This window comes from Crinia signifera, chromosome 6, assembly GCF_055691185.1.
Source record: "Crinia signifera chromosome 6, ASM5569118v1, whole genome shotgun sequence".
Lineage (NCBI taxonomy): Eukaryota > Metazoa > Chordata > Amphibia > Anura > Myobatrachidae > Crinia > Crinia signifera.
Window position 1 is genome coordinate 287,073,403 of NC_139222.1, and position 144,179 is coordinate 287,217,581.

The window sequence follows — 144,179 nt, forward strand, 5'->3', positions numbered from 1 at the left end:
TGTTACTGGGAGTTATCTTACTGGGAGCTGTGTTACTGGGAGCTGTGTTACTGGGAGTTATCTTACTGGGAGCTATGTTACTGGAAGCTGTGTTACTGGGAGTTATCTTACTGGGAGTTATCTTACTGGGAGCTGTGTTACTGGAAGTTATCTTACTGGGAGCTATGTTACTGGGAGCTGTGTTACTGGGAGTTATCTTACTGGGAGCTGTGTTACTGGGAACTGTGTAACTGGGAGTTATCTTACTGGGAGCTGTGTTACTGGGAGTTATCTTACTGGGAGCTGTGTTACTGGGAGTTGTCTTACTGGGAGCTGTGTTACTGGGAGCTGTCTTACTGGGAGCTGTGTTACTGGGAACTGTGTAACTGGGAGTTATCTTACTGGGAGATGTGTTACTGGGAGTTATCTTACTGGGAGCTGTGTTACTGGGAGTTGTCTTACTGGGAGCTGTGTTACTGGGAGCTGTGTTACTGGGAGTTATCTTGCTGGGAGCTGTGTTACTGGGAGCTGTGTTACTGGGAGTTATCTTACTGGGAGCTGTGTTACTGGGAACTGTCTTACTGGGAGCTGTGTTACTGGGAGCTGTGTTACTGGGAGTTATCTTACTGGGAGCTGTGTTACTGGGAACTGTCTTACTGGGAGCTGTGTTACTGGGAGCTGTGTTACTGGGAGTTATCTTACTGGGAGCTGTGTTACTGGGAGTTATCTTACTGGGAGCTGTGTTACTGGGAACTGTCTTACTGGGAGCTGTGTTACTGGGAGCTGTGTTACTGGGAGTTATCTTACTGGGAGCTGTGTTACTGGGAGTTATCTTACTGGGAGCTGTGTTACTGGGAGTTATCTTACTGGGAGTTGTCTTACTGGGAGCTGTGTTACTGGGAGTTATCTTACTGGGAGTTATCTTACTGGGAGCTGTGTTACTGGGAGTTATCTTACTGGGAGCTGTGTTACTTGGAGTTATCTTACTGGGAGTTGTCTTACTGGGAGCTGTGTTACTGGGAGCTGTGTTACTGGGAGCTATCTTACTGGGAGCTGTGTTACTGGGAGTTATCTTACTGGGAGCTGTGTTACTGGGAGTTATCTTACTGGGAGCTGTGTTACTGGGAGTTATCCTACTGGGAGCTGTGTTACTGGGAGTTATCTTACTGGGAGCTGTGTTACTGGGAGTTATCTTACTGGGAGCTGTGTTACTGGGAGTTATCTTACTGGGAGCTGTGTTACTGGGAACTGTCTTACTGGGAGCTGTGTTACTGGGAGCTGTGTTACTGGGAGTTATCTTACTGGGAGCTGTGTTACTGGGAGCTGTGTTACTGGGAGCTGTGTTACTGGGAGTTATCTTACTGGGAGCTGTGTTACTGGGAACTGTCTTACTGGGAGCTGTGTTACTGGGAGTTATCTTACTGGGAGCTGTGTTACTGGGAGCTGTGTTACTGGGAGCTGTGTTCTCAGTCTACACAATACATAAAGGGGCAGATGTACTAAGCCTAGGAGAGGCATTAAGTGGACCGAGATAATGGCCCTTATTCTAGTTGAATCGGACGGATGCGTATTTCGGATGGCCACCGAGTGTTCTTAGCCGCGCCTACCGTACGGATCGCTCACACCATCCGAATGCGGTAAGACGCAGAGCGAATGGACCACGAGTGGATGTTTCATGTGCACAACTCCCCCATCTGTGGGAACCTCCCCCATCCTCCGATGGTCACCACCCATCGAAGGATGGACCGAGCGGTCAGACAGCTGCGAGTGCTCCAGACCACTCAGACATTTCTCCGTATGAAAGCAGGTATATGGACGGGCAGCTGGCATCCGGCTATGTCATATGTCCGCCCCCCACACGTGCGTCACGGCCAGATTACCATACATACGCCCAGCGCTTTAATGGGAACACCCATGAAACACGGGGCGTACGCATATGGTAATGAGCCCAAACAGCCCTTCATGCCCCTCTCCACCCCCTGCTCGGATTGTTCCAACCGATCGTTTTCTGTACAGACCTCACGCCATGCTCGTACATGTTAGGCGTTCGCACATGCGCAGATATGCCTCTGCACATGCGCAAACACCAACCATCGGCCGTCCATCCACATTCGGAGCCATCCGACTCAGGGGCAAACGCAGGATTTTCAGAAGGGGTTTCCAGAGGTGCGGAGCAAAGTACGGAGATGGACACTTAGGTGACCCAGTATATGTTTTGATGTCCCGCGGGTGGTAGGGGGTATTATATCAACCGCTCAGCATATAGGGCCTGGATCAGTAATATCCACTAATTACCCCTTTACTGCACAGATGTTGGGAGATGAGGTGGGAGAAGGGGGCATTGGGCTAAATGAAGGGGCCCTGATACATAGCTTCCGGGGTGGTAGAGGATGTTTAATACGCAGAGGAGGGGTGTATAGTGGAGTGGGCTTATTATTCAGAATTTTCTGGTGGGAGGACAACTTGCTTGACTGCAGATATCTCCAGTTCCCGGAAATAGATTTCTTAGATTTTAATGGAATTAAAAACTAGAGAATCCCATCTACCAAATGGTATTGGGGACTAGGGGATCAGAGTTCAGGAGGCAGAGCAATCTGCCAACGAGCATATAAATAACATACCAGGTGTGTGGAGCTAGAGCAGTAACCAGCTGCTTGAAGGCTGATATCTCTGGTTCTGTGAACAGTAGAGACAAGTTTCTAGTGTCATTCAAAGGGGGAGAGTCACAGATTTTGGAATATATCCTCAGAAAAACTCTACGTCAGACAGAACCTGAAATATCTGACTGGGAACAGCAATTAACAGGCTTGGATGGGGACCACTGCTTTGAAGTCAGATATCTCCGGTTCCCAAGGTCCGATTTTAAAAATTCTTGTACTCTTGGAAAGAGGTGACCCTCAGCTTTCAGACAGTGGCCCTTATATTCCTGGGGGGGTTTCTGGGTACTCGGAAACCCCCCCCTGCATGCGCTACTGCGACTCAATCAGAATAAGGGCCAAAGTGCCTGCCAAACAGCTCCTAACTGCCATGTTACAGGCTGGATTTGAATTATCAAAGTTAAGAGCTGATTGGCTGGTACTTTGTCTATGATGACAGTGGCTGGGTTTGAATACAAATGATAGTAAGTAAATGTTTTTGGAACGCTGGTCATCTAGTGTCTTGTGTCCTCATTACAGACCTATGGCCACTACACCGAGGAACTGTCGCATTTTGCCCGCAAAGAAGCTGCCAGATTACTGCAGGAGAAGCAGAGAGTGAATGAGACCAAACCCCCCGACGTCCAGAAACAGTGTTACTCCAAGTGCCACGGTGAGGAACCACTGACCACAGCAATAGTCACAGCTACTGTCCCACTCACAGCTGGATTGCCCATGAGGCAGCCATGGCCGCTGCCTAGAGGGGCTGATTCTGAGGTGGGAACACAAAAAGCAAGTAAATCATGTCCTAATACAATGGTTGCAAATAGATTAATATTTTTGCATGCAGGGTGAATACTGTCTGTGCGTGCATGTGCAATCTCTGAACATGGTTGTACCAGGGCTAAAAGGTGCTTTGTGGGTCATTCTAGTCTGTTCGGTCCCCGGCATGTTCGCACCGGGAACCGATGTTTGCACTGCGCATGTACTGGGCTGCTGTGCGCACGCCCTCGGCGACTTGCATAATAGCCAAGGCGGAGAGCGGGCTGGCGCATGCAGATGCCCAGCATTTCCTGGGCATTCCCACAAAAATGATGGGTGTGCCCAGGAAAATGCTGGGCATCACCAATGCGAACGTGGACTGGACGGCGCATATATAGGTCTGTCAAGACGGGGATGTGCGGACTGCTGTAGGGGGCGGGCATTTGCGCGGGCGGCATCTCTGGTGCTCGGTAAGCTGCCAACAGTATATTGTCTAGGGCCCCGTATTAGGGTTCTGAAACAGTCCTGTCATTTTGTGGGTAAAATATAATAATAACAATAATAATATTTTTTTAAAATCCTTTTGAAAAATGTGCCTACCTGCTGACAGATTGTGAGTGGGGATGGGGGCGTGGCAGGGCAGGGTGGGGGGAATGGCAGTGGCAGGCTGGGGGCTTGACAGTGGCAGGGTTGGGTGTGACAGTGGCAGGGTTGGGGGCGTGAGCGGCAGGCTAAGGGTGTGACAGTGGCAGGCTGGGGGGCGTGGCAGGGCAGGGTGGGGGTCTTGGCAGTGGCAGGCTGGGGGGGCGTGACAGTGGCAGGCTGGGGGGCGTGACAGTGGCAGGCTGGGAGGCGTGGCAGTGGCAGGCAGGGGGTGTGGCCACATGCTTAGCATAAAACACCATTTTATTGGCACACACAGGGTTGGGAAACTGGTCTGAGACAATGGGCCAGATGCACTATGCTTCAAAAGTGATAAAAAGGAGAGTGATAAACAATCAGCCAATCAGCTCCCAGCTGTCATTTTTCAAACCCAGCCTGCAACACGGCAGGTAGGAGCTGATTGGCTGGCTGCTTATCACTCTCCATTTTATCACTTTTGAATCTTAGTGCATCTGGCCCAATGTCACATATGCATTTATTTGAAGGGAAAATGTCACGAACAAGTTATAGAAATACGTTTATGTTTGTGAAACACAGAACTTCCCTGAATATCTCCAGTTATCCATGACAAATTACTGAGAGTTATAGTAACTTTTGTCCAATAACCAGAACTTATTATTTTTAGTATTCCCGACCCACGAACCGCGCCACAGAATGTAAACACTGGAACGTTCTGGGTGCGATCTAGCGGGACCCCTGTACTTCATCATGATAGGCCCAAGCACTGACACTCTCCCGTCGCCTGATAGGGATCGCAATGTTTTGATGTCTCGCTGGGCTTTTGGGCCTCATCCCTGTGTGTTGTCTTGCAGCCTGTGTACAGCGAGTGAAGAAATATTTCATCAAAAAGTTGGGAGAAGACTGGATCTTCCTTGTCCTGCTCGGTCTGGTCATGGCGCTGGTCAGCTGGAGCATGGATTACGCCAGCGCCAAGAGTTTACAGGGTAACTCCTCTTACTGCTTACTGTGCCTAGTCCGTGTGCCAGGGAGGGACAATCTGCATGCAGAGAGGAACACTGGTAACCGTGGGGCGAATTGCCTCCGAGCAGGAGCAGGGGGTGGTCACACAATCATAGTGCCGCGTTCCCTCCCTCTCAGCCTGCAGCCAATAGACAGCCAGTGGCTGTCAGCATGCTGAATGGGGGATGGCAGGAGCTATACACCAATCAGAGTGCAGCATTCTCTACTTCCCTCCAAGCCTGCAGCCAGACAGTGTATGGCTGGCTCTATGCTGATTGATGGATGGATGAAGCTATCAACCAATCAGAGTGCAGCATTCTCTAACCCCCCCCCCCCCCCCCCCTCCCAGCCTGCAGCCAGTCAGTGGATGGCTGGCACTATGCCGATTGGTTGATGGCCTGGAGCTATCCACCAATCAGAGTTCTGACAGCCATGCACTGCAGGAAAGCATGCAGAGAGACAGTGATGCATTGTGATTGGCTGGCAGAAGTTTTGCAACAAATCTCAACACCAATATAATGCTGCACATCTGCGGACCAAGAGCTTACATTTGGTCAGGTGCTCAGACAAAGGGCAGTATTCAATGTAAAATATCGCCGTGTGCAGCGAATCCTGTTTAGGATTCGCTGCACACTAGCTGTGTTCCAGAGGGCTGGCTGCCACTCGCTCTCCCAGTATTCAATGTCGGAGGGGCTCGTTGACGAGCGTCCGCTGCAGGGAGCCTGAGGACAGCAGCAGGCAGGGAGATGGAAGTCTCCCTGCCTGCCCCAGAACGTATGTGGGGGGGAGGTGGTCTCCCCGGGAGCCAGGCAGCACAGGCTGCCCCCCGGGAGAGCCAAGAGGGGACCGGGTATTCACTACACCCGATCGTGCATATGTAATGATCGGATGCAGTGAATAAATGAATATCTAATGAGCGGCTCGGCTCCTGGCCCCCTGCTGGCAGCTCTGTGTAAAAAAAAAAAGAAAAAAATTTAAATTAAATATATATTCATGTGCTATAAGCACATGAATAAAAATAGCATGCCCCTTCACAGAATAAAATTCCTGATTTTTTTACACCAAAATTAAAACAAAAAAACTTTTATTTTAAAAGTTCACATTCCACTTCTCCATGAAAAGTTGGAGAATTGCTACACGGAGAGACACGGCGAAAATCACTCAGAAAGACGGCTAGAAGTACACGTTGAATAGGGTTGTTCGCTTTTTGAGACCAAAATTCTCCGTCCAACGCGAGAACAGCACAAACTCGCCATAAAACACGGTGAATTTTTCTCATTGAATACTGCCCAAAGGCATCATATAAATATGTCACCTTTACACTATTAACACATAGATAATAATAATAATGATGATGTAGTATGTAATGGTGAGCCCTGGCTCCTACTGTAGGTGTCCCTTTCTCTCTCCCAGCTTACAAGTGGATGTACCAGGGCGTGTCCCCCAATGTCTGGTTCCAGTATCTGGCCTGGGTGACGTATCCCCTCGTCCTCATACTGTTTGCTGCCGTCTTCTGCCACTTAGTGTCCCCTCAGGCCATTGGTAAGTAGCCATCACCACTGCCTTCCTGTCTGCTGGTATCTGCCCTGTCTCCTTATATTATATGTGCCTGTCCGTCACAGCGGGCCTCATTCAGGTGCGTTCCAAGCAGCTATAGGGTCTAATTCAGTAACATACCCACATTACCAATCGCTAATTGCTAATTTATGCGCAATCTGCGCATGATCCAGCGCACCTGCGCATCCCCTTAAACTGTGATCGCATTGTAAATAATGGTGAGGGCAGCTATGAGGCGTTTTTGGGGCAGCGAAATGGCTTTGAGGGGGGCGTGGTCTGGATAATGGAGAAGTGTCCATCATGTTTAAGGGCGCAGCGGCAGCATGAAATCATACGCAGCAGCTGCAACCCAAAACATGGCCACCCTGAGTATGGTTTTGCAGTTTGGCTGTGCAGCCAGGGGGGCTAAATGCAATCGCTACATTTTTAAATTGCATCACATTTGGTTGCCTATAGCAACATACCATCTTCAACAGAATTCTCATCTTGCACATATTAGCACATAAGTGCAACAGCATATGGCAATGGCTGGAACAACTGCGCCTGAATCAGGCCCAGTATCATGAGGTAAATCTCTCATCGAGCTGTTCCTGAGCGCAGGCGGCTTCTGTCTTTGGGCATCTCCTGATGCCAGAGACTTATAACGACATAGCAGCTGAGGGGTCTCAGCGATGGGTGTACTTCGTGGAACTGCGTGTGGGCAGCCAGGGTAACTGGAGCCAGCTCCTGGATGCTACATTTACAGCTGACACAACCGCAGAGTGAGTCACCTACCCAGCTAAGTGTGGGCTCATCCGTCTTACTCCACCAGTGCCCTTGTGTGACCTAGGGCATGCTACAACTGTGGCAGGGCATGCTGGGATGTGTAGTTTCACAGCAGCTGGAGGGTCACAGGTTCCCTACTCCAAGTCCTCACCCACTTTTTACTTCACTACCAAATCTAAGATAATCATTTAATATATCCATTTATTATTTGTCACATCCGGGTGCATCAGTGAGGAAACGGGATAATGCCACTAATTACATCACCTGACGCGGCTATTGGAATACGCCCCGAACCATTACGCATTTTTGCTATAGATGGTTTTCGTGAGACCATTTTAGACTTTTTGCCTGTTGTTGAAGATCCATTTTTTGCATTTGAATTCACCTTGATACATTGGGGGGACTCATCCTTTGTTATTGCCCACAATAAAAAGTGATAAATTAATTGTCTGGGAAAATCAAAATTGCATCTTAGGAGAGGGATCAAAAAGTCATAAACTGGACGCAGTAATAACAGGATTTCTGTTCCACCCAGAGAGCACCCCGATTTCTCAGATGAAGCGGCGAGAGGCGTAAGTCAGGTGACCCATACCCCTTTCATGTTATTGGTGATCCATGACCAGGCCAAGTCCCAGCTGTCAGAATGAAATATTGCTATTTATTCTTAATGTATGTATATATATATTTAGCTAACCCGATTGGTCCCTGCCGTGCTCGCAGATGGTGACCCCGTCTCCAGAGGTTTTAATATCGTCATGTTTGTTTTCCGAGGTTCTGGCATTCCGGAGCTGAAAGTCATTCTCCGAGGGGTGGTGCTGAAGGAATATCTGACTCTCAAAGCGTTCATAGCCAAAGTGATCGGACTGACGGCGTCTCTGGGGAGTGGGATGCCGCTGGGGAAAGAGGTGAGAGGCAGCAGCGGAGACCCCGAGAACAAATCCAGCAAGAAGTCAGATAAACATCGGATGTATTGGGAGGAATTCAGTTAGATGCGATGCGGTGATTTCCATCTGGTGATAATGGGGGGGGGGGGGGGGAGCCTCTGGCTTTAATGTCTGGCGCTATTCAATTGAAGACCCTTTTTGCTTGGCCATTAAATAAAGATAGGGCCTGATTCGGCTGCATATATTTGCTGTTTAGCAAGCAGGTAAACGTGCCCCCCAAACACATGCCCCCCCGCCGCCCAAATCCCCCCACTAGCAAGCAAGCGGATGCTTTCACACACACGTGCCCTCGCTTGCGGTCACACGGGAGAGCAATCATTGGATGTTCTAAGTCGCGTATGTGCAATCCCCAAACAAAAGATGGGGGAGCGAATTCCGCTCACAGCGAGCGGATCTGAATCACCCTCAGAGAATCGGGGATAGTTCCCAGACCAGTGGGTTAAGGGGTGCAGTTAGTACTGATGGTCAAGATACTGACATTCGTTATGCTGACATGGTCAAAATGCCGACATTTAAAAAAAATCATAAAACTCATGTTGTCATGTCAAAAAAAAAAGTCAACACGAGTTTTGTGATTTTTTTTCTTTGAAACCGACTTGTTCTTGCATCACAATCCAAATGGCCAAAGAGTTGGTGTCGACACCAAAAACAACAACACATTTCAACTTTTTTGACATGCCAAGTCGGCATTTTGACTGTGTCAGTATTTTGAATGTGGTGAAATCATACGGAAACCTGGGTAAATACCTGGACAAAAACGCACAACTGCTTCAATTATCCCGCGATACATGAATGCGACAAATTGAATCCGCCCCACAATCTACATCAATGCAGAATGCACGGCAGGCTTGTCATTCATAACAGAGAGAATACGTGGAGTCACATACAACAATGCCTGATGTCTAATATTTCCCCCATGCTTTCTATAATGCCAGTGCAGCTGGGTGCCATGCCAAGATGGGCACAGCAGGCACAGAGTACTGGCACTCTGTGTCTCCTATCATGTCCACATCCCAGTTGATCACGTCAACTGCGTTCAAACATCAGCGACGGTCGCAGAACCTCCGATAATTGACCATCTAGGTAGCCCCGCGGTCTGGCGCAGTGTGCGCGGGAGCTAATATAAATGGGCGCATGCGTAGTGCAACCATGATAATTATTCTGGGTCCCAGCCCAGGCCCAGCCATGTACAGGGGCCCCATTCACTGAATCAGAGCTGCTCGCAACACGGCAGAAACATGCGGCCAGGGAATCATAATATATCACATTAATTGGGGGTAATACGATACCAGAGATTATGAGAAGGGATCAGATGAAATCTGCGCAAACACGCGACCCTCGGGCTCCTCATTTCGTTTTCACCATAATTGCGTCTAAAAATAATTTACTGTTCGGAAGATGAGTTACTTGATAAGTCGTGATGGTTATAATAGATCAGCAGATGAGTCTGAGTCAGACGGGATTCCCCAGCAGAGTCCGCGCTCAGTGAAATCCTATTCTGTAAATAACGTAACGAGGTGGCATCATTGCTGCACTGAGAGGGCATTGCTGAGGGGGGAGCGGGTGAGATGGGGCACAACGGGACAGTTTTCATGTAAGTTAGTAAGTTTTATTTATTTATGTTCAGTTTCTTATAATCTTTATTTATATAGGGCCCTTTCGTTCAGAACAATACACATAATACATCGGATGGGGGGGGGGTGCAGCAATAGATAAGTCACACAGACATAAGAGAAAGCCTTGCGAGCACAGCAGCCACAATGTAGCGTTGGTTCCATGGGTTGTGCATTAAACCCTAACAAGGTACCAAGTGAGGCAGCCATCTTGGGCGCACTGCATGGATTACCCTGGGTGGAATAGGTTACCACTAGAGGAAATGACACAAATTGGGGTGATTGCAGTGTAGAGTAGGGTTCCAATAAGACAGTCAGGTCCTTGTACCACAAGTGCACCAGATGTGGCAGCCAGTTGGGCACACTATGAAGGTGACACTGTGGGAGGTGAGCAATACAGGGACACAATTCAGATATGAAAAGGCTTGTGCTTGTGTATACAGTGTGATATACAGTGTATGGACACATCCACATGAAGTATATCCTGCCCGCAGGGGAACCATCTGAGGCAACCAGCTGGGGTGCACTGCGTACATCACTGCTGGCAGGGTGTGCGGTCAGTGGGGTACACATTACAGGAATAATAGGACATGATAAAAACACCTCTGCAAGGGACTGATGAAAGGGTGGAATGTACGCGAGTCCTGGTCTCAGCAGTACAGGTGTGTGTGAGAAATTGGGGAGCACATTAATGTGCTTGGGAAGTGTTGTACTTGTTACGTAGACTGTCCCTGGTGCTTTCCTCCAACACCTCTATGCACACCATGAGGAATAGGTCTGGGGGCAGCGGTAGGGGTAGTGGGCCTGCTCCAGGTGTTCTCAAGGTAAAGAAAAAAGTTACCCCCCTGCCTAATGCCCGGTACACACCAGGACGATGGTGCTCGTGAGCGGGTCGTCACAGGAACATATGACCCGCTCACGAGCTGACGGCAGCGCTGACCCGCCGCAAAAATGCCCCGATCGTGACTCCCACCCACTACAATGGTCATTTCTGAGATCCTAACTGCAGCAGGTAGGATCTCAGAAAAGACCGACCGACCCACGGGGCCGCGCATCGAATCGAGATCGCATCAAAAGGGTAGCGAAATGGCCCAAAACACGGCTTGTATCTAAATTGGCTCGTTTTGGGCCATATCGGCCATATTACCCCCGTTGCCGCTTACCGCTGCTGCCTTTGTAGCAGGGACATGCAGATCTCTGCAGTCCCGGCCCTTCTCCTGGCTCGGCTCCTGTCCTGCTGCTATTAAAATCTCCCTCCCAAAAAGAGGCTCTGCTGTAAGGGAGCGGACATTTTGTGAGGGAGATTTTAGTAGCAGCAGGACAGGAGCCGAGCCAGGAGAAGGGCCGGGACCGCAGACAAATAGATCTGCGTGTCCCGGCTACAGAGGTGGCAACAGCAGCGGCAAGCTGCAACGGGGGTAAGGCAGGCAGCAGTGGAACGAGAGCCCCCGCAGACCCCCGGCACCCACACTTTACTCAGCGCCTCCCTGCCGCCGCGGGGTCTGCGGGGCTATTGTTATGCCACACTGGTCCTGAACGACTGGGGTACAAAACTATATAAAATGTTTTGCGCATGCTCCTGTCAAAAATGGGTGATGTGGGACCCTACAAGAGTCTTGCACGAGGTCAGAATCCCATACCTCCCAACATGACCCTCTCCAGGAGGGACACCATGCTCTGTTCCTGGACTTCCCTCTTAAGTAATGATTACTCTAACCTGTGGTGACACCTTTCTTAGCAATGAACCTGCTCAAAACAGGTGATGGTAATCATACATTAAGAGGGAAGTCCAGGAATAGAGCAATGTGTTCCTCCTGGAGAGGGTCATGTTGGGAGGTATGGGACTATGAGGCCTCCCTAGGAGGACTTGCAGCTGAGGGGGGATTAGAGGTCCTTGGACAATACTTGCCTAACTGACCCTCTCCATGCGGAAGCTAATGCTCTGTTTCTGGACTTCCCTGGTAATGTATGATTGCCAGCACCTGTGGGGAGCTAGGTAATAGATAAGAAAGGTGTCACCACAGGTGATGCCAATCATACATTACCAGGGAAGCCCAGGGACAGAGCATTGTGTCCTCCTGGAGAGGGGCATGCTGGGAGGTATGGATAATGTATGATTGCCAGCACCTGTGGGGTGCTAGGTAATAGATAAGAAAGGTGTCACCACAGGTGCTGGCAATCATACATTATCAGGGAAGCCCAGGAACAGAGCACTGTGTCCTCCTGGAGAGGGACATGCTGGGAGGTATGGATAATGTATGATTGCCAGCACCTGTGGGGAGCTAGGTAACTGATAAGAAAGGTGTCACCACAGGTGCTGGCAATCATACATTACCAGGGAAGCCCAGGAACAGAGCATTGTGTCCTCCTGGAGAGGGGCATGCTGGGAGGTATGGATAATGTATGATTGCCAGCACCTGTGGGGAGCTAGGTAACTGATAAGACAGGTGTCACCACAGGTGCTGGCAATCATACATTACCAGGGAAGCCCAGGAGCAGAGCATTGTGTCCTCCTGGAGAGGGGCATGCTGGGAGGTATGGATAATGTAGGATTGCCAGCACCTGTGGGGAGCTAGGTAACTGATAAGAAAGGTGTCACCACAGGTGCTGGCAATCATACATTACCAGGGAAGCCCAGGAACAGAGCATTGTGTCCTCCTGGAGAGGGGCATGCTGGGAGGTATGGATAATGTATGATTGCCAGCACCTGTGGGGAGCTAGGTAACTGATAAGAAAGGTGTCACCACAGGTGCTGGCAATCATACATTACCAGGGAAGCCCAGGAACAGAGCATTGTGTCCTCCTGGAGAGGGGCATGCTGGGAGGTATGGATAATGTATGATTGCCAGCACCTGTGGGGAGCTAGGTAACTGATAAGAAAGGTGTCACCACAGGTGCTGGCAATCATACATTACCAGGGAAGCCCAGGAACAGAGCATGGAGAGGGTCAGGTAGGCAAGTATGTCCTACCTATAAAGGGAGAGCTTGTGCATGTGATTCCTATGTATATAGGGAGAGCTTGTGCATGTGATTCCTATGTATAAAGGGAGAGCTTGTGCATGTGATTCCTATGTATAAAGGGAGAGCTTGTGCATATGATTCCTGTGTATAAAGTGAGAGCTTGTGCATATGATTCCTACAGATAGGGAGAGCTTGTGCATGTGATTCCTATGTATAGGGAGAGCTTGTGCATATGATTCCTATGTATATAGGGAGAGCTTGTGCATATGATTCCTATGTATAGGGAGAGCTTGTGCATATGATTCCTATGTATATAGGGAGAGCTTGTGCATGTGATTCCTATGTATATAGGGAGAGCTTGTGCATATGATTCCTATGTATATAGGGAGAGCTTGTGCATATGATTCCTGTGTATAAAGGGAGAGCTTGTGCATATGATTCCTGTGTATAAAGGGAGAGCTTGTGCATGTGATTCCTATGTATAGGGAGAGCTTGTGCATATGATTCCTATGTATAGGGAGAGCTTGTGCATATGATTCCTATGTATATAGGGAGAGCTTGTGCATGTGATTCCTTTGTAAATAGGGTGAGCTTGTGCATATGATTCCTATGTATAGGGAGAGCTTGTGCATGTGATTCCTATGTATAAAGGGAGAGCTTGTGCATATGATTCCTGTGTATAGGGAGAGCTTGTGCATATGATTCCTGTGTATAAAGGGAGAGCTTGTACATATGATTCCTACGTATAAAGGGAGAGCTTGTTCATGTGATTGCTATGTATAGGGAGAGCTTGTGCATATGATTCCTGTGTATAAAGGGAGAGCTTGTACATATGATTCCTATGTATAGGGAGAGCTTGTGCATATGATTCCTATGTATAAAGGGAGAGCTTGTGCATATGATTCCTATGTATAGGGAGAGCTTGTGCATATGATTCCTATGTATAAAGGGAGAGCTTGTGCATATGATTCCTGTGTATAAAGGGAGAGCTTGTGCATATGATTCCTATGTATATAGGGAGAGCTTGTGCATATGATTCCTATGTATATAGGGAGAGCTTGTGCTTATGATTCCTATGTATATAGGGAGAGCTTGTGCATATGATTCCTGTGTATAAAGGGAGAGCTTGTGCATATGATTCCTGTGTATAAAGGGAGAGCTTGTGCATATGATTCCTATGTATATAGGGAGAGCTTGTGCATATGATTCCTATGTATATAGGGAGAGCTTGTGCATAGGATTCCTGTGTATAAAGGGAGAGCTTGTGCATGTGATTCCTATGTATAAAGGGAGAGCTTGTGCATATGATTCCTATGTATAAAGGAAGAGCTTGTGCATATGATTCCTATGTATATAGGGAGAGCTTGTGCATATGATTCCTATGTATAGGGAGAGCTTGTGCATATGATTCCTATGTATAAAGGGAGAGCTTGTGCATATGATTCCTACATACTGTATAGGGAGAGCTTGTGCATATGATTCCTACGTATAAAGGGAGAGCTTGTACATATGATTCCTATGTATAGGGAGAGCTTGTGCATATGATTCCTATGTATAGGGAGAGCTTGTGCATATGATTCCTGTGTATAAAGGGAGAGCTTGTGCATATGATTCCTACGTATAAAGGGAGAGCTTGTGCATATGATTCCTATGTATAAAGGGAGAGCTTGTGCATATGATTCCTATGTATAGGGAGAACTTGTGCATATGATTCCTATGTATAGGGAGAGCTTGTGCATATGATTCCTATGTATAAAGGGAGAGCTTGTGCATATGATTCCTACATACTGTATAGGGAGAGCTTGTGCATATGATTCCTACGTATAAAGGGAGAGCTTGTACATATGATTCCTATGTATAGGGAGAGCTTGTGCATATGATTCCTATGTATAGGGAGAGCTTGTGCATATGATTCCTGTGTATAAAGGGAGAGCTTGTGCATATGATTCCTGTGTATAAAGGGAGAGCTTGTGCATGTGATTCCTATGTATAAAGGGAGAGCTTGTGCATATGATCCCTATGTATATAGGGAGAGCATGTGCATGTGATTCCTGTGTATAAAGGGAGAGCTTGTGCATATGATTCCTGTGTATAAAGGGAGAGCTTGTGCATATGATCCCTATGTATATAGGGAGAGCTTGTGCATGTGATTCCTATGTATAAAGGGAGAGCTTGTGCATATGATTCCTATGTATAAAGGGAGAGCTTGTGTATGTGATTCCTATGTATAGGGAGAGCTTGTGCAAATAATTCCTGTGTATAAAGGGAGAGCTTGTGCATATGATTCCTATGTACAGTATATAGGGAGAGCTTGTGCATATGATTCCTATGTATATAGGGAGAGCATGTGCATGTGATTCCTGTGTATAAAGGGAGAGATTTTGTGCATATGATCCCTATGTATATAGGGAGAGCTTGTGCATGTGATTCCTATGTATAAAGGGAGAGCTTGTGCATATGATTCCTATGTATAAAGGGAGAGCTTGTGTATGTGATTCCTATGTATAGGGAGAGCTTGTGCATATAATTCCTGTGTATAAAGGGAGAGCTTGTGCATATGATTCCTATGTATATAGGGAGAGCTTGTGCATATGATTCCTATGTATAAAGGGAGAGCTTTTGCATATGATTCCTATGTATATAGGGAGAGCTTGTGCATATGATTCCTATGTATAAAGGGAGAGCTTGTGCATGTGATTCCTATGTATAGGGAGAGCTTGTGCATATGATTCCTATGTATAAAGGGAGAGCTTGTGCATGTGATTCCTGTGTATAAAGGGAGAGCTTGTGCATATGATTCCTGTGTATAAAGGGAGAGCTTGTGCATATGATCCCTATGTATATAGGGAGAGCTTGTGCATGTGATTCCTATGTATAAAGGGAGAGCTTGTGCATATAAATCCTATGTATAAAGGGAGAGCTTGTGTATGTGATTTCTATGTATAGGGAGAGCTTGTGCATATAATTCCTGTGTATAGGGAGAGCTTGTGCATATGATTCCTATGTATAGGGAGAGCTTGTGCATATGATTCCTATGTATAAAGGGAGAGCTTGTGCATATGATTCCTATGTATAAAGGGAGAGCTTGTGCATATGATTCCTATGTATATAGGGAGAGCTTGTGCATATGATTCCTATGTATATAGGGAGAGCTTGTGCATATGATTCATGTGTATAAAGGGAGAGCTTGTGCATGTGATTCCTATGTATAGGGAGAGCTTGTGCATATGATTCCTATGTATAAAGGGAGAGCTTGTGCATATGATTCCTATGTATAAAGGGAGAGCTTGTGCATATGATTCCTATGTATATAGGGAGAGCTTGTGCATGTGATTCCTATGTATATAGGGAGAGCTTGTGCATGTGATTCCTATGTATAAAGGGAGAGCTTGTGCATATGATTCCTATGTATAAAGGGAGAGCTTGTGCATATGATTCCTATGTATATAGGGAGAGCTTGTGCATATGATTCCTATGTATAAAGGGAGAGCTTGTGCATATGATTCCTATGTATAAAGGGAGAGCTTGTGTATGTGATTCCTATGTATAGGGAGAGCTTGTGCATATGATTCCTATGTATAAAGGGAGAGCTTGTGCATGTGATTCCTATGTATAAAGGGAGAGCTTGTGCATGTGATTCCTATGTATATAGGGAGAGCTTGTGCATATGATTCCTGATTTTCTTCCAGCTGGTTCTGCTCTGTGTTCACACGTCTCTGTCTGTGTCTCTTCCAGGGCCCATTCGTGCATATCGCCAGCATCTGCGCCGTCGTCCTTAGCAACTTCATGTCCGTCTTCTGCGACGTCTATGAGGTAAGGAGCTGAAGCTAACCGAGATGTACAGCCCTTTGCTTGTCTCCCTGTGATTGGCTTCTTGCCCTTTTGGCTGCCAATGACTGAATACCCACAATGCCTTGCATTGGCTTGGGCTGCCTGCGTTGGCGTGTCACTTGGATGGTGGCACCAGTTGGCTGTGACTCCTGTGTGTGCCAGGAGAATAATTAGAATTAATTGAACTGATGACTAACCACATTATAATACAGAGTTCCCTTTTATATCCTTCTTCATTGTAATAAACCCAGTTTGCAAACTTAGATCATATTTATCTTTATTATGTGCAAGTTATCAGTGTAAGCTGAGATGATCCATTGTCTGCAGTTTACATTATGTTTGGAATGTGGCGCCACCTAGTGGTAGATTGGGAATGAGTGAGGAGAACGGGGACAGGTGTCTGAGGAGGCGGTATGCGGTCATTAGGTCGGGATACCTACAGTCATTTAGTTCGACAAGCATTGGGTCGACAGCTCTTAGGTTGACATGGCTACGGTCGACAGGGTTGGAAGGTCGACACAAGCATTATTGTGATAACAATGGAACCGCCCTGGATCTTTTCATATGTTATCATAAATCAGAGTAGAAATCTCTTATATATTTAGCCAGATCTGTCACTCAACCCCTGTGGAGAACGTTCCTGTGTAAAACAGTTTCACTTTCATGTGTCTGACGTTCCACCCCCTTGACATCACCTCCCCCCGCCCAGCCAGGGCTACAGTACACGCCCACCATCCACCATTACTCCACAGCCACCATCCACCATTACTCCTGCACATCCCTACCCTCTGCCAGGACCCCCGCGACCCCCCTCCCGTGATTCGCGGGATCCCCGCGAACCCCCCCTCCCGCGATTCGCGGGACCCCCGCGAACCCCCTCCCGCGATTCGCGGGACCCCCGCGACCACCCCGGTATCTGGACTATTGTTAGACAGCACTTACATCGACAGCCATTACATCGACACCATTAGTTCGACACCTCAATAGGTCGACATGGTTTTAGGTCGACATACCATTATGTCGACATGTCATTATGTCGACAGCTCATTAGGTCGACAGCTCATTAGGTCGACAGCTCATTAGGTCGACATGTTTTTAGGTCAACACTGCCATTAGGTCGACAGTGTCTATGTCGACAGTCAAAAGGTCGACATGGGTTTTTTCACTGTTTATTGAGCCGACATGTGCCGACAGGCGGTATTTCATGCCCTACTATCCACTAGGGCGTGGTGGGAGAATAAAATAGTGTGCCGAGCGCAGCGAGGCACCGTGCCCGAAGCATAGCGAGCGGCTGCGGTACACTTCAAACTGTGTCCATGTCGACTGTGTCGACATTTCGGCCAAAAAACTGTGAAAAAACCCATGTCGACCTTTTGACTGTCGACATAGACTCTGTCGACCTAATGGCAGTGTCGACCTAAAAACATGTCGACCTAATGAGCTGTCGACCTAATGAGCTGTCGACCTAATGAGCTGTCGACATAATGACATGTCGTCCTAATGGTATGTCGACCTAAAACCATGTCGACCTATTGAGCTGTCGAACTAATGGTGTCGATGTAATGGCTGTCGATGTAAGTGCTGTCTAATATCCGTCCCAGACCCGACCACCCCCTCCCGCGATTCGCTGGACCTCCGCGACCACCCCCTCCCGCGAAACGCGGGACCCCCGCGACCCTCCCGCAAATCGCGGGACCCCAGCGACCCCTCCCTCCCGCGAGCCCCCTCCCGCGATTCGCAGGACCCCTGCATCCTCCCCTCCCGCGATTCGCGGGACCCCTGCGACCCCCCCTCCCGGCATTAAAAGGGCCTACCGCGACCCCCCCTCCCGCGATTCACGGCACCACCCTTCCCCCCTACTGTGATTTGCGACCCCCCTCCCGCAATTCGCGCCGCCCCCTCCTGCGATTCACGGAACCCCCCGTAGCGCCCCCCTCCCGCGATTTGCGGGCCCCCTCGGCACTTCTCGCGATTTGCGACCGCCCCCTAATTCACACATTTGGGGACCCCACCTCCCGCGATTCATGCCCCCCTCACGCAATTCACGGCACCCCCCACACCCCCCTTCCTGCGATTCGCAACCCCCCACGACCCCCCCTCCCGCGATTCACGAAACCCCCCGTAGCGCCCCCCTCCCGCGATTTGCGGGCCCCCTCGGCACCTCTCGCGATTTGCGACCGCCCCGTAATTCACACATTCGGGGACCCCCCCCCCCTCCCGCGATTCATGCCCCCCTCACGCAATTCACGGCACCCCCCCATACCCCCCTTCCTGCGATTCGGAACCCCCCACAACCCCCCCTCCCACGATTCATGCCCCCTCCCGCGATTCACAGACCCCCGCACCACCCCCTTGATTCACGCCCCCCTCATGCAATTAACGGCAACCCCCCCTCCTGCGATTCGCAGCCCCCCCACGACCCCCGCCTCCTGCGATTCATGACCCCTCCCGTGATTCACGGACCCCCGCACCACCCCCCCTTGACTCACGGCACCCCACGCGCCCCTCCCGCAATTCACGGACCTCCGCAACCCCCCCTCCCGCAATTCACTAACCCCGACAACCCCCCTCCCGCAATTTGCGGACCCCCCTTCCCACGATTCAAGCCCCCCCGCGCCCCCGCCCACGATTTGCGGACCCCCGCCCCCTCCCGCTAACCGTGGATCCCCACACACCACCCCCCCTCCCGCAATTTGCAGACCCCCTTCCGGCAATTCCACCCCCCAGCGGACCACCGCGGCCCCCGCTCCCGCATTTCACGTACCCCCGTGACAATGGGGGATCCTGTACCACCACAAGCAGGTACCGCCCCTAGGTGGGAAATCCGGCCCTGGCTGCCGCACTGCAGGTTTCCCCACTGCCCTCTGCACCAGCGCCACAACTTTTATCAATGTCTTGCCCACATACCACTATTATACAGCCTCCTGCTCTCATGCACGCTCACTCCCTCCCAGTGGGAGGAGACGCTCACCCACTGCCGGGAGCTGCATACTGTCCCCCACCCTCCTCCAGTTCTAGGGATGCCCATCGACCATCAATGATTTTCAAATAATCGATGGTTTATGGCCGATGTTGAATACTTTTGCCATCAATGTGGGAGGACACTGCCCTGCCTCCTGTTCTCCTGCCCCGTAACTTCCGCCAGTGGAGACCCGCTCACCCTGTGTTGCCCACATTCCCCTATCATGCTTTACCGCCCAGCCTCCTGCTCTCATGCACCCTAACTCCCACCCAGTCGGAGGAGACACTGACTCCTGTATTTCTGTGCTGCCACGCTGGACCCTCACCCACTGGCAGAAGCTGCACAGTGTCCACCACCCTCTTTAGTCCCCCGTATGCCCACACACCCCTATCACTACCCAGCTTCCTGCTCTCCTGAACCGTAACTTCCACCACTGGGTAATCGCTGACGCTGTGTTGCCCACATACCCCTATCATGCCTCATATCCCAGCTTCCTGCTCTCATGCACCCTAACTCCCACCCAGTAGGAGGAGACACTGACTCAGGGCCACCGTCCGGTACTCCTGTGCTGCCACGCTGGACCCTCACCCACTGCCAGAAGCTGCAATACAGGGCATCTTTCATACAATTCTAACCATATTTCTCACAATACAAATGTTCACAAATTAAGGGGCGTAGCCCCTTACGCCGGTGTGAAGAGCGCCCGTAGGGCGCGATGAATCACCTAGTTCTATATAATAAAGGCTAAAGGCCCATACACACTGGGCGACTTTGAGCTGAAAGACGCTCAAAACAGCAGCCCAGTGTGTATGCCCCGGTGATGAGCGGTGAGTGCTGCTGGCCGATCCCGCATCATCGCCGGGAAAGCTGTTCATCTGCTGGTATTACCAGCAGATGAGCGGCTTTGAGGACGGCTGTGCATAGCCGTCCTCTCCCCGCTGACGGCACCGGGCAGGGGGAAAGCTGCTCAGTGTGTATGCCCTGAGTGGCTTTCCCCCAAGCGATGATAGCGATCATCACTGTCCATACACGCTGGGCATAGTCACCCAGTGTGTATGGACCTTAACACTACTCCTTAGCTCTGGGGGGGTCCAAGTGTTGTGCGCAATGTCAGCCTCTTGATGGCGCACTACAGAGAACCTGTTCAGCCAAAAGACAATACTCCAGACTTGGGGCTTATTTATCACCACTTCTTGCAACAACAGAGAATCTATTGAAGCAATGTACTAAGGAGATTTTTCCAGGGCAGCTGAGTAAGAAATCTCCCGTGTTTGTAAAGCACCAATCATTTACACCAACATCAAACTGGTTTTGCAGTGTAATGTAGGATACGCACCAGAACGATTTGGATGCAATCTCGTTGATTGTATGTAAATTGGGCATGTTTTGTTTAATTACTTGTGTATTATCTGGGCGCCCGATTTTTTCATTGGGTCGGAAAAATCGCGTCGATCGCATCGCATGCAACCAAATCGCATGCGATGCGATGGACGTTATTTTTCCATAGGAATCAATGTTAAATGTTCCCAAATGGTCCCTGAGACCCGATTTTCCATTAGGGTCAATGTTAAATGCCCCCCAGGCCCCCCCATTTTGGTGTATGCCCCCTCATTGTTAACGACACCCCACCATCAACGCCAACCCGAAGCGTGGCGAGCGTAGCGAGCCCGCGTGGGGCCGACGAAAACGTACACGTCCTCCGACCTTTTCATACCCCCACTATCCACGTCGGCGTGGAGTTGATTTTATAAAGTGTGGCGAGCGCAGCGAGCCCCGCGAGGGGACTCGGATAACTTTACATGTAGTTCGCGTCCACTTGCGGGGCTCGCTGCGCTTGCCACGCTTCGGGCTCGTTTTCGTCGTCCCCTCGCCACACTTTATAAAATGAACTCCACGGCCGGAGTGTGGGGGTATGAAAAAAGTCGGAGGACGCATAGCGCCGCCCCTCGCGGGCTCGCTGCACTCTCCACGCTTCGGGTTGGCGTTGATGGTGGGGTGGCGTTAACAATGCGGGGGCATTTGGGCTAATACACCTAATGGGGGGGGCCATTAGGGGCATTTAACATTGCCCCTAATGGGAAATCGGGTGTCAGGGACCATTTGGAACCATTTAACATTGATTCCTATGGAAAAATCGCGTTGATCGCGGCGATCGCATCGCATGCGATGCGATTGACACGATTTTACCCACATCGCGGGCAGATAATACACAAGTACCGAAAAAATATTTATTCTAATCATTATTTTAATAATTAAGAGTTTTGATCCCAGTACGGGTCCTCTGCTGTCGCCATTCATGGAGAGGAGAAGTGGCAGTAATTGTACCGCTCCAGTCTCTGCCAAATGGCCAGTGCCCAGTGATAGCTTGTTAAATACGAGCTGATTCAGAGGTCCGAATTTGTCCCCGTCCCCCGATAGTCACTCAGGCGCATTCTCAAACTCCCATAGCGAACACCTCCAGCGAGTTTTACACTGATTCAATACACTGATACAATGATTGGCAGACAGGGGTGGCGGCCGCTGAGGTCTGCCCAGCGTTTCTGGGGCGCGACCACAAAACTGGTGGTCGCGGCCATATCACATGACCACGCCCACCGGCTGCTCAGATTGGGGGGGGGGGGGGGGCTGACGTCACATGACGTCATTGCCCTCCCCCCAATTTGGCCATCACCGAGCAGGATAAAAGGTAGGTCCAGGCTTACGTTTATCTGCGAAGAAAAATCATTCAGTGGTGAGTGACCGTTAAATCATTTTTCCTCTGTGCCCATCCGCTCGCATCGTGACGTGGGAATTCGGTCGGCGGGGTGGGCGTGAGTTCAGCGGGGTGACATTTATCTGAATATACGTAGCTTAGTGAGCCGTTCTGAATTACCCCCCATAAAGAGAAGACCTGTCTCCAGGGAAAACACCATCTTATTCTGCATTTTATGCTTATTTCATGTTACTAAATAAGGGGCCAATGTATCACCGATCGGTCTGGGTGCGATATTAGCATCTGGGGAACCCTGCCGGAACCACATCCCGGATCTGTACCCTAAAGGCTGCAACTGCCAACTGCCTACAATTACCTTACAGACGGCAGATGCATTAATGCTTGTGTCAGTAACTAGACAGTGGCCCACACTATATAATGTACCCATAGCATTTACCCAACAGATTCCACCCCGAAACTTGTGTGACCTCTGACTCTGAGATCGCAGTCCTAAGCTGATCCAGAGACAGGGGCAGATGGGGCGATGCAGTGATAGGGGTCCATGTTTAGGGGTGTGGCCAACAATTCTTGTACTTCTGTGCATGCACAAGCCCAGAGCCGGCCATAGCTAATTTGATGCCCTAGGGAAGATGTTGGTTGTTGCCTCCTAGCACTGTCATAAGTTCCGCCCCTGACTCATTGCTCCTTATTCAAATTACACCATACCGTGTTGCTCCTTATTCACAATGCACCACACAGTAGTGCCATTTATGAATGTTACACCACACAGTAGTACACTTTATACACATAATACCACACAGTAATAGCTTAATAACACACACTAATTGCCCTTACACTTTCTGCCGCAACTTAGTAATATCCTTATACACATAATGCCACACAGTAATGATGTTTACACACAAGCCACCTATTGTTACAACCCAATTGCAAACCCAGTGACTGTATGGTGCTGTGGGGGTGGATGGGGAGTGCGCAGACCCAGTAACTGTGTGATGCTGTGGGGGCAATGGGGAGTGCACAGACCCAGTGGCTGTGTGATGCTGTGGGGTGTGCAGACCCAGTGCCAGCAGCTGTGTGATCCTGTGATGGTGAGTGTGCAGACCCAGTGCCAGTGAATATGTGATGCTGTGGTAAGTGTGCAGATCCAGTGACTGTGTGATGCTGTGGGGGAGGGTGTATGTGCGCAGACTCATAACTGTGTGATGCTGTGGGGGAGGTGATAAGTGTGCAGACTTAGTGACTGTGTGATGCTGTGGGGAGTTGATGAGTGTGCAGATCCAGTTACTGTGTGATCCTGTTGGGTTGGTGGTGGTGCGCAGACCCAATGCCAGTGACTGTGTGATGCTGTATTTGTATGTGTGTGGGTGGTGACTATGTAGACCTAGTAACTGTGATACTGTGTGGGAGATGGGGAGTGTTCAGACCCAGTGACTGTGTGATGCTGTGGCCGGGGAGGTGGTGAGTGTGCAGACCCAGCGCCAGTGACTGTGTGATGCTGTAGGGGAGATGGGGAGTGTTCAGACCCAGTGACTGTGTGATGTTGTGGGGGAGGTGGTGAGTGTGCAGACCCAATGCCAGTGACTGTGTGATGCTGTAGGGGAGATGGGGAGTGTTCAGACCCAGTGACTGTGTGATGTTGTGGGGGAGGTGGTGAGTGTGCAGACCCAGTGCCAGTGACTGTGTGATGCTGTGGGGGAGGTGGTGAGTGTGCAGACCCAGAGTAAGTGACTGTGTGATGCTGTGGGGGAGATGGGGAGTGTTCAGACCCAGTGACTGTGTGATGCTGTGAGGGAGGTGGTGAGTGTGCAGACCCAGTGCCAGTGACTGTCTGATGCTGTGGGGCAGGTGGTGAGTGTGCAGACCCAGGGCCAGTGACTGTCTGATGCTGTGGGGCAGGTGGTTAGTGTGCAGACCCAGTGCCAGTGACTGTGTGATGGTGTGTGGGAGATGGGGAGTGTTCAGACCCAGTGACTGTGTGATGCTGTGGGGGAGGTGGTGAGTGTGTAGATCCAGTGCCAGTGACTGTGTGATGCTGTGGGGGAGGTGGTGAGTGTGCAGACCCAGTGCCAGTGACCAGCGACAGGGGCAGATGGGTGTGTGGGAGATGGGGAGTGTTCAGACCCAGTGATTGTGTGATGCTGTGGGGGAGGTGGTGAGTGTGCAGACCCAGTAACTGTGTGATGCTGTGGGGGAGGTGGTGAGTGTGTAGACCCAGTGCCAGTGACTGTGTGATGCTGTGGGGGAGGTGGTGAGTGTGCAGACCCAGTGCCAGTGACTGTTTGATGCTGGTGACCCCCCCCCCCCACTGCATTTATTTGACAGTTACACTGCAAGAAACAAACTTGTGTCCGCTGACTCACTGTGGGCGTGTGCTTGTTGTAATGTATAAAGGCCCATACACACTGGGCGACTTTGAGCTGAAAGTCGCTCAAAACAGCAAGTTTGAGCGGCTTTCAGCTCAAAGCCGCCCAGTGTGTATGCCCAGGCGATGAGCGGTGAGTGCTGCTGCGCGCTACCAGCAGATGAGCGGCTTTCAGGACGGCTTTGCATAGCGCTGCACTATGCAAAGCAGTCCACCCCCCTCCATCGGCGCCGGGCAGGGGTAAAGCCGTTCAGTGTGTATGGACCTTAATTGTCATTGAGGACAAATTACACCTAGATATGAGATAATGAATATCACCTCATTCAAGCAAGCTGTAGTTTATACTCTGGCCACTGGGGGCAGTGCATCACATGCATGACAATAACTGAAGGAATAAACACTGTTTACATGCAGTTGCTAAGTATTTATATTGATGGCGCATACCAGACATTACCTGGAGATGTCAGCTCTTGTATAAAGACAACATGTAACTACTAGATTCCATCTGTGAAATACTGTGCTGCATCCACTCACATATATATAATACCCTTACTCAGGACCCTTACAGACACCTGGATCTTTTGGCCGCTGCCTGTGCTGTGGGGGTTGGATGCTGCTTTGCTGCACCACTTGGAGGCAAGTGTTGCCTTTGTATATTAACTTCAGTCTACATGCATTTGTGATGGCTTCCTCTGACCTGTCTATTCCTGTCATGCTTTCACTTCCTGTCATCCTATGTCACTTCCTGTCATCCTATGTCACTTCCTGTAGCCCCCTGTCACTTCCTGATGCCCTCTGTTACTTCCTGTTGCCTTCTGTCACATCCCGCCACCCTCTGTCACTTCCTGTTGCCTCCTGTCACTTACTGTCTCCTCTTGTCATGTAGCACAGAGGGTGCTACATGAGCAACACAGGGTTTAGGGTGCAGTGTTTCTGGTACCTGACTGGTATTCATTATACTTGTTTGTTTCTATGTCTATATTAAAATATGTAATGTAATCTACTGACACAAAGCCAATATTTTCTAATACTACTATTATAGTTTATAAAATACAGGGTTAGCGAAAAAAAGTTACCCACTTCAGAGGAGTCTGGAGCACGTTCTATAGCTCCGAATGCAACAATATTGTAACCACAGATTATTCACATTCTTTCAAAAATTTGCTGTAAGATGTTGCGATAGCACAAAAATAAACATTTAATAGTCTAGAGAGCAGCCAAGCATTATACTGTATTACTTATGGAAAGAGAAACATAGGGGCTGGGAGCTGGCACATCAGAGTCCTGGTACCGCTTAATTAGAAAAGGGAGCAGAGGAGGGTATCTCTCCCTGGTACAGTGACGGTAAGCTATGGGAGGAGCTGCCCACACAGGAAGGGGGGCATCTGCACCACTATGCAGGACTCTCTGTGTCTGCTGCTGGCACTGATGCCCTTGGCCATACAAGCGCTGCCCTTTGTCGTGTCCCCGTGGCTCCTGGACCTCCCGGGAGTTACCCAGCAACAACAGAAATGCCAGACTAGCTGCCCGCCTGGAGCTCACCTACGCAACTACTTCTTTGGCTCTTCCCACCAGCTGCTGGAAGTGATCGGATGTTAAGAAAGAAGTTTTGAGGGTAAGTGGCCACTAGATCTATAGGTGGTTGCCAACAGTGTATGCATGGCATCATGATGCTTCCCTGTGGGTCTATTGGGTAATTTTTGGACAAAGAAAATGTATTTAACAAATCACATGGGCATTTATGGTTAAAATTGTATCGTATTCGGAACTATAGAACGCGCTCCAGAGCTCTCTGAAGTGGGTAACTTATTTTTCGATAACCCTGTACATGATTTGGAAAATAGTTGTGGTCTTCCTCTTGGGTAAAATGAAATATCACAGCCAAGCAATGATGTCCCAATAACTTGCCACTAAACTCTGCAGGATGGACTGAAAGCCTCGGGTGGGCTGGTTCTGGACCTTTAGGTCACCAGCTGCTGATTCTGGTTCCATCTCATGTAGCTTCCTTCAGGATGACATCTCCCTGACTCATCCAGTGTCTGTCACTCTTCTGTGTGGTTCTACCTCTCTAACGCCATCTTACATCACTAACTCCACTACAGCTCGATGCACTTTGCCTTTTTGTCAAATCTTAACGTTTCCCTGCTTACTACTAACGGTGTTCATTTGGGTTGACACTACTTTTCTGTGTGGAGGACATCTCAGCCTCATTCATCTGGAGCTGACATTTTCTCCAGCTTGGAGAAGGCATTTAGCAGCATGCATATGGGAATCTGTAATAATCAGGGGGTTGGGTTGATGTATTTCACTCACAGTCTGATTTTTTTCTCCTTGTTCTTTGTTTTTTCCATTTGCGTTGTCCTACCTGTGCCTGTACATACCTCTATGTGTCTCATTCATGCACGTTCACGTTTACCCTCAATTCATATCCATATTTAATCTGAACTGATAATATCATTCATACTGTACTTGTCCATTTCTTACCTTCATCATCTACCTTTGGTTCCACCTTGTCTTCTGCTCTTTCTGATCCCCTCATTTCCCCGATAATGTCTTTATACACATCACCATCATCTTCCTCCCCAACGTTTGGCTCATTGTATTCTTCCTACCTAATCCCTCGGTGGTGGTCCTCCACATCCTGGTGGTCTTGCTTTCTCCTGGCTGTGTCCTGTGGTCGCCCATGGCCTATCAGTAGCAGGCGTATTATTATGCTGATGTTCTCACGGTGGGATGTGCTGTTGGTGTTGGCTGCTGCTTTGGGACCCCGCTAGGAGGCAAGTGTGGTTCTCTTCTGTCTAGAGAAGTACTGGCTTTATCTTCCAATGTTGTTGTTATTCATTTGCTAATCTGTGGGCATAAAGTATGTTCAAAATAAATGTATATCAGAATGGGTCAGATTTCCATGGTATAGCTCAATCTTCATAGTTTCTAATAAGGTCGGCCATAACATTTCTTGAGATTCCTCCTGGAAGCACTTGTAAAGCCACTTATAACCATCGAGTGGGTCAGGTAATGAATGAAGAATAGCTAACCAGCATCACAAGAGAAAGACAGACGTACATTGATGTTCTAGATCACAGGTTCTCAAACTCGGTCCTCATGACCCTAAACAGGTCATGTTTTCCAGGTCACTTGTAGATATTTCAAAGGTGACAGTATACGCAGCGCACCTGTTGGGTGACCTAGAAAACATGACCTGTGGCGAGCCCGAAGCACCGAGTAGGAGAACATCAGTTCTAGATCCATCAGTGGCTTTTCTCCAGCCCATCCTCTCCACTAGGAATGGAGTCCAAAGATGGTTTCTAGGCTTAGCTGCCCACTGATCACCATCAGCGTTCCCGGGCTAAAACACTAACTGAACTGAGGACTATGTTACTGAGATAGGCTGTGAGGCCAGATGGAGAAGACCACTGCAGTGGTCCTCACTGTGCAGCCATCTTCAAATGATCCAGTTTGGCCACTCACTCATGTAGCTTCTAGATATATGTAGCCTATTGCTTTTGACAAAAATATGATGTCCGAGGAATGTGTCCAGATGTCACACCAGACCAAAACAGGGGGCTTAGAAGAGCATATTACTGTACATCATTACCAATGGCAGCGATAGGCATTCTGGTCCCAGAACCATAGCAGGGTGTAAAACCATGATGTCATCCTGATGTCATGCAAAGTGAGGCAGGAGAGCAGTGGCTGGATCTCCATAAGAACACTCAGGGTAGTTCAGTAGACTGTAGCGCACTGTGCAGTGTCTGTCTCATTGTATTATGTCATAGTGTTGTTGATGTACGTTGTCACACAGGCGTCTTGTTCAGCATTGAGGTCACCTCCTCCTACTTTGCGGTGCGGAACTACTGGCGTGGATTCTTTGCTGCTACTTTCAGCGCATTCATCTTCCGTGTCCTCGCTGTGTGGAACAAAGATGCAGGTGGGTTCAGCATTTCACTGCCCCATAAACTGTACAGATCTCACCAGAAGTAACTGTAGAGGGTCTTCTGTCATTTAATATATTTTTCACAAAATATACAAAAAATGGTATATTAAAGCTGTAAGGATGCCAGCGGGATCAGTGGCTGCCTGGTAGAACCTTGTAGAGGCGCACCACTTGTTTGTGCCGTATGTTGTATACAGCCGCTAAATCCGAAAATACACTGGGCCTAATTCAGTCATTCAATTACTCGCAAAACTACAACTCCTGATGACAGCATACAGGGAGGGGGCACCCAACATAGGGTAAGGCCACCCCGCATGCCAGGTCCCGCCCTGCAACGCAGCTGCAAATGTTAGCATTGCTACTATGCGAGCACTTCGCTATACAACAATATATACAATCACAGCTATACCATACCTCCCAACTTTGTGACCGCAGCAGGACCGGTCCGATTTTCTTTGGGGTGTGGCCTAGCGATACGGGGCATGGCCTATTTCCACAAGACAGGGGCAGGGGACATAGTGACAGGAGGGACTCCCAACTGCATTGATTAATCTTCTTCTTAGGGCATAATTCAGCACGGAATGCTAATGAGAGGAATCGCAGTGGACTGTAAGCAGAAAGCCGCCGCGCAGACAGAAAAAAAGACCCAATTGTAAAATGCAGTACAAGACATCACTGGCATCAGCGAGCCACCTGTCTGGGCATGTCTGCGTTTTCCCAAACACACCCAGAAAACGCCATGTTTCTGCCCCTAAACGGCAGCTTCCTGTCATTTATAATGCGCCTGCTCTGCCATATCTGATGCGGACGGATATGTTTTGTGACATGCGCAGTCCTTCGATTTGCGAATTCTCTGATTAGTGATTCCTGCTGAATCAGGCCCTTAGTCTGGATTTTTTCCCTTTACATTTATTGTCTCCTTTTATCTCACCTCCCTGCCTGTTTTCGGGGTTATATAATGTGCGTGGGTCCTGTCGCTGCAGATGAGGGGTTTAGTATTCAGCTCCACACACTTCACAGACAGCAGCGACGCAGCCGGGATCAGAATGATAAACTGACTCACTGACACTGCGGCATATTCCCCAGTTAATTGTATAGAAAACAAAACAATCCTACTCTCTGCATCACACACTGTATATAGATATGAAGATATTCTCTTCCAAATTGATTGTGGAGCTTATTTAACTCCAGCGCAATGGTCCCGATTCTGACTTGCGCACAGGTACAAATACGGCCACCTCCAGCTTGCGTGGCGAGGGGAATTCCCATCTCTGTGATCTCCCAGATGTTTTGTAGCACCAAGCAGCCATTTGTGCTTATTTTCTAGTAAGGAAAAATGCCGGTTTCTAATTGGTCGCTATAAGTATAGGATCAGGTTTTGCAAATCTCCAGGTTATGGGCCTGATTCAGCTTTGCAAAGCAGAAAAGCATACAAACCTTGCTGCGCTGCACATGGGGCAGATGTAACCGGTGCAGAGAATATTAGAATAGGGCGAAATGTGTTCAAAACTGACATCGGAATCTTGTGTTGTCTCTTCCAGTCACTATCACCGCTCTCTTCCGCACAAACTTCAGGATGGAGTTTCCCTTTGACCTCCAGGAGTTGCCAGCGTTCGCCGTTATCGGGTAAGATGTCTGGAGGAAGGAGTCAGCGGCTGCGTTTCAGATCCTGGTGATATAACAAGGTCTCTTCCTCCGCAGAATCTGTTGCGGCTTCCTCGGGGCCTTCTTTGTGTACCTGAACCGACAGGTGGTGCTGGGGATCCGCAGGAACCAGACCCTGAGCAGCTTCCTGAGCCGTTAGTAAGTGCGACGCAGGCAGCAGACATACGTAGGTGAACCAAAATCTGCATTTTGGGAGAACGAATCTGTGTGGAACAAGCATTTGTCCTTCACTAAAACACTTAGGAGCTAATTCAGAGCTGATCGCACAGCTGCGAATTCGCACAGCGGGTGATGATCGATACACGGCGCATGTGTACGGGTCACATTACACGTGCGTGAGGCCATCCTGCAAATAAATCCGGCAACTAGTTTTGGTCGCTGGCTGTTCGCAATGTGATTGACAGGGAGTGGGCATTTGGGGGTGGAATTCGATAATACATGTTGTGTGGTGGGCACAATACTCGGCGAATGGATGCTTATGCAAACATCCATTTGCAATGTGGGGGCGATGTTCGGATGCCGGTGGGGGTGGGAATTCCCTCGCCTGGAGGACGTTAAATGGCTCGTTAATCAGCGATTTTTCACTGCTTAGTGAGTCAACCAGAATCAGGCCCATGGTTTTGCCCAGGTGCAGTTACTGGCTCTTTATTTCCTTTACTCCCAATTCAGAATCCTGGTGTTCACATGTAGCCAAGTATAATGAGGAAGGAACAAGATTCATGTATCCCATCTGAAAGTCTAAATATAAAGTGGACCTGTTTATTTTAGAAGCACAAAACAACATTGTTTGAAATGTGCGCTTTGCGTTATCGCCTTGGTTTGTAGCCCCTTTTTGTGCAGTCAGACGGGTGAAGCTGCGCCCCATAATGGTGAGACCAGGGAATGAGCCCCTTACTCTGGCCTTATCTTAATGAGCCCATTACTATAGGGATGTTTGCAGGAGTCGGAAAATACAGTAAGGGCATTTTATGGCAATTTCTGTCATTTCCTGCCATTCATCTTGTGAAACTGAAATTATTTCCCATCCCGTATCTGTTCTTTTCCCTGCAGTCGCTTCATTTACCCGGCTGTGATCACCTTCTGTATAGCGACCCTCACGTTCCCCCGGGGATTCGGCCAGTTCATGGCAGGAGAGGTGAGAGCTGTGTGTTACGTCTGGGTGCTATAACATAAGTCTGTCATAGGGTCAATGGCAATAACAAAGTTTCCTTGTTGCTTCCTATATAGTGATAATAATACTTGTGCCACAGGATTTTAGAAGCCAGGCCTGCAGCTGCTAGAGGCCCCACAGAGGTGTCGACCATATTCTTTTAAATCTATTTCCATTTTGTACCTATCCATCTAATGGCTGTCGATCTATAATCCGGAACATGGTGGTTGCTGCCTACATCTTGCATAAGCCCGGTACTGCCCAGGCCATACATCCGGGGGTTACACTGTGATGTCTGTGCCGGTAAATTGCTCTGATTATAGGGAGAATAGAGGGAGAGAGTGTAGAGTTCTTGCATCCAGTTGGCACTTTTCTTGTTAGCCTGTTGTCCCCAGAGCTGATTGATGACATGGATGTGGCGTTGACACGGCCCCGGGGAACAGGGAGAGTTTATACTGAGAAATCTGCTTTGTTCCCGCTGTTATCAGGATGTCAGTGAGGTGTGCAGCAGAGGTTACACAAAATACACCCATTAGAGCTCTGTGATATTGGGTCATCATTTCCTACAGTCTGGGGCTGTTCAGCCCCAAATCTGTCCTCACATGGGAAATGTGTATGGGATGTATATTGTCCAATGTAGGCCTAATATTCCTTTCACTATTGTAAAAACGAAGGGCTTAATTCAGGTTGGCTTGGTAAGAAGTGAAATTCGGTGCTTACCAAACCCATTAATGCCGCCCTGCTGAACGTTACCATGCGAATGATTTCTCTCCCTGACTTTTATTTACATCAGATTCTGCCAAAAAGGGGGCAAGCACTGACGCCATGTGATGTCATTCTGCATTCGCATGGCGGTTTCCTGGGCGCACCCACCATTTTTGTAAGCACTCCCAGGAAACATTGGGTGTCCCCATGCACCTGCCCTCATCCACCCCGATGTGTTTGAATGGGGGTGTACATAATCACACTTGCGCATGCACAGTCCCCAAAACATTGAAACGGGGAAGAATTCAGCCCTTTCTGATTCAACCTGAATCGGTACCTAAATCCAATAGGACCGTGAACTCCCCCATCCATTACAGACAGCCCATGTGCTCAGCAAGAACATAACCTTGAAGTTTGATTCCAGGCGGTTAATGTTACATCACAGTTCCTACATCTGTGCAATGCTCCCACAGTGCAGACGTACGTTTCCCCAGAGCAAGATGGCACGCCTGTCACTCACATCTGTGCCACGCCCCCACACTGCTGATGTACGTTTCCCCAGGGCAAGATGGCACGCCTGTAACTCACATTTGTGCAATGACATCACAGTGCAGACGTACGTTTCACCAGAGCAAGGGGGCACGCATGTTACTCACATCTGTGCAATGCTCTCACAGTGCAGACATACGTTTCACCAGAGCAAGGTGGCACCCATGTCACTCACATCTGTGCAATGCTCTCACAGTGCAGACATACGTTTCACCAGAGCAAGATGGCACGCCTGTCACTCACACTCTACTGGCTCTAAATAAACATGTGACTATGCACAAGCAGCAGACCTGCAAGAATAAGATAATTAAGTTGTCTCGTGCACAGAGATGGCCACCGACAGCGCAGTCAGTCATCTCAGCAATCTCATGGTGGCTCGGAAGTATCTTCTGCTGCCAAGAGCTGAGATAGGGGCTGAGCATATATATTATTTGTGGTACTGCGTGCGATCCTGCACAGTCATTCTCAGCCCCCCATACTGTATATAATCATATTCTATCACAGCTATACCCTCTCTATAATTATATAGGGAGAGGTGTACTAAGCCTTAAAAAAAGTGATAAAATGGATAGTGATAAACCACCAACCAAGCAGCTCATAACTGTCATTTTTCAAACAGCCTGTGGTATGACAGTTAGGTGCTAATTGGCAGGTGGTTTCTCATTTTCCATTTATCACTTTTTAAACATAGTACACCTGGGCCATAATGAGCTCTGTAGGGTACTGTTGGATGGAAGAGCCCACCTGTACCTCTGCCATGTGGTCTGCCCTGCTGTCACTGACTCTCTCTCTGCCCTCTCGCAGCTCATGCCCCGGGAAGCCATCAGTGTCCTGTTTGATAATCACACCTGGACAAAGCCTGTGAGTAACATCTCAGTCCTGGGCCGTTCCGCAGCCTTCATCCACCCGACCGTCAGTGTGTTCGTCACTCTTCCCCTCTTCTTCATCATGAAGGTAACGCCCACCAAGTCAGTGAGTGCCACACCTGTATCGGGTCTCTCCTGGGGAGCTGGTGACCAGATCATGGCACAAGGGAATACACCCCCCCCCCCATGTTTTTCCTGTGCCCCTATGCTGGTGGCAGGGGGCAAGGAGGGCAGCGGGAGGAAGAATTGGGGACAGTAATGGGCATGACATGATTGGCAGCAGAAGTGCCCACATGAAGCATTATGATGTCTATCTCTCTCTCTCCTCCAGTTCCTGATGTCTGTGATTGCCACAACAATGCCCATACCCTGCGGAGCTTTTATGCCCGTCTTTGTACTTGGTGAGATGGTAGAAATGATATGTACATACAGTATATGTATAATATAGTCTACATGTATGATGCAGGGACTGATGAAATGTATAAGAGGACCCACCTGTCCCTTGTTGTGGGTTATACGGATATATGGGGCAGTTTCTGAGCTTTCTAGATTTGCAACTCGCTCTGCCTTGTGCCTTAGCAATGCTAATCAGTACTCTACCATGCTGCTATGCCAGCCAGTCAGAATGCATTAACTATTATACAACACATACATTTACATACAGGTAACGGCCTAATAAGAACTTAGAAACAGGGCTCAGGGTTATTATATATTTGGGATAAAATGAAGCATCCTCAAATGTACAATGGAGGGATCACAGCAATTACCATAACTCCAATATCTGTACCCCCCTCATTGTCCACAGATGCTGGTGGGAGATGATGTGCCGGCGGATTTACCAGTGCCACCCTATGGTAGCCTAGTGGCTACTGTTTTGACATTTTTTATGGAGAGGGATCCTCTGGATCCCCCTCTATTGTTACCTGGTGACGCATGTGCCAGCCAATGCATGAGCTGTGTGCGCCAAAGACCCAATCCAAGTCGACGTAGATAAAGTAGCAGCCAGTCGGCTCCTAGCTGCCATGTTACAGGTTGTGTTTGAAAATGACAGTTAGGAGCTTATTGGCTGGTACTTTATCTCTCTCCAAGTATTCCTAACTATTCCTTATAAAACATACTGTATATATGACATGTATGAGTGTTATAGAACCAGCTCAGAGTGAGGTATTCCCTGTACCCTTCAGCATGGTGCATGACCTCCGATCCCCGTGGGCGTGGTCTAGGCAGCGACAGGGGCCAATGAGTGCAGAACACACATAAGTAGCACACATAAGTAGCACACATTCCCCCAATGCTACTGACAATGTAGATACTGTATACAACATAAATGTCCTTGTCACAGCCTGGATTATCCCCGTCATGTAGGTGCCGCCTTTGGAAGGATTGTGGGAGAGCTGATGGCATTTCTGTTCCCAAATGGAATCCTATTCGATGGAATCGTGTACAAGATCTTACCGGGGGGTTACGCTGTGATCGGTAATTGTCTCCTTGTTGTCTGTATGCATCTATCTATCTATCTATCTATCTATCTATCTATCTATCTATCTATCTATCTATCCATCTATCCCTGCATGGTCCTACATAGAAACATAGAATTTGGCGGCAGATAAGAACCACTTGGCCCATCTAGTCTGCCCCTTTTTTAAACATGTTACCTCAAACCATATTTGATCCTTATCCTATATACACACTTATGCTTGTATTTATAAATGTACCTGGCTATATACAGTAAGTTCCTCTTCCAGCAGCAGCAGCAGAGGGGCCCCTGTGGTTCTGTCTGGCTGCGATAAACCGTCCTCTCTCCTACCCTCTCACCTTGGTTTATCCTTGGTTCTAAGTACACCTGGAATACGCTGGTTTCTAAGTACTTCTGCTCTAGATTTTACTGAGACATCAAACCCAAACTCACACCAGTAACATAATGAGACATAGGTAATAATGAGTGTTATTCTTGTTATTGAATCGTTAGCAATCTTAAAAGGAGCTTTAACCAATCAGCTCCTGTGAGGTGTTTGAGAAATGACAGGAGCTGAGTGGTAACTTATACACACACATACAGTATATAGTTACTGTATATATAGATATATCTATGTATTTATAGAGTTGCAATTTACCAAAAATCAACAGTCTAAGGGCCCGGGTGTGACTCTGCATTTGTGGGCCGGCAACGGAGCGTTGCGGGAGGAGTGTCCAGACCATTTGGGGGGAGGGGGAGCGCCTGCCATCTTTTGGGTCACTGTGAAACAGAAGATAGCGGGACTGTGTCTGACATTTACAGCTAGACTACGAAGCCAGGGGGCTATTCATGCTGTGCGAGTGCTCAACAAATTGTGCAAATGCATCGCAGGGAGGGACATGGCCTGCGGACTTCTTCTGCGGGTTGTAGTTTTACTGTTATTCACAAAACTACAACCTGCACTGAATTAGGCCCTTACGTGCAGATCTGTAACCTCAAAGCAGTGACCGTTTTTTGTTGTGGAATAACCCACAGCGTTATCTGATGAAGTTGCATATTCCGCAATGAAACGCGTCATAACTGTTCCAGTCTTTACTAGTTCCTCATCTTAGTAATGAGCAGGTACCAGAGATCCCGAACTACTGATACCTGTCACGGTGTTACTATCGCTCACTCAGCATATTTGCTTAAAAAAACCAATGAGAATAAACACAAGCATCTTTATACAGCCATTCAGGACCCGGTGGGGCGTACATCGGCCCTGCGTGGGGTCCTGTAAAACCCTGAGTCAGACATAAAAGGCTGGATAAAGGCTGTTTTTACATACAGGGAAGAGCCTAGATAACAGAATAATTCCTTGTAATTTCGTTGGAATACCCTCTTCGTATGTACTGAACCCTAAAAACCCCCGAAAACATAATTTTCCATACAGTATGTACCCAGCTCCAGAATACAATGCATTTTTTAGAGCTTTTCCTGGTAGGTAACGCCATCTTTGGATGACATTTCCCAATAGAAGAAACTCCTTCTAGAAGGTATCCAATTGTATCCTGTCCACTGTCCCCCACATGTCATACATATGTGCAAAAAGGCCCAAGGGTCCTGAACCCAGAAGTCCTTCTATTGCAAAGGACAGATCTCTTTGGGGGCGGGATGTTCTTACATCTGCAGCCCAGCTCCGCCGTACATCGCCGCCCTTCGCATACATAATTATCGCATATGCTGTAACATATGCGATAATTATGGCAAAGGACAGCTCTTGCGTTAAGAGCTGTCCTTTGCATTGAGTCAGCAGGTCACATCGGGACCCGGCGGCTCCCCCCTCCCTTACCCGGCACTGTGCTCAGTGTGCTGCTGCTGTGCCGGGCTCTCCTCCTCCCTGCACCCGGAAGAGGATCATAGGGCAGGGAGGAGGAGGTCACAGGTCCGGGCAGCACAGCTCTGTGCTGCCCGGAAACAGGTGAGGGGGGGTCGGTGTGGGGCGGCAGGGGTTCAGTGCGGGGCGGCAGGGGATCATTGGCTTCTATGGGGCATCACCAGATTTTTCTGGTGATGCCCCCCACCGCGGGAACCCGGCGGGGTTCCAAAATGCGGTAAAAACCCGGTAACGGGGTTTTTACCACATTTTTAGTTTAGAGAATCTCCCCCTGGGTCCTTTGTGAATTTCTTAATACATGGCAGAATTATTTACGCCAGTATTTCCCTTATAACCAGTGGGATGTACCCGCTAGTTGTAAAGTTAGAAACCTTGTTTCAGTAGAAGCTACTGTGTTATGTGTTGTGTTATATTACGTAATGCTGTAATACTAAGTTACACCTCTACTGTATGTGTGGTGTCATTGTATCAGCGATATTTCCCTACGCATTTCATCACATTCCTGTGCTGAGCTGTCCACTCTCATCTGTCTTCCAGGCGCGGCTGCACTCACAGGAGCTGTCTCGCACACCGTCTCTACTGCGGTCATCTGCTTCGAGCTGACGGGTCAGATCTCCCACATCCTCCCTATGCTGATCGCCGTCATCATGGCGAACGTGGTGGCTCAGAACCTACAGCCCAGTCTGTACGACTCCATCATCCAGACAAAGAGGTTGCCGTACCTGCCGGACCTGTCCTCGTGCCATGTCAGGTGAGACGCAGCACATTGCTCCGATGTATCAGCACTTGGGCTGTCACTGCTCATTCTCCTCCCCTAAATCATGCACATACTGGGATTTCCATACTGGGACCAATGCTACAAACTCATATTTATGTTCCGCCATTGTAGACGTACGCTTTATGGATAAATGGGCAATAATATACGGTAAAAACACCAAAAGTATTCAATTGGGAAGTAAGACAGTTCTAGATGATTTTTTGGGATTTTTTTTTTAATGTTTTTTGACATGTGCAGAGTGTACATGTGCAGAGAGAGTTAGATTTGGGTGGGGTGTGTTGAAACTGAAATCTAAATTGCAGTGTAAGAATAATGCAGCCAGTATTTAGCCTGCACAGAAACAAAATAACTCACTCAAATCAGTGCAGCACGGTTTTGCCCATTTTGAGAACAAATTTGTACTGCTATCAGATCTGAATAAGGGTCCTATGTGCATTTATCTGAATGTTCCAATTGGCCCAATTTGTGGTCTTGTATAATGTCTCGTTTAGCTGAGCATGTTGCGGCTTCTCCACGCACTCACTGAGACTAACGATATAGCGCGCATATTGTCAAGTGTGTAGGTTAATACTGTTAATGACGAAACGCTGAGCAGTCCCTTGGGTGCGACTATCTGCCGCCGCCCCCTGTCCGCAATGTTGGGTGCATGTTCCCAGTGAACATTTTGTTCACTGTGGCGACACGCACCTGGCATATGCACATGTGCATACGCCAAACATCGGCCCCTGTGCGAACGGACGGTCATTGTGATTGGACCAGAATAACCCCTAGTGTGTATGCCCTATATCTTTCTCCCACAACAACGCAGGAATTGCTCCAGTGTGTACCCAGCATAACCCCAGTCACAGCCAGTGACATTCCTTCTCTTACCCCCTCTAAAATATTAAATGCTCATTTGTTATGGACTGAATGAAGGAATTTCGGTTTTCCCAGCACATGACAGAACGTTGCAGAATATTATTTTTCTCCTCTCATCTTGTTCTGTATTTCTGCTTTTTCCTATGGGGCTTTGTTAGACAAAGCTGATGTTCCCCGGCAGCCTCTGGGGTATAGAGGGGAACGGAAGCTGCAGATTATTGCTGATAAATGTACAGTGTACAGGTTCCCTGGACTGCCCTCTATTCCCCGTGATGTTTCCAGTGTCCCCTATGGACTAGGAAAAAACAATTTAAAGTATTGAAATTCTATTTAGAACATTACAAGTTTCATGTTCCGCAGCTATAAAGTGTAATGGGTAATTACAGCTCAGCAGAAATCATTTATTTTTTCTACAATAGCCAACTATTATATCTCAGTCACCTCATTGTGTGCATGTAGGTCATTGGGAACCCGTGTGTTACAGGAGAGGGACCGCTGCCTATGGTGTGCCACCTGTACCGTGGCTGTGTTAGACTATGGACAGGGGGCATGATGTCCGGAAGACTGACGTACAATGTCTAGGTCAACAGTCAATATGTCAACACCAAACAGTCAACATGCACAATGCCAACGTTGACAACGAAGAGGTTGACATGAATTTTTCAATTTTTTCCATTTTTGTAAACATTTTCGTGCTTTTTTGCATGTTTTGCTCTCCCTCTGTTCTCCTGGGAAGAGCAGCTGCTTCTGTCTGTATGTTCCGCTCTCCCTCTGTTCTCCTGGGAAGAGCAGCTGCTCATGTCTATGTTCCACTCTCCCTCTGTTCTTCTGGGAAGAGCAGCTGCTTCTGTCTGCATGTTCCGCTCTCCCTCTGTTTTCCTGGGAAGAACAGCTGCTTCTGTCTGTATATTCCGTTCTCCCTCTGTTCTCCTGGGAAGAGCAGCTGCTTATGTCTATGTTCTGCTCTCCCTCTGTTCTCCTGGGAAGAGCAGCTGCTTCTGTCTGCATGTTCTGCTCTCCCTCTGTTCTCCTGGGAAGAGCAGCTGCTTCTGTCTGCATGTTCCGCTCTCCCTCTGTTCTCCTGGGAAGAGTAGCTGCTTATGTCCATGTTCCGCTCTCCCTCTGTTCTACTGGGAAGAGCAGCTGCTTCTGTCTGCATGTTCCGCTCTCCCTCTGTTCTCCTGGGAAGAGCAGCTGCTTCTGTCTGCATGTTCCGCTCTCCCTCTGTTCTCCTGGGAAGAGCAGCTTCTTATGTCTATGTTCCGTTCTCCCTCTGTTCTACTGGGAAGAGCAGCTGCTTCTGTCTGCATGTTCCGCTCTCCCTCTGTTCTCCTGGGAAGAACAGCTGCTTCTGTCTGTATGTTCCACTCTCCCTCTGTTCTACTGGGAAGAGCAGCTGCTTATGTCTATGTTCCACTCTCCCTCTGTTCTCCTGGGAAGAGCAGCTGCTTCTGTCTGCATGTTCCGCTCTCCCTCTGTTCTCCTGGGAAGAGCAGCTGCTCATGTCTATGTTCCGCTCTCCCTCTGTTCTCCTGGGAAGAGCAGCTGCTTCTGACTGCATGTTCTGCTCTCCCTCTGTTCTCCTGGGAAGAGCAGCTGCTTCTGTCTGTATGTTCTGATCTTCTCTTCTCCTGGAAACAGGAGCTGCTTATGTCTGCATGTTCCGCTCTCCTTCTTATCTCCTGGGAAGAGCAGCTGCCTCTGTCTGCATGTTCCGCTCTCCCTCTGTTCTCCTGTGAAGAGCAGCTGCTTATGTCTATGTTCTGCTCTCCCTCTGTTCTCCTGGGAAGAGCAGCTGATTCTGTCTGCATGTTCCGCTCTCCCTCTGTTCTCCTGGGAAGAGCAGCTGCTTCTGTCTGTATATTCCGTTCTCCCTCTGTTCTCCTGGGAAGAGCAGCTTCTTATGTCTATGTTCCGTTCTCCCTCTGTTCTACTGGGAAGAGCAGCTGCTTCTGTCTGCATGTTCCGCTCTCCCTCTGTTCTCCTGAGAAGAGCAGCTGCTCATGTCTATGTTCCGCTCTCCCTCTGTTCTCCTGGGAAGAGCAGCTGCTTCTGTCTGTATGTTCCACTCTCCCTCTGTTCTACTGGGAAGAGCAGCTACCTCTGTCTGCATGTTCCTCTCTCCTTCTTATCTCCTGGGAAGAGCAGCTGCTTCTGTCTGCATGTTCCGCTCTCCCTCATATAAAAAAGGTGATTGTGAGTAAAGAACTAACTGATACAATTCTAAGTCATTGTCAGGGGTTTTATGCTTGATATCAGATGTTTCGTACGCATTGCCAGGGGTTTCATGCTCATTGCCAGGGGTTTCATGCTCATTGCCAGGGGTTTTATGCTCGTTGCCAGGGGTTTCCTGCTCATTGCCAGGGGTTTCATGCGCTCCGGCATTCACCATAACTTCACAGTACAAGACCAGGAAATGTGCTGTCTCTTTAAATCTCTACCTAACTACCCGACTAGAGCTGACAAGCTCATACACGCCCCTGGATGTTCCCGCTAATCCTACTTGGGGAATGGAGAGGTTTCAGCTTGTGCACCTCTTACCCTAATTACATGGGAAACTAGACTCTCCTCCACCTGCTGGTATACCTGGAAAAGGTGACAGCCACAAAGCCTGTTCACCTATCAGTACCCAGGGGGGAAACCCCTTCACTGAGCCTAGTGCTCAGGATCACTCTTATTATGGACTCATGCCTGTGGGCCTGACTAATTGGGGCTGGTTGGAGTGACTTGGCCCTAATGCCCAAAGTCACCTGTCTTTATAACCAGGAGCACCACCTCCTAACTGCTCCTATGGCCAGACTATAGGGGCCCACGGGCTTAACGACGCAATACAGGGGCCCTGGAACTATCGCCCTGTTTATGGGGCCTCGGGACTAGCACCTGGCTTATGGGGGCCTCTGGCCTGGAGGGCCTGAATTACAGGGGCCATGGGCCAGGAGGACCCAAATTTAATGCACATGAACCAGGTGGGCTTGGTTATAATACGCATTGGCTGAGGGGGCCTGACGATAGTGCCCCCAGGCCGAGAGGGCTTAACTATGCCCACAGGCCTAATGCCTGTTCACCTAGTGGTCTCCGGAGGGAGGGGTAGGTGGTCTAAGGCCTCCCACTTGCTGATGGAAGAGGCCACGAGGGATCTTTGTCAGCTCCTCTGCTTCCCTCTCCCGCAAGCCTCTCCGGTCCTCAGCTTCCTTTCATCTGCCACTGGCCCATCCTGGCCAGCGGTGGTGCCTCTTCTTCACTTTGTCCTCGTGGCGCCGGGCATCTTCTCGCTTGATCCCAGCATCTTCTGGCCTTCGGAACAGTTCTTGCTGCTTCTGCCCTCTTCTGGAGCCGCTTCTGCCTCTGACTTCATCTTCTTCTGTTCTCTGGAGCAGTTCCGCACTCTGTCTCCACTGATGGACTCTTCTCAACACCTCCCTTGCGGCATCTGATGTGTTGATTGGCTCACGGAGGTCTTTTCTGATTGGCGCCAATTCGCAAGCCATGATTGGCTCATGAATGGTAGCAATATTAAATCACCGCTGGCAGCATTTCTTATTGGCAGCTGGAATGGCACCAAATGCTGCTTTGTCCGCCACAACACATCCCGCCGCATACAGTCGGACACTCGCAGCTGCAGCACCGATGACGCGGGGATCAGACATCTGATCCCTGCACTTGCTGGAGCTGTCTTTCCTTGGGGACACAGCTCCCCCTTCTTCCACCACTGCTCGGAGCAGCAGCAGGCCATCCCAGCACCGGGGCACACCTCCACAGCTACATGACTGGGGAGAAAAGACAAACTCCACACAGTTAGGAAAAAGGTGGGAATGAAACCCATCATGTCTATTTTCATGGACCCAGAAGCTCCCTCCATGTTCCTGTTTTTTCACCAGTAATTTTTGTCTCTTACTAATTTAGTGTGTAGTGGGTAAATCCTGGGAACCGTTTCATTCATATGTATTCGCCCTATCCAATATCAGGAACCAACCAATGTCTGCACTGATCTGGGTGATGACCTGCGTCAGGCAGCGCGGGGCTAGTGATTCTTTGTGCGCTTATTAGTGAGATCCTGTCTGACATTGTGCTGTGAGACGATGCAGCTATCGGCCCAGGACACTTTATAGATGTGCATAATGCTGTCACAGGACCCACTGACGCACAGTGTGTGCTTACATAAAGCAATGTCTTCCCAACGCCCGCCTGTCAATCACACCCTTCTTTCATTCTCTAGAAAGTAGTTATTCTAGAACTGCGCCTCTGAGGGCATGCATCCGTTAATTAGACGGGTCCCAGGCGTTCCGGACGCCAGGAATTATTTAATCTGCATCTATAAATAATCTGTGTTATCTGCTGCGAGATATGGAGATGTGCCATTGCCATGGGAAACGGCTTCACACGGAATCACGGAACGATTTACATAGACACTTTCATAAAGCAAAAAGGGCACTAATGAATATAATGCTGCAAAAATGCGTATCCGTGGTAATAAATTCTGTTTTGTGGCACTGGGGTATGCACTAAGCCTTGGAGAGACACGGGGGAGAGACAGTGGGGTAACTAGAAATTTGTAGGCCCCATAGCAAATGTTTGTAAGGGCCCCTATGTATCATCCAACGATAAAAATGTACATAACACATGTAAGGCGCCTATAGAATTATAATGATTGACATTTACCTTAACTTATCTCTATATTACCCCTAGAAATAAATCACGCAGACACCTTATACTAAAATAAAGACACGGACAATAACTGCATAAGTTAAAGGTCATGGATATTTATTAAATGGTATGACCCTATTGTAAAGGGATGGCCAGGAAAGCGCTTGGAGACCAGCTCAGCTCAAAAAGTGTTAGTAATGGCGACGACTACAATGCCCCAACTTATAACCGGGGCGATGAACCGCCCCCATCCTTTAAGGCCCAGCCCACACTGTGACGGTCTTACCACCCCTTCTATGGCATGGCGAGGATATTTTGAGGAAGCGGCCAATGTCCCCCCGTGGGGGCAGGACTCACCAGCCGTCCTGTCAAAGGGGGGCAATAAGGCACAGCGACCACCTGTACCTCAAAATGACCGCTGGTCAAGAGTGCCTTCCTGCCACGGCTAGGTTCAAAATGACCCTTCCGGGTAACTACTGCAGAACCGCAGCCCACCAAATCTAATATCAAACCTATGCTAAACTAAAAAACCCGTAACCTAAATAAGTGAACAGGTCTTGGAGAAAGGCCGCCATGCCTTCGTCTGACAGATGGACTCCATCTTTCCTATAATAGGAAGGAGACTCACGGACTAAAGACGGGTGCCAAACGGCTATGCCGCCCAAGGATGCAACCGCTTTGGAAATAGCAAAATTAACTTTACGCCTGGCCTTGTCCAAGGCTGCCAGATCATGCCCCTCCAATTAAAGCGAGGTGCAATGTCGGACCCTAGGCCAGCGAAAAAACCAACTTCCTCAAATCAGCTTCCACTTTTAAGATGAGACTAATGCCGGTCACGCGGCCCAAATCCTTCCCCCGAGGTGGATAACTGACACATCAGGGCGGCCTCATCTATGCTCCTTAGCATACAACAAGGCCTACAAACCGTCCCAGCTCCTGACACCAAACCAATGTACCACCCGTGCCCCTAATGCTATAGGTGCCCTGGCGGCTAACGGATGCTTTGATGCCCAGAATATAAAAGAGTGCCCTATGAACCAGACTATGGCATTAGACATTGAGGGAGGGGAAGGGGCTGAAAAAGAAAAAACCTAACCGGTTAGCATCGTAAACTTAAACTGTAAGATGAACACAACTTGAAGTTAGGCATGTACAATGCAGAACTTTAATTAGTACATAAAGGACCTCCGGTGGACTTGAGGGGGAAGTCAATTTTAATCAGCCCACTATCAGAGGAAAAAGTAAAAAAATTCCCTTCACACCCTCGATTCCGGAATGCTGGCCGTTCCAAAACCGAGTGTAAAACAATGTTTTTTTGGGTCCTCGCAACAGGAGTGTGTTAAACCGTATCTAAACGCACATATGTCTTATATGTGGAGGACTTCCATCACCCCAACTCTTGAATGGCAGCCACCGGAAGCCCTGCTGCTGCTGCGCTGGAGGCCGCACCAATATGGAACGAATGCGTAATCAGCGACCCTCATGCCCAACGCGGCCAAACAACACTTAAATATCGCAGTAAACTGGAAGCGCATCAATGGCGGTTCATCAGAATGTGCAAAAAACTGTAAAACCCCCGCTGACCTTTGAGGTGCATACGACCCAGCCAGTCGCACAGGGCATACTTCGCCATCGCGCTGAGCCTTCAAGGACACCCATCAGCCCCTGCCTAGCTGATCTTAAAACGGCGGATCTTACACATCACAAGCCCGTTCTGGAAGACCATGGCTTCGAACTGCAGACCTGAATCCGCGGCATCCGTAAAAAGCTGCAGCCTAGAATTAGGGAATGGCTCTGAGGGCCACAGCAGCTTGAGGTTAAAGTGCACCAGAAAAGTGGACCAGACGACCAGGTTGTCACGGATCTCATGGGACAATCAGTACTTGTGTACTTTCACGGCTCCCATCGCATGCCAAATGTAGTGGCATGCGATTTTTGCAGTTTTTAGCATTTTTGGAAAAATCGCATGCGATCCCATGCGATTTTTAACAGAAATGCTTCCAAATGCATTGAAATTAGTATCAAACATGTTCAATGGCCCCCAAATGTCATTTTTGAGGCTGTACCACCCCCACTATCAATGCGAGCCCAAGCGTGGCGAGCGCAGCGAGGGGCGGCGTTACGCGTCCTACGACCTTTTCATACCCCCACTATCCACGTCGGCATGGAGTTGAGACTAGAAAGTGTGGCGAGCGCAGCGAGTCACAGAGCCCGAAGCGTGGCGAGGGGACGCGGACACCTGTGAAGCCCGCGAGGGGACGCGTATACCTGTGAAGGTATCCGTGTCCGCTCGCCACGCTTCGGGCTCGCCACACTTTCTATTCTCAACTCCACGCCGACGTGGATAGTGGGGGTATGAAAAGGTCGTAGGACGCGTACCGCCGCCGCTCGCCACGCTTCGGGTTCGCGTTGATAGTGGGGGTGGTACAGCCTCAAAAATGACAGTTGGGGGCCATTGAACATGTTTGATACTAATTTCAATGCATTTGGATGCATTTCTGTTAAAAATCGCAAGCGATCGCATGCTATCGAATCGCATGCGATCCCATGCGATGCGATTTTTTCCTATACGATGGACATCGTGGGAGCCGTGATTGTACACAAGTACCGGACAATCTAACAGTGTGATGGGGGGTCCCTGACACCTGCGGTAGCCCGCTACAATTTGCAACCAAAAACCCTCCCCATGCGGATGACTCGGCATGCAAAATTGAGGGAACCTAAGAAGGACTGGACCTGACGTAACCTGGCCCTCTTCCTCTGCAAGCATTCCCTAATGAGGCCCAAAAGCTTATTGATCTTGTCCGCTGGCAGGCGACAGCAACAGGCTGGCAGGCGACTCACCTGTCAGCTGCTGCGCTGCAGGCGTCAGGACGGCAGCCATCTTCTGGCGGGTCTCTGGCCTCTGGAGACGGAAGCATCGGGCCGTTGTCTAGCAACGCCCCGAACTTCCGCCGCTCACACGGCAGCAGGCAGGACGCAGCGTCAGATGTCACTTCCGCCTTAGGAGGCGGCGGTTTTGAATAAAAGTCGGCTCAGGAGGTTATCTGACGCCGGTTATAGCGTCAAGTCCTAGCAAGGAGTTGCTGTGTTCCTGGTCCTGGTGCCTGTCCTGCTGTGTCGGTTCCTGATCCCCGTGGCATCCTCAGCTGCTGGATTTCTGGAGTCCTTGGAGATCTTGGAGGTTCCTGTCTGTGGCAGTCATTCCCCAGATAAGTCAGGGTTTACCCTGCAAATACCTCAGATCTTGTCTTTATATTATACCACCTTCTGTGCATTGTTGCCATTTGTCTTTTTACCACCTTCTGAGCATTGTTGCCATTGGTCTTTATCTTATACCATCTTCAGTGCATTGTTGCCTTAGAGTACTATTTTGTTTGTTTTACATCCTTAGAGCATTGTTGCCTTTATCGCTATTATCAGAGTGTTACACCATCACGCTCGGTCACGCACAGACCATCTAGATACCCTTTGGGGGTCCGGGGCCCCTTGCTGGGTGTGGGCTTTAGGTAGCTGTCCCCTTGCTCTCCTCTGGCCTTTGTGGTCGTGTGGTCTCTCTCCAAGACCAGGTGGCATCGGGGTTGGAGCTGGACTAACCGGCTCCTTCGGACGCGGCTATTATTGGCGAAGCTTAGTTCCGCACACAAACAAAAAATGAAAAATACACCTCAGCGCTATCCAACAATAAGGTGAAATCCTTTTTTTGATATTGATTGTAGTCGCAATGGACCTGATATGTTCACGGTGGAACGTAAGGACTCCTACTGACCTCTATAGGGGTCCCTATGTTCACATAATGGTATCTTTATGTATATCACCCGGGAAAATTCTTCTTCACTACACAAGTTCCTGAGGTATGGAATCACTCCGCTACTGACCTGTATATAAGGCCCTATTTGCACATAAAGGTATCTTTATGGCGGAGTCCCCAACTTCTGTATCACTCGGTAATCAATTTCCACAAACCATATGCACACCAGAAGCCACGTGGATCAACACTCACCCCAATAAGAGGCCCTATTTTCACCAAAAGGTTTCTTTGGTCTTTTTTTCTTTCTCCAGTAATAGAGGATGTCATCAACCAAGATGCTCCGTACAAAAGATATTTTATTCCAGGTACATATTCAGAATAAAAGCAGACAATAAAACTATATTAAAAGTTGCACACTGATGTGTGGGACCAGAAATGTCACACTCCCCTCCTGCATCCGGAACAGGAAAAAGGCGTTTGCTAGATGAAAATAGCAAATGGTCTCACCATCAGATGTGTCCCCTCCTCCTCACCAACGCGTTTCAGGCTCACTGTTCAGACCTTTTTCAAGGTGTTTAGTTCTGCACACGTCCGCCAACCCCAGCTCGAGGCAACGGAGGTAGGGCAGGCAAGGTGGTCTTACAGTGACAATGATGAGTTATTAGCTGGTTAGGCAGTGGCACTTATTTGAATCTCTCTCTTGTTGTGTGTTGTCCCATGGTGCATCTGCCCCTTCTCATTGTGTTCCACTAATCCGCAGCCCTTTAAATGCCTCTTCTATTACAACCACTGACTTCTTTACTTTCAGGTACAGGTCTCTCATGGAAGCTTTATTAGCCAGCAGAGTCCTGTTCTGTTGTGTTCTGTCTGCCGCGACTATGGGCGAGATGTACTGAGCCTTAAAAAGTGAGAAAATGGAGAGCGATTAACTACCAATCAATTGGCTTTCAATTGGCATTTTTGTTACACAGACTGCAACGTGCAGTTAGGGGCTGATTGGCTGGCCCTTTATCACTCTCAATGTTATCACGTTTCAAGCTTAGTACAACTGGCCCTACATCCGCAGAAGATAGCAATTTGCCTCTGTGAATGGGATTGGGCTTTGCTGCAATAAAGAACACCTTTCCTGTATAAACCTGTCATTTTCGCCCACAGCAAGTACAATATCTTTGTGGAGGATATCATGGTGCGGGACATCTGTTATATATCATCCCACTGCACTTACAAAGACCTCCTTGATGTCCTGAGAAGCTGCACACACAAGTGTCTCCCCCTAGTGGAGTCAGCTGGTAAGACGGACAAACAACCATGGCTCAATTTCTTGTCAACCTAATTGTTCAGTTTTATGTCATATTATATAGACATACTGTACTCTGGCCTAATAATCTACACTTGGCTGCCAGTGTAGATTCCCTAAGTAATAATAAAGCATGTGTAGGGAATATGTGGTTCTGCTGGTCCCGGGAAGCTGTGGCCGTCATGTTCAGCAGTTCCCCATAGAAGAATATACCACACACATTGGATGTAATGAAATGTTAATGGGCCTTTGTTGTACAGCTCGTTCTGCCGCCTACGAGATGTTCCTCTCTTGCAGAGTGTATGGTTCTTCTGGGGTCAGTGGAGCGAACAGAAATCATGGCCTTGCTGGACAGAATCCTGAGTAAAGAGAGACGCTTGCGTTTGGCTTCACCCCCGTACAAAGGTCAGAGGTCGGCCGTGTCCGGCGATAAACGAGATTCATTCCGGTATGTCGATGAAGAAGAGACAGGTGGCGAGGAAGAAGAGAAGAAAGAGGTGAGAGGGAAAGATTTCAAACAAACCGAGCACCGAACTTCTTATTTATTCAGCAATCTCAAGAAGACAGTAGACAGGATCTGATTGGTTTCCCATAGCAATATCACATGCGAAGCAGAATACACTCCTATGTATCTGTACTGAGATGACAGCGCTGTGTGCAGCTGTGATGTCAGACGGTTGGCGAGTCGCCCCTACACACAGACAGATACAGGCTGATATATCTGGAAGCTGTAACAGCATTGGGTGCGCTGCAGAGCTGACCAGATATTACTGTGAAGGACGTCGGCTGTCACCCACCAATGCCCTACAGATATAGCACCGATTCAGCGGAACGGGCGATCTGTCAGTTAGTGTGTACCCAGCTGGTAACATTCCAGGACTAGGCCAAACTAGGGCATTAACAGCATCAGAAACAAAATGAAGCCAATCAGAGCATTAGGAGCCCCTTGGGGCCCTCGCCATCATCTCGTCTGTGGGGCCCTATGATCCTTTGTATCCCTTCCCCTTGTAACCAAATACAAAATATGTGATTCATGCTTTCATTGAAAATCCGTACATGGAGCATCTTGTCAGCTGAAGCATGAAGGACAGTCTGCTCCTCCTCAGCTTTCTGAATATCTAACGTGGTCACAGTATTTCTATTAGAAGCAGAAGATTGTGCATATCAGCATTCTGCGTCAACGAGCTCTAATCTCCAAGCACTCACTTGTCTGCAAACTGACAGTGTCATCACTGGTGCATAAATTATGTTTAAATCCCCCATCTGTATACTGCCATTCTGTTACCTAGCGGACTGGCAGCCAGTCACTTATCTCTAGGAAGCTCTGGGGAAGGCTTCGGAGGAGGGGGGGGGGGGCTGCAGCACAGTTCAAAATTTGAATAGGGGAACCACACCCACCAACTTCCATTCCTAACTAGCTCACTGGTATTGTTACTCCCATACTTGAATGTTGAACTATGTTGCAGCCCCCCCCCCCCCCCCCCCCCCTTGGATCCACCATTGATAATAATTTCTCCACTTACTAATCATGAATCTGTCATCCATGGATTCCTGGGGTTGGATACAGTATGTGTATAAGTCTCCCCCTACTCCTCAGTGCATCATTTCACAGGCAATGTCTAGGTTGACATTTACAAAAGGTTGACATGGAAAAGGGCGACACATAAAGAGGTTGACATGAATTCTTCACTATTTTGTGTACGTTTTTTCAGACCAGGCGCCGCGCTCCACTACTGCTGCGCACTAAGACGTTCTCAGTCAGCGTCCACATAGCTGATAAAACATGAAACAGTCCGAACAACTGAAAAAATCTTGAAACAATTTTATGTGTCGACCATTGCATGTCGGCCTGGTAATTGTGGAGACCGTTTGACCATTTGACCTTGTGTGTGTTGACATTTTGGCACAAATGACCTGGTGCTTGTCGACCTTTTGTCGATGTCAACATAATGCACCTATTGATGGTTTTTGCTCCGTGTGGCTGCATGCGAGCAGGGGGAGGGTGGGTGCGCTTGGCAGGGCAGCATTTAATTGCTGCCTAGCGGGCAGGTCTGAATCGGACACAGAGCACTGATATTGGCATCCATATCAGGCAGGGGAGGACCAGGCCCGGCAGAGAGCAATACGACGATAGCTGGGAAAATGCAGCAATAACACTGATTTCTGTCTGTGTCTCGTTACTGCAGGTGGAGGAGTGTAACGGCCCCATCACCCCAAATAACCCAGCGGAGGCACCGGCGGCTGCACCACAGACAGGTAATCATCTGTGCAATAACACTTATACAGCAGCGGTGTTCTCTGCGTAGCGAACATGCTGTATTATAGCGAGCTGCGTCCAACGCTGCAGGACACCCGCTGCTAACGCTAATAATGAGATGTATAAGAGTGTATAGGGAACATGCTGTATTAGCCGAGTCCAACGCTGCAGGACACCCGCGTCTAACGCTAATAATGAGACGTGTAAGAGCGTATAGGGAACACGCTGTATTATAGCGAGCCGCGTCCAACGCTGCAGGACACCCGCCTCTAACGCTAATAATGAGACGCGTAAGAGCGTATAGGGAACATGCTGTATTATAGCGAGCCCCGTCCAACGCTGCAGGACACCCGCATCTAACGCTAATAATGAGATGTGTAAGAGCGTATAGGGAACATGCTGTATTATAGCGAGCCGCGTCCAACGCTGCAGGACACCCGTATCTTACGCTAATAATGAGATGTGTAAGAGCGTATAGGGAACATGCTGTATTATAGCGAGCCGCGTCCAACGCTGCAGGACACCCGCTGCTAACGCTAATAATGAGACGTGTAAGAGCGTATAGGGAACATTCTGTATTATAGCGAGCCGCGTCCAACGCTGCAGGACACCCGCCTCTAACGCTAATAATGAGACGTGTAAGAGCATATAGGGAACATGCTGTATTATAGCGAGCCGTGTCTAACGCTGCAGGACACCCGCTGCTAACGCTAATAATGAGACGTGTAAGAGCGTATAGGGAACATGCTGTATTATAGCGAGCCGCGTCCAACGCTGCAGGACACCCACCTCTAACGCTAATAATGAGACGTGTAAGAGCGTATAGGGAACATGCTGTATTATAGCGAGCCGCGTCCAACGCTGCAGGACACCCGCGTCTAACGCTAATAATGAGACGTGTAAGAGCGTATAGGGAACATGCTGTATTATAGCGAGCCGCGTCCAACGCTGCAGGACACCCGCGTCTAACGCTAATAATGAGACGTGTAAGAGCATATAGGGAACATGCTGTATTATAGCGAGCCGCGTCTAACGCTGCAGGACACCCGCGTCTAACGCTAATAATGAGACGTGTAAGAGCGTATAGGGAACACGCTGTATTATAGCGAGCCGCGTCCAACGCTGCAGGACACCCGCTGCTAACGCTAATAATGAGACGTGTAAGAGCGTATAGGGAACATGCTGTATTACAGCGAGCCGCGTCCAACGCTGCAGGACACCCGCGTCTAACGCTAATAATGAGACGTGTAAGAGCGTATAGGGAACATGCTGTATTATAGCGAGCCGCGTCCAACGCTGCAGGACACCCGCGTCTAACGCTAATAATGAGACGTGTAAGAGCGTATAGGGAACATGCTGTATTATAGCGAGCCGCGTCCAACGCTGCAGGACACCCGCTGCTAACGCTAATAATGAGATGTGTAAGAGCGTATAGGGAACGTGCTGTATTATAGCGAGCCGCGTCCAACGCTGCAGGACACCCGCTGCTAACGCTAATAATGAGATGTGTAAGAGCGTATAGGGAACATGCTGTATTATAGCGAGCCGCGTCCAACGCTGCAGGACACCCGCTGCTAACGCTAATAATGAGACGTGTAAGAGCGTATAGGGAACATGCTGTATTATAGCGAGCCGCGTCCAACGCTGCAGGACACCCGCGTCTAACGCTAATAATGAGACGTGTAAGAGCGTATAGGGAACATGCTGTATTATAGCGAGCCGCGTCCAACGCTGCAGGACACCCGCTGCTAACGCTAATAATGAGATGTGTAAGAGCGTATAGGGAACGTGCTGTATTATAGCGAGCCGCGTCCAACGCTGCAGGACACCCGCTGCTAACGCTAATAATGAGATGTGTAAGAGCGTATAGGGAACATGCTGTATTATAGCGAGCCGCGTCCAACGCTGCAGGACACCCGCTGCTAACGCTAATAATGAGACGTGTAAGAGCGTATAGGGAACATGCTGTATTATAGCGAGCCGCGTCCAACGCTGCAGGACACCCGCCTCTAACGCTAATAATGACACGTGTAAGAGCGTATAGGGAACATGCTGTATTATAGCGAGCCGCGTCCAACGCTGCAGGACACCCGCTGCTAACGCTAATAATGAGACGTGTAAGAGCGTATAGGGAACATGCTGTATTATAGCGAGCCGCGTCCAACGCTGCAGGACACCCGCATCTAACGCTAATAATGAGACGTGTAAGAGCGTATAGGGAACATGCTGTATTACAGCGAGCCGCGTCCAACGCTGCAGGACACCCGCGTCTAACGCTAATAATGAGACGTGTAAGAGTGTATAGGGAACATGCTGTATTATAGCGAGCCGCGTCCAACGCTGCAGGACACCCGCTGCTAACGCTAATAATGAGACGTGTAAGAGCGTATAGGGAACATGCTGTATTATAGCGAGCCGCGTCTAACGCTGCAGGACACCCGCTGCTAACGCTAATAATGAGACGCGTAAGAGCGTATAGGGAACATGCTGTATTATAGCGAGCCACGTCCAACGCTGCAGGACACCCGCGTCTAACGCTAATAATGAGACGTGTAAGAGCGTATAGGGAACATGCTGTATTATAGCGAGCCGCGTCCAACGCTGCAGGACACCCGCCTCTAACGCTAATAATGAGACGTGTAAGAGCGTATAGGGAACATGCTGTATTATAGCGAGCCGCGTCCAACGCTGCAGGACACCCGCTGCTAACGCTAATAATGAGACGTGTAAGAGCGTATAGGGAACATGCTGTATTATAGCGAGCCGCGTCCAACGCTGCCGGACACCCGCGTCTAACGCTAATAATGAGACGTGTAAGAGCGTATAGGGAACATGCTGTATTATAGCGAGCCCCGTCCAACGCTGCAGGACACTCGCGTCTAACGCGAATAATGAGACGTGTAAGAGCGTATAGGGAACATGCTGTATTATAGCGAGCCGCGTCCAACGCTGCAGGACACCCGCGTCTAACGCTAATAATGAGACGTGTAAGAGCGTATAGGGAACATGCTGTATTATAGCGAGCCGCGTCCAACGCTGCAGGACACCTGCTGCTAACGCTAATAATGAGACGTGTAAGAGCGTATAGGGAACATGCTGTATTATAGCGAGCCGCGTCCAACGCTGCAGGACACCCGCGTCTAACGCTAATAATGAGACGTGTAAGAGCATATAGGGAACATGCTGTATTATAGCGAGCCGCGTCCAACGCTGCAGGACACCCGCTGCTAACGCTAATAATGAGACGTGTAAGAGCGTATAGGGAACATGCTGTATTATAGCGAGCCGCGTCCAACGCTGCAGGACACCCGCTGCTATCGCTAATAATGAGACGTGTAAGAGCGTATAGGGAACATGCTGTATTATAGTGAGCCACGTCCAACGCTGCAGGACACCCGCGTCTAACGCTAATAATGAGATGTGTAAGAGCGTATAGGGAACATGCTGTATTATAGCGAGCCGCGTCCAACGCTGCCGGACACCCGCTGCTAACGCTAATAATGAGACGTGTAAGAGCGTATAGGGAACATGCTGTATTATAGCGAGCCGCGTCCAACGCTGCAGGACACCCGCCGCTAACTCTAATAATGAGATGTGTAAGAGCGTATAGGGAACATGCTGTATTATAGCGAGCCGCGTCCAACGCTGCAGGACACCCGCTGCTAACGCTAATAATGAGACGTGTAAGAGCGTATAGGGAACATGCTGTATTATAGCGAGCCGCGTCCAACGCTGCAGGACACCCGCGTCTAACGCTAATAATGAGACGTGTAAGAGCGTATAGGGAACATGCTGTATTATAGCGAGCCGCGTCCAACGCTGCAGGACACCCGCGTCTAACGATAATAATGAGACGTGTAAGAGCGTATAGGGAACATGCTGTATTATAGCGAGCCGCGTCCAACGCTGCAGGACACCCGCGTCTAACGCTAATAATGAGATGTGTAAGAGCGTATAGGGAACATGCTGTATTATAGCGAGCCGCGTCCAACGCTGCAGGACACCCGCTGCTAACGCTAATAATGAGATGTGTAAGAGCGTATAGGGAACATGCTGTATTATAGTGAGCCGCGTCCAACGCTGCAGGACACCCGCTGCTAACGCTAATAATGAGACGTGTAAGAGCGTATAGGGAACACGCTGTATTATAGCGAGCCGCGTCCAACGCTGCAGGACACCCGCTGCTAACGCTAATAATGAGATGTGTAAGAGCGTATAGGGAACATGCTGTATTATAGTGAGCCGCGTCCAACGCTGCAGGACACCCGCGTCTAACGCTAATAATGAGATGTGTAAGAGCGTATAGGGAACATGCTGTATTATAGCGAGCCGCGTCCAACGCTGCAGGACACCCGCTGCTAACGCTAATAATGAGACGTGTAAGAGCGTATAGGGAACATGCTGTATTATAGCGAGCCGCGTCCAACGCTGCAGGACACCCGCTGCTAACGCTAATAATGAGACGTGTAAGAGCGTATAGGGAACATGCTGTATTATAGCGAGCCGCGTCCAACGCTGCAGGACACCCGCCTCTAACGCTAATAATGAGACGCGTAAGAGCGTATAGGGAACATGCTGTATTATAGCGAGCCCCGTCCAACGCTGCAGGACACCCGCTGCTAACGCTAATAATGAGACGCGTAAGAGCGTATAGGGAACATGCTGTATTATAGCGAGCCGCGTCCAACGCTGCAGGACAACCGCTGCTAACGCTAATAATGAGACGTGTAAGAGCGTATAGGGAACATGCTGTATTATAGCGAGCCACGTCCAACGCTGCAGGACACCCGCGTCTAACGCTAATAATGAGACGTGTAAGAGCGTATAGGGAACATGCTGTATTATAGCGAGCCGCGTCCAACGCTGCAGGACACCCGCTGCTAACGCTAATAATGAGACGTGTAAGAGCGTATAGGGAACATGCTGTATTATAGCGAGCCGCGTCCAACGCTGCAGGACACCCGCTGCTAACGCTAATAATGAGACGCGTAAGAGCGTATAGGGAACATGCTGTATTATAGCGAGCCGCGTCCAACGCTGCAGGACACCCGCTGCTAACGCTAATAATGAGACGCGTAAGAGCGTATAGGGAACATGCTGTATTATAGCGAGCCGCGTCCAACGCTGCAGGACACCCGCTGCTAACGCTAATAATGAGACGCGTAAGAGCGTATAGGGAACATGCTGTATTATAGCGAGCCGCGTCCAACGCTGCAGGACAACCGCTGCTAACGCTAATAATGAGATGTGTAAGAGCGTATAGGGAACATGCTGTATTATAGCGAGCTGCGTCCAACGCTGCAGGACACCCGCTGCTAACGCTAATAATGAGATGTGTAAGAGCGTATAGGGAACATGCTGTATTATAGCGAGCCGCGTCCAACGCTGCAGGACACCCGCTGCTAACGCTAATAATGAGACGTGTAAGAGCGTATAGGGAACACGCTGTATTATAGCGAGCCGCGTCCAACGCTGCAGGACACCCGCGTCTAACGCTAATAATGAGATGTGTAAGAGCGTATAGGGAACATGCTGTATTATAGCGAGCCGCGTCCAACGCTGCAGGACACCCGCTGCTAACGCTAATAATGACACGTGTAAGAGCGTATAGGGAACATGCTGTATTATAGCGAGCCGCGTCCAACGCTGCAGGACACCCGCTGCTAACGCTAATAATGAGACGCGTAAGAGCGTATAGGGAACATGCTGTATTATAGCGAGCCGCGTCCAACGCTGCAGGACACCCGCTGCTAACGCTAATAATGAGACGCGTAAGAGCGTATAGGGAACATGCTGTATTATAGCGAGCCGCGTCCAACGCTGCAGGACACCCGCTGCTAACGCTAATAATGAGACGCGTAAGAGCGTATAGGGAACATGCTGTATTATAGCGAGCCGCGTCCAACGCTGCAGGACAACCGCTGCTAACGCTAATAATGAGATGTGTAAGAGCGTATAGGGAACATGCTGTATTATAGCGAGCTGCGTCCAACGCTGCAGGACACCCGCTGCTAACGCTAATAATGAGATGTGTAAGAGCGTATAGGGAACATGCTGTATTATAGCGAGCCGCGTCCAACGCTGCAGGACACCCGCTGCTAACGCTAATAATGAGACGTGTAAGAGCGTATAGGGAACACGCTGTATTATAGCGAGCCGCGTCCAACGCTGCAGGACACCCGCGTCTAACGCTAATAATGAGACGTGTAAGAGCGTATAGGGAACATGCTGTATTATAGCGAGCCGCGTCCAATGCTGCAGGACACCCGCTGCTAATGCTAATAATGAGATGTGTAAGAGCGTATAGGGAACATGCTGTATTATAGCGAGCCGCGTCCAATGCTGCAGGACACCCGCTGCTAATGCTAATAATGAGATGTGTAAGAGCGTATAGGGAACATGCTGTATTATAGCGAGCCGCGTCCAATGCTGCAGGACACCCGCTGCTAACGCTAATAATGAGATGTGTAAGAGCGTATAGGGAACATGCTGTATTATAGCGAGCCGCGTCCAACGCTGCAGGACACCCGCTGCTAACGCTAATAATGAGACGTGTAAGAGCGTATAGGGAACACGCTGTATTATAGCGAGCCGCGTCCAACGCTGCAGGACACCCGCGTCTAACGCTAATAATGAGACGTGGAAGAGCGTATAGGGAACATGCTGTATTATAGCGAGCCGCGTCCAACGCTGCAGGACACCCGCTGCTAACGCTAATAATGAGATGTGTAAGAGCGTATAGGGAACATGCTGTATTATAGTGAGCCACGTCCAACGCTGCAGGACACCCGCGTCTAACGCTAATAATGAGATGTGTAAGAGCGTATAGGGAACATGCTGTATTATAGCGAGCCGCGTCCAACGCTGCAGGACACCCGCTGCTAACGCTAATAATGAGACGTGTAAGAGCGTATAGGGAACATGCTGTATTATAGCGAGCCACGTCCAACGCTGCAGGACACCCGCGTCTAACGCTAATAATGAGACGTGTAAGAGCGTATAGGGAACATGCTGTATTATAGAGAGCCGTGTCCAACGCTGCAGGACACCCGCGTCTAACGCTAATAATGAGACGTGTAAGAGCGTATAGGGAACATGCTGTATTATAGAGAGCCGTGTCCAACGCTGCAGGACACCCGCGTCTAACGCTAATAATGAGACGTGTAAGAGCGTATAGGGAACATGCTGTATTATAGCGAGCCGCGTCCAACGCTGCAGGACACCCGCTGCTAACGCTAATAATGAGACGTGTAAGAGCGTATAGGGAACATGCTGTATTATAGCGAGCCGCGTCCAACGCTGCAGGACACCCGCCTCTAACGCTAATAATGAGACGTGTAAGAGCGTATAGGGAACATGCTGTATTATAGCGAGCCGCGTCCAACGCTGCAGGACACCCGCCTCTAACGCTAATAATGAGACGCGTAAGAGCGTATAGGGAACATGCTGTATTATAGCGAGCCCCGTCCAACGCTGCAGGACACCCGCTGCTAACGCTAATAATGAGACGCGTAAGAGCGTATAGGGAACATGCTGTATTATAGCGAGCCGCGTCCAACGCTGCAGGACAACCGCTGCTAACGCTAATAATGAGACGTGTAAGAGCGTATAGGGAACATGCTGTATTATAGCGAGCCACGTCCAACGCTGCAGGACACCCGCGTCTAACGCTAATAATGAGACGTGTAAGAGCGTATAGGGAACATGCTGTATTATAGCGAGCCGCGTCCAACGCTGCAGGACACCCGCTGCTAACGCTAATAATGAGACGTGTAAGAGCGTATAGGGAACATGCTGTATTATAGCGAGCCGCGTCCAACGCTGCAGGACAACCGCTGCTAACGCTAATAATGAGATGTGTAAGAGCGTATAGGGAACATGCTGTATTATAGCGAGCCACGTCCAATGCTGCAGGACACCCGCTGCTAACGCTAATAATGAGATGTGTAAGAGCGTATAGGGAACATGCTGTATTATAGCGAGCTGCGTCCAACGCTGCAGGACACCCGCTGCTAACGCTAATAATGAGATGTGTAAGAGCGTATAGGGAACATGCTGTATTATAGCGAGCCGCGTCCAACGCTGCAGGACACCCGCTGCTAACGCTAAAAATGAGACGTGTAAGAGCGTATAGGGAACACGCTGTATTATAGCGAGCCGCGTCCAACGCTGCAGGACACCCGCGTCTAACGCTAATAATGAGACGTGTAAGAGCGTATAGGGAACATGCTGTATTATAGCGAGCCGCGTCCAACGCTGCCGGACACCCGCTGCTAACGCTAATAATGAGACGTGTAAGAGCGTATAGGGAACATGCTGTATTATAGCGAGCCGCGTCCAACGCTGCAGGACACCCGCTGCTAACGCTAATAATGACACGTGTAAGAGCGTATAGGGAACATGCTGTATTATAGCGAGCCGCGTCCAACGCTGCAGGACACCCGCTGCTAACGCTAATAATGAGACGCGTAAGAGCGTATAGGGAACATGCTGTATTATAGCGAGCCACGTCCAACGCTGCAGGACACCCGCTGCTAACGCTAATAATGAGATGTGTAAGAGCGTATAGGGAACATGCTGTATTATAGCGAGCCGCGTCCAACGCTGCAGGACACCCGCTGCTAACGCTAATAATGAGACGCGTAAGAGCGTATAGGAAACATGCTGTATTATAGCGAGCCGCGTCCAACGCTGCAGGACACCCGCTGCTAACGCTAATAATGAGACGCGTAAGAGCGTATAGGGAACATGCTGTATTATAGCGAGCCGCGTCCAACGCTGCAGGACAACCGCTGCTAACGCTAATAATGAGATGTGTAAGAGCGTATAGGGAACATGCTGTATTATAGCGAGCTGCGTCCAACGCTGCAGGACACCCGCTGCTAACGCTAATAATGAGATGTGTAAGAGCGTATAGGGAACATGCTGTATTATAGCGAGCCGCGTCCAACGCTGCAGGACACCCGCTGCTAACGCTAATAATGAGATGTGTAAGAGCGTATAGGGAACATGCTGTATTATAGCGAGCCGCATCCAACGCTGCAGGACACCCGCTGCTAACGCTAATAATGAGACGCGTAAGAGCGTATAGGGAACATGCTGTATTATAGCGAGCCGCGTCCAACGCTGCAGGACACCCGCTGCTAACGCTAATAATGAGACGCGTAAGAGCGTATAGGGAACATGCTGTATTATAGCGAGCCGCGTCCAACGCTGCAGGACACCCGCTGCTAACGCTAATAATGAGACGCGTAAGAGCGTATAGGGAACATGCTGTATTATAGCGAGCCGCGTCCAACGCTGCAGGACACCCGCTGCTAACGCTAATAATGAGATGTGTAAGAGCGTATAGGGAACATGCTGTATTATAGTGAGCCGCGTCCAACGCTGCAGGACACCCGCGTCTAACGCTAATAATGAGATGTGTAAGAGCGTATAGGGAACATGCTGTATTATAGCGAGCCGCGTCCAACGCTGCAGGACACCCGCTGCTAACGCTAATAATGAGACGTGTAAGAGCGTATAGGGAACATGCTGTATTATAGCGAGCCGCGTCCAACGCTGCAGGACACCCGCTGCTAACGCTAATAATGAGACGTGTAAGAGCGTATAGGGAACATGCTGTATTATAGCGAGCCGCGTCCAACGCTGCAGGACACCCGCCTCTAACGCTAATAATGAGACGCGTAAGAGCGTATAGGGAACATGCTGTATTATAGCGAGCCCCGTCCAACGCTGCAGGACACCCGCTGCTAACGCTAATAATGAGACGCGTAAGAGCGTATAGGGAACATGCTGTATTATAGCGAGCCGCGTCCAACGCTGCAGGACAACCGCTGCTAACGCTAATAATGAGACGTGTAAGAGCGTATAGGGAACATGCTGTATTATAGCGAGCCACGTCCAACGCTGCAGGACACCCGCGTCTAACGCTAATAATGAGACGTGTAAGAGCGTATAGGGAACATGCTGTATTATAGCGAGCCGCGTCCAACGCTGCAGGACACCCGCTGCTAACGCTAATAATGAGACGTGTAAGAGCGTATAGGGAACATGCTGTATTATAGCGAGCCGCGTCCAACGCTGCAGGACACCCGCTGCTAACGCTAATAATGAGACGCGTAAGAGCGTATAGGGAACATGCTGTATTATAGCGAGCCGCGTCCAACGCTGCAGGACACCCGCTGCTAACGCTAATAATGAGACGCGTAAGAGCGTATAGGGAACATGCTGTATTATAGCGAGCCGCGTCCAACGCTGCAGGACACCCGCTGCTAACGCTAATAATGAGACGCGTAAGAGCGTATAGGGAACATGCTGTATTATAGCGAGCCGCGTCCAACGCTGCAGGACAACCGCTGCTAACGCTAATAATGAGATGTGTAAGAGCGTATAGGGAACATGCTGTATTATAGCGAGCTGCGTCCAACGCTGCAGGACACCCGCTGCTAACGCTAATAATGAGATGTGTAAGAGCGTATAGGGAACATGCTGTATTATAGCGAGCCGCGTCCAACGCTGCAGGACACCCGCTGCTAACGCTAATAATGAGACGTGTAAGAGCGTATAGGGAACACGCTGTATTATAGCGAGCCGCGTCCAACGCTGCAGGACACCCGCGTCTAACGCTAATAATGAGATGTGTAAGAGCGTATAGGGAACATGCTGTATTATAGCGAGCCGCGTCCAACGCTGCAGGACACCCGCTGCTAACGCTAATAATGACACGTGTAAGAGCGTATAGGGAACATGCTGTATTATAGCGAGCCGCGTCCAACGCTGCAGGACACCCGCTGCTAACGCTAATAATGAGACGCGTAAGAGCGTATAGGGAACATGCTGTATTATAGCGAGCCGCGTCCAACGCTGCAGGACACCCGCTGCTAACGCTAATAATGAGACGCGTAAGAGCGTATAGGGAACATGCTGTATTATAGCGAGCCGCGTCCAACGCTGCAGGACACCCGCTGCTAACGCTAATAATGAGACGCGTAAGAGCGTATAGGGAACATGCTGTATTATAGCGAGCCGCGTCCAACGCTGCAGGACAACCGCTGCTAACGCTAATAATGAGATGTGTAAGAGCGTATAGGGAACATGCTGTATTATAGCGAGCTGCGTCCAACGCTGCAGGACACCCGCTGCTAACGCTAATAATGAGATGTGTAAGAGCGTATAGGGAACATGCTGTATTATAGCGAGCCGCGTCCAACGCTGCAGGACACCCGCTGCTAACGCTAATAATGAGACGTGTAAGAGCGTATAGGGAACACGCTGTATTATAGCGAGCCGCGTCCAACGCTGCAGGACACCCGCGTCTAACGCTAATAATGAGACGTGTAAGAGCGTATAGGGAACATGCTGTATTATAGCGAGCCGCGTCCAATGCTGCAGGACACCCGCTGCTAATGCTAATAATGAGATGTGTAAGAGCGTATAGGGAACATGCTGTATTATAGCGAGCCGCGTCCAATGCTGCAGGACACCCGCTGCTAATGCTAATAATGAGATGTGTAAGAGCGTATAGGGAACATGCTGTATTATAGCGAGCCGCGTCCAATGCTGCAGGACACCCGCTGCTAACGCTAATAATGAGATGTGTAAGAGCGTATAGGGAACATGCTGTATTATAGCGAGCCGCGTCCAACGCTGCAGGACACCCGCTGCTAACGCTAATAATGAGACGTGTAAGAGCGTATAGGGAACACGCTGTATTATAGCGAGCCGCGTCCAACGCTGCAGGACACCCGCGTCTAACGCTAATAATGAGACGTGGAAGAGCGTATAGGGAACATGCTGTATTATAGCGAGCCGCGTCCAACGCTGCAGGACACCCGCTGCTAACGCTAATAATGAGATGTGTAAGAGCGTATAGGGAACATGCTGTATTATAGTGAGCCACGTCCAACGCTGCAGGACACCCGCGTCTAACGCTAATAATGAGATGTGTAAGAGCGTATAGGGAACATGCTGTATTATAGCGAGCCGCGTCCAACGCTGCAGGACACCCGCTGCTAACGCTAATAATGAGACGTGTAAGAGCGTATAGGGAACATGCTGTATTATAGCGAGCCACGTCCAACGCTGCAGGACACCCGCGTCTAACGCTAATAATGAGACGTGTAAGAGCGTATAGGGAACATGCTGTATTATAGAGAGCCGTGTCCAACGCTGCAGGACACCCGCGTCTAACGCTAATAATGAGACGTGTAAGAGCGTATAGGGAACATGCTGTATTATAGAGAGCCGTGTCCAACGCTGCAGGACACCCGCGTCTAACGCTAATAATGAGACGTGTAAGAGCGTATAGGGAACATGCTGTATTATAGCGAGCCGCGTCCAACGCTGCAGGACACCCGCTGCTAACGCTAATAATGAGACGTGTAAGAGCGTATAGGGAACATGCTGTATTATAGCGAGCCGCGTCCAACGCTGCAGGACACCCGCCTCTAACGCTAATAATGAGACGTGTAAGAGCGTATAGGGAACATGCTGTATTATAGCGAGCCGCGTCCAACGCTGCAGGACACCCGCCTCTAACGCTAATAATGAGACGCGTAAGAGCGTATAGGGAACATGCTGTATTATAGCGAGCCCCGTCCAACGCTGCAGGACACCCGCTGCTAACGCTAATAATGAGACGCGTAAGAGCGTATAGGGAACATGCTGTATTATAGCGAGCCGCGTCCAACGCTGCAGGACAACCGCTGCTAACGCTAATAATGAGACGTGTAAGAGCGTATAGGGAACATGCTGTATTATAGCGAGCCACGTCCAACGCTGCAGGACACCCGCGTCTAACGCTAATAATGAGACGTGTAAGAGCGTATAGGGAACATGCTGTATTATAGCGAGCCGCGTCCAACGCTGCAGGACACCCGCTGCTAACGCTAATAATGAGACGTGTAAGAGCGTATAGGGAACATGCTGTATTATAGCGAGCCGCGTCCAACGCTGCAGGACAACCGCTGCTAACGCTAATAATGAGATGTGTAAGAGCGTATAGGGAACATGCTGTATTATAGCGAGCCACGTCCAATGCTGCAGGACACCCGCTGCTAACGCTAATAATGAGATGTGTAAGAGCGTATAGGGAACATGCTGTATTATAGCGAGCTGCGTCCAACGCTGCAGGACACCCGCTGCTAACGCTAATAATGAGATGTGTAAGAGCGTATAGGGAACATGCTGTATTATAGCGAGCCGCGTCCAACGCTGCAGGACACCCGCTGCTAACGCTAAAAATGAGACGTGTAAGAGCGTATAGGGAACACGCTGTATTATAGCGAGCCGCGTCCAACGCTGCAGGACACCCGCGTCTAACGCTAATAATGAGACGTGTAAGAGCGTATAGGGAACATGCTGTATTATAGCGAGCCGCGTCCAACGCTGCCGGACACCCGCTGCTAACGCTAATAATGAGACGTGTAAGAGCGTATAGGGAACATGCTGTATTATAGCGAGCCGCGTCCAACGCTGCAGGACACCCGCTGCTAACGCTAATAATGACACGTGTAAGAGCGTATAGGGAACATGCTGTATTATAGCGAGCCGCGTCCAACGCTGCAGGACACCCGCTGCTAACGCTAATAATGAGACGCGTAAGAGCGTATAGGGAACATGCTGTATTATAGCGAGCCACGTCCAACGCTGCAGGACACCCGCTGCTAACGCTAATAATGAGATGTGTAAGAGCGTATAGGGAACATGCTGTATTATAGCGAGCCGCGTCCAACGCTGCAGGACACCCGCTGCTAACGCTAATAATGAGACGCGTAAGAGCGTATAGGGAACATGCTGTATTATAGCGAGCCGCGTCCAACGCTGCAGGACACCCGCTGCTAACGCTAATAATGAGACGCGTAAGAGCGTATAGGGAACATGCTGTATTATAGCGAGCCGCGTCCAACGCTGCAGGACAACCGCTGCTAACGCTAATAATGAGATGTGTAAGAGCGTATAGGGAACATGCTGTATTATAGCGAGCTGCGTCCAACGCTGCAGGACACCCGCTGCTAACGCTAATAATGAGATGTGTAAGAGCGTATAGGGAACATGCTGTATTATAGCGAGCCGCGTCCAACGCTGCAGGACACCCGCTGCTAACGCTAATAATGAGATGTGTAAGAGCGTATAGGGAACATGCTGTATTATAGCGAGCCGCATCCAACGCTGCAGGACACCCGCTGCTAACGCTAATAATGAGACGCGTAAGAGCGTATAGGGAACATGCTGTATTATAGCGAGCCGCGTCCAACGCTGCAGGACACCCGCTGCTAACGCTAATAATGAGACGCGTAAGAGCGTATAGGGAACATGCTGTATTATAGCGAGCCGCGTCCAACGCTGCAGGACACCCGCTGCTAACGCTAATAATGAGACGCGTAAGAGCGTATAGGGAACATGCTGTATTATAGCGAGCCGCGTCCAACGCTGCAGGACAACCGCTGCTAACGCTAATAATGAGATGTGTAAGAGCGTATAGGGAACATGCTGTATTATAGCGAGCTGCGTCCAACGCTGCAGGACACCCGCTGCTAACGCTAATAATGAGATGTGTAAGAGCGTATAGGGAACATGCTGTATTATAGCGAGCCGCGTCCAACGCTGCAGGACACCCGCTGCTAACGCTAATAATGAGATGTGTAAGAGCGTATAGGGAACATGCTGTATTATAGCGAGCCGCGTACAACGCTGCAGGACACCCGCTGCTAACGCTAATAATGAGACGTGTAAGAGCGTATAGGGAACACGCTGTATTATAGCGAGCCGCGTCCAACGCTGCAGGACACCCGCGTCTAACGCTAATAATGAGACGTGTAAGAGCGTATAGGGAACACGCTGTATTATAGCGAGCCGCGTCCAATGCTGCAGGACACCCGCTGCTAATGCTAATAATGAGATGTGTAAGAGCGTATAGGGAACATGCTGTATTATAGCGAGCCGCGTCCAATGCTGCAGGACACCCGCTGCTAACGCTAATAATGAGATGTGTAAGAGCGTATAGGGAACATGCTGTATTATAGCGAGCCGCGTCCAATGCTGCAGGACACCCGCTGCTAACGCTAATAATGAGACGTGTAAGAGCGTATAGGGATAATGCTGTATTATAGCGAGCCGCGTCCAATGCTGCAGGACACCCGCGTCTAACGCTAATAATGAGATGTGTAAGAGCGTATAGGGAACATGCTGTATTATAGCGAGCCGCGTCCAACGCTGCAGGACACCCGCGTCTAACGCTAATAATGAGACGTGTAAGAGCGTATAGGGAACATGCTGTATTATAGCGAGCCGCGTCCAACGCTGCAGGACACCCGCTGCTAACGCTAATAATGAGACGCGTAAGAGCGTATAGGGAACATGCTGTATTATAGCGAGCCGCGTCCAACGCTGCAGGACACCCGCGTCTAACGCTAATAATGAGATGTGTAAGAGCGTATAGGGAACATGCTGTATTATAGCGAGCCGCGTCCAACGCTGCAGGACACCCGCTGCTAACGCTAATAATGAGACGTGTAAGAGCGTATAGGGAACACGCTGTATTATAGCGAGCCGCGTCCAACGCTGCAGGACACCCGCGTCTAACGCTAATAATGAGACGTGTAAGAGCGTATAGGGAACATGCTGTATTATAGCGAGCCGCGTCCAATGCTGCAGGACACCCGCTGCTAATGCTAATAATGAGATGTGTAAGAGCGTATAGGGAACATGCTGTATTATAGCGAGCCGCGTCCAATGCTGCAGGACACCCGCTGCTAATGCTAATAATGAGATGTGTAAGAGCGTATAGGGAACATGCTGTATTATAGCGAGCCGCGTCCAATGCTGCAGGACACCCGCTGCTAACGCTAATAATGAGATGTGTAAGAGCGTATAGGGAACATGCTGTATTATAGCGAGCTGCGTCCAACGCTGCAGGACACCCGCTGCTAACGCTAATAATGAGACGTGTAAGAGCGTATAGGGAACACGCTGTATTATAGCGAGCCGCGTCCAACGCTGCAGGACACCCGCGTCTAACGCTAATAATGAGACGTGGAAGAGCGTATAGGGAACATGCTGTATTATAGCGAGCCGCGTCCAACGCTGCAGGACACCCGCTGCTAACGCTAATAATGAGATGTGTAAGAGCGTATAGGGAACATGCTGTATTATAGTGAGCCACGTCCAACGCTGCAGGACACCCGCGTCTAACGCTAATAATGAGATGTGTAAGAGCGTATAGGGAACATGCTGTATTATAGCGAGCCGCGTCCAACGCTGCAGGACACCCGCTGCTAACGCTAATAATGAGACGTGTAAGAGCGTATAGGGAACATGCTGTATTATAGCGAGCCACGTCCAACGCTGCAGGACACCCGCGTCTAACGCTAATAATGAGACGTGTAAGAGCGTATAGGGAACATGCTGTATTATAGAGAGCCGTGTCCAACGCTGCAGGACACCCGCGTCTAACGCTAATAATGAGACGTGTAAGAGCGTATAGGGAACATGCTGTATTATAGAGAGCCGTGTCCAACGCTGCAGGACACCCGCGTCTAACGCTAATAATGAGACGTGTAAGAGCGTATAGGGAACATGCTGTATTATAGCGAGCCGCGTCCAACGCTGCAGGACACCCGCTGCTAACGCTAATAATGAGACGTGTAAGAGCGTATAGGGAACATGCTGTATTATAGCGAGCCGCGTCCAACGCTGCAGGACACCCGCCTCTAACGCTAATAATGAGACGTGTAAGAGCGTATAGGGAACATGCTGTATTATAGCGAGCCGCGTCCAACGCTGCAGGACACCCGCCTCTAACGCTAATAATGAGACGCGTAAGAGCGTATAGGGAACATGCTGTATTATAGCGAGCCCCGTCCAACGCTGCAGGACACCCGCTGCTAACGCTAATAATGAGACGCGTAAGAGCGTATAGGGAACATGCTGTATTATAGCGAGCCGCGTCCAACGCTGCAGGACAACCGCTGCTAACGCTAATAATGAGACGTGTAAGAGCGTATAGGGAACATGCTGTATTATAGCGAGCCACGTCCAACGCTGCAGGACACCCGCGTCTAACGCTAATAATGAGACGTGTAAGAGCGTATAGGGAACATGCTGTATTATAGCGAGCCGCGTCCAACGCTGCAGGACACCCGCTGCTAACGCTAATAATGAGACGTGTAAGAGCGTATAGGGAACATGCTGTATTATAGCGAGCCGCGTCCAACGCTGCAGGACAACCGCTGCTAACGCTAATAATGAGATGTGTAAGAGCGTATAGGGAACATGCTGTATTATAGCGAGCCACGTCCAATGCTGCAGGACACCCGCTGCTAACGCTAATAATGAGATGTGTAAGAGCGTATAGGGAACATGCTGTATTATAGCGAGCTGCGTCCAACGCTGCAGGACACCCGCTGCTAACGCTAATAATGAGATGTGTAAGAGCGTATAGGGAACATGCTGTATTATAGCGAGCCGCGTCCAACGCTGCAGGACACCCGCTGCTAACGCTAAAAATGAGACGTGTAAGAGCGTATAGGGAACACGCTGTATTATAGCGAGCCGCGTCCAACGCTGCAGGACACCCGCGTCTAACGCTAATAATGAGACGTGTAAGAGCGTATAGGGAACATGCTGTATTATAGCGAGCCGCGTCCAACGCTGCCGGACACCCGCTGCTAACGCTAATAATGAGACGTGTAAGAGCGTATAGGGAACATGCTGTATTATAGCGAGCCGCGTCCAACGCTGCAGGACACCCGCTGCTAACGCTAATAATGACACGTGTAAGAGCGTATAGGGAACATGCTGTATTATAGCGAGCCGCGTCCAACGCTGCAGGACACCCGCTGCTAACGCTAATAATGAGACGCGTAAGAGCGTATAGGGAACATGCTGTATTATAGCGAGCCACGTCCAACGCTGCAGGACACCCGCTGCTAACGCTAATAATGAGATGTGTAAGAGCGTATAGGGAACATGCTGTATTATAGCGAGCCGCGTCCAACGCTGCAGGACACCCGCTGCTAACGCTAATAATGAGACGCGTAAGAGCGTATAGGGAACATGCTGTATTATAGCGAGCCGCGTCCAACGCTGCAGGACACCCGCTGCTAACGCTAATAATGAGACGCGTAAGAGCGTATAGGGAACATGCTGTATTATAGCGAGCCGCGTCCAACGCTGCAGGACAACCGCTGCTAACGCTAATAATGAGATGTGTAAGAGCGTATAGGGAACATGCTGTATTATAGCGAGCTGCGTCCAACGCTGCAGGACACCCGCTGCTAACGCTAATAATGAGATGTGTAAGAGCGTATAGGGAACATGCTGTATTATAGCGAGCCGCGTCCAACGCTGCAGGACACCCGCTGCTAACGCTAATAATGAGATGTATAAGAGCGTATAGGGAACATGCTGTATTATAGCGAGCCGCATCCAACGCTGCAGGACACCCGCTGCTAACGCTAATAATGAGACGCGTAAGAGCGTATAGGGAACATGCTGTATTATAGCGAGCCGCGTCCAACGCTGCAGGACACCCGCTGCTAACGCTAATAATGAGACGCGTAAGAGCGTATAGGGAACATGCTGTATTATAGCGAGCCGCGTCCAACGCTGCAGGACACCCGCTGCTAACGCTAATAATGAGACGCGTAAGAGCGTATAGGGAACATGCTGTATTATAGCGAGCCGCGTCCAACGCTGCAGGACACCCGCTGCTAACGCTAATAATGAGATGTGTAAGAGCGTATAGGGAACATGCTGTATTATAGTGAGCCGCGTCCAACGCTGCAGGACACCCGCGTCTAACGCTAATAATGAGATGTGTAAGAGCGTATAGGGAACATGCTGTATTATAGCGAGCCGCGTCCAACGCTGCAGGACACCCGCTGCTAACGCTAATAATGAGACGTGTAAGAGCGTATAGGGAACATGCTGTATTATAGCGAGCCGCGTCCAACGCTGCAGGACACCCGCTGCTAACGCTAATAATGAGACGTGTAAGAGCGTATAGGGAACATGCTGTATTATAGCGAGCCGCGTCCAACGCTGCAGGACACCCGCCTCTAACGCTAATAATGAGACGCGTAAGAGCGTATAGGGAACATGCTGTATTATAGCGAGCCCCGTCCAACGCTGCAGGACACCCGCTGCTAACGCTAATAATGAGACGCGTAAGAGCGTATAGGGAACATGCTGTATTATAGCGAGCCGCGTCCAACGCTGCAGGACAACCGCTGCTAACGCTAATAATGAGACGTGTAAGAGCGTATAGGGAACATGCTGTATTATAGCGAGCCACGTCCAACGCTGCAGGACACCCGCGTCTAACGCTAATAATGAGACGTGTAAGAGCGTATAGGGAACATGCTGTATTATAGCGAGCCGCGTCCAACGCTGCAGGACACCCGCTGCTAACGCTAATAATGAGACGTGTAAGAGCGTATAGGGAACATGCTGTATTATAGCGAGCCGCGTCCAACGCTGCAGGACACCCGCTGCTAACGCTAATAATGAGACGCGTAAGAGCGTATAGGGAACATGCTGTATTATAGCGAGCCGCGTCCAACGCTGCAGGACACCCGCTGCTAACGCTAATAATGAGACGCGTAAGAGCGTATAGGGAACATGCTGTATTATAGCGAGCCGCGTCCAACGCTGCAGGACACCCGCTGCTAACGCTAATAATGAGACGCGTAAGAGCGTATAGGGAACATGCTGTATTATAGCGAGCCGCGTCCAACGCTGCAGGACAACCGCTGCTAACGCTAATAATGAGATGTGTAAGAGCGTATAGGGAACATGCTGTATTATAGCGAGCTGCGTCCAACGCTGCAGGACACCCGCTGCTAACGCTAATAATGAGATGTGTAAGAGCGTATAGGGAACATGCTGTATTATAGCGAGCCGCGTCCAACGCTGCAGGACACCCGCTGCTAACGCTAATAATGAGACGTGTAAGAGCGTATAGGGAACACGCTGTATTATAGCGAGCCGCGTCCAACGCTGCAGGACACCCGCGTCTAACGCTAATAATGAGATGTGTAAGAGCGTATAGGGAACATGCTGTATTATAGCGAGCCGCGTCCAACGCTGCAGGACACCCGCTGCTAACGCTAATAATGAGACGCGTAAGAGCGTATAGGGAACATGCTGTATTATAGCGAGCCGCGTCCAACGCTGCAGGACAACCGCTGCTAACGCTAATAATGAGATGTGTAAGAGCGTATAGGGAACATGCTGTATTATAGCGAGCTGCGTCCAACGCTGCAGGACACCCGCTGCTAACGCTAATAATGAGATGTGTAAGAGCGTATAGGGAACATGCTGTATTATAGCGAGCCGCGTCCAACGCTGCAGGACACCCGCTGCTAACGCTAATAATGAGACGTGTAAGAGCGTATAGGGAACACGCTGTATTATAGCGAGCCGCGTCCAACGCTGCAGGACACCCGCGTCTAACGCTAATAATGAGATGTGTAAGAGCGTATAGGGAACATGCTGTATTATAGCGAGCCGCGTCCAACGCTGCAGGACACCCGCTGCTAACGCTAATAATGACACGTGTAAGAGCGTATAGGGAACATGCTGTATTATAGCGAGCCGCGTCCAACGCTGCAGGACACCCGCTGCTAACGCTAATAATGAGACGCGTAAGAGCGTATAGGGAACATGCTGTATTATAGCGAGCCGCGTCCAACGCTGCAGGACACCCGCTGCTAACGCTAATAATGAGACGCGTAAGAGCGTATAGGGAACATGCTGTATTATAGCGAGCCGCGTCCAACGCTGCAGGACACCCGCTGCTAACGCTAATAATGAGACGCGTAAGAGCGTATAGGGAACATGCTGTATTATAGCGAGCCGCGTCCAACGCTGCAGGACAACCGCTGCTAACGCTAATAATGAGATGTGTAAGAGCGTATAGGGAACATGCTGTATTATAGCGAGCTGCGTCCAACGCTGCAGGACACCCGCTGCTAACGCTAATAATGAGATGTGTAAGAGCGTATAGGGAACATGCTGTATTATAGCGAGCCGCGTCCAACGCTGCAGGACACCCGCTGCTAACGCTAATAATGAGACGTGTAAGAGCGTATAGGGAACACGCTGTATTATAGCGAGCCGCGTCCAACGCTGCAGGACACCCGCGTCTAACGCTAATAATGAGACGTGTAAGAGCGTATAGGGAACATGCTGTATTATAGCGAGCCGCGTCCAATGCTGCAGGACACCCGCTGCTAATGCTAATAATGAGATGTGTAAGAGCGTATAGGGAACATGCTGTATTATAGCGAGCCGCGTCCAATGCTGCAGGACACCCGCTGCTAATGCTAATAATGAGATGTGTAAGAGCGTATAGGGAACATGCTGTATTATAGCGAGCCGCGTCCAATGCTGCAGGACACCCGCTGCTAACGCTAATAATGAGATGTGTAAGAGCGTATAGGGAACATGCTGTATTATAGCGAGCCGCGTCCAACGCTGCAGGACACCCGCTGCTAACGCTAATAATGAGACGTGTAAGAGCGTATAGGGAACACGCTGTATTATAGCGAGCCGCGTCCAACGCTGCAGGACACCCGCGTCTAACGCTAATAATGAGACGTGGAAGAGCGTATAGGGAACATGCTGTATTATAGCGAGCCGCGTCCAACGCTGCAGGACACCCGCTGCTAACGCTAATAATGAGATGTGTAAGAGCGTATAGGGAACATGCTGTATTATAGTGAGCCACGTCCAACGCTGCAGGACACCCGCGTCTAACGCTAATAATGAGATGTGTAAGAGCGTATAGGGAACATGCTGTATTATAGCGAGCCGCGTCCAACGCTGCAGGACACCCGCTGCTAACGCTAATAATGAGACGTGTAAGAGCGTATAGGGAACATGCTGTATTATAGCGAGCCACGTCCAACGCTGCAGGACACCCGCGTCTAACGCTAATAATGAGACGTGTAAGAGCGTATAGGGAACATGCTGTATTATAGAGAGCCGTGTCCAACGCTGCAGGACACCCGCGTCTAACGCTAATAATGAGACGTGTAAGAGCGTATAGGGAACATGCTGTATTATAGAGAGCCGTGTCCAACGCTGCAGGACACCCGCGTCTAACGCTAATAATGAGACGTGTAAGAGCGTATAGGGAACATGCTGTATTATAGCGAGCCGCGTCCAACGCTGCAGGACACCCGCTGCTAACGCTAATAATGAGACGTGTAAGAGCGTATAGGGAACATGCTGTATTATAGCGAGCCGCGTCCAACGCTGCAGGACACCCGCCTCTAACGCTAATAATGAGACGTGTAAGAGCGTATAGGGAACATGCTGTATTATAGCGAGCCGCGTCCAACGCTGCAGGACACCCGCCTCTAACGCTAATAATGAGACGCGTAAGAGCGTATAGGGAACATGCTGTATTATAGCGAGCCCCGTCCAACGCTGCAGGACACCCGCTGCTAACGCTAATAATGAGACGCGTAAGAGCGTATAGGGAACATGCTGTATTATAGCGAGCCGCGTCCAACGCTGCAGGACAACCGCTGCTAACGCTAATAATGAGACGTGTAAGAGCGTATAGGGAACATGCTGTATTATAGCGAGCCACGTCCAACGCTGCAGGACACCCGCGTCTAACGCTAATAATGAGACGTGTAAGAGCGTATAGGGAACATGCTGTATTATAGCGAGCCGCGTCCAACGCTGCAGGACACCCGCTGCTAACGCTAATAATGAGACGTGTAAGAGCGTATAGGGAACATGCTGTATTATAGCGAGCCGCGTCCAACGCTGCAGGACAACCGCTGCTAACGCTAATAATGAGATGTGTAAGAGCGTATAGGGAACATGCTGTATTATAGCGAGCCACGTCCAATGCTGCAGGACACCCGCTGCTAACGCTAATAATGAGATGTGTAAGAGCGTATAGGGAACATGCTGTATTATAGCGAGCTGCGTCCAACGCTGCAGGACACCCGCTGCTAACGCTAATAATGAGATGTGTAAGAGCGTATAGGGAACATGCTGTATTATAGCGAGCCGCGTCCAACGCTGCAGGACACCCGCTGCTAACGCTAAAAATGAGACGTGTAAGAGCGTATAGGGAACACGCTGTATTATAGCGAGCCGCGTCCAACGCTGCAGGACACCCGCGTCTAACGCTAATAATGAGACGTGTAAGAGCGTATAGGGAACATGCTGTATTATAGCGAGCCGCGTCCAACGCTGCCGGACACCCGCTGCTAACGCTAATAATGAGACGTGTAAGAGCGTATAGGGAACATGCTGTATTATAGCGAGCCGCGTCCAACGCTGCAGGACACCCGCTGCTAACGCTAATAATGACACGTGTAAGAGCGTATAGGGAACATGCTGTATTATAGCGAGCCGCGTCCAACGCTGCAGGACACCCGCTGCTAACGCTAATAATGAGACGCGTAAGAGCGTATAGGGAACATGCTGTATTATAGCGAGCCACGTCCAACGCTGCAGGACACCCGCTGCTAACGCTAATAATGAGATGTGTAAGAGCGTATAGGGAACATGCTGTATTATAGCGAGCCGCGTCCAACGCTGCAGGACACCCGCTGCTAACGCTAATAATGAGACGCGTAAGAGCGTATAGGGAACATGCTGTATTATAGCGAGCCGCGTCCAACGCTGCAGGACACCCGCTGCTAACGCTAATAATGAGACGCGTAAGAGCGTATAGGGAACATGCTGTATTATAGCGAGCCGCGTCCAACGCTGCAGGACAACCGCTGCTAACGCTAATAATGAGATGTGTAAGAGCGTATAGGGAACATGCTGTATTATAGCGAGCTGCGTCCAACGCTGCAGGACACCCGCTGCTAACGCTAATAATGAGATGTGTAAGAGCGTATAGGGAACATGCTGTATTATAGCGAGCCGCGTCCAACGCTGCAGGACACCCGCTGCTAACGCTAATAATGAGATGTGTAAGAGCGTATAGGGAACATGCTGTATTATAGCGAGCCGCATCCAACGCTGCAGGACACCCGCTGCTAACGCTAATAATGAGACGCGTAAGAGCGTATAGGGAACATGCTGTATTATAGCGAGCCGCGTCCAACGCTGCAGGACACCCGCTGCTAATAATGAGACGCGTAAGAGCGTATAGGGAACATGCTGTATTATAGCGAGCCGCGTCCAACGCTGCAGGACACCCGCTGCTAACGCTAATAATGAGACGCGTAAGAGCGTATAGGGAACATGCTGTATTATAGCGAGCCGCGTCCAACGCTGCAGGACAACCGCTGCTAACGCTAATAATGAGATGTGTAAGAGCGTATAGGGAACATGCTGTATTATAGCGAGCTGCGTCCAACGCTGCAGGACACCCGCGTCTAACGCTAATAATGAGATGTGTAAGAGCGTATAGGGAACATGCTGTATTATAGCGAGCCGCGTCCAATGCTGCAGGACACCCGCTGCTAACGCTAATAATGAGATGTGTAAGAGCGTATAGGGAACATGCTGTATTATAGCGAGCCGCGTCCAATGCTGCAGGACACCCGCTGCTAACGCTAATAATGAGACGTGTAAGAGCGTATAGGGATAATGCTGTATTATAGCGAGCCCGCGTCCAATGCTGCAGGACACCCGCGTCTAACGCTAATAATGAGATGTGTAAGAGCGTATAGGGAACATGCTGTATTATAGCGAGCCGCGTCCAACGCTGCAGGACACCCGCGTCTAACGCTAATAATGAGACGTGTAAGAGCGTATAGGGAACATGCTGTATTATAGCGAGCCGCGTCCAACGCTGCAGGACACCCGCTGCTAACGCTAATAATGAGACGCGTAAGAGCGTATAGGGAACATGCTGTATTATAGCGAGCCGCGTCCAACGCTGCAGGACACCCGCGTCTAACGCTAATAATGAGATGTGTAAGAGCGTATAGGGAACATGCTGTATTATAGCGAGCCGCGTCCAACGCTGCAGGACACCCGCTGCTAACGCTAATAATGAGACGTGTAAGAGCGTATAGGGAACACGCTGTATTATAGCGAGCCGCGTCCAACGCTGCAGGACACCCGCGTCTAACGCTAATAATGAGACGTGTAAGAGCGTATAGGGAACATGCTGTATTATAGCGAGCCGCGTCCAATGCTGCAGGACACCCGCTGCTAATGCTAATAATGAGATGTGTAAGAGCGTATAGGGAACATGCTGTATTATAGCGAGCCGCGTCCAATGCTGCAGGACACCCGCTGCTAATGCTAATAATGAGATGTGTAAGAGCGTATAGGGAACATGCTGTATTATAGCGAGCCGCGTCCAATGCTGCAGGACACCCGCTGCTAACGCTAATAATGAGATGTGTAAGAGCGTATAGGGAACATGCTGTATTATAGCGAGCTGCGTCCAACGCTGCAGGACACCCGCTGCTAACGCTAATAATGAGACGTGTAAGAGCGTATAGGGAACACGCTGTATTATAGCGAGCCGCGTCCAACGCTGCAGGACACCCGCGTCTAACGCTAATAATGAGACGTGGAAGAGCGTATAGGGAACATGCTGTATTATAGCGAGCCGCGTCCAACGCTGCAGGACACCCGCTGCTAACGCTAATAATGAGATGTGTAAGAGCGTATAGGGAACATGCTGTATTATAGTGAGCCACGTCCAACGCTGCAGGACACCCGCGTCTAACGCTAATAATGAGATGTGTAAGAGCGTATAGGGAACATGCTGTATTATAGCGAGCCGCGTCCAACGCTGCAGGACACCCGCTGCTAACGCTAATAATGAGACGTGTAAGAGCGTATAGGGAACATGCTGTATTATAGCGAGCCACGTCCAACGCTGCAGGACACCCGCGTCTAACGCTAATAATGAGACGTGTAAGAGCGTATAGGGAACATGCTGTATTATAGAGAGCCGTGTCCAACGCTGCAGGACACCCGCGTCTAACGCTAATAATGAGACGTGTAAGAGCGTATAGGGAACATGCTGTATTATAGAGAGCCGTGTCCAACGCTGCAGGACACCCGCGTCTAACGCTAATAATGAGACGTGTAAGAGCGTATAGGGAACATGCTGTATTATAGCGAGCCGCGTCCAACGCTGCAGGACACCCGCTGCTAACGCTAATAATGAGACGTGTAAGAGCGTATAGGGAACATGCTGTATTATAGCGAGCCGCGTCCAACGCTGCAGGACACCCGCCTCTAACGCTAATAATGAGACGTGTAAGAGCGTATAGGGAACATGCTGTATTATAGCGAGCCGCGTCCAACGCTGCAGGACACCCGCCTCTAACGCTAATAATGAGACGCGTAAGAGCGTATAGGGAACATGCTGTATTATAGCGAGCCCCGTCCAACGCTGCAGGACACCCGCTGCTAACGCTAATAATGAGACGCGTAAGAGCGTATAGGGAACATGCTGTATTATAGCGAGCCGCGTCCAACGCTGCAGGACAACCGCTGCTAACGCTAATAATGAGACGTGTAAGAGCGTATAGGGAACATGCTGTATTATAGCGAGCCACGTCCAACGCTGCAGGACACCCGCGTCTAACGCTAATAATGAGACGTGTAAGAGCGTATAGGGAACATGCTGTATTATAGCGAGCCGCGTCCAACGCTGCAGGACACCCGCTGCTAACGCTAATAATGAGACGTGTAAGAGCGTATAGGGAACATGCTGTATTATAGCGAGCCGCGTCCAACGCTGCAGGACAACCGCTGCTAACGCTAATAATGAGATGTGTAAGAGCGTATAGGGAACATGCTGTATTATAGCGAGCCACGTCCAATGCTGCAGGACACCCGCTGCTAACGCTAATAATGAGATGTGTAAGAGCGTATAGGGAACATGCTGTATTATAGCGAGCTGCGTCCAACGCTGCAGGACACCCGCTGCTAACGCTAATAATGAGATGTGTAAGAGCGTATAGGGAACATGCTGTATTATAGCGAGCCGCGTCCAACGCTGCAGGACACCCGCTGCTAACGCTAAAAATGAGACGTGTAAGAGCGTATAGGGAACACGCTGTATTATAGCGAGCCGCGTCCAACGCTGCAGGACACCCGCGTCTAACGCTAATAATGAGACGTGTAAGAGCGTATAGGGAACATGCTGTATTATAGCGAGCCGCGTCCAACGCTGCCGGACACCCGCTGCTAACGCTAATAATGAGACGTGTAAGAGCGTATAGGGAACATGCTGTATTATAGCGAGCCGCGTCCAACGCTGCAGGACACCCGCTGCTAACGCTAATAATGACACGTGTAAGAGCGTATAGGGAACATGCTGTATTATAGCGAGCCGCGTCCAACGCTGCAGGACACCCGCTGCTAACGCTAATAATGAGACGCGTAAGAGCGTATAGGGAACATGCTGTATTATAGCGAGCCACGTCCAACGCTGCAGGACACCCGCTGCTAACGCTAATAATGAGATGTGTAAGAGCGTATAGGGAACATGCTGTATTATAGCGAGCCGCGTCCAACGCTGCAGGACACCCGCTGCTAACGCTAATAATGAGACGCGTAAGAGCGTATAGGGAACATGCTGTATTATAGCGAGCCGCGTCCAACGCTGCAGGACACCCGCTGCTAACGCTAATAATGAGACGCGTAAGAGCGTATAGGGAACATGCTGTATTATAGCGAGCCGCGTCCAACGCTGCAGGACAACCGCTGCTAACGCTAATAATGAGATGTGTAAGAGCGTATAGGGAACATGCTGTATTATAGCGAGCTGCGTCCAACGCTGCAGGACACCCGCTGCTAACGCTAATAATGAGATGTGTAAGAGCGTATAGGGAACATGCTGTATTATAGCGAGCCGCGTCCAACGCTGCAGGACACCCGCTGCTAACGCTAATAATGAGATGTGTAAGAGCGTATAGGGAACATGCTGTATTATAGCGAGCCGCATCCAACGCTGCAGGACACCCGCTGCTAACGCTAATAATGAGACGCGTAAGAGCGTATAGGGAACATGCTGTATTATAGCGAGCCGCGTCCAACGCTGCAGGACACCCGCTGCTAACGCTAATAATGAGACGCGTAAGAGCGTATAGGGAACATGCTGTATTATAGCGAGCCGCGTCCAACGCTGCAGGACACCCGCTGCTAACGCTAATAATGAGACGCGTAAGAGCGTATAGGGAACATGCTGTATTATAGCGAGCCGCGTCCAACGCTGCAGGACACCCGCTGCTAACGCTAATAATGAGATGTGTAAGAGCGTATAGGGAACATGCTGTATTATAGTGAGCCGCGTCCAACGCTGCAGGACACCCGCGTCTAACGCTAATAATGAGATGTGTAAGAGCGTATAGGGAACATGCTGTATTATAGCGAGCCGCGTCCAACGCTGCAGGACACCCGCTGCTAACGCTAATAATGAGACGTGTAAGAGCGTATAGGGAACATGCTGTATTATAGCGAGCCGCGTCCAACGCTGCAGGACACCCGCTGCTAACGCTAATAATGAGACGTGTAAGAGCGTATAGGGAACATGCTGTATTATAGCGAGCCGCGTCCAACGCTGCAGGACACCCGCCTCTAACGCTAATAATGAGACGCGTAAGAGCGTATAGGGAACATGCTGTATTATAGCGAGCCCCGTCCAACGCTGCAGGACACCCGCTGCTAACGCTAATAATGAGACGCGTAAGAGCGTATAGGGAACATGCTGTATTATAGCGAGCCGCGTCCAACGCTGCAGGACAACCGCTGCTAACGCTAATAATGAGACGTGTAAGAGCGTATAGGGAACATGCTGTATTATAGCGAGCCACGTCCAACGCTGCAGGACACCCGCGTCTAACGCTAATAATGAGACGTGTAAGAGCGTATAGGGAACATGCTGTATTATAGCGAGCCGCGTCCAACGCTGCAGGACACCCGCTGCTAACGCTAATAATGAGACGTGTAAGAGCGTATAGGGAACATGCTGTATTATAGCGAGCCGCGTCCAACGCTGCAGGACACCCGCTGCTAACGCTAATAATGAGACGCGTAAGAGCGTATAGGGAACATGCTGTATTATAGCGAGCCGCGTCCAACGCTGCAGGACACCCGCTGCTAACGCTAATAATGAGACGCGTAAGAGCGTATAGGGAACATGCTGTATTATAGCGAGCCGCGTCCAACGCTGCAGGACACCCGCTGCTAACGCTAATAATGAGACGCGTAAGAGCGTATAGGGAACATGCTGTATTATAGCGAGCCGCGTCCAACGCTGCAGGACAACCGCTGCTAACGCTAATAATGAGATGTGTAAGAGCGTATAGGGAACATGCTGTATTATAGCGAGCTGCGTCCAACGCTGCAGGACACCCGCTGCTAACGCTAATAATGAGATGTGTAAGAGCGTATAGGGAACATGCTGTATTATAGCGAGCCGCGTCCAACGCTGCAGGACACCCGCTGCTAACGCTAATAATGAGACGTGTAAGAGCGTATAGGGAACACGCTGTATTATAGCGAGCCGCGTCCAACGCTGCAGGACACCCGCGTCTAACGCTAATAATGAGATGTGTAAGAGCGTATAGGGAACATGCTGTATTATAGCGAGCCGCGTCCAACGCTGCAGGACACCCGCTGCTAACGCTAATAATGACACGTGTAAGAGCGTATAGGGAACATGCTGTATTATAGCGAGCCGCGTCCAACGCTGCAGGACACCCGCTGCTAACGCTAATAATGAGACGCGTAAGAGCGTATAGGGAACATGCTGTATTATAGCGAGCCGCGTCCAACGCTGCAGGACACCCGCTGCTAACGCTAATAATGAGACGCGTAAGAGCGTATAGGGAACATGCTGTATTATAGCGAGCCGCGTCCAACGCTGCAGGACACCCGCTGCTAACGCTAATAATGAGACGCGTAAGAGCGTATAGGGAACATGCTGTATTATAGCGAGCCGCGTCCAACGCTGCAGGACAACCGCTGCTAACGCTAATAATGAGATGTGTAAGAGCGTATAGGGAACATGCTGTATTATAGCGAGCTGCGTCCAACGCTGCAGGACACCCGCTGCTAACGCTAATAATGAGATGTGTAAGAGCGTATAGGGAACATGCTGTATTATAGCGAGCCGCGTCCAACGCTGCAGGACACCCGCTGCTAACGCTAATAATGAGACGTGTAAGAGCGTATAGGGAACACGCTGTATTATAGCGAGCCGCGTCCAACGCTGCAGGACACCCGCGTCTAACGCTAATAATGAGACGTGTAAGAGCGTATAGGGAACATGCTGTATTATAGCGAGCCGCGTCCAATGCTGCAGGACACCCGCTGCTAATGCTAATAATGAGATGTGTAAGAGCGTATAGGGAACATGCTGTATTATAGCGAGCCGCGTCCAATGCTGCAGGACACCCGCTGCTAATGCTAATAATGAGATGTGTAAGAGCGTATAGGGAACATGCTGTATTATAGCGAGCCGCGTCCAATGCTGCAGGACACCCGCTGCTAACGCTAATAATGAGATGTGTAAGAGCGTATAGGGAACATGCTGTATTATAGCGAGCCGCGTCCAACGCTGCAGGACACCCGCTGCTAACGCTAATAATGAGACGTGTAAGAGCGTATAGGGAACACGCTGTATTATAGCGAGCCGCGTCCAACGCTGCAGGACACCCGCGTCTAACGCTAATAATGAGACGTGGAAGAGCGTATAGGGAACATGCTGTATTATAGCGAGCCGCGTCCAACGCTGCAGGACACCCGCTGCTAACGCTAATAATGAGATGTGTAAGAGCGTATAGGGAACATGCTGTATTATAGTGAGCCACGTCCAACGCTGCAGGACACCCGCGTCTAACGCTAATAATGAGATGTGTAAGAGCGTATAGGGAACATGCTGTATTATAGCGAGCCGCGTCCAACGCTGCAGGACACCCGCTGCTAACGCTAATAATGAGACGTGTAAGAGCGTATAGGGAACATGCTGTATTATAGCGAGCCACGTCCAACGCTGCAGGACACCCGCGTCTAACGCTAATAATGAGACGTGTAAGAGCGTATAGGGAACATGCTGTATTATAGAGAGCCGTGTCCAACGCTGCAGGACACCCGCGTCTAACGCTAATAATGAGACGTGTAAGAGCGTATAGGGAACATGCTGTATTATAGAGAGCCGTGTCCAACGCTGCAGGACACCCGCGTCTAACGCTAATAATGAGACGTGTAAGAGCGTATAGGGAACATGCTGTATTATAGCGAGCCGCGTCCAACGCTGCAGGACACCCGCTGCTAACGCTAATAATGAGACGTGTAAGAGCGTATAGGGAACATGCTGTATTATAGCGAGCCGCGTCCAACGCTGCAGGACACCCGCCTCTAACGCTAATAATGAGACGTGTAAGAGCGTATAGGGAACATGCTGTATTATAGCGAGCCGCGTCCAACGCTGCAGGACACCCGCCTCTAACGCTAATAATGAGACGCGTAAGAGCGTATAGGGAACATGCTGTATTATAGCGAGCCCCGTCCAACGCTGCAGGACACCCGCTGCTAACGCTAATAATGAGACGCGTAAGAGCGTATAGGGAACATGCTGTATTATAGCGAGCCGCGTCCAACGCTGCAGGACAACCGCTGCTAACGCTAATAATGAGACGTGTAAGAGCGTATAGGGAACATGCTGTATTATAGCGAGCCACGTCCAACGCTGCAGGACACCCGCGTCTAACGCTAATAATGAGACGTGTAAGAGCGTATAGGGAACATGCTGTATTATAGCGAGCCGCGTCCAACGCTGCAGGACACCCGCTGCTAACGCTAATAATGAGACGTGTAAGAGCGTATAGGGAACATGCTGTATTATAGCGAGCCGCGTCCAACGCTGCAGGACAACCGCTGCTAACGCTAATAATGAGATGTGTAAGAGCGTATAGGGAACATGCTGTATTATAGCGAGCCACGTCCAATGCTGCAGGACACCCGCTGCTAACGCTAATAATGAGATGTGTAAGAGCGTATAGGGAACATGCTGTATTATAGCGAGCTGCGTCCAACGCTGCAGGACACCCGCTGCTAACGCTAATAATGAGATGTGTAAGAGCGTATAGGGAACATGCTGTATTATAGCGAGCCGCGTCCAACGCTGCAGGACACCCGCTGCTAACGCTAAAAATGAGACGTGTAAGAGCGTATAGGGAACACGCTGTATTATAGCGAGCCGCGTCCAACGCTGCAGGACACCCGCGTCTAACGCTAATAATGAGACGTGTAAGAGCGTATAGGGAACATGCTGTATTATAGCGAGCCGCGTCCAACGCTGCCGGACACCCGCTGCTAACGCTAATAATGAGACGTGTAAGAGCGTATAGGGAACATGCTGTATTATAGCGAGCCGCGTCCAACGCTGCAGGACACCCGCTGCTAACGCTAATAATGACACGTGTAAGAGCGTATAGGGAACATGCTGTATTATAGCGAGCCGCGTCCAACGCTGCAGGACACCCGCTGCTAACGCTAATAATGAGACGCGTAAGAGCGTATAGGGAACATGCTGTATTATAGCGAGCCACGTCCAACGCTGCAGGACACCCGCTGCTAACGCTAATAATGAGATGTGTAAGAGCGTATAGGGAACATGCTGTATTATAGCGAGCCGCGTCCAACGCTGCAGGACACCCGCTGCTAACGCTAATAATGAGACGCGTAAGAGCGTATAGGGAACATGCTGTATTATAGCGAGCCGCGTCCAACGCTGCAGGACACCCGCTGCTAACGCTAATAATGAGACGCGTAAGAGCGTATAGGGAACATGCTGTATTATAGCGAGCCGCGTCCAACGCTGCAGGACAACCGCTGCTAACGCTAATAATGAGATGTGTAAGAGCGTATAGGGAACATGCTGTATTATAGCGAGCCGCGTCCAATGCTGCAGGACACCCGCTGCTAATGCTAATAATGAGATGTGTAAGAGCGTATAGGGAACATGCTGTATTATAGCGAGCCGCGTCCAATGCTGCAGGACACCCGCTGCTAACGCTAATAATGAGATGTGTAAGAGCGTATAGGGAACATGCTGTATTATAGCGAGCTGCGTCCAACGCTGCAGGACACCCGCTGCTAACGCTAATAATGAGACGTGTAAGAGCGTATAGGGAACACGCTGTATTATAGCGAGCCGCGTCCAACGCTGCAGGACAACCGCTGCTAACGCTAATAATGAGACGCGTAAGAGCGTATAGGGAACATGCTGTATTATAGCGAGCCGCGTCCAACGCTGCAGGACACCCGCTGCTAACGCTAATAATGAGACGTGTAAGAGCGTATAGGGAACATGCTGTATTATAGCGAGCCGCGTCCAACGCTGCAGGACACCCGCTGCTAACGCTAATAATGAGACGCGTAAGAGCGTATAGGGAACATGCTGTATTATAGCGAGCCGCGTCCAACGCTGCAGGACACCCGCGTCTAACGCTAATAATGAGACGTGGAAGAGCGTATAGGGAACATGCTGTATTATAGCGAGCCGCGTCCAACGCTGCAGGACACCCGCTGCTAACGCTAATAATGAGATGTGTAAGAGCGTATAGGGAACATGCTGTATTATAGTGAGCCACGTCCAACGCTGCAGGACACCCGCGTCTAACGCTAATAATGAGATGTGTAAGAGCGTATAGGGAACATGCTGTATTATAGCGAGCCGCGTCCAACGCTGCAGGACACCCGCTGCTAACGCTAATAATGAGACGTGTAAGAGCGTATAGGGAACATGCTGTATTATAGCGAGCCACGTCCAACGCTGCAGGACACCCGCGTCTAACGCTAATAATGAGACGTGTAAGAGCGTATAGGGAACATGCTGTATTATAGAGAGCCGTGTCCAACGCTGCAGGACACCCGCGTCTAACGCTAATAATGAGACGTGTAAGAGCGTATAGGGAACATGCTGTATTATAGAGAGCCGTGTCCAACGCTGCAGGACACCCGCGTCTAACGCTAATAATGAGACGTGTAAGAGCGTATAGGGAACATGCTGTATTATAGCGAGCCGCGTCCAACGCTGCAGGACACCCGCTGCTAACGCTAATAATGAGACGTGTAAGAGCGTATAGGGAACATGCTGTATTATAGCGAGCCGCGTCCAACGCTGCAGGACACCCGCCTCTAACGCTAATAATGAGACGTGTAAGAGCGTATAGGGAACATGCTGTATTATAGCGAGCCGCGTCCACTGCTGCAGGACACCCGCCTCTAACGCTAATAATGAGACGCGTAAGAGCGTATAGGGAACATGCTGTATTATAGCGAGCCCCGTCCAACGCTGCAGGACACCCGCTGCTAACGCTAATAATGAGACGCGTAAGAGCGTATAGGGAACATGCTGTATTATAGCGAGCCGCGTCCAACGCTGCAGGACAACCGCTGCTAACGCTAATAATGAGACGTGTAAGAGCGTATAGGGAACATGCTGTATTATAGCGAGCCACGTCCAACGCTGCAGGACACCCGCGTCTAACGCTAATAATGAGACGTGTAAGAGCGTATAGGGAACATGCTGTATTATAGCGAGCCGCGTCCAACGCTGCAGGACACCCGCTGCTAACGCTAATAATGAGACGTGTAAGAGCGTATAGGGAACATGCTGTATTATAGCGAGCCGCGTCCAACGCTGCAGGACAACCGCTGCTAACGCTAATAATGAGATGTGTAAGAGCGTATAGGGAACATGCTGTATTATAGCGAGCCACGTCCAATGCTGCAGGACACCCGCTGCTAACGCTAATAATGAGATGTGTAAGAGCGTATAGGGAACATGCTGTATTATAGCGAGCTGCGTCCAACGCTGCAGGACACCCGCTGCTAACGCTAATAATGAGATGTGTAAGAGCGTATAGGGAACATGCTGTATTATAGCGAGCCGCGTCCAACGCTGCAGGACACCCGCTGCTAACGCTAAAAATGAGACGTGTAAGAGCGTATAGGGAACACGCTGTATTATAGCGAGCCGCGTCCAACGCTGCAGGACACCCGCGTCTAACGCTAATAATGAGACGTGTAAGAGCGTATAGGGAACATGCTGTATTATAGCGAGCCGCGTCCAACGCTGCCGGACACCCGCTGCTAACGCTAATAATGAGACGTGTAAGAGCGTATAGGGAACATGCTGTATTATAGCGAGCCGCGTCCAACGCTGCAGGACACCCGCTGCTAACGCTAATAATGACACGTGTAAGAGCGTATAGGGAACATGCTGTATTATAGCGAGCCGCGTCCAACGCTGCAGGACACCCGCTGCTAACGCTAATAATGAGACGCGTAAGAGCGTATAGGGAACATGCTGTATTATAGCGAGCCACGTCCAACGCTGCAGGACACCCGCTGCTAACGCTAATAATGAGATGTGTAAGAGCGTATAGGGAACATGCTGTATTATAGCGAGCCGCGTCCAACGCTGCAGGACACCCGCTGCTAACGCTAATAATGAGACGCGTAAGAGCGTATAGGGAACATGCTGTATTATAGCGAGCCGCGTCCAACGCTGCAGGACACCCGCTGCTAACGCTAATAATGAGACGCGTAAGAGCGTATAGGGAACATGCTGTATTATAGCGAGCCGCGTCCAACGCTGCAGGACAACCGCTGCTAACGCTAATAATGAGATGTGTAAGAGCGTATAGGGAACATGCTGTATTATAGCGAGCTGCGTCCAACGCTGCAGGACACCCGCTGCTAACGCTAATAATGAGATGTGTAAGAGCGTATAGGGAACATGCTGTATTATAGCGAGCCGCGTCCAACGCTGCAGGACACCCGCTGCTAACGCTAATAATGAGATGTGTAAGAGCGTATAGGGAACATGCTGTATTATAGCGAGCCGCATCCAACGCTGCAGGACACCCGCTGCTAACGCTAATAATGAGACGCGTAAGAGCGTATAGGGAACATGCTGTATTATAGCGAGCCGCGTCCAACGCTGCAGGACACCCGCTGCTAACGCTAATAATGAGACGCGTAAGAGCGTATAGGGAACATGCTGTATTATAGCGAGCCGCGTCCAACGCTGCAGGACACCCGCTGCTAACGCTAATAATGAGACGCGTAAGAGCGTATAGGGAACATGCTGTATTATAGCGAGCCGCGTCCAACGCTGCAGGACACCCGCTGCTAACGCTAATAATGAGATGTGTAAGAGCGTATAGGGAACATGCTGTATTATAGTGAGCCGCGTCCAACGCTGCAGGACACCCGCGTCTAACGCTAATAATGAGATGTGTAAGAGCGTATAGGGAACATGCTGTATTATAGCGAGCCGCGTCCAACGCTGCAGGACACCCGCTGCTAACGCTAATAATGAGACGTGTAAGAGCGTATAGGGAACATGCTGTATTATAGCGAGCCGCGTCCAACGCTGCAGGACACCCGCTGCTAACGCTAATAATGAGACGTGTAAGAGCGTATAGGGAACATGCTGTATTATAGCGAGCCGCGTCCAACGCTGCAGGACACCCGCCTCTAACGCTAATAATGAGACGCGTAAGAGCGTATAGGGAACATGCTGTATTATAGCGAGCCCCGTCCAACGCTGCAGGACACCCGCTGCTAACGCTAATAATGAGACGCGTAAGAGCGTATAGGGAACATGCTGTATTATAGCGAGCCGCGTCCAACGCTGCAGGACAACCGCTGCTAACGCTAATAATGAGACGTGTAAGAGCGTATAGGGAACATGCTGTATTATAGCGAGCCACGTCCAACGCTGCAGGACACCCGCGTCTAACGCTAATAATGAGACGTGTAAGAGCGTATAGGGAACATGCTGTATTATAGCGAGCCGCGTCCAACGCTGCAGGACACCCGCTGCTAACGCTAATAATGAGACGTGTAAGAGCGTATAGGGAACATGCTGTATTATAGCGAGCCGCGTCCAACGCTGCAGGACACCCGCTGCTAACGCTAATAATGAGACGCGTAAGAGCGTATAGGGAACATGCTGTATTATAGCGAGCCGCGTCCAACGCTGCAGGACACCCGCTGCTAACGCTAATAATGAGACGCGTAAGAGCGTATAGGGAACATGCTGTATTATAGCGAGCCGCGTCCAACGCTGCAGGACACCCGCTGCTAACGCTAATAATGAGACGCGTAAGAGCGTATAGGGAACATGCTGTATTATAGCGAGCCGCGTCCAACGCTGCAGGACAACCGCTGCTAACGCTAATAATGAGATGTGTAAGAGCGTATAGGGAACATGCTGTATTATAGCGAGCTGCGTCCAACGCTGCAGGACACCCGCTGCTAACGCTAATAATGAGATGTGTAAGAGCGTATAGGGAACATGCTGTATTATAGCGAGCCGCGTCCAACGCTGCAGGACACCCGCTGCTAACGCTAATAATGAGACGTGTAAGAGCGTATAGGGAACACGCTGTATTATAGCGAGCCGCGTCCAACGCTGCAGGACACCCGCGTCTAACGCTAATAATGAGATGTGTAAGAGCGTATAGGGAACATGCTGTATTATAGCGAGCCGCGTCCAACGCTGCAGGACACCCGCTGCTAACGCTAATAATGACACGTGTAAGAGCGTATAGGGAACATGCTGTATTATAGCGAGCCGCGTCCAACGCTGCAGGACACCCGCTGCTAACGCTAATAATGAGACGCGTAAGAGCGTATAGGGAACATGCTGTATTATAGCGAGCCGCGTCCAACGCTGCAGGACACCCGCTGCTAACGCTAATAATGAGACGCGTAAGAGCGTATAGGGAACATGCTGTATTATAGCGAGCCGCGTCCAACGCTGCAGGACACCCGCTGCTAACGCTAATAATGAGACGCGTAAGAGCGTATAGGGAACATGCTGTATTATAGCGAGCCGCGTCCAACGCTGCAGGACAACCGCTGCTAACGCTAATAATGAGATGTGTAAGAGCGTATAGGGAACATGCTGTATTATAGCGAGCTGCGTCCAACGCTGCAGGACACCCGCTGCTAACGCTAATAATGAGATGTGTAAGAGCGTATAGGGAACATGCTGTATTATAGCGAGCCGCGTCCAACGCTGCAGGACACCCGCTGCTAACGCTAATAATGAGACGTGTAAGAGCGTATAGGGAACACGCTGTATTATAGCGAGCCGCGTCCAACGCTGCAGGACACCCGCGTCTAACGCTAATAATGAGACGTGTAAGAGCGTATAGGGAACATGCTGTATTATAGCGAGCCGCGTCCAATGCTGCAGGACACCCGCTGCTAATGCTAATAATGAGATGTGTAAGAGCGTATAGGGAACATGCTGTATTATAGCGAGCCGCGTCCAATGCTGCAGGACACCCGCTGCTAATGCTAATAATGAGATGTGTAAGAGCGTATAGGGAACATGCTGTATTATAGCGAGCCGCGTCCAATGCTGCAGGACACCCGCTGCTAACGCTAATAATGAGATGTGTAAGAGCGTATAGGGAACATGCTGTATTATAGCGAGCCGCGTCCAACGCTGCAGGACACCCGCTGCTAACGCTAATAATGAGACGTGTAAGAGCGTATAGGGAACACGCTGTATTATAGCGAGCCGCGTCCAACGCTGCAGGACACCCGCGTCTAACGCTAATAATGAGACGTGGAAGAGCGTATAGGGAACATGCTGTATTATAGCGAGCCGCGTCCAACGCTGCAGGACACCCGCTGCTAACGCTAATAATGAGATGTGTAAGAGCGTATAGGGAACATGCTGTATTATAGTGAGCCACGTCCAACGCTGCAGGACACCCGCGTCTAACGCTAATAATGAGATGTGTAAGAGCGTATAGGGAACATGCTGTATTATAGCGAGCCGCGTCCAACGCTGCAGGACACCCGCTGCTAACGCTAATAATGAGACGTGTAAGAGCGTATAGGGAACATGCTGTATTATAGCGAGCCACGTCCAACGCTGCAGGACACCCGCGTCTAACGCTAATAATGAGACGTGTAAGAGCGTATAGGGAACATGCTGTATTATAGAGAGCCGTGTCCAACGCTGCAGGACACCCGCGTCTAACGCTAATAATGAGACGTGTAAGAGCGTATAGGGAACATGCTGTATTATAGAGAGCCGTGTCCAACGCTGCAGGACACCCGCGTCTAACGCTAATAATGAGACGTGTAAGAGCGTATAGGGAACATGCTGTATTATAGCGAGCCGCGTCCAACGCTGCAGGACACCCGCTGCTAACGCTAATAATGAGACGTGTAAGAGCGTATAGGGAACATGCTGTATTATAGCGAGCCGCGTCCAACGCTGCAGGACACCCGCCTCTAACGCTAATAATGAGACGTGTAAGAGCGTATAGGGAACATGCTGTATTATAGCGAGCCGCGTCCAACGCTGCAGGACACCCGCCTCTAACGCTAATAATGAGACGCGTAAGAGCGTATAGGGAACATGCTGTATTATAGCGAGCCCCGTCCAACGCTGCAGGACACCCGCTGCTAACGCTAATAATGAGACGCGTAAGAGCGTATAGGGAACATGCTGTATTATAGCGAGCCGCGTCCAACGCTGCAGGACAACCGCTGCTAACGCTAATAATGAGACGTGTAAGAGCGTATAGGGAACATGCTGTATTATAGCGAGCCACGTCCAACGCTGCAGGACACCCGCGTCTAACGCTAATAATGAGACGTGTAAGAGCGTATAGGGAACATGCTGTATTATAGCGAGCCGCGTCCAACGCTGCAGGACACCCGCTGCTAACGCTAATAATGAGACGTGTAAGAGCGTATAGGGAACATGCTGTATTATAGCGAGCCGCGTCCAACGCTGCAGGACAACCGCTGCTAACGCTAATAATGAGATGTGTAAGAGCGTATAGGGAACATGCTGTATTATAGCGAGCCACGTCCAATGCTGCAGGACACCCGCTGCTAACGCTAATAATGAGATGTGTAAGAGCGTATAGGGAACATGCTGTATTATAGCGAGCTGCGTCCAACGCTGCAGGACACCCGCTGCTAACGCTAATAATGAGATGTGTAAGAGCGTATAGGGAACATGCTGTATTATAGCGAGCCGCGTCCAACGCTGCAGGACACCCGCTGCTAACGCTAAAAATGAGACGTGTAAGAGCGTATAGGGAACACGCTGTATTATAGCGAGCCGCGTCCAACGCTGCAGGACACCCGCGTCTAACGCTAATAATGAGACGTGTAAGAGCGTATAGGGAACATGCTGTATTATAGCGAGCCGCGTCCAACGCTGCCGGACACCCGCTGCTAACGCTAATAATGAGACGTGTAAGAGCGTATAGGGAACATGCTGTATTATAGCGAGCCGCGTCCAACGCTGCAGGACACCCGCTGCTAACGCTAATAATGACACGTGTAAGAGCGTATAGGGAACATGCTGTATTATAGCGAGCCGCGTCCAACGCTGCAGGACACCCGCTGCTAACGCTAATAATGAGACGCGTAAGAGCGTATAGGGAACATGCTGTATTATAGCGAGCCACGTCCAACGCTGCAGGACACCCGCTGCTAACGCTAATAATGAGATGTGTAAGAGCGTATAGGGAACATGCTGTATTATAGCGAGCCGCGTCCAACGCTGCAGGACACCCGCTGCTAACGCTAATAATGAGACGCGTAAGAGCGTATAGGGAACATGCTGTATTATAGCGAGCCGCGTCCAACGCTGCAGGACACCCGCTGCTAACGCTAATAATGAGACGCGTAAGAGCGTATAGGGAACATGCTGTATTATAGCGAGCCGCGTCCAACGCTGCAGGACAACCGCTGCTAACGCTAATAATGAGATGTGTAAGAGCGTATAGGGAACATGCTGTATTATAGCGAGCTGCGTCCAACGCTGCAGGACACCCGCTGCTAACGCTAATAATGAGATGTGTAAGAGCGTATAGGGAACATGCTGTATTATAGCGAGCCGCGTCCAACGCTGCAGGACACCCGCTGCTAACGCTAATAATGAGATGTGTAAGAGCGTATAGGGAACATGCTGTATTATAGCGAGCCGCATCCAACGCTGCAGGACACCCGCTGCTAACGCTAATAATGAGACGCGTAAGAGCGTATAGGGAACATGCTGTATTATAGCGAGCCGCGTCCAACGCTGCAGGACACCCGCTGCTAACGCTAATAATGAGACGCGTAAGAGCGTATAGGGAACATGCTGTATTATAGCGAGCCGCGTCCAACGCTGCAGGACACCCGCTGCTAACGCTAATAATGAGACGCGTAAGAGCGTATAGGGAACATGCTGTATTATAGCGAGCCGCGTCCAACGCTGCAGGACAACCGCTGCTAACGCTAATAATGAGATGTGTAAGAGCGTATAGGGAACATGCTGTATTATAGCGAGCTGCGTCCAACGCTGCAGGACACCCGCTGCTAACGCTAATAATGAGATGTGTAAGAGCGTATAGGGAACATGCTGTATTATAGCGAGCCGCGTCCAACGCTGCAGGACACCCGCTGCTAACGCTAATAATGAGATGTGTAAGAGCGTATAGGGAACATGCTGTATTATAGCGAGCCGCGTACAACGCTGCAGGACACCCGCTGCTAACGCTAATAATGAGACGTGTAAGAGCGTATAGGGAACACGCTGTATTATAGCGAGCCGCGTCCAACGCTGCAGGACACCCGCGTCTAACGCTAATAATGAGACGTGTAAGAGCGTATAGGGAACACGCTGTATTATAGCGAGCCGCGTCCAATGCTGCAGGACACCCGCTGCTAATGCTAATAATGAGATGTGTAAGAGCGTATAGGGAACATGCTGTATTATAGCGAGCCGCGTCCAATGCTGCAGGACACCCGCTGCTAACGCTAATAATGAGATGTGTAAGAGCGTATAGGGAACATGCTGTATTATAGCGAGCCGCGTCCAATGCTGCAGGACACCCGCTGCTAACGCTAATAATGAGACGTGTAAGAGCGTATAGGGATAATGCTGTATTATAGCGAGCCGCGTCCAATGCTGCAGGACACCCGCGTCTAACGCTAATAATGAGATGTGTAAGAGCGTATAGGGAACATGCTGTATTATAGCGAGCCGCGTCCAACGCTGCAGGACACCCGCGTCTAACGCTAATAATGAGACGTGTAAGAGCGTATAGGGAACATGCTGTATTATAGCGAGCCGCGTCCAACGCTGCAGGACACCCGCTGCTAACGCTAATAATGAGACGCGTAAGAGCGTATAGGGAACATGCTGTATTATAGCGAGCCGCGTCCAACGCTGCAGGACACCCGCGTCTAACGCTAATAATGAGATGTGTAAGAGCGTATAGGGAACATGCTGTATTATAGCGAGCCGCGTCCAACGCTGCAGGACACCCGCTGCTAACGCTAATAATGAGATGTGTAAGAGCGTATAGGGAACATGCTGTATTATAGCGAGCCGCGTCCAACGCTGCAGGACATCCGCTGCTAACGCTAATAATGAGACGCGTAAGAGCGTATAGGGAACATGCTGTATTATAGCGAGCCGCGTCCAACGCTGCAGGACACCCGCTGCTAACGCTAATAATGAGATGTGTAAGAGCGTATAGGGAACATGCTGTATTATAGCGAGCCGCGTCCAACGCTGCAGGACACCCGCTGCTAACGCTAATAATGAGACGCGTAAGAGCGTATAGGGAACATGCTGTATTATAGCGAGCCGCGTCCAACGCTGCAGGACACCCGCTGCTAACGCTAATAATGAGATGTGTAAGAGCGTATAGGGAACATGCTGTATTATAGCGAGCCGCGTCCAACGCTGCAGGACACCCGCGTCTAACGCTAATAATGAGACGTGTAAGAGCGTATAGGGAACATGCTGTATTATAGCGAGCCGCGTCCAACACTGCAGGACACCCACCTCTAACGCTAATAATGAGACGTGTAAGAACGTATAGGGAACATGCTGTATTATAGCGAGCCGCGTCCAATGCTGCAGGACACCCGCTGCTAACGCTAATAATGAGACGTGTAAGAGCGTATAGGAAACATGCTGTATTATAGCGAGCAGCGTCCAACGCTGCAGGACACCCGCTGCTAACGCTAATAATGAGATGTATAAGAGTGTATAGGGAACATGCTGTATTATAGCGAGCCGCGTCCAACGCTGCAGGACACCCGCGTCTAACGCTAATAATGAGACGTGTAAGAGCGTATAGGGAACATGCTGTATTATAGCGAGCCGCGTCCAACGCTGCAGGACACCCACCTCTAACGCTAATAATGAGACGTGTAAGAGCGTATTGGGAACATGCTGTATTATAGCGAGCCGCGTCCAACGCTGCAGGACACCCGCTGCTAACGCTAATAATGAGACGTGTAAGAGCGTATTGGGAACATGCTGTATTATAGCGAGCCGCGTCCAACGCTGCAGGACACTCGCTGCTAACGCTAATAATGAGACGTGTAAGAGCGTATAGGGAACATGCTGTATTATAGCGAGCCGCGTCCAACGCTGCAGGACACCCGCTGCTAACGCTAATAATGAGATGCGTAAGAGCGTATAGGGAACATGCTGTATTATAGCGAGCCGCGTCCAACGCTGCAGGACAACCGCTGCTAACGCTAATAATGAGATGTGTAAGAGCGTATAGGGAACATGCTGTATTATAGCGAGCCGCGTCCAACGCTGCAGGACACCCGCTGCTAACGCTAATAATGAGACGCGTAAGAGCGTATAGGGAACATGCTGTATTATAGCGAGCCGCGTCCAACGCTGCAGGACACCCGCTGCTAACGCTAATAATGAGACGCGTAAGAGCGTATAGGGAACATGCTGTATTATAGCGAGCCGCGTCCAACGCTGCAGGACAACCGCTGCTAACGCTAATAATGAGATGTGTAAGAGCGTATAGGGAACATGCTGTATTATAGCGAGCTGCGTCCAACGCTGCAGGACACCCGCTGCTAACGCTAATAATGAGATGTGTAAGAGCGTATAGGGAACATGCTGTATTATAGCGAGCCGCGTCCAACGCTGCAGGACACCCGCTGCTAACGCTAATAATGAGATGTGTAAGAGCGTATAGGGAACATGCTGTATTATAGCGAGCCACGTCCAACGCTGCAGGACACCCGCGTCTAACGCTAATAATGAGACGTGTAAGAGCGTATAGGGAACATGCTGTATTATAGCGAGCCGCGTCCAACGCTGCAGGACACCCGCTGCTAACGCTAATAATGAGACGTGTAAGAGCGTATAGGGAACACGCTGTATTATAGCGAGCCGCGGCCAACGCTGCAGGACACCCGCTGCTAACGCTAATAATGAGACGTGTAAGAGCGTATAGGGAACATGCTGTATTATAGCGAGCCACGTCCAACGCTGCAGGACACCCGCGTCTAACGCTAATAATGAGACGTGTAAGAGCGTATAGGGAACATGCTGTATTATAGCGAGCCGCGTCCAACGCTGCAGGACAACCGCTGCTAACGCTAATAATGAGACGTGTAAGAGCGTATAGGGAACATGCTGTATTATAGCGAGCAGCGTCCAACGCTGCAGGACACCCGCCTCTAACGCTAATAATGAGACGTGTAAGAGCGTATAGGGAACACGCTGTATTATAGCGAGCCACGTCCAACGCTGCAGGACACCCGCTGCTAACGCTAATAATGAGATGTGTAAGAGCGTATAGGGAACATGCTGTATTATAGCGAGCCGCGTCCAACGCTGCAGGACACCCACCTCTAACGCTAATAATGAGACGTGTAAGAGCGTATAGGGAACACGCTGTATTATAGCGAGCCGCGTCCAACGCTGCAGGACACCCGCTGCTAACGCTAATAATGAGACGTGTAAGAGCGTATTGGGAACATGCTGTATTATAGCGAGCCGCGTCCAACGCTGCAGGACACCCGCTGCTAACGCTAATAATGAGACGCGTAAGAGCGTATAGGGAACATGCTGTATTATAGCGAGCCGCGTCCAACGCTGCAGGACACCCGCTGCTAACGCTAATAATGAGACGTGTAAGAGCGTATAGGGAACATGCTGTATTATAGCGAGCCGCGTCCAACGCTGCAGGACACCCGTTGCTAACGCTAATAATGAGATGTGTAAGAGCGTATAGGGAACATGCTGTATTATAGCGAGCCGCGTCCAACGCTGCAGGACACCCGCGTCTAACGCTAATAATGAGACGTGTAAGAGCGTATAGGGAACATGCTGTATTATAGCGAGCCGCGTCCAACGCTGCAGGACACCCGTTGCTAACGCTAATAATGAGATGTGTAAGAGCGTATAGGGAACATGCTGTATTATAGCGAGCCGCGTCCAACGCTGCAGGACACCCGCGTCTAACGCTAATAATGAGATGTGTAAGAGTGTATAGGGAACACGCTGTATTATAGCGAGCCACGTCCAACGCTGCAGGACACCCGCGTCTAACGCTAATAATGAGATGTGTAAGAGCGTATAGGGAACATGCTGTATTATAGCGAGCCGCGTCCAACGCTGCCGGACACCCGCGTCTAACGCTAATAATGAGACGTGTAAGAGCGTATAGGGAACATGCTGTATTATAGCGAGCCCCGTCCAACGCTGCAGGACACTCGCGTCTAACGCGAATAATGAGACGTGTAAGAGCGTATAGGGAACATGCTGTATTATAGCGAGCCGCGTCCAACGCTGCAGGACACCCGCGTCTAACGCTAATAATGAGACGTGTAAGAGCGTATAGGGAACATGCTGTATTATAGCGAGCCGCGTCCAACGCTGCAGGACACCCGCTGCTAACGCTAATAATGAGACGTGTAAGAGCGTATAGGGAACATGCTGTATTATAGCGAGCCGCGTCCAACGCTGCAGGACACCCGCGTCTAACGCTAATAATGAGACGTGTAAGAGCATATAGGGAACATGCTGTATTATAGCGAGCCGCGTCCAACGCTGCAGGACACCCGCTGCTAACGCTAATAATGAGACGTGTAAGAGCGTATAGGGAACATGCTGTATTATAGCGAGCCGCGTCCAACGCTGCAGGACACCCGCTGCTATCGCTAATAATGAGACGTGTAAGAGCGTATAGGGAACATGCTGTATTATAGTGAGCCACGTCCAACGCTGCAGGACACCCGCGTCTAACGCTAATAATGAGATGTGTAAGAGCGTATAGGGAACATGCTGTATTATAGCGAGCCGCGTCCAACGCTGCCGGACACCCGCTGCTAACGCTAATAATGAGACGTGTAAGAGCGTATAGGGAACATGCTGTATTATAGCGAGCCGCGTCCAACGCTGCAGGACACCCGCCGCTAACTCTAATAATGAGATGTGTAAGAGCGTATAGGGAACATGCTGTATTATAGCGAGCCGCGTCCAACGCTGCAGGACACCCGCTGCTAACGCTAATAATGAGACGTGTAAGAGCGTATAGGGAACATGCTGTATTATAGCGAGCCGCGTCCAACGCTGCAGGACACCCGCGTCTAACGCTAATAATGAGACGTGTAAGAGCGTATAGGGAACATGCTGTATTATAGCGAGCCGCGTCCAATGCTGCAGGACACCCGCTGCTAACGCTAATAATGAGACGTGTAAGAGCGTATAGGGAACATGCTGTATTATAGCGAGCCGCGTCCAACGCTGCAGGACACCCGCTGCTAACGCTAATAATGAGACGTGTAAGAGCGTATAGGGAACATGGTGTATTATAGCGAGCCGCGTCCAACGCTGCAGGACACCCGCGTCTAACGCTAATAATGAGACGTGTAAGAGCGTATAGGGAACATGCTGTATTATAGCGAGCCGCGTCCAACGCTGCAGGACACCCGCTGCTAACGCTAATAATGAGACGTGTAAGAGCGTATAGGGAACATGCTGTATTATAGCGAGCCGCGTCCAACGCTGCAGGACACCCGCTGCTAACGCTAATAATGAGATGTGTAAGAGCGTATAGGGAACATGCTGTATTATAGCGAGCCGCGTCCAACGCTGCAGGACACCCGCTGCTAACGCTAATAATGAGACGTGTAAGAGCGTATAGGGAACATGCTGTATTATAGCGAGCCGCGTCCAACGCTGCAGGACACCCGCTGCTAACGCTAATAATGAGACGTGTAAGAGCGTATAGGGAACATGCTGTATTATAGCGAGCCGCGTCCAACGCTGCAGGACACCCGCTGCTAATGCTAATAATGAGATGTGTAAGAGCGTATAGGGAACATGCTGTATTATAGCGAGCCGCGTCCAACGCTGCAGGACACCCGCCTCTAACGCTAATAATGAGACGTGTAAGAGCGTATAGGGAACATGCTGTATTATAGCGAGCCGCGTCCAACGCTGCAGGACACCCGCCTCTAACGCTAATAATGAGACGCGTAAGAGCGTATAGGGAACATGCTGTATTATAGCGAGCCCCATCCAACGCTGCAGGACACCCGCTGCTAACGCTAATAATGAGACGCGTAAGAGCGTATAGGGAACATGCTGTATTATAGCGAGCCGCGTCCAACGCTGCAGGACAACCGCTGCTAACGCTAATAATGAGACGTGTAAGAGCGTATAGGGAACATGCTGTATTATAGCGAGCCACGTCCAACGCTGCATGACACCCGCGTCTAACGCTAATAATGAGACGTGTAAGAGCGTATAGGGAACATGCTGTATTATAGCGAACCGCGTCCAACGCTGCAGGACACCCGCTGCTAACGCTAATAATGAGACGTGTAAGAGCGTATAGGGAACATGCTGTACTATAGCGAGCTGCGTCCAACGCTGCAGGACACCCGCTGCTAACGCTAATAATGAGACGTGTAAGAGCGTATAGGGAACACGCTGTATTATAGCGAGCCGCGTCCAACGCTGCAGGACACCCGCTGCTAACGCTAATAATGAGACGTGTAAGAGCGTATAGGGAACATGCTGTATTATAGCGAGCCGCGTCCAACGCTGCAGGACACCCGCTGCTAACGCTAATAATGAGATGTGTAAGAGCGTATAGGGAACATGCTGTATTATAGCGAGCCGCGTCCAACGCTGCAGGACACCCGCTGCTAACGCTAATAATGAGATGTGTAAGAGCGTATAGGGAACATGCTGTATTATAGCGAGCCGCGTCCAACGCTGCAGGACATCCGCTGCTAACGCTAATAATGAGACGCGTAAGAGCGTATAGGGAACATGCTGTATTATAGCGAGCCGCGTCCAACGCTGCAGGACACCCGCTGCTAACGCTAATAATGAGATGTGTAAGAGCGTATAGGGAACATGCTGTATTATAGCGAGCCGCGTCCAACGCTGCAGGACACCCGCTGCTAACGCTAATAATGAGACGCGTAAGAGCGTATAGGGAACATGCTGTATTATAGCGAGCCGCGTCCAACGCTGCAGGACACCCGCTGCTAACGCTAATAATGAGATGTGTAAGAGCGTATAGTGAACATGCTGTATTATAGCGAGCCGCGTCCAACGCTGCAGGACACCCGCGTCTAACGCTAATAATGAGACGTGTAAGAGCGTATAGGGAACATGCTGTATTATAGCGAGCCGCGTCCAACACTGCAGGACACCCACCTCTAACGCTAATAATGAGACGTGTAAGAACGTATAGGGAACATGCTGTATTATAGCGAGCCGCGTCCAATGCTGCAGGACACCCGCTGCTAACGCTAATAATGAGACGTGTAAGAGCGTATAGGAAACATGCTGTATTATAGCGAGCAGCGTCCAACGCTGCAGGACACCCGCTGCTAACGCTAATAATGAGATGTATAAGAGTGTATAGGGAACATGCTGTATTATAGCGAGCCGCGTCCAACGCTGCAGGACACCCGCGTCTAACGCTAATAATGAGACGTGTAAGAGCGTATAGGGAACATGCTGTATTATAGCGAGCCGCGTCCAACGCTGCAGGACACCCACCTCTAACGCTAATAATGAGACGTGTAAGAGCGTATTGGGAACATGCTGTATTATAGCGAGCCGCGTCCAACGCTGCAGGACACCCGCTGCTAACGCTAATAATGAGACGTGTAAGAGCGTATTGGGAACATGCTGTATTATAGCGAGCCGCGTCCAACGCTGCAGGACACTCGCTGCTAACGCTAATAATGAGACGTGTAAGAGCGTATAGGGAACATGCTGTATTATAGCGAGCCGCGTCCAACGCTGCAGGACACCCGCTGCTAACGCTAATAATGAGATGCGTAAGAGCGTATAGGGAACATGCTGTATTATAGCGAGCCGCGTCCAACGCTGCAGGACAACCGCTGCTAACGCTAATAATGAGATGTGTAAGAGCGTATAGGGAACATGCTGTATTATAGCGAGCCGCGTCCAACGCTGCAGGACACCCGCTGCTAACGCTAATAATGAGACGCGTAAGAGCGTATAGGGAACATGCTGTATTATAGCGAGCCGCGTCCAACGCTGCAGGACACCCGCTGCTAACGCTAATAATGAGACGCGTAAGAGCGTATAGGGAACATGCTGTATTATAGCGAGCCGCGTCCAACGCTGCAGGACAACCGCTGCTAACGCTAATAATGAGATGTGTAAGAGCGTATAGGGAACATGCTGTATTATAGCGAGCTGCGTCCAACGCTGCAGGACACCCGCTGCTAACGCTAATAATGAGATGTGTAAGAGCGTATAGGGAACATGCTGTATTATAGCGAGCCGCGTCCAACGCTGCAGGACACCCGCTGCTAACGCTAATAATGAGATGTGTAAGAGCGTATAGGGAACATGCTGTATTATAGCGAGCCACGTCCAACGCTGCAGGACACCCGCGTCTAACGCTAATAATGAGACGTGTAAGAGCGTATAGGGAACATGCTGTATTATAGCGAGCCGCGTCCAACGCTGCAGGACACCCGCTGCTAACGCTAATAATGAGACGTGTAAGAGCGTATAGGGAACACGCTGTATTATAGCGAGCCGCGGCCAACGCTGCAGGACACCCGCTGCTAACGCTAATAATGAGACGTGTAAGAGCGTATAGGGAACATGCTGTATTATAGCGAGCCACGTCCAACGCTGCAGGACACCCGCGTCTAACGCTAATAATGAGACGTGTAAGAGCGTATAGGGAACATGCTGTATTATAGCGAGCCGCGTCCAACGCTGCAGGACAACCGCTGCTAACGCTAATAATGAGACGTGTAAGAGCGTATAGGGAACATGCTGTATTATAGCGAGCAGCGTCCAACGCTGCAGGACACCCGCCTCTAACGCTAATAATGAGACGTGTAAGAGCGTATAGGGAACACGCTGTATTATAGCGAGCCACGTCCAACGCTGCAGGACACCCGCTGCTAACGCTAATAATGAGATGTGTAAGAGCGTATAGGGAACATGCTGTATTATAGCGAGCCGCGTCCAACGCTGCAGGACACCCACCTCTAACGCTAATAATGAGACGTGTAAGAGCGTATAGGGAACACGCTGTATTATAGCGAGCCGCGTCCAACGCTGCAGGACACCCGCTGCTAACGCTAATAATGAGACGTGTAAGAGCGTATTGGGAACATGCTGTATTATAGCGAGCCGCGTCCAACGCTGCAGGACACCCGCTGCTAACGCTAATAATGAGACGCGTAAGAGCGTATAGGGAACATGCTGTATTATAGCGAGCCGCGTCCAACGCTGCAGGACACCCGCTGCTAACGCTAATAATGAGACGTGTAAGAGCGTATAGGGAACATGCTGTATTATAGCGAGCCGCGTCCAACGCTGCAGGACACCCGTTGCTAACGCTAATAATGAGATGTGTAAGAGCGTATAGGGAACATGCTGTATTATAGCGAGCCGCGTCCAACGCTGCAGGACACCCGCGTCTAACGCTAATAATGAGACGTGTAAGAGCGTATAGGGAACATGCTGTATTATAGCGAGCCGCGTCCAACGCTGCAGGACACCCGTTGCTAACGCTAATAATGAGATGTGTAAGAGCGTATAGGGAACATGCTGTATTATAGCGAGCCGCGTCCAACGCTGCAGGACACCCGCGTCTAACGCTAATAATGAGATGTGTAAGAGTGTATAGGGAACACGCTGTATTATAGCGAGCCACGTCCAACGCTGCAGGACACCCGCGTCTAACGCTAATAATGAGATGTGTAAGAGCGTATAGGGAACATGCTGTATTATAGCGAGCCGCGTCCAACGCTGCCGGACACCCGCGTCTAACGCTAATAATGAGACGTGTAAGAGCGTATAGGGAACATGCTGTATTATAGCGAGCCCCGTCCAACGCTGCAGGACACTCGCGTCTAACGCGAATAATGAGACGTGTAAGAGCGTATAGGGAACATGCTGTATTATAGCGAGCCGCGTCCAACGCTGCAGGACACCCGCGTCTAACGCTAATAATGAGACGTGTAAGAGCGTATAGGGAACATGCTGTATTATAGCGAGCCGCGTCCAACGCTGCAGGACACCCGCTGCTAACGCTAATAATGAGACGTGTAAGAGCGTATAGGGAACATGCTGTATTATAGCGAGCCGCGTCCAACGCTGCAGGACACCCGCGTCTAACGCTAATAATGAGACGTGTAAGAGCATATAGGGAACATGCTGTATTATAGCGAGCCGCGTCCAACGCTGCAGGACACCCGCTGCTAACGCTAATAATGAGACGTGTAAGAGCGTATAGGGAACATGCTGTATTATAGCGAGCCGCGTCCAACGCTGCAGGACACCCGCTGCTATCGCTAATAATGAGACGTGTAAGAGCGTATAGGGAACATGCTGTATTATAGTGAGCCACGTCCAACGCTGCAGGACACCCGCGTCTAACGCTAATAATGAGATGTGTAAGAGCGTATAGGGAACATGCTGTATTATAGCGAGCCGCGTCCAACGCTGCCGGACACCCGCTGCTAACGCTAATAATGAGACGTGTAAGAGCGTATAGGGAACATGCTGTATTATAGCGAGCCGCGTCCAACGCTGCAGGACACCCGCCGCTAACTCTAATAATGAGATGTGTAAGAGCGTATAGGGAACATGCTGTATTATAGCGAGCCGCGTCCAACGCTGCAGGACACCCGCTGCTAACGCTAATAATGAGACGTGTAAGAGCGTATAGGGAACATGCTGTATTATAGCGAGCCGCGTCCAACGCTGCAGGACACCCGCGTCTAACGCTAATAATGAGACGTGTAAGAGCGTATAGGGAACATGCTGTATTATAGCGAGCCGCGTCCAATGCTGCAGGACACCCGCTGCTAACGCTAATAATGAGACGTGTAAGAGCGTATAGGGAACATGCTGTATTATAGCGAGCCGCGTCCAACGCTGCAGGACACCCGCTGCTAACGCTAATAATGAGACGTGTAAGAGCGTATAGGGAACATGGTGTATTATAGCGAGCCGCGTCCAACGCTGCAGGACACCCGCGTCTAACGCTAATAATGAGACGTGTAAGAGCGTATAGGGAACATGCTGTATTATAGCGAGCCGCGTCCAACGCTGCAGGACACCCGCTGCTAACGCTAATAATGAGACGTGTAAGAGCGTATAGGGAACATGCTGTATTATAGCGAGCCGCGTCCAACGCTGCAGGACACCCGCTGCTAACGCTAATAATGAGATGTGTAAGAGCGTATAGGGAACATGCTGTATTATAGCGAGCCGCGTCCAACGCTGCAGGACACCCGCTGCTAACGCTAATAATGAGACGTGTAAGAGCGTATAGGGAACATGCTGTATTATAGCGAGCCGCGTCCAACGCTGCAGGACACCCGCTGCTAACGCTAATAATGAGACGTGTAAGAGCGTATAGGGAACATGCTGTATTATAGCGAGCCGCGTCCAACGCTGCAGGACACCCGCTGCTAATGCTAATAATGAGATGTGTAAGAGCGTATAGGGAACATGCTGTATTATAGCGAGCCGCGTCCAACGCTGCAGGACACCCGCCTCTAACGCTAATAATGAGACGTGTAAGAGCGTATAGGGAACATGCTGTATTATAGCGAGCCGCGTCCAACGCTGCAGGACACCCGCCTCTAACGCTAATAATGAGACGCGTAAGAGCGTATAGGGAACATGCTGTATTATAGCGAGCCCCATCCAACGCTGCAGGACACCCGCTGCTAACGCTAATAATGAGACGCGTAAGAGCGTATAGGGAACATGCTGTATTATAGCGAGCCGCGTCCAACGCTGCAGGACAACCGCTGCTAACGCTAATAATGAGACGTGTAAGAGCGTATAGGGAACATGCTGTATTATAGCGAGCCACGTCCAACGCTGCATGACACCCGCGTCTAACGCTAATAATGAGACGTGTAAGAGCGTATAGGGAACATGCTGTATTATAGCGAACCGCGTCCAACGCTGCAGGACACCCGCTGCTAACGCTAATAATGAGACGTGTAAGAGCGTATAGGGAACATGCTGTACTATAGCGAGCTGCGTCCAACGCTGCAGGACACCCGCTGCTAACGCTAATAATGAGACGTGTAAGAGCGTATAGGGAACACGCTGTATTATAGCGAGCCGCGTCCAACGCTGCAGGACACCCGCTGCTAACGCTAATAATGAGACGTGTAAGAGCGTATAGGGAACATGCTGTATTATAGCGAGCCGCGTCCAACGCTGCAGGACACCCGCTGCTAACGCTAATAATGAGACGCGTAAGAGCGTATAGGGAACATGCTGTATTATAGCGAGCCGCGTCCAACGCTGCAGGACACCCGCTGCTAACGCTAATAATGAGACGCGTAAGAGCGTATAGGGAACATGCTGTATTATAGCGAGCCGCGTCCAACGCTGCAGGACACCCGCTGCTAACGCTAATAATGAGACGCGTAAGAGCGTATAGGGAACATGCTGTATTATAGCGAGCCACGTCCAACGCTGCAGGACACCCGCGTCTAACGCTAATAATGAGATGTGTAAGAGCGTATAGGGAACATGCTGTATTACAGCGAGCCGCGTCCAACGCTGCAGGACACCCGCTGCTAACGCTAATAATGAGATGTGTAAGAGCGTATAGGGAACATGCTGTATTATAGTGAGCCACGTCCAACGCTGCAGGACACCCGCGTCTAACGATAATAATGAGACGTGTAAGAGCGTATAGGGAACATGCTGTATTATAGCGAGCCGCGTCCAACGCTGCAGGACACCCGCGTCTAACGCTAATAATGAGATGTGTAAGAGCGTATAGGGAACATGCTGTATTATAGCGAGCCGCGTCCAACGCTGCAGGACACCCGCTGCTAACGCTAATAATGAGATGTGTAAGAGCGTATAGGGAACATGCTGTATTATAGCGAGCCGCGTCCAACGCTGCAGGACACCCGCTGCTAACGCTAATAATGAGACGTGTAAGAGCGTATAGGGAACATGCTGTATTCTAGCGAGCCGCGTCCAACGCTGCAGGACACACGCTGCTAACGCTAATAATGAGACGTGTAAGAGCGTCTAGGGAACATGCTGTATTATAGCGAGCCGTGTCCAACGCTGCAGGACACCCGCGTCTAACGCTAATAATGAGACGTGTAAGAGCGTATAGGGAACATGCTGTATTATAGTGAGCCACGTCCAACGCTGCAGGACACCCGCGTCTAACGCTAATAATGAGATGTGTAAGAGCGTATAGGGAACATGCTGTATTATAGCGAGCCGCGTCCAACGCTGCAGGACACCCGCTGCTAACGCTAATAATGAGACGTGTAAGAGCGTATAGGGAACATGCTGTATTATAGCGAGCCGCGTCCAACGCTGCAGGACACCCGCCTCTAACGCTAATAATGAGACGTGTAAGAGCGTATAGGGAACATGCTGTATTATAGCGAGCCGCGTCCAACGCTGCAGGACACCCGCCTCTAACGCTAATAATGAGACGCGTAAGAGCGTATAGGGAACATGCTGTATTATAGCGAGCCCCGTCCAACGCTGCAGGACACCCGCTGCTAACGCTAATAATGAGACGCGTAAGAGCGTATAGGGAACATGCTGTATTATAGCGAGCCGCGTCCAACGCTGCAGGACAACCGCTGCTAACGCTAATAATGAGACGTGTAAGAGCGTATAGGGAACATGCTGTATTATAGCGAGCCACGTCCAACGCTGCAGGACACCCGCGTCTAACGCTAATAATGAGACGTGTAAGAGCGTATAGGGAACATGCTGTATTATAGCGAGCCGCGTCCAACGCTGCAGGACACCCGCTGCTAACGCTAATAATGAGACGTGTAAGAGCGTATAGGGAACATGCTGTATTATAGCGAGCCGCGTCCAACGCTGCAGGACACCCGCTGCTAACGCTAATAATGAGACGCGTAAGAGCGTATAGGGAACATGCTGTATTATAGCGAGCCGCGTCCAACGCTGCAGGACACCCGCTGCTAACGCTAATAATGAGACGCGTAAGAGCGTATAGGGAACATGCTGTATTATAGCGAGCCGCGTCCAACGCTGCAGGACACCCGCTGCTAACGCTAATAATGAGACGCGTAAGAGCGTATAGGGAACATGCTGTATTATAGCGAGCCGCGTCCAACGCTGCAGGACAACCGCTGCTAACGCTAATAATGAGATGTGTAAGAGCGTATAGGGAACATGCTGTATTATAGCGAGCTGCGTCCAACGCTGCAGGACACCCGCTGCTAACGCTAATAATGAGATGTGTAAGAGCGTATAGGGAACATGCTGTATTATAGCGAGCCGCGTCCAACGCTGCAGGACACCCGCTGCTAACGCTAATAATGAGACGTGGAAGAGCGTATAGGGAACACGCTGTATTATAGCGAGCCGCGTCCAACGCTGCAGGACACCCGCGTCTAACGCTAATAATGAGATGTGTAAGAGCGTATAGGGAACATGCTGTATTATAGCGAGCCGCGTCCAACGCTGCAGGACACCCGCTGCTAACGCTAATAATGACACGTGTAAGAGCGTATAGGGAACATGCTGTATTATAGCGAGCCGCGTCCAACGCTGCAGGACACCCGCTGCTAACGCTAATAATGAGACGCGTAAGAGCGTATAGGGAACATGCTGTATTATAGCGAGCCGCGTCCAACGCTGCAGGACACCCGCTGCTAACGCTAATAATGAGACGCGTAAGAGCGTATAGGGAACATGCTGTATTATAGCGAGCCGCGTCCAACGCTGCAGGACACCCGCTGCTAACGCTAATAATGAGACGCGTAAGAGCGTATAGGGAACATGCTGTATTATAGCGAGCCGCGTCCAACGCTGCAGGACAACCGCTGCTAACGCTAATAATGAGATGTGTAAGAGCGTATAGGGAACATGCTGTATTATAGCGAGCTGCGTCCAACGCTGCAGGACACCCGCTGCTAACGCTAATAATGAGATGTGTAAGAGCGTATAGGGAACATGCTGTATTATAGCGAGCCGCGTCCAACGCTGCAGGACACCCGCTGCTAACGCTAATAATGAGACGTGTAAGAGCGTATAGGGAACACGCTGTATTATAGCGAGCCGCGTCCAACGCTGCAGGACACCCGCGTCTAACGCTAATAATGAGACGTGTAAGAGCGTATAGGGAACATGCTGTATTATAGCGAGCCGCGTCCAATGCTGCAGGACACCCGCTGCTAATGCTAATAATGAGATGTGTAAGAGCGTATAGGGAACATGCTGTATTATAGCGAGCTGCGTCCAATGCTGCAGGACACCCGCTGCTAATGCTAATAATGAGATGTGTAAGAGCGTATAGGGAACATGCTGTATTATAGCGAGCCGCGTCCAATGCTGCAGGACACCCGCTGCTAACGCTAATAATGAGATGTGTAAGAGCGTATAGGGAACATGCTGTATTATAGCGAGCCGCGTCCAACGCTGCAGGACACCCGCTGCTAACGCTAATAATGAGACGTGTAAGAGCGTATAGGGAACACGCTGTATTATAGCGAGCCGCGTCCAACGCTGCAGGACACCCGCGTCTAACGCTAATAATGAGACGTGGAAGAGCGTATAGGGAACATGCTGTATTATAGCGAGCCGCGTCCAACGCTGCAGGACACCCGCTGCTAACGCTAATAATGAGATGTGTAAGAGCGTATAGGGAACATGCTGTATTATAGCGAGCCGCGTCCAACGCTGCAGGACACCCGCTGCTAACGCTAATAATGAGACGTGTAAGAGCGTATAGGGAACATGCTGTATTATAGCGAGCCACGTCCAACGCTGCAGGACACCCGCGTCTAACGCTAATAATGAGACGTGTAAGAGCGTATAGGGAACATGCTGTATTATAGAGAGCCGTGTCCAACGCTGCAGGACACCCGCGTCTAACGCTAATAATGAGACGTGTAAGAGCGTATAGGGAACATGCTGTATTATAGAGAGCCGTGTCCAACGCTGCAGGACACCCGCGTCTAACGCTAATAATGAGACGTGTAAGAGCGTATAGGGAACATGCTGTATTATAGCGAGCCGCGTCCAACGCTGCAGGACACCCGCTGCTAACGCTAATAATGAGACGTGTAAGAGCGTATAGGGAACATGCTGTATTATAGCGAGCCGCGTCCAACGCTGCAGGACACCCGCCTCTAACGCTAATAATGAGACGTGTAAGAGCGTATAGGGAACATGCTGTATTATAGCGAGCCGCGTCCAACGCTGCAGGACACCCGCCTCTAACGCTAATAATGAGACGCGTAAGAGCGTATAGGGAACATGCTGTATTATAGCGAGCCCCGTCCAACGCTGCAGGACACCCGCTGCTAACGCTAATAATGAGACGCGTAAGAGCGTATAGGGAACATGCTGTATTATAGCGAGCCGCGTCCAACGCTGCAGGACAACCGCTGCTAACGCTAATAATGAGACGTGTAAGAGCGTATAGGGAACATGCTGTATTATAGCGAGCCGCGTCCAACGCTGCAGGACACCCGCTGCTAACGCTAATAATGAGACGTGTAAGAGCGTATAGGGAACATGCTGTATTATAGCGAGCCGCGTCCAACGCTGCAGGACAACCGCTGCTAACGCTAATAATGAGATGTGTAAGAGCGTATAGGGAACATGCTGTATTATAGCGAGCCACGTCCAATGCTGCAGGACACCCGCTGCTAACGCTAATAATGAGATGTGTAAGAGCGTATAGGGAACATGCTGTATTATAGCGAGCTGCGTCCAACGCTGCAGGACACCCGCTGCTAACGCTAATAATGAGATGTGTAAGAGCGTATAGGGAACATGCTGTATTATAGCGAGCCGCGTCCAACGCTGCAGGACACCCGCTGCTAACGCTAATAATGAGACGTGTAAGAGCGTATAGGGAACACGCTGTATTATAGCGAGCCGCGTCCAACGCTGCAGGACACCCGCGTCTAACGCTAATAATGAGACGTGTAAGAGCGTATAGGGAACATGCTGTATTATAGCGAGCCGCGTCCAACGCTGCCGGACACCCGCTGCTAACGCTAATAATGAGACGTGTAAGAGCGTATAGGGAACATGCTGTATTATAGCGAGCCGCGTCCAACGCTGCAGGACACCCGCTGCTAACGCTAATAATGACACGTGTAAGAGCGTATAGGGAACATGCTGTATTATAGCGAGCCGCGTCCAACGCTGCAGGACACCCGCTGCTAACGCTAATAATGAGACGCGTAAGAGCGTATAGGGAACATGCTGTATTATAGCGAGCCACGTCCAACGCTGCAGGACACCCGCTGCTAACGCTAATAATGAGATGTGTAAGAGCGTATAGGGAACATGCTGTATTATAGCGAGCCGCGTCCAACGCTGCAGGACACCCGCTGCTAACGCTAATAATGAGACGCGTAAGAGCGTATAGGGAACATGCTGTATTATAGCGAGCCGCGTCCAACGCTGCAGGACACCCGCGTCTAACGCTAATAATGAGACGTGTAAGAGCGTATAGGGAACATGCTGTATTATAGCGAGCCGCGTCCAACGCTGCAGGACACCCGCTGCTAACGCTAATAATGAGACGCGTAAGAGCGTATAGGGAACATGCTGTATTATAGCGAGCCGCGTCCAACGCTGCAGGACACCCGCGTCTAACGCTAATAATGAGATGTGTAAGAGCGTATAGGGAACATGCTGTATTATAGCGAGCCGCGTCCAACGCTGCAGGACACCCGCTGCTAACGCTAATAATGAGATGTGTAAGAGCGTATAGGGAACATGCTGTATTATAGCGAGCCGCGTCCAACGCTGCAGGACACCCGCTGCTAACGCTAATAATGAGACGCGTAAGAGCGTATAGGGAACATGCTGTATTATAGCGAGCCGCGTCCAACGCTGCAGGACACCCGCTGCTAACGCTAATAATGAGATGTGTAAGAGCGTATAGGGAACATGCTGTATTATAGCGAGCCGCGTCCAACGCTGCAGGACACCCGCTGCTAACGCTAATAATGAGACGCGTAAGAGCGTATAGGGAACATGCTGTATTATAGCGAGCCGCGTCCAACGCTGCAGGACAGCCGCTGCTAACGCTAATAATGAGATGTGTAAGAGCGTATAGGGAACATGCTGTATTATAGCGAGCCGCGTCCAACGCTGCAGGACACCCGCGTCTAATGCTAATAATGAGACGTGTAAGAGCGTATAGGGAACATGCTGTATTATAGCGAGCCGCGTCCAACACTGCAGGACACCCACCTCTAACGCTAATAATGAGACGTGTAAGAACGTATAGGGAACATGCTGTATTATAGCGAGCCGCGTCCAATGCTGCAGGACACCCGCTGCTAACGCTAATAATGAGACGTGTAAGAGCGTATAGGAAACATGCTGTATTATAGCGAGCAGCGTCCAACGCTGCAGGACACCCGCTGCTAACGCTAATAATGAGATGTATAAGAGTGTATAGGGAACATGCTGTATTATAGCGAGCCGCGTCCAACGCTGCAGGACACCCGCGTCTAACGCTAAGAATGAGACGTGTAAGAGCGTATAGGGAACATGCTGTATTATAGCGAGCCGCGTCCAACGCTGCAGGACACCCACCTCTAACGCTAATAATGAGACGTGTAAGAGCGTATTGGGAACATGCTGTATTATAGCGAGCCGCGTCCAACGCTGCAGGACACCCGCTGCTAACGCTAATAATGAGACGTGTAAGAGCGTATTGGGAACATGCTGTATTATAGCGAGCCGCGTCCAACGCTGCAGGACACTCGCTGCTAACGCTAATAATGAGACGTGTAAGAGCGTATAGGGAACATGCTGTATTATAGCGAGCCGCGTCCAACGCTGCAGGACACCCGCTGCTAACGCTAATAATGAGATGCGTAAGAGCGTATAGGGAACATGCTGTATTATAGCGAGCCGCGTCCAACACTGCAGGACACCCGCTGCTAACGCTAATAATGAGACGTGTAAGAGCGTATAGGGAACATGCTGTATTATAGCGAGCCGCGTCCAACGCTGCAGGACACCCGCGTCTAACGCTAATAATGAGATGTGTAAGAGCGTTTAGGGAACATGCTGTATTATAGCGAGCCGCGTCCAACGCTGCAGGACACCCGCGTCTAACTCTAATAATGACACGTGTAAGAGCGTATAGGGAACGTGCTGTATTACAGGAGCGTATAGGGAACATGCTGTATTACAGGAGCGTATAGGGAACATGCTGTATTACAGGAGCGTATAGGGAACACGCTGTATTACAGGAGCGTATAGGGAACACGCTGTATTACAGGAGCGTATAGGGAACACGCTGTATTACAGGAGCGTATAGGGAACACGCTGTAATACAGGAGCGTATAGGGAATATGCTGTATTACAGGAGCGTATAGGGAACATGCTGTATTACAGGAGCGTATAGGGAACACGCTGTATTACAGGAGCGTATAGGGAACATGCTGTATTACAGGAGCGTATAGGGAACATGCTGTATTACAGGAGCGTATAGGGAATATGCTGTATTACAGGAGCGTATAGGGAACATGCTGTATTACAGGAGCGTATAGGGAACATGCTGTATTACAGGAGCGTATAGGGAACATGCTGTGTTACAGGAGCGTATAGGGAACATGCTGTATTACAGGAGCGTATAGGGAACATGCTGTATTACAGGAGCGTATAGGGAACATGCTGTATTACAGGAGCGTATAGGGAACATGCTGTATTACAGGAGCGTATAGGGAACATGCTGTATTACAGGAGCGTATAGGGAACATGCTGTATTACAGGAGCGTATAGGGAACATGCTGTATTACAGGAGCGTATAGGGAACGTGCTGTATTACAGGAGCGTATAGGGAACATGCTGTATTACAGGAGCGTATAGGGAACATGCTGTATTACAGGAGCGTATAGGGAACATGCTGTATTACAGGAGCGCATAGGGAACTTGCTGTATTACAGGAGCGTACGCCTTCGGTGAGTTTCACATTCGCTGCACTGCTCGCTCAGTAAGGGGAGGGGGTGGGCAGGGTTGGCAGCAGGGGAACGATGCCTGTTTGGGGTGATGCCTGCTTGAGGCGGGTGGCGTCACATGATGTTGGAGATCAGCGGCCATCTGACAGGAAAGTATAGATTACAATTAGGGAACATAGGGGACATTCTCCTCACCCAATGTATTTATTGTGACTGTCTCATTTCAGACAATTGCTGTCAGAGGTTTCGTTCTTCTCTCTCAAGAATATTCCGTTCTAAGGAAGCCAAACCCGAAGACCCCCCACAGGTGCGCACGCCGCTATTGCCGGTGACAGTAGGTGCTCCTCATAGATAAATGATGTACCTGGGCGCCTCAGGGGAATTCACCTAAAACATGCCAAGGGCCCCACGGTTCTAGGGGCCTTTCAGCAGGGACAGGTGCCACTGGAGACTATTTGGAGGCAGTAAGAGAATTCTGCCCATTGTTTGCCCCCGCCCCCAGGCAGCCAGACAGTGAATAGCTATCAGCATGCTGATTGGTGGATTGCTGAAGCTGTCCACCAGTCAGATTTCTGACCGCCATTGCATGCAATCATGTGGAGAGATGTCACAGCACAGCAGGAGGGAATGGCCTGGTAGCGGCCCCAGTACATGGCATTGCTGGGGCCTACAATGCCCTGAATACAATGTATCATAAAGTTATCAAATAATTAAATAATCCAACCGGCTGAATAGTAAATAGTGTACCTGGCATGGATGGAAATACCAGCCGCCCATGTGATGTCTGAGCCATAACCTCTCCAACATGGGCAACGGTCATCTGTCAGACCAGACTTAGGTCCACAGTCATTAGGTCGACCCCGGAAGGTCGACTGTCCCCAAGGTAGACATGGCTCAAGGTCGACAGTCAAAAGGTCAACATGGGGTTTTCACTGTTTTTTGAGCCGACATGTGTCGACAGGCGGTATTTCATGCCCTACCATCCAGTATGGCGTGGTGGGAGAATAAAATAGTGTGCCGAGCGTAGCGAGCCACCGTGCCCGAAGCATGGCGAGCGAAGCGAGGGGCTGCGGTTCGACTCCAACTGTGTCCATTTCGACTGTGTCGACATTCGGGTAAAAAAACAGTGAAAAACTCATGTCGACCTAATGACTGTCGACCTAAACCATGTCGACCTAAACCATGTCGACCTTAAGTCATGTCGACCTTTAACCCTGTCGACCTTGGGGAGAGTCGATCTTCCGGGGTCGACCTAATTCTGTTCTGACAGATGTACCGCTTCCTCCAACATTGAGGAGGTCTCTAGACTGAAGGTTATTTAAGACCTCTGTAATTTACTAAACCAAAATCCAGCACAGTTTGATTAGATATGAATGAATATCATGTCAGAACACAAATATATGAATCAATACACCATAAGCCAAACTCGGCAGGACTTTCCATAGGCACCGGAACACCCCTGGAATTTACTATCATTCGGATCAGCAAACTCTGCCAATAATTCAGCTCTGAATGTGCTTCTCACATAGAAGTATTTTTGACAACTGGTACGCAGAAACCAATCAGATCCATGAGATGTAAAAATAAAAGAAAGTGTTAAGGTTTAAAAATAAAACTGCATCGTGTCCCCCATCCTAAGCAGAACCAGCCCTGGGCTCTTGGAGCCAGTCCAGGTTCTAAAAATACAAGACAAAAAAGATGTAGGATCCCCCTGTATTTAAAGAACCAGCGTGGGGCTCTTGGTCCAGTCCTGGCTCCAAAAATATGTGGGAATAGGGATGTAGGGAGCGGAGACCCTGTATTTGTAAATCTAGCACCAGTTTACAATTAGGTAATGCCACAGACGGAGACACGTATATCAGGGTTGCCTACTTTTGAAAAATCATTTCAGGGAGAAAAGTAAAAGGTAGGGGGCGGACCATGCGTCGCCAGGGGGCGGGCCTTGCGTCGCCAGGGGCGGGCCTTGCGTCGCCAGGGGGCGGGCCTTGCATCGCCAGGGGGCGGGCCTTGCATCGCCAGGGGGCGGGCCTTGCAATATTTTGTTAAGCATGCAGCCAAATTTTTTTGTAGCACAGTGGATGGGCAGAAGTCTGGCAGATTGAACAGGGCTGGGGCAGCGAGAAGCTGTACAGCACTTGCAGAATATGCCATCAATCTGCATGAATGAAATCAAGTGCTGTACAGCTTCTCGCTGCCCTAGCTCTGTCCAATCTGCCAGGCTTATGCCCATCCACTAAAATGATTTTAGTGGATGGGCAGAAGCCTGGCAGATTGGACAGGGCTGGGGCAGCGTGCTGTACAGCACTTGATTACATTTTTCTGTAGCACAGTATCAGATGGGTGGTAGCCTGGCAGATGGCCGGGGCAGCAAGAGGCTGGACGGGTCATCACATGTTGCACTTGCACTGTGCACTTGGAAGGTGACGACCACTGAGGCACTGAATGAGGTAGGACAGGTGTAGGGGGAGGAGGGGGGCTTTGCAGTAAAATATGGAGAGAGAACAGGTCACAGATCATACTTATCGCTCGGACCAATAACCTGTCTCCCGCAGCGGCAGCAGACGTTTTCTCCTGCAGCCATCGCTCCTCTGCTCTGTCCTCTCTGCGGCTCTGTGTGGCTTAGCCGCGTCTCTTCCTGGATGGCTACTGCGCATGTGGAAGATAACAGCGATGACGCTGCCAACGTGATGATGCTGCATCACGCGTCATTGCGTTGGCGGCGTCATTGTGGTTATCTCGCGCATGCGCAGTAGACATTGTGGCAGGGGGAAGCGATGCTCCGGGAGAAAGGGGGCTCTACCCGGGAGTCCGTGAGATTACCCACAATTCCGGGAGTCTCACGGACATTCCAGGAGAGTCGGCAACACTGACGTATATCTTGGTCCCTGTGGCCGTGGTAGTTCCCCAAGCTATTCAGCCCTGGCCAGTGTCCCTGCAGATGCTGACATCCCCCCAATAAATGGGTCCCCCCCAGGTCACCCAAGGGCCAGGGCTGAAGCTCGGGGCTATCCCAGGCACCCCTGGGTGGTCGGTGCTGAGTTGATAGCAGTCATTGTAAAAGTAACATTTAATATTGTGTTTACAGGTGGAACTGCAGGTCCCAGCAAGCCTCTCCAGCATGCTGGTACTTGGAGAACCATAAGTACCAGGATGTGTGGCATTAAAGACCCCGCTGGTACCTGTAGTTCCACCTGTAAAACGAATATTACATTTTCGTCTCAAATTCACACCATGAAAGTAAAAGTTTAAGTAACACCCATGCACACTCACATACTTACAGACAATGCCCATTTAGCCCTTCGGTCCTCTTGTCCAGTAAAATCCATAGTGTACATGTAAATAAAATGTAATACTCACCTATATCCAGTGTAGATTGGTCCACTTCAGTCCACATACGCATCCTCAGGGTTGAAAAAATAAGCAAGTTAAGTCAATTTATTTGAACTGGACAGAACCCGTCTATACACATATACATATACATGAGTTCTCTTCCCCTGCCAGACTTCTGGATGACTTCTGTCACTTGAAAGACTCAGCAGCCAATCGGAGTGATCTTGTAAAACTACTGGTAAAAGACACCGATAATCGCAACTCTCCATTAGTCAATCTTACCCTCAGTCTGCATGAGAGGAATTCTATGTGAAATCCATAACTTCTTGTCTCTCCGCAGGAATCTGAGCCTGAGGACACGATGACACCGGAGGAGGTGAGAGACAGAAGGGTTGTGAGACAGCAGTAGACACATTAAAGGAATGAGACAGATGGACAGTACAAATATGGCCGGTTCTGATGGACAGAAACATAGTACCGGGTAGAGGAAAGGCCTATCTTTGCTATTGACAGAAATTGGAGTTGGGACAATGCCCCACACCATGCCCTTGTCTACATAATGGTTTATTTGCAGCGCCCCAAACGCTGAAAAACAGACAGCGATCAGTCAGACAAATTGGATAAATCAATCAGATGTAACAAATTTATCCAAGCAACTGTTTTTTTTCTGTTTTTCAGCATTTGAGAGAAAATGTTGATTGTACTTTTCTCATACACATTCCCAGATTTTTGTTCCCAGCAGACCGGTCGGGCATATAGATATTTGTGTGTGTACTCAGCTTTAGACTTCAGTCAGTATTCTGTGATTTCAGTCACCTGTGACCAAGGAAGTAAAAATATAATACAGGACACATTCATTTCAGGAACCTTCAGTGCTATGTGCCCCCATTGCTGCATGCCCATACGGTAGGGTGACCACCTCATCCCTTTAATTCTGGACACATAGTAATTACACAGGTTCGGTGGCTGATTAAAACCAGGTTAAATGAAGTTTTGAAGTCAGCCAGCCACAGAACCTGTGTAATTAATAAGTGTCCAGAATTAAAGGGATGAAGTGGGAAACCTGCCATACGGCTGTGTGTCCCCTCCACTGTGTGCCCCCTCTACTGCATACCCCCTCCACTGTGTGCCCCCTCTGCTGCATACACCCTCTGCTGCATACCCCTCCACTGTGTGCCCTCATTGCTTCATGCCCCCTCTGCTGTGCGCCCCCTCCAGTGTGTGCCTCCTCTGCATGGCAGACAACACCCTATTGTAGCACTATTGTACCGCTATTGTAGCCCCCCCCCCCCCCCCGCAGGGTGCTGGCAGTACAGATAAATACAGCTATAATATTTACAGATCGCCGTCTGGGAGCAGCAGGAGCTGGGGAAGAAAGCTTCATTTGACAGCTGCCTCATAGACCCATCACCATTTCAGCTGGTGGAGAGGACGTCGCTTCACAAGGTGCGTAACACGCTCATAGTCAGCGATATCCAGGCGGAGAGCAGACACGAGAATGTTCCCTGCCGCTGGGCCTATGGCATGAGTGAGAGCCCGGGCAGTGGCATAGACTGTAGAGTAGTAAGCAGTCTGACACAGATGTTTCCAGCCAAGAATCGGGTACAGTATGCCAGGGGAGTTATCTGATTGTCTATTTGGAAATCTTCCTGTCTGTACAGGTGAATGAGGTGACGCAGTAAACTTGCTGACCGCATTCACAGAAATATGGCAGTATGCATTGAACAACATTTTTGTTACTTCTCTGGCTGCACTCTTTTCTGACATGGTGGTGTAACTCCCAGAGACATTGGAAGCAAAGGTTGCCAGGCTCCAGTTGTCAAAGGGACACAAAGAAAGAGGGCTGCTGAAGTACAGTAGGATAGATCTCTCTCTACTCATTTCATAGGGATTTGCTACAGTCACTGCTGACTCAGAAACCCCCTTTGCAGCCCCACTGAAGAGTCTCCGGATGTTAGATAACAGATCGGCATTTATATAGTGATCTCCAGCTCTGCTGCTGATAGAAAGGAGAACGGAGGTTGTCTTCAGGAAATGCACTGATTATTATAATACAACTTTTTGGAGGGTTATCAAAGCTCGGAGAGAGAGAAAATTAGGAGAGCTAATGCCTGGTACACACCAGGACGACTAGGGCCCGATCCCCTCAATCTAGATCCAATTCCGACCAATTGGATGTAGATTGTAGGTAGATTGGGCCCTTTTTTCCCTGTTCTGGTCCGATCCCGATCCGATGCGCGGCCCGCGGGTCGGTCGTTATTGAGATCCTACCTGCTGCAGGTAGGATCTCAATGACGACCATACAGCCGGGTGCGGGTCGCCATCGGATCGGACCCGCTCACGGTGCACATCGTGAGCGGGTCATGCCCCCCCGCGTCACCGTAAGCGGGTCGGACGAGACACTGACGACCCGCTCACGATGTGCATCGTGAGCGGGTCGTCGTGGTGTGTACCCTACATAATGCTACAACCAATCTGCTCCCAACTGTCATCTTTCAAACACAGCTGCTGATTGGCTTGTACTTTATCCCTAACAATGTTATGGTATGCAATTTCTGACATTCAGAAAAAAGTCAGATGATACAGGAGGCCACTATCCTATACATAGTATTAATACAGTTATTAGGGGGGGGGGGTGGCAGTTTCTGACCGGAGTAATCTCACGCCCTCTCTTTCCACCCGATAGACTCACACTCTCTTCTCGCTCCTGGGTCTGAGCCAGGTCTATGTCACCAACGGAGGGAAGCTGAGAGGCGTCATTGCCCTAAAAGAGGTGAGAACGTGAGGAGCAGAAGAACCACCGCCAGGAGTCCTGTGTCTTATGGGGGGGGGGGGGGGGTTTGGAGTGTCTCCCTAATTGCACCAGCTCCCATTTCTCTGCAGTAGGACCCATTTTAAACATCCCCCTGTGCAAGAATATCAGAAGCACTGCCCCTCCCAGGGGCGGATCTAGACTTTTCTTCTAGGGGGTGGTGGTTTACTTTTTAATCTTGAACCTCCCCCCTCCAGTCCTGACCCCTCCCCTTCCTCTGTATATTATATGGTGCAGTGAGTAACCACATTGTGAGACTTGTCACCACCAGACACGCCATGCCAGCGGTGGAGGGGATAAGCCGGAGGGTGCTAGGTCTGGCGGGTTGCAGGGTTGGGAGCAAGCTGTGAGATGTACGGCAGAGAAAGAGGAGAAACTGTGGGATAAAGTTTCCCTTATACCTGCTATGGCTGGAGAGAGAAGAGGCTGCGGCGGCGCTGGAGTCCCCGCAATGCTTCTTCAGCCTCCAGCTCCCGCCAAACATTGCGGTCAGAGCGGTCGCCCACCACAGTGACCACTATGAAGTCAGCACGCAGTCGCCGGTGTGTGCGCTTCTGTGCCACATTTCACCATTGCCACCTCCTGGCCCGGCCCCCGCTACCTCCGCCAACCTTGCACCTGACAGTGGCAGAGGAACTGGAGGCAGTCTAGGGGTGGCGCTCGCTGCTTTGCTTTTTAATGATACTTCTCATTAAACTTTGTTTATTAATTTTTTTTTTTAATTACAAAAATAGAAAATGTACGATCCACAGTATGTCCCATAGTAGTGCCCCAAACCAAAATATGCCCCCACAATAGTGCCCAAAAAATAAGATGCCTCCACAGTAGTGCCTTAACCACATTACGGTCATCTTAATGCCACCCGCTGACCGTCCGCCCCCCCCCCCCCTCACACTATGTTTTCCTCGCACATACAGTATGTGAAATAATTTTTAGCATAAACATCCAATTGCCTCCTTGCGTGCGGGGGTTAAATCATTTGATGGTTGCAGACCATCGAATGATTTCTTCAGAGCTCTCAGATCTGCCGACCCCCCACACCCGCATCAATGGCACATTTCCATGGCCCGCCGCCCCACCCGCACTGCTGTGTGTGAGCAGCCGGCGAACAATCAATTCGCTGTGGCCACTTGCACAATGCTGCTTGGCGTAAATATTTATGCAAATGCGCAGCCGCTAAGCATCGCTCCCCTGTGTGAACGCACAGGGGAACGAGCAACCGAACATGGAAACCTATAAGGTATGACTGAGACACAAGCTGTACAAACACACTAATAATGAGGTTACTGGATATGATTTGTATTTCTTCTCTCCATCAGCTGCAGAAGGCCATAGAGGGCACTGCCCAGTCAGGTGTCCGCCTGCGCCCCCCCTTTGCCAGCTTCCGTGATGCCCAACGCTCCCTGTCTCACAAGAATTCCCAAAGATCGGTTCCCAAGTCTCCACCTTCTCCTGACCCTTCCATGCTGCCTGAGGAGCCCACGATTATCGCTACCCCGGAAGTGACCCCGGACTCCGAGCTGGATGATCTATCTGGTCAGGGATCAGAGAACGTGTCCCAGATCCTGAGGGACTTTCAGGGCTTTCCTGAGCACAGTGAAGACGAGGTGCCACTGTAACGTAACATTGAGGTGCCTTGGGGCATGATATGGCTTCCACTATATTTGGGGCAAGGCTACAGTGTATTTATTGGGGAGCCGGACACAACCAAGACTGTTTTGAAGGCTACGGGCTGCTTGGAGTAGGCATCAGTGATCCCCTGACCCATTTGTATGGTCATCCCTACACCCGCTTTACATACTTACATTAAGTACGTGCCCTTTATACTGCTACTGGAAACGTTCATGTGGACCTAACTGTGACACTAGAATGAGCCTCCGTTTTGTGGATCAATGAGAAGAACTATACACAAAGCTTCTCAGATGTCTTACTGCTCTGCATTCCTGGAGAATACTCTGGTTCACGGCCCTCTGGCGCCAACAAGCTCAGCAATTATGGAACTTGCGTCACTTCTGATGTATCACGGGGCAATTGCAAGACTATATATATATGTGCCGTGACATCAGGAGGTCTAGATGCCTAAGACATGTCCATCAAAGTGGCTTCTTCTGCTTCACAAAAACATATATAGAGATGGTATTTCTCCATCTGGGAGAACTCTAACCCCCATTGTGACTGAGCAGAAGACCTTAACCCCCCAACCAACACCTACTGCAAAGTCCTACATTATGTGATGATAAATACTGACGGCACTGTAGTATGTTGTGCCCGTGTGTTTGTTATTGGTCTGTCTTCATTTCCAAATCACAATCCCGTACTCCCATGTGCCCTGAAGCTTGCTCAGGGCATGGGGACCACCATGTACATATCATTGTAGGCTCCACATACGGTACTACCATAATAAGTGCCTGAACACTAGGGGGCACTAAGAGCCTGAATTCTAGGGAAAGTAAACATTGCAAGGTATAGAATTTGGTTGTACAAGAACGGGGTTGTGCTGATGAAACCACGACGTGTGGGAATCCTACTGTAAGGGAGTAGGAAACATTCAGCCAATCAGATCACTAGAAATTGACGACATAACTGAGGCACTGAGCCTGATTCAGACGCGAACTGCACACATTGCCAATGGTGCAGGATTTCTGTAAACCCCTCAGACGCCTGCATTAACCCTGCACGGGCTGTTGTGTATAGAGCCTCTGGTATCAGATATAGCCAGTGGGTGTGTTATGGGAGTGGTATGGGGAATATGGAGGGCAGGTCTGTGCCAGCGGGCTTCCACTGGTGCAAGTGCCAATGTTGTGCTGTCTAAATCCACCGGTACTACTATTGCGTACAGTGGCGCAGAAAGTGGGCTTCAGGTGCCGTACTCTATGGCGCCCTCTAGGGGCCTGCCGAAACTAGCATATCGATAGTTTATGCCCCCCATATGAAAAAGGTCAACACAAGCGTACGGATAACATGAAAAAGGGTTGACGCACTACTACAAGCTAACGCTACATATGACCACTTGGATTGTGAAGAACAAGTCGGTTTTAAAAAAAAATATGAAAAACTCATGTCAACATTTTCCTGTGCCAACCAATTTCATGTCAACCTTTTGCTATTTTTTTTTTCACTGTCTACCAATAGTGACCGGTCTATTGACTGGTGACCATTTGATCGGATTCTATTACATCTGCCCCACCTGCAGCGCAGCATGGTTATGTCCTGTCACTTGCTTTTTTTTACTTTACTTACATACATGAGACAGGGCCAATGTGTATATCTGTCACCTGGTTGATGCTTATACAGTATATATATATTTCTGTATTGCCAGTAGCGTCAGTGCTATAATAAGTGGTACCCTACATATAATGTACACAACTAATAGTGGCATACTCCTACACACTGGTGCGTTGTTCGGGGCAGCACTTACCCGCTTGCTCGGCAGCAAATATACTCTGAATCAGGCCCTGTGCTCGCTGATAGCTGAGTCTTAAGAGTTAATACAGTGACAGTGGCCTTTATATGATCTCTGCAAAGACGAGGAGATGACAACTAATCTACAGGTTCTCAAACTCGGTCCTCAGGACCCCACACAGCATAGGCGCTGATTCTGTGGGTGCTCAAGGGCCAGAGCACCCATACAATACTATGAGCACCCACTGGCCCGCAACCTCTTAAGTCCCACTGCCAGGCCACATCCACCTGCTGATTCGTGTCCGCTGCACCCACCCCACCGAACCTGCCGCCCGGTGAGCAACCACCAAGATGCAGAATGCAGCATGCATGCTGCCCAATGTGTGCTCTCCCCGTACACACACCGCCCTCTCCGTGCAGCCTGTGTGCCCACAGTGGGAGGCAAGCACACCACCATGTGCCGTGTATACAGTGTGCAGCACTAGCCACTGCACACCATGGGGGTTATTCTAGTTCATTCTTTCTGACAAAATCCTTCTTAGATGGACAAAACCATGTGCACTGCGGGTGGGGCAGATGTAACTTGTGCAGAGAGAATTAGATTTGGGTGGGGTTTTTCTTCAAAGTGAGATCTATATTGCAGTGTCAAATAAAGCAGTCAGTATTTTCCCTGCACAGAAACAAAATAACTCACCCAAATCTAATTCTATCTGCACATGTTACATCTGCCCCCCTGCAGTGCACATGGTTTTGTCCATCTAAGAAGGATTTTGTCAGAAAGAATGAACTAGAATAAACCCCCATGACACAGGACAGCCCAGGCCAGTACACTAGAGTGCCACACCCCCTCCCCCAAATGACACGCCAACCTCACGAGGCCACACCTCCCTGACACCCTCCAGCAAAAACACAAATCGGCACCTCTGCCACACAGAGCATGGTGTGCAGGTCTCCTCACAGAATCACAACTAAAATAATTAACTCCACCTGTGGATCTTTGTGTCAGTCAGTAATGAATACACCTGCGCAGCTGCTTCAGCCATCCATTAGTCTGGTCTACTCTGGTCCCGATCAGCAGGGTCTGCTGGGACATGTAGTTTGTTTTTTTAAGTGCCTTGCTGCCAGACACTTAAAAAAACACATGTCCCAGCAGCCAATGCTGTCCGAGACCAGAGCACAGTCACTGTCTGGCTAGGGACAGCTGGTAAGGAACTCTTTGCTGTTAATAGTTGTAGGACCAGGTCCGGGCCCCCTTCTCTGTGAGGGCCGGTGCTCCAGACCCCACAGACCCCCCCCACCCCTGTTGGCGAGCCTGGACCTGGAAAAAGTGACCAGTGTGGGGTCCTGAGGACCGCGTTTGGGAAGCACTGAACTAATATGATACCTTGAACCACTCTCACTGTATAACTATTATATATTATTTCGGTACTTGTGTAGTTTCACGGCGGCAGCCTACGCTACGTTATCAGCGTAGGCAGCCGCCGCAAAACTACATAAGTAACTACCGTACTGTTGCCGGGAACTGCATCTCTGGCAAGCCTAGTCAGTGCCTCTCTCACACCCCCGGCGCCAGCATGGTCCCCTCTCTTTGGCGGAGAGGTGATCATGCTGGCGCCAGCAGGAGTGGCGCTCATATGCTCAGACGCTCCTGCGGGTACATCAACCCTGCCGACAGGGTTAGGGGTTCTGTAGCGCGTGCGTCTCCTGTCCAAAGAGGGGGATGCGGATGCAAGTACGTCTCATTCACAATGAAGGAGGCATTTGCCAGTGTTCCTTGTTACATACTAACAAATGACACCTTTTCAAACACCCACTATCCACGGCAGCCCGAAGCGTGGCGAGCGGACACGTTACGCGTCCTCCTGACCTTTTCATACCCCCACTATCCACGTCGGTGTGGAGTTGACTTTATATAGTGTGCCGAGCGCGAAGCGGATTATATGTAAGGGGTACCATTATTTCTACTAGGAAATTTTGGTGACGATCCCTTTTCTCCATTCATACTGAGGTACTATTTCTTCATGAGGTACGATTTGTTCATTTACAATTGCACATTGGGGGTTATTCTGATTCACTCAGAAAGGCACAATCACTCGCTAATGGACAAAACCATGTGCATTGCAGGTGGGGCTGATGTAACATGTGCAGAGAGAGTTAAATTTGGGTGTTTTATTGTTTCTGTGCAGGGTAAATACTGGCTGCTTTATTTTTACACTGCAATATAGATATTAGTTTGAAGTACAAATTCCACCCAAGTCTAACTCTCTCTGTACATGTTGCATCAGCCCCACCTGCATTGCATGTGGTTTTGTCCATTAGAGAGTGATTGTGCCTTTCCTAGTGATACAGAATAACCCCCATTGTATTGTGCTACTACCAGACAAGTGCTGCTACCAGACCGCTGTGAAGTTTCTGCCCCCCTACTATAATAAGATGGGAAAGGCTCCTCCTGAGGTATGTCTAAAAGGTAATGATAAAGCGGTTATTCTGGTTCACTCGCAAAGAAAATTCCTTGTCAAATGGACAAAACCATGTGCACTGCAGGTGGGGCAGATGTAACATGTGTAGAGAGAGTTAGATTTGAGTGAGAGATTTTGATTCTGTGCAGGGTAAATACTGGCTGCTTTATTCTTACACTGCAATATAGATCTCACTTTGAAGTAAAACCCCACCCAAATCAATTTCTCTCTGCACAAGTAACATCTACCCCACCTGCAGTGCAGCATGGTTTTGTCCATTTGAGAAGGATTTTTCAGAAAGAGTGAACCAGAATATTCCCCAAAGACCTAAAACCTTCTAGGTGGCCCGTGTGAAGGTTACAATCCCTTTTTCTCCCGTCATCCTTAATCAAAATCCAGAAATGAGGAACCAATGTACAGTAAAGAATAATGGCCAGATTCACTACCGCTTGCAAAGCAGCGGACGTTCACTGCTTAGCGTAACACCGCCCGCTGGGCGAAGAAATGCCCACACAGCCCCGGAATCCCCTCGGAAGCATGCGAATGTATGTGTATGCTGACACATCCCCTAGCCCTACATTCTCTCTGCTGTTCCTCCTCATATTATCCCCCTACATTCTCTCTGCTGTTCCTCATATTATCCCCCTACGTTCTCTCTGCTGTTCCTCCTAATATTATCCCCTACGTTCTCTCTGCTGTTCCTCCTCAGATTATCCCCCTACATTCTCTCTGCTGTTCCTCCTCATATTATCCCCCTACGTTCTCTCTGCTGTTCCTCCTCATATTATCCCCCTACGTTCTCTCTGCTGTTCCTCCTCATATTATCCCCCTACATTCTCTCTGCTGTTCCTCCTAATATTATCCCCTACGTTCTCTCTGCTGTTCCTCCTCATATTATCCCCTACATTCTCTCTGCTGTTCCTCCTTATATTGGCCCTTATTCTGATCGGTGCGGACTTTTCCGAATTCTTTCGGATGGCGTTTTTTAGCCGTCTGCGCATGCGTGGAGAACGCTACGCGCATGTGCCACGCATGGTCTCCGTACTTGTTCTCACTAATACAGTACAGAAATGTGCACCGCAATCATTCGGCCAATATGGGTGTGTTATGGGCGTCATGCGGAATGACACAGGGGCGTAGTTTCAAAGTGGGCTAAACTGGGCGGAAACATGGGCGGACACGGGGGAGTACACACATTTTGGTAGGCGTGCATTCGGACAGCACGCCGAATGCACGCGAGCAAAAAGGGAAGAAATGTGCAGTGTACAAAAGGTTACTCTTGCTTTGCGGACACCACTCGGTCATGCGCTAGGCAATCGGAACGCCTAATCAGGACGAACGCACCTCAATCAATGTCACCTGAACACAATACAATCACATACTTTACCCATTACTTGTTAATTACACGCTTCTCACTGCTACAATTGGAAGCATTGCAGCTTAAAGGGAACATTACATGCTGCACTTGTCACACACTTTTACACTGCAAATAATCAACACAACTTAATATTAATAATACTAATGCACATGGCACTTGTGCATGTATCAATTAATACAGACATTTGGGGGGCCAACATAAAATTTATTAAACAAACTTTGGTACAAATTTCAAAACCATAACAAAACAAATGGTACCATACCAGGACAAAAATGACATAATATATAATAAATAGCCACAGCAGAATCATTGGGAACACATCAGGTGGCTTCACAACAAAAGTACAGCACCAACACTTCAAGTACAGCACACAGTAATGGTAGCCGAAACAGGGCAACAGGTGAACCAAACATGACATTTGAACCGCGGGCAAAAGTGGTGACCCTGGGCACGGATTTGGACACAGGATGCTGACACACACAGCTCAATGGAAGATTTGGGAAGACATAACGGAGGAGATTAATGGGGACACAAGTTCATTTGCGAGCACGTTTGCCCCTGGCAGGCTCCTTGCCACGTGCAGCAGCTCTTTGGCCTCGTCCACGGCCAGAGTCCGATGGTGGCTCATGTGGAGCACATGCTGGTGAGGGGGTGGATCTTCTTCCCCCTCTGGCAGCAGGGAGTGATGAGGTTGGTAATGCACCCGAAGCGGGTGACATTAGGGCCCTATTGCTGTTAACTAGCTCCACCATAAGTTCATTATGGCGGAGGAGGAGGTCGTTTTGCCGCAGGGCTTGATCAGCCAGCACCTGCAGGCTACCAGCAATAGCTTGGTGGCTGCCAGCCATAGCTTGCTGGCTGGCACTCATAGCCTGCAGGCTCTCAGCAATACTCTGCTGGCTGGTGGTCAAACCCTGCAGCACCTCCTCGACCCTACGCACCCGCTCGAATGCCGACTCTCCCTGATGCACAATACTATCCACCACACGGCCCCACATGGTCAATTCAGCCGCAGACAATCCCGGCGGCTGCTGCACGGGCCTGCTACTGGGGCCAGGTGGCACAGACTCCACAACCTCCTCAAGAGAATCTTGACCAAGCGGTGGCGATGCTGTTGAACAAGAAAATTCCAATTACCACACATTCCATGCAAAATTTAAAACATCTACTTGTGGCCTGGCAAATAATTACCTTCAAGAGTAGAAGCCATCACTTCCGCTGGGGACTCGCTGTCTATAGTGCTCACCCCCCGGACCTCCTCCACTGCAATACAGCACTGGGCCATCTCTTCCAGGGGGGTGAGCTCCAGCTTGGATGGCATGGGGCCAGCCCCAGAGGTCTGGCTGTGTTGCCACCGCTCGGTCAATTTCTTCTTGAGGTTGCCTTTGAAGTCGTGCCACCTGCAATCAAAGTGTACATATTAATACATGTAACTCCTCATGTTTGCTGTAGCACCCATTGCAATCTGAAACATAATACAACATGTGCCTACTGACACCAAACTTACATTATATTCATTTTTCAAACCAACCCTTATAAGATACAAAAACAGTCACCCTCCAATAACTATCAATTCAATGTCATGGCCAACATGTCTGTGCCTCCAAGCAACGTGAACACCCATTGCCCAACTCCATCTAATATTGAATGTAAACATTACTGGACTTGTCCTACTCAAATGTTACACACATGTACTTGCCTCTTCTTAACGTGCTCCGTCTGACGAACTTGTGGAGCCACTGCATTAATCTCCGCCGTTATCTCCTCCCAGATCTTCCATCTCCTTGTGTGTGTCAACTTCACCGCTGGACACTCAATTAAATCACGTGCCCGGGTCACCAGGATGTCAAGCTCCCGCGGTTCATATGCCATGTTTCGTGTTGTTGGTTCCCGTGTTGCCCCACTGCGGCCACGGGCACGGGCACTGCCACGGCCACCGGTTGCTGTACCTGAAGTGCTGGGCTGGCTACTCTGTTGGGAAGCCACCTGCTGTGTTCCCAATGATTCTGCTGAAGCTGAGGATGGCCCAGCTGCTGATTGGCCTGATGTTGATGGGCCATCTGGGTCCTCTGGGTTGAGGGGGACATAGGTGGTGTTGGCCTCCATGCGTGCCAAGAGATTCTGCACCACCTGGTCTTCTTCTGACTCTGAGCCTGGCATGTTTGCAACAACTGTTTGCCTTTCTAGGACAACTTTAAATACTATTTATGTAATTGGCGTTAATCAGCTGCAACCTGCGTTCCGTACGGCCGCGTCCCGTACGCCAGCGTCAACCGTGCGGCGCATACGTCCCGCCCCTTGGTGTTGAAAAATATTTCCCAAAAACATGGAAAACTCAGTAAGTCTGATTTATTTGCTAAATGCAGATTCCAACACCAATGACCAAATACAACTGTGGTCAGACATGCAATGTATATTTGAATGTACTTCTGTACTGTGCACTTGTTTGCTATGTAGTACAACTGACACTACTCATTCCATATGTCAATCCAGTCCACCACTTAGCCACAAGTAATCAGTGCTAGCATCCAAATCACATGTGAAAGCACTCCACATTCAGGTTAGATGCTAGCTACTTTTCATTCCACCTCTGTAGTAGGGGCCAGTAGAAGGTAAGTGTACACATGGCAGCATGTGGAGTTAGGTGTAAGTGTCTAGAGATGCACACTATTTCACCAGTTGCTTAGACCCATGTTTGGTCAATGTTATAGATTAGATATAATGTGTTTCCATCTTATTTTACACTGTTTAGGATGGGTGTGCGATGCAATGGGTTAGCCGTCTGTTCGGGCGCATACACGCTGTTAGTGTACAAATGAACAATAAAGTTAATACCAAATATCACTCTGATCAACCAATGACAGCACATGATTGTTTGATTTGTGCCATTGCTAAGATGGCGGCTTATGGCAGAGCAGCACCCTTTTCTGCAGCCGAGCTGAGGACACTGGTCTCCGTTATGGAGACCAGGCTGGGTCGTGCGGGCCCATTCATAACAAATAGGCAGAAACGCTCTGCCTATGCGGTGGCCCACCGGCGGATATACGCCCGCACCCATGTGCGGCGGACCATCGCTCAGCTTGAGCGGCGGTGGTCCGACCTCCGGCGCAGGGAGCCAGAGAGGCTTCAAGCCATAAGGGCCAGCATTGCTAGATGTGAGTATTTCAACAGTAAATGTGGATTTGTACATGATTGCTTACCTGACATTATTGAATCCACTAAGGTCAGCAGCCTGATCATGAGTTAAACATGGCATACAATATATGAGTGCTACTTCCTGATTGACACCCTGTAATGGTCATAAAATATGTTATTGGGGAGGATTAATGCTTGTGATGCTTACAATGCCCAAATGTCACAGCATACCTGCCATGTTACAGGCTGTGTTTTGTAAAGGCCACTGAGGAGCTGTTTGCATGTACAAGTATCAGTACCTCTAACCTTTGCATTTATAGGTTGATAAGGCTTAATACAAATTACCACTAATTGGCACTTTTTAGATTTTTCCAAAACACAGCACGTGTACGAGCAACGCAGGCCCGGGAGGAGGCAGAGGCGGGCCAGGCCCAGGAGGAGGCAGAGGCGCCCCAGGCCCAGGAGGAGGCGGAGCCAGCGATGGCCGAGGAGGAAGAGACTGATGAAGGGGTGGCAGAGGAAAGTGATGGAGTGGAGGAGGCTGAGTGGCCAGTGGAGGCAGAGGTGGCAGCCGAGGAGGAGGTCGTGCCGGCCGAGGAGGCCCAGGAAGAGGGGGAGGATGAGGAGGCCTGTGAGGTGGAGCAGGCGGCCGAAAGTGGTATGTATACATAAAGATTCGTTATTCCTTTTGTCATCCACTATTTGATATGTAGCACTGTTGATTCAAATGTGTTTGAAAATACTATAAAGGCAAACAACAAATTGGGTAGCAACAGACACACTTAGGGGTTAGATAGGGTGGCCAAACCATCCCTTTCATCCTGGACACATATTAATGACACAGGTTGTGCAGATGGCTGTCAGGTCGATTTTAAGTGCCACTGAACCTGTGTAGTTAATCTGTATCCTGGAAGATAGTGATGACTTGCTCATGTAAGGGTTACATGTCCCTGCTGCTTGCATACAATCTGTAGCCTCATATAGGTGAGTAGAGTTTACTGGTGATTGATCTGTGTAAACTAGATTCAGTATGGCATAAATGGAGTATGGCCAGGCGTGGCTTAGACTGGAGTAACAAGTGGTGAGTGCCCCTGGGCCCTCCACTAGCTAACCACCCCCTGCGGTCTGCATGTATGTTTTTCACCATAATTGTGTGTGTATTTGGTCTTAGTAATGCTTTTGAGCATGTGAGTGGGTTAGTGCTGCAGCTTCCCCTAACTGGCATTCTGACAATGATTTCTGGAGCAGACCATCAGCAGCCAAGCCATGCTTGATTGCACAAATGTACTGAGCATTCCTGAGAGTTGTGTAACTCCCCTGCCAGGCTCCATCATATAACCGACACTGAACTTTGTTTGCAGAATTGTGATTGGTGCAGCGCGTGGCATGCTTATCAGAGCTTAGTCATGGGTGGGTTTGGATTGAGAAGGAGCAGTATGACTGTGAGGTGTTCTACAGAGTAAAGGGTAGAGGGCCAAAATCAGGCTTTCCATGTAGTATGTATGCATGTATGTATAGGTGTATGTCTCATATATATAGGTAGATATGTGTGTATATATATAGTTATATATATATATATATATATATACACACACCTCTCAGAATGCATGTTTAAAATGTAGGTTTGACTATGTTAAATGTATGCATGAATATCATTAGTCATTTTTCATTTTGAATTTCCTCCACAGATGAGCCTGCCCAAGCAGAGGAGGGTCGCCGTGGGGCCCTCCTTAGAGTCAGAGCCCTGATGAGGGAAATGTTGGTCCTAATGGACGAATTAATTGATGGGGAAATTTTTTTTTTTTTTTTTTTACCGTCCTGTATAAATAAATCGTTCTTTAAAGTTCAAAGTTGTCAGTGTTTTTTCCTAACATGCTAAAGTATATGTGTAACTTGTTTAAAATGTGTAAAATAAGCAAAATGTACATAGTGTATCTAGATGTATGTTAGGGTCACATGCTGTAAGGGTTAATGTGTGTCATGAATGTAGTTGGAATGTGGGTCAGTATAGATGAGCATTTAATTGATTGAAATTGCTAACAATCCCTTTTTCAGGAGGTTGCCTAATAGCCTAAGTGGGTCATGTGATCGCTGTGTGTACTCAGTACAAAAGTGTTGGATTGTGCGTAAATACTCCGCATCGGGGCGTACGGACAGCTTCCCGTACGTTCTGACGCGGTAAGACCGTGCTTGTGCGGGAAGACCGTGCAAGAATCTGTACGTTTCCACCGCACACGCACGGTTTGTATGTCGTCCGTACACACGCCCTGTTCTTAAAGAGTGAGTCCGTCCGAATGCGGAGGACACGTGGGCGTTTCTACGGACGATGCACGCACGCCGCCGCACAGCGTGGCGTGCGGACCGCACCGAAATAATTTGGGAATATCCGCACCGATCAGAATAAGGGCCATTATCCCCCTACATTCTCTCTGTTCCTCCTCATATTATCCCCTACGTTCTCTCTGCTGTTCCTCCTCATATTATCCCCCTACATTCTCTCTGTTCCTCCTCATATTATCCCCCTACATTCTCTCTGCTGTTCCTCCTCATATTATCCCCCTACATTCTCTCTGCTGTTCCTCCTCATATTATCCCCCTATGTTCTCTCTGCTGTTCCACCTCATATTATCCCCCTACATTCTCTCTGTTCCTCCTCATATTATCCCCCTACATTCTCTCTGTTCCTCCTCATATTATCCCCCTACGTTCTCTCTGTTCCTCCTCATATTATCCCCCTACGTCCTCTCTCTGCTGTTCCTCCTCATATTATCCCCTACATTCTCTCTGCTGTTCCTCCTCATATTATCCCCCTCAATTCTCTCTGTTCCTCCTCATATTATCCCCCTACGTTCTCTCTGCTGTTCCTCCTCATATTATCCCCCTACGTTCTCTCTGCTGTTCCTCCTTATATTATCCCCCTACATTTTCTGTTCCTCCTCCTATTATCCCCCTACGTTCTCTCTGCTGTTCCTCCTCATATTATCCCCCTACGTTCTCTCTGCTGTTCCTCCTCATATTATCCCCGTACGTCCTCTCTGCTCCTCCTCATATTATCCCCCTACGTTCTCTTTGCTGTTCCTCATATTATCCCCCTACATTCTCTCTGTTCCTCCTCATATTATCCCCCTACGTTCTCTCTGCTGTTCCTCCTCATATTATCCCCCTACATTCTCTGCTGTTCCTCCTCATATTATCCCCCTACATTCTCTCTGTTCCTCCTCATATTATCCCCCTACGTTCTCTCTGCTGTTCCTCCTCATATTATCCCCCTACATTCTCTCTGCTGTTCCTCCTCATATTATCCCCCTACGTTCTCGCTGCTGTTCCTCCTCATATTATCCCCCTACATTCTCTCTCTGTTCCTCCTCATATTATCCCCCTACATTCTCTCTCTGTTCCTCCTCATATTATCCCCCTACATTCTCTCTGCTGTTCCTCCTCATATTATCCCGCTACGTCCTCTGTGCTCCTCCTCATATTATCCCCCTATGTTCCCTCCTGCTGTTCCTCATATTATCCCCCTACATTCTCTCTGTTCCTCCTCATATTATCCCCTACGTTCTCTCTGCTGTTCCTCCTCATATTATCCCCCTACATTCTCTCTGTTCCTCCTCATATTATCCCCCTACATTCTCTCTGCTGTTCCTCCTCATATTATCCCCCTACATTCTCTCTGCTGTTCCTCCTCATATTATCCCCCTATGTTCTCTCTGCTGTTCTACCTCATATTATCCCCCTACATTTTCCCTGCTGTTCCTCCTCATATTATCCCCCTATGTTCTCTCTGCTGTTCCTCCTCATATTATCCCCCTATGTTCTTTCTGCTGTTCCACCTCATATTATCCCCCTACATTCTCTCTGTTCCTCCTCATATTATCCCCCTACATTCTCTCTGTTCCTCCTCATATTATCCCCCTACGTTCTATGCTGTTCCTCCTCATATTATCCCCCTAGGTTCTCTCTGCTGTTCCTCCTCATGTTATCCCCCTACATTCTCTCTGTTCCTCCTCATATTATCCCCCTACGTTCTCTCTGCTGTTCCTCCTCATATTATCCCCCTATGTCCTCTCTGCTCCTCCTCATATTATCCCCCTATGTTCCCTCCTGCTGTTCCTCATATTATCCCCCTACATTCTCTCTGTTCCTCCTCATATTATCCCCCTACGTTCTCTCTGCTGTTCCTCCTCATATTATCCCCCTACATTCCCTCTGCTCCTCCTCATATTATCCCCCTACATTCTCTCTGCTGTTCCTCCTCATATTATCCCCCTACGTTCTCTTTGCTGTTCCTCCTCATATTATCCCCCTACATTCTCTCTGCTCCTCTTCATATTATCCCCCTACATTCTCTCTGCTGTTCCTCCTCATATTATCCCCCTACATTCTCTCTGCTGTTCCTCCTCATATTATCCCCCTATGTTCTCTCTGCTGTTCCACCTCATATTATCCCCCTACATTTTCTGTTCCTCCTCCTATTATCCCCCTACGTTCTCTCTGCTGTTCCTCCTCATATTATCCCCCTATGTTCTCTCTGCTGTTCCTCCTCATATTATCCCCCTACGTTCTCTCTGCTGTTCCTCCTCATATTATCCCCCTACGTTCTCTCTGCTGTTCCTCCTCATATTATCCCCCTACATTCTCTGCTGTTCCTCCTCATATTATCCCCCTACATTCTCTCTGTTCCTCCTCATATTATCCCCCTACGTTCTCTCTGCTGTTCCTCCTCATATTATCCCCCTACATTCTCTGCTGTTCCTCCTCATATTATCCCCCTACATTCTCTCTGTTCCTCCTCATAATATCCCCCTACGTTCTCTCTGCTGTTCCTCCTCATATTATCCCCCTACATTCTCTCTGCTGTTCCTCCTCATATTATCCCCCTACATTCTCTCTCTGTTCCTCCTCATATTATCCCCCTACATTCTCTCTCTGTTCCTCCTCATATTATCCCCCAACATTCTCTCTGTTCCTCCTCATATTATCCCCCTACGTTCTCTCTGCTGTTCCTCCTCATATTGGGCCTTATTTTGGTTCATTCTTTCTGACAAAATCCTTCTTAGATGGGCAAAACCATGTGCACTGCAGGGGGGGCAGATGTAACATGTGCAGAGAGAATTAGATTTAGGTGAGTAATTTTGTTTCTGTGCAGGGAAAATACTGGCTGCTTTATTTTTACACTGCAATATAGATCTCACTTTGAAGTAAAACCCCACCCAAATCTAATTCTCTCTGCACATGTTACATCTGCCCCACCTGCAGTGCACATGGTTTTGCCCATCTAAGAAGGATTTTGTCAGAAAGAATGAACCAAAATAAGGCCCATTATCCCCCTATATTCTCTCTGCTGTTCCTCCTCATATTATCCCCCTACGTTCTCGCTGCTGTTCCTCCTCATATTATCCCCCTACATTCTCTCTCTGTTCCTCCTCATATTATCCCCCTACGTTCTCTCTGCTGTTCCTCCTCATATTATCCCCCTACATTTTCTGTTCCTCCTCCTATTATCCCCCTACGTTCTCTCTGCTGTTCCTCCTCATATTATCCCCCTATGTTCCCTCCTGCTGTTCCTCATATTATCCCCCTACATTCTCTCTGTTCCTCCTCATATTATCCTCCTACGTTCTCTCTGCTGTTCCTCCTCATATTATCCCCCTACATTCCCTCTGCTCCTCCTCATATTATCCCCCTACATTCTCTCTGCTGTTCCTCCTCATATTATCCCCCTACGTTCTCTTTGCTGTTCCTCCTCATATTATCCCCCTACATTCTCTCTGCTCCTCTTCATATTATCCCCCTACATTCTCTCTGCTGTTCCTCCTCATATTATCCCCCTACATTCTCTCTGCTGTTCCTCCTCATATTATCCCCCTATGTTCTCTCTGCTGTTCCACCTCATATTATCCCCCTACATTTTCTGTTCCTCCTCCTATTATCCCCCTACGTTCTCTCTGCTGTTCCTCCTCATATTATCCCCCTATGTTCTCTCTGCTGTTCCTCCTCATATTATCCCCCTACGTTCTCTCTGCTGTTCCTCCTCATATTATCCCCCTACGTTCTCTCTGCTGTTCCTCCTCATATTATCCCCCTACATTCTCTGCTGTTCCTCCTCATATTATCCCCCTACATTCTCTCTGTTCCTCCTCATATTATTCCCCTACGTTCTCTCTGCTGTTCCTCCTCATATTATCCCCCTACATTCTCTCTGCTGTTCCTCCTCATATTATCCCCCTACGTTCTCGCTGCTGTTCCTCCTCATATTATCCCCCTACATTCTCTCTCTGTTCCTCCTCATATTATCCCCCTACATTCTCTCTCTGTTCCTCCTCATATTATCCCCCTACATTCTCTCTCTGTTCCTCCTCATATTATCCCCCTATGTTCTCTCTGCTGTTCCTCCTCATATTATCCCCCTCCATTCTCTCTGTTCCTCCTCATATTATCCCCCTACGTTCTCTCTGCTGTTCCTCCTCATATTATCCCCCTACGTTCTCTCTGCTGTTCCTCCTCATATTATCCCCCTACATTTTCTGTTCCTCCTCCTATTATCCCCCTACGTTCTCTCTGCTGTTCCTCCTCATATTATCCCCCTACGTTCTCTCTGCTGTTCCTCCTCATATTATCCCCGTACGTCCTCTCTGCTCCTCCTCATATTATCCCCCTACGTTCTCTTTGCTGTTCCTCATATTATCCCCCTACATTCTCTCTGTTCCTCCTCATATTATCCCCCTACGTTCTCTCTGCTGTTCCTCCTCATATTATCCCCCTACATTCTCTGCTGTTCCTCCTCATATTATCCCCCTACATTCTCTCTGTTCCTCCTCATAATATCCCCCTACGTTCTCTCTGCTGTTCCTCCTCATATTATCCCCCTACATTCTCTCTGCTGTTCCTCCTCATATTATCCCCCTACATTCTCTCTCTGTTCCTCCTCATATTATCCCCCTACATTCTCTCTCTGTTCCTCCTCATATTATCCCCCTACATTCTCTCTGTTCCTCCTCATATTATCCCCCTATGTTCTCTCTGCTGTTCCTCCTCATATTATCCCCCTCCATTCTCTCTGTTCCTCCTCATATTATCCCCCTACGTTCTCTCTGCTGTTCCTCCTCATATTATCCCCCTACGTTCTCTCTGCTGTTCCTCCTCATATTATCCCCCTACATTTTCTGTTCCTCCTCCTATTATCCCCCTACGTTCTCACTGCTGTTCCTCCTCATATTATCCCCCTACGTTCTCTCTGCTGTTCCTCCTCATATTATCCCCGTACGTCCTCTCTGCTCCTCCTCATATTATCCCCCTACGTTCTCTTTGCTGTTCCTCATATTATCCCCCTACATTCTCTCTGTTCCTCCTCATAATATCCCCCTACGTTCTCTCTGCTGTTCCTCCTCATATTATCCCCCTACATTCTCTGCTGTTCCTCCTCATATTATCCCCCTACATTCTCTCTGTTCCTCCTCATATTATCCCCCTACGTTCTCTCTGCTGTTCCTCCTCATATTATCCCCCTACATTCTCTCTGCTGTTCCTCCTCATATTATCCCCCTACGTTCTCGCTGCATTTCCTCCTCATATTATCCCCCTACATTCTCTCTCTGTTCCTCCTCATATTATCCCCCTACATTCTCTCTCTGTTCCTCCTCATATTATCCCCCTATGTTCTCTCTGCTGTTCCTCCTCATATTATCCCCCTATGTTCTCTCTGCTGTTCCTCCTCATATTATCCCCCTCCATTCTCTCTGTTCCTCCTCATATTATCCCCCTACGTTCTCTCTGCTGTTCCTCCTCATATTATCCCCCTACGTTCTCTCTGCTGTTCCTCCTCATATTATCCCCCTACATTTTCTGTTCCTCCTCCTATTATCCCCCTACGTTCTCTCTGCTGTTCCTCCTCATATTATCCCCCTACGTTCTCTCTGCTGTTCCTCCTCATATTATCCCCGTACGTCCTCTCTGCTCCTCCTCATATTATCCCCCTACGTTCTCTTTGCTGTTCCTCATATTGGCCCTTATTCTGATCGGTGCGGCCGGAGCCGATTATGCGGCCAGGACCGTGCGTGCGAAACCCCGCCTTCCATACGGATCGCCAACTCCGTCCGTATGCGGTAAGAAGCTGTCCGAACGGACCGCACGTGTATTTTTCACGGAATACGCCTCCTCCATCTAAGGGAACCTCCCCCATCATTCGATGGTCGCAGACCATCGAATGCAGGACCGAGTGCTCCACCAGCACCCGCAACCTCAGACCACACGGACATTTTTCCATGCAAAAGCAGAGATCTGGGCGGGCAGCTGACATCCGGCGATGTCATATGTCCGCCCCCTACACGTGCGTCACGGCCGCATTACCATACGTACACCCAGCGTTTTCATGGGAACTCCCATGAAACGCGGGGCGTATGCATATGGTAATGAGCCCAAATAGCCCTTCACGCCCCTCTCCACCCCCTGTTCGGAGTGTTCACATATCATGCAGAATTTGGCCGTACGCCCCGCTCACACATGCGCAGAGACGCCTCTGCACATGCGCAGACACAAAACATCGGCGGGCCGAACGCACACGGATATATCCGCACCGATCAGAATAAGGGCCATTATCCCCCTACATTCTCTCTGTTCCTCCTCATATTATCCCCCTACGTTCTCTCTGCTGTTCCTCCTCATATTATCCCCCTACATTCTCTGCTGTTCCTCCTCATATTATCCCCCTACATTCTCTCTGTTCCTCCTCATCTTATCCCCCTACGTTCTCTCTGCTGTTCCTCCTCATATCATCCCCCTACATTCTCTCTGCTGTTCCTCCTCATATTATCCCCCTACGTTCTCGCTGCTGTTCCTCCTCATATTATCCCCCTACATTCTCTCTCTGTTCCTCCTCATATTATCCCCCTACATTCTCTCTCTGTTCCTCCTCATATTATCCCCCTACATTCTCTCTCTGTTCCTCCTCATATTATCCCCCTACATTCTCTCTGTTCCTCCTCATATTATCCCCCTACGTTCTCTGCTGTTCCTCCTCATATTATCCCCCTAGGTTCTCTCTGCTGTTCCTCCTCATATTATCCCCCTACATTCTCTCTGTTCCTCCTCATATTATCCCCCTACGTTCTCGTTGCTGTTCCTCCTCATATTATCCCCCTACGTCCTCTATGCTCCTCCTCATATTATCCCCCTATGTTCCCTCCTGCTGTTCCTCATATTATCCCCCTACATTCTCTCTGTTCCTCCTCATATTATCCCCCTACGTTCTCTCTGCTGTTCCTCCTCATATTATCCCCCTACATTCTCTCTGCTCCTCCTCATATTATCCCCCTACATTCTCTCTGCTGTTCCTCCTCATATTATCCCCCTATGTTCTCTCTGCTGTTCCACCTCATATTATCCCCTACATTCTCTCTGCTGTTCCTCCTCATATTATCCCCCTCCATTCTCTCTGTTCCTCCTCATATTATCCCCCTACATTCTCTCTGTTCCTCCTCATATTATCCCCCTACGTTCTCTCTGTTCCTCCTCATATTATCCCCCTACGTCCTCTCTCTGCTGTTCCTCCTCATATTATCCCCTACGTTCTCTGCTGTTCCTCCTTATATTATCCCCCTAGGTTCTCTCTGCTGTTCCTCCTCATATTATCCCCCTACATTCTCTCTGTTCCTCCTCATATTATCCCCCTACGTTCTCTCTGCTGTTCCTCCTCATATTATCCCCCTACGTTCTCTCTGCTGTTCCTCCTCATATTATCCCCCTACATTTTCTCTGTTCCTCCTCCTATTATCCCCCTACGTTCTCTCTGCTGTTCCTCCTCATATTATCCCCCTACGTTCTCTCTGCTGTTCCTCCTCATATTATCCCCGTACGTCCTCTCTGCTGTTCCTCCTCATATTATTCCCCTACGTTCTCTCTGCTGTTCCTCCTCATATTATCCCTGTACGTCCTCTCTGCTCCTCCTCATATTATCCCCCTACGTTCTCTTTGCTGTTCCTCATATTATCCCCCTACATTCTCTCTGTTCCTCCTCATATTATCCCCCTACGTTCTCTCTGCTGTTCCTCCTCATATTATCCCCCTACATTCTCTGCTGTTCCTCCTCATATTATCCCCCTACATTCTCTCTGTTCCTCCTCATATTATACCCCTACGTTCTCCCTGCTGTTCCTCCTCATATTATCCCCCTACATTCTCTCTGCTGTTCCTCCTCATATTATCCCCCTACATTCTCTCTCTGTTTCTCCTCATATTATCCCCCTACATTCTCTCTCTGTTCCTCCTCATATTATCCCCCTACATTCTCTCTGTTCCTCCTCATATTTTCCCCCTACGTTCTCTGCTGTTCCTCCTCATATTATCCCCCTAGGTTCTCTCTGCTGTTCCTCCTCATATTATCCCCCTACATTCTCTCTGCTGTTTCTCCTCATATTATCCCCCTACGTTCTCTCTGCTGTTCCTCCTCATATTATCCCCCTACGTTCTCAGCTATTCCTCCTCATATTATCCCCCTACGTTCTCTCTGCTGTTTCTCCTCATATTATCCCCCTACGTTCTCTCTGCTGTTCCTCCTAATATTATCCCCCTACGTTCTCTCTGCTGTTCCTCCTCATATTATTCCCCTACATTCTCTCTGCTGTTCCTCCTCATATTATCTCCTATGTTCTCTCTGCTGTTCCTCCTAATATTACCCCCCTACGTCCTCTCTGCTGTTCCTCCTCATATTATCCCCCTACATTCTCTCTGCTGTTCCTCCTAATATTATCTCGTATGTTTCTCTGCTGTTCCTCCTGCTATTCCTCTCTCTGCTGTTCCTCATATTATCCCCCTACGTTCTCTCTGTCTTTTCATCAAACCGTTTATTTTTGTCTAATTCCATTTTCTTTGTCTTCTACCTGTCAGCGTCTATTCACGTTGTGCGCACATTTTGAGGAACTTCTTATGTTCCTAAAATAGGTGACACCAGTCAGACTCCGCTCCACCTGTAAGAGGCCTCGTACTGCGGTTATCAGAAGCTTCTTATAAATGAGAAACCAGCTAAAATGTGACCCTGTAACAGTAGAATCTGTGCTAAGTGCCCACAAATGAATCCATTACATTACATGACTGTGCTGGAAACCTATAACCCTTTCACATCGCACCTAATTATCGGGTTCCTGCCGGTTCGACTCGGTAATTGGTGCGATGTGAAAGGGGTTAGTGGGTACTGCAAATGGGTAGCAACACGGCAATACGAAACCGGGTAAAAAGAAGGGTTCTTACCGGTTCGTTGCCGTGTTGCTTTGCGGTGTGAACAGGTTGATTGGGTTTCCCGTTCACACTATGGAGGAGGCAGTGCTTGGAGCAGCGCCAGCTCCAAGCACTGCCCCCTCCCCCACCCCCAATGACGCTCCATCGCTCTGCCACTCCTCCGGATGATGTCAGTGAACCGGCTATATTGCCGGTTCGCAGAAGCTATCTGAACAGGCCAAAATGCAGGGTTGCACTGGAACTGAACCGTTTCCAAGTCCCGGTGCGACCCTGCATTTTGTGTTCTGAAAGCGGTAATACTTTCTTCGTATGTGCCAAATAATGAGATTTGGGAGGCCCATCAAGAGTAAAGGGGGCCATACACGGTGTGATGCGATCCGAAAGCCTTACAAAAAGTATGTGCAACACATACTGTACTGTGCGATGCGATGCCCGCGGGAGCGCGCATGCTGTGCTGCGATACTCCATGTCGGCTCAAAAAACTGTGAAAAACCCCATGTCCACCTGTTGACCAACGACCTAGACACTGTCGACCTAATGACCTGTCAACCTAAACCCATCTTGACCTTGTTCCATGTCGACCTATCCCCATTTTGACCTAGTGATGTCCACCCAATTCTTGTTGACCAAAATACTGTAGACCAAATGACCGTACCGCGTATACACTATGGTAATCATCCACGCTCACACAAGTGTACACATCACCTCCTGTGTCTCCAGCTCAGCACGTAGGAGGCTATGTACTAACAGCTCACTATTCCCTGTGCTAAGTGACATCCTGCTACGCCACCGATGTAGGAGGTTTTAGTGCAGCAATTAATGAAAAATACAGGGATCTGGTTTTTTTTTTAAGCCTTGGAGAAGGATAAAGTAGATGGCGTTAGCATACCAGACTGTCAGCCCCTAACTGTCATGTCACAGGCCATGTCTGAAAATATCAATTAGGAGCCAATTGGCTGGTACTTTGGGATCAATTCAGATCTGTCCTCACAGCTGCAGATTCACGCGGAGGCCAGTTACCGGCAATGACTTCTGGCCAGTGTAGAATCACCCGATGGTGAGGCTGTTATGAAGAGTGTTGGACACACCCGCACAGGGGCGAACAGATCTGCCCCTGTACACTTCCATTCGCACAGCGAGCACATTCATTTGCAATGGAACGGGGGAGGATTAACTGAGCGCTGGTCTTGGCGAATTTGCGGTCGTGCGAACAGGTGTGAATTGGGCCTGTTATTTACATCCACTTTATCTCTCTCCAAGGCTTCGTACATAGAACCGATAGTCATTGGAGAGACGAACCAGCACCTCTCTAGCGGTATCACTTCAGCAGCTATAGCGATCATGTTCTCGGAGGCTTCACCGCGCAGAGTACTCTGAGAGAGAGGATGGGGCCCTTACGTGGGCCGCTCACAGTACTCTCTGAGAGAGAGAGGATGGCGCCCTTACTTGGGCCGCTCACAGTACTCTCTGAGAGAGAGGCTGGGGCCCTTACGTGGACTGCGCACAGTACTCTCCGAGAGAGAGGATGGCGCCCTTACGTGGACTGCGCACAGTACTCTCTGAGAGAGAGGATGGCGCCTTTACGTGGGCCGCTCACAGTACTCTCTGAGAGAGAGGATGGCGCCCTTACGTGGGCCGCTCACAGTACTCTCTGAGAGAGAGGATGGCGCCCTTACGTGGGCCGCTCACAGTACTCTCTGAGAGAGAGGATGGCGCCCTTACGTGGGCCGCTCACAGTACTCTCTGAGAGAGAGGATGGGGTCCCTACGTGGGCCGCTCACAGTACTCTCTGAGAGAGAGGATGGGGCCCTTACGTGGACTGCGCACAGTACTCTCTGAGAGAGAGGATGGGGCCCTTACGTGGGCCGCTCACAGTACTCTCTGAGAGAGAGGATGGCGCCCTTACGTGGGCCGCTCACAGTACTCTCTGAGAGAGAGGATGGCGCCCTTACGTGGGCCGCGCACAGTACTCTCTGAGAGAGAGGATGGCGCCCTTACGTGGGCCGCTCACAGTACTCTCTGAGAGAGAGGATGGCGCCCTTACGTGGGCCGCTCACAGTACTCTAAGAGAGAGAGGATGTCGCCCTTTTTTTTTTTTAAATACGTTTTTTATTTGGTTTTATATTTTGACAAAAAAAGAGAATAGAACAAACATACCATAGTCATTGAGTCGTATTCTGACCATTACGCATACTATACAATCCTTTCTAGCATAAACATAAACATGATATAGCTATAATATAGCTAAACATATTATATCTTACTTTGGGGATAGCACATAACTTCTATTATATTGAGGCAATAATTATTACATTTAGTCTTTGAAGGTAAAGACGCTATAACTTAGAAGCTGGAGAGATATTGCATTACTTATCTACTTTACCTAAAGAAACCACCTAATGCATTGAGTGGAGGCCTTATTTCCTATTTATATATAAGGGGTATGCATACATAGTCAGCTAGCCCTAACAAACTAGTAAAACATGGACATAAAGACATATAGTACGTAAGACAAGGACATCGACAAAGACGGAACATGGATGGGGGGGGGGGGGGGAGAAAGCAAGATTCATTATCACAGTGTCTATCTGTGTTTGGCATTTACCGCTTTTAAGACAAACAGCCAAATTGCAATTAGAGACTTTTGGTCTTATTAAATAAAGAAAAGCTTAAGAAAAACTGAGGTAGGATGGTCACATAGAATATAGATCTAGATTAAAAGTAGACAGATGTTACAAATCAAAACACCAGTAAGGAGTGTAAGACACAGTGAAGGGAGCCATACTAAACATATCTAACACATAATGATCCTGGCGGAGTTTTTTGATGGAATGAACCGGGTCCTGTATTCCATGCTGGTGAGCCTGATCGGGAAGGTTGGGTATAAGTCAACTTTGAGTCTGAGGAGGGCGAGAAGAGCTATCATTGCCCGCGTTTTCCTGATTCCCACCTTCCAGGTAGGGGTATAGCCTTGTCCATGTCGTATGGTTAAAAAATTGAAGAATAGTAGACTTGGAGTCCTCGTCTAAAGAGAGAATATATATTTGCCACTTTTTAAGGAAAGGAACTGAGGAGATATTATCTGAAGAAATTAGAGTTCTCAGGTCGAAGTACAGGTGTTGTAGAATTCTCGATCTCAGTTCCTGGATGCTTGGGACTGATTTTTTGATCCAATGCCGTAGTATTAGCTTTTTTGACCAGGTGAGGACAATAACCAGTATTGGAATATGTTGCGAAATAAGTGAAGTCGAAGTCACTAAGTCAAACCTGAACAGGAGGCATATTTCTGGTGTAAGTGGAATATCAATTTGCAATGAGGACTTGATATAATTTATAACTTTATTCCAAAACCTTCTGATTTTCGAACACTCCCAGAAGCAGTGCAGGAATTTAGCATTTACCATCTTACATTTATAACAATGACCCGGTTCATCAGCCACCATGTATTTTCTTTGTGCAGGTGTAATAAAGGATCTGTGCAAGAACTTCAAATGGGTTTCCTGCAAGTAGGCCGAGCCCAAGTGTTTTGAGTATATACAGTATTTTTGTATTACGCTGACCTGGGCCTCGGACAAACTTGGAATATCTTGAGCCCAGTTATTCAGTAAGCGAGAGGTTTGTTGGTTTAGAGAGTTATCTGCCTCAATCAGTGTAGGATACAAAAGGCTAATTCTAAACGTCTTTTTTTCCCTGTAAGCTAAAGCCTCTAGAATAAAGTGAATAGGAGTAGATCTTCCCATCTTTAGACCTAGAGATTGGGCATAGTGTCTAACCTGCAGGTAGAGGAAAAACTGTGAGTTGGGTAAAGAATACGTTTGAGCTAGTGATTCAAAGGATAATATATTTCCCCCAGGATCAAAAACCTTGGAGACTAGTGACAGACCTTTCTTTCTCCAACTCAGGAGTAAAGCATTTGTGAGGGAGAGCTTAAAATTAGGATTTCCCCATAGGGGGATATATGGTGACAATTTGTGTTCTCTCTTCAGTTTTTTGTGTAGGAGGGTCCAGCTAAGGTAAGTGTCTCTGAATAAGATATTGGTTTTTATTTCTTTAGGGATATCTGAGGTCTTCAAGTGCAACAAAGCCGCAGGGGAGTAAGGGCGGAAATTTGCATGATCTAACTCCAAGTCAGTATATACTGATTTTTCCAGCAACCAGTCGCTAGCGTACCTGAAGAAAATGGAGGTGGAATATGCTCCAAAATCAGGAATACGGAGTCCCCCGTTTGCCTTAGGGAGCATCAATTTTTTCAATGCGATCCTGGCCCTGCCTCCCCTCCAGAGGAATTTTGACATGCTGGTATTTATCAATTGGATGTCTTTATTCTTTAAAGCAATTTGAAGTAGCTGCATGCAGTAAAATAATTTAGGAAAAATTATAGATTTTATTGCTGCGGCTCTGCCAAGAAGCGAGAGGGGCAAGTTTAGCCATGAATTCATCAAAGCTGTAATTTTGGTTATATTAAGGGATAAGTTCGCTTTATACAAATTTTCCGTTTTGTTTGTTATGTGAATGCCTAGGTATTTAATTTGTGATTGAGCAATTTTAAACTTTGTAAAGATGTGTGATGTGATGGTTTCTGGGGAGTATTTCCCTATCATGAGGAGTTCTGTCTTATCTAAATTGGCTTTATAACCAGAGATCTTACCAAAGTCTTGAATGATATTTACTATGGTTGGGATAGACTCCGTGGGGTCAGTGACGTAC

The 144,179-nt window shown here is 49.5% G+C and overlaps 1 protein-coding gene across 1 annotated transcript; it reads left to right on the plus strand.

Annotated features, from left to right (window-relative positions):
- Positions 1–1,719: 1,719 nt before the first annotated feature.
- Positions 1,720–120,123, plus strand: CLCN1 (chloride voltage-gated channel 1). The gene is made up of 23 exons (XM_083150244.1): positions 1,720–1,731; positions 3,156–3,288; positions 4,853–4,984; positions 6,414–6,542; positions 8,094–8,227; positions 16,576–16,653; positions 27,407–27,485; positions 28,511–28,636; positions 30,184–30,268; positions 30,344–30,445; positions 31,358–31,442; positions 33,516–33,665; positions 33,909–33,978; positions 34,943–35,053; positions 37,447–37,660; positions 48,096–48,229; positions 48,535–48,734; positions 50,424–50,493; positions 111,952–112,031; positions 115,395–115,430; positions 116,396–116,500; positions 117,741–117,827; positions 119,186–120,123. The coding sequence occupies exons 1-23, from the start codon at positions 1,720–1,722 to the stop codon at positions 119,483–119,485; spliced, it is 2,652 nt and encodes an 883-aa protein (XP_083006370.1). The 3' UTR covers positions 119,486–120,123.
- The last annotated feature ends 24,056 nt before the right edge of the window (positions 120,124–144,179 follow it).

Bases quoted from the DNA above. Each gene is read 5' to 3' on its own strand.
- CLCN1 (XM_083150244.1), top strand. The intron at 33,666-33,908 runs GTAACGCCCACC...TCTCTCCTCCAG, and splicing joins CCCTCTTCTTCATCATGAAG to TTCCTGATGTCTGTGATTGC. The intron at 35,054-37,446 runs GTAATTGTCTCC...TCTGTCTTCCAG, and splicing joins GGGGGGTTACGCTGTGATCG to GCGCGGCTGCACTCACAGGA.